The sequence below is a fragment of the Symphalangus syndactylus genome, chromosome 4, assembly GCF_028878055.3.
Source record: "Symphalangus syndactylus isolate Jambi chromosome 4, NHGRI_mSymSyn1-v2.1_pri, whole genome shotgun sequence".
In the NCBI taxonomy this organism is placed as follows: domain Eukaryota; kingdom Metazoa; phylum Chordata; class Mammalia; order Primates; family Hylobatidae; genus Symphalangus; species Symphalangus syndactylus.
In genome coordinates, this window is record NC_072426.2 from 26,391,828 (window position 1) to 26,536,006 (window position 144,179).

At 37.2% G+C, this 144,179-nt stretch overlaps 1 protein-coding gene across 2 annotated transcripts; it reads right to left on the reverse strand.

Moving 5' to 3' along the window:
• Positions 1-6,204: 6,204 nt before the first annotated feature.
• On the reverse strand, positions 6,205-64,568 carry A1CF (APOBEC1 complementation factor). 2 transcript variants are annotated; one of them, XM_055273933.1, is made up of 11 exons: positions 64,425-64,568; positions 48,050-48,184; positions 45,946-46,076; positions 40,133-40,371; positions 32,205-32,369; positions 27,360-27,457; positions 22,832-23,105; positions 20,667-20,848; positions 17,874-18,010; positions 16,695-16,846; positions 6,205-13,678 (listed from the first exon to the last, which is right to left on the reverse strand). In XM_055273933.1, the coding sequence occupies exons 1-11, from the start codon at positions 64,521-64,523 to the stop codon at positions 13,527-13,529; spliced, it is 1,764 nt and encodes a 587-aa protein (XP_055129908.1). In that variant the 5' UTR covers positions 64,524-64,568; the 3' UTR covers positions 6,205-13,526. The 2 variants fall into 2 exon arrangements, with proteins under 2 accessions (XP_055129908.1, XP_055129907.1); XM_055273932.1 differs by having other exon boundaries at positions 20,667-20,872.
• Positions 64,569-144,179: the final 79,611 nt, after the last annotated feature.

Consider the following 144,179-nt stretch of genomic DNA (forward strand, 5'->3'; position numbering starts at 1 on the left):
ATTTGAACTATTATGTTGTATTTAAATAAAGACAGTGTTACTTCTTTCTTTCCAGTCTGAAATTTTAATTTTTACTTGTTCCATAGAGAAATGAACCTGAAAATTTCTGTGAAAACCCTACTAGGCTACATTTGCAGATTTTTGTGACAATGATGCCTGTTATTTTTATGATGCTTACCATGTCAGGCACTGTGATAGGTATTTTAATGTGTATAATTTCAATGAATCTTCACAGTAACCCTGTGAGGGAGACATTATGATTTCTCTTTAACTGATTAAGAAACAAAATCAGGGAGTTTAAGTGATTTTCCAAGATCAAATAGTGAGTACTCCCAAGCCAGTGCTCATGCCACTCTGCAAGGTAGCATGGGATTAAAAAGCCCAATGGGAGTCATGTTGAGGTGGACCTTGAGTGTTAGAGTAGCAAGTCTCAGCCCATAAACACAACATAAAGAAAACATTGCTTTATTTTTCTGCAACTCAACTTGATTTTTCACTGAGCTCCCATCTTATTAGACAGGTAAAAATAAAAATTTGCTAAGACTCATCTTCCCATTCTTGAGACTCTGCTGCAATCCTTAGTATCCTGTACAGTGCCAGAATATAGCCACGGAAAGGGAGAGTTTCGTCTTCATCATTGGGTCATAGAGGCGATTTAGGAGAAGGCCAATGTCTCTGTCTCTACAGTGCCTTTCATTCCCTTAGAGAAGCCCTTGCCATGTTTGAGGCATGGATATACAGCCCAGGCTGCTTGAACTTGTTCTGCAGCCATTCTTTGAGATTTTGTTACTTCTGGATGGTGCTGCTTGGAAGTCGGAACTAAATTCCCTATGTTCTTGGTTCTTGAGGTCTCTTCCTTCTCTCTCTTCCCATCCCCATGATGTTTTGTGGATGAGGATATGCATTTCTCCCTTTGCTTTTCTGTGATAGTTTGTCTCTCCTTTTGTCACTTTCTGCCACCCTTTCAGTTTCTTCAAATACCCCACAAATTCTTCCAGTCCCTAAAGCTTTTGAAAAACCACAGCCAGAAAGCCTTGCAGGAAATCTCTGTTTGATATTTAGCCAGATACTTTTACTGAAGCAATGATAGACAGTTGGACCTACTAAGAAAGGGGAAGAAAACAGTGAGAATAGAAGAAAGTTAATATAGAGAATATTTATATAGCCATGTAAGCTAAGAAATCTGTAGTTAATTCCATAGATCAACATTTCAAGTGTTGGTTGTGGAAAAGTTTCACTTTTTAAAATAAGCTGTTTATTAAGTGGTTTTGTTAATGATACCTTCAGTTTTTTGAATATGTAATGATGAGGAAAGTGGAAATTTACAGTGGTATCATTCATTGGTATGCTGATTGATTGGTAATGACTACCTGGAGCCCTATGCTGAAAAGGATTCTGAGGCTGTGACTTAGACCAATAGGAGATCAATGAGTCATTCCTCAATGTCTGCCAAGGGTATGGGAGAGGAGAGTGTCTGCCCATGTGCCAGATATTTGCTTTCCCTGGGGTGTTTTATCGTATTTATTATTGTTAGGAGCATACAGAGGGGATAGAAAATTTGGCAAGTGGCAAGGAAGTAGGCCTTGTGGTAGTAATATGTTGACTGTGTGCTACTGAAACAATATTGGTCTGTGATATGGTTTGGCTGTGTCCTGGCCCAAATCTCAACTTGAATTGTATCTCCCAGAATTCCCATGTGTTGTGGGAGGGACCCAGGGGGAGGTAATTGAATCATGGGAGCTGGTCTTTCCCATGCTATTCTCATTCCTGTGTCCCAGCCACTCTAGCCATGGCTGAGAGGGGCCAACATACAACTCGGGCTCTGGCTTCAGAAGGTACGAGCCTCAAACCTTAGCAGCTTCCACGTGGTGTTGAGCCTGCAGATGCACAGAAGTCAAGAATTGAGGTTTGGGAGCCTCTGCCTAGACTTCAGAGGATGCATGGAAATGCCTGGATGCTCAGGCAAAAGTTTGCTGCAGAGGTGGGGCCCTCATGGAGAACCTCTGCTAGGGCAGTGTGGAAGGGAAATGTGGGGTCAGAGCCCCCGCACAGAGTCCCTACTGGGGCACTGCCTAGTGGAGCTGTGAGAAGAGGGCCACTGTTCTCCAGATCCCAGAATGGTAGATCCACTGACAGCTTGCACCGTGTGCCTGAAAAAGCCGCAGACACTTAATGCCAGCCTGTGGAAGCAGCTGGGAGAGAGGCTGTACCCTGCAAAGCCACAGGGGTGGAGCTGTTCAAGACCATGGGAACCAACCTCTTGCATCAGCATGCCCTGGATGTGAGACCTAGCGTCAAAGGAGATCATTTTGGAGTTTTAAAATTTGACTGCCCCACTGGATTTTGGACTTGCATGGGCCCTGTAACGCCTTTGTTTTGGCCAATTTCTCCCATTTGGAACAGCTGTATTTAACCAATACCTGTACTCCCATTGTATCTAGGAAGTAACTAGCTTGCTTTCAATTTTATAAGCTCATAGGTGGAAGGAACTTGCCTTGTCTCAGATGAGACTTTGGACTGTGGACTTTTGGGTTAAGTTGAAATGAGTTACGACTTTGGGGGACTGTTGGGAAGGCATGGTTGGTTTTGAAATGAGAGGCCATGGGATTTGGAGGGGCCAGGGGCAGAATGATATGGTTTGGCTGTGTCCCTATCCAAATCTTAACTTGAATTGTATCTCCCAGAATTCCCACATGTTGTGGGAGGGACCCAGGGGGAGGTAATTGAATCATGGGGGCTGGTCTTTTCCATGCTATTATTGTGATAGTTAAGAAGTCTCATGAGATCTGATGGGTTTATCTGGGATTTCCGCTTTTGCTTCTTCCTCATTTTCTCTTGCTGCTGCCATGTAAGAAGTGCCTTTCACCTCCCACCGTGATTCTAAAGCCTCCCCAGCCATGTGGAACTGTAAGTCCAATTAAACTTCTTTTTCTTCCCAGTCTCAGGTATGTCTTTATCAGCAGCATGAAAACAGACTAATACAGTCTGCCCACCACTGTTAGTCGCATGTTTCAATTGATAGTCTCTGCTATAGAGTCTGAGAGTCTGAATCAGGTATTTATAAAACAGTGGCAGAACTGGGGCCAGAATCTGGACTTTTGCTTCAGAGTTCACTCTTTTCATGGAAACTATATCAGGTGTCCTTGTGAATGTTCAGACTTAGAGGATTTTTTTTTCTTGGTGTAATTTTTTTGGATCTAAAGTTGTTCATATCATGACATTGCTCATGAAAAGGAAATTTTACTCAGAATTGCTTGAAATATGGGAGCCAAAGATACCACCCACTTGCTGTTACTTAATATCATTCCTGGTTCTCAGAAGTCCAGATTCTCCTCTCTCTTCTCTCCCCTCCATTTTTCTTTCGCTTCCATTTCCTCCCTTTCTCTCTTTCTTCCTTCCTCTCAATTTCCTCAACTCTATCCCATACTCTCTTTTATCTGTTCCTTTCTCCCTTTTTTCTTCCTCTCAACCAGCATTTTTAAGCACCTACTTTGTATCAGATACATAGCATTTCTTTAACTTCTTATCCTCTCCAACATTGGGCATATGCTTCTGGATATTGACATCAGCAACAATTATCCATAAACTCAAAACCTGAGTTGGTTTCTCTGATTTTGCACAACAGCTTCGGTGACTCTCAGGTATAAACACATATGAATTCCCTGTAACTTTATAACTTCTCACTGTTATATTAATCGTCGATTGCTGTGACTCTCAGATGATAAACACATTTACATTCATTGTAATTTTGTAGCTTTTCACTGTTAAATTGGTTATTAGTTACTTCACAAAAAATTATCCTGAAGCTTAACAGATTAAAATAACATTTATTATATCACTGTTCCTGTGGGGCAGGAGCCAGGTGCAGCTGGCTTGGTTGTCTGCTTTGAAGTTTATCATAAAGTCCACTCAATGTATTAGCCAGGGCTGCAGTCCTCTCAAAGCTCTGCTGAGGAGTGACCCACTTCCAAGAGCAATCATGTGGTTGATGGCAGGACTCGGTTCCCCATGGGCTGTTGGCTGCAGGCTACCTTCAGTTCCTTGCCATGTGACTCTTTACACAGCCCAGCTTACAATATGGCAGCCAGCTTCATCACAGTGAACAGGCAAGAAGAGCCAGCAATGTGAAAACCACAATCTTTTATAACATAACCTTGGAAGTGATATCCAATCACTTTTGCCATATTCTGTTCATTAGAATGGAGTTACTAGGTCCACTATGCACACAAAGGAAGGAGATTATACGATTGTATGAATACCGGGAAGTGGGGCCAATGGGATCCTCCCTACACAGTTACACTTTCAATGGGTGACAATACTTCGAGAAACTCTAAGGTAAATTGGCTGTTTCCTTTTAGTTGGCAAAGGCAGGGTAAAAGAGCTGAAATTGCCTTTGCAAAAATTACAACATTGAGAAAATTTTGACAGTGAAAGGGATCTGATGTAACCAAACCCCATCTTGCCTTTAAGCTCCAAGCTGCTCTTAATTATTCCTGGGCTTGGCCAAGCTAACCTTGAGAGACATTTAGTTTATAGTTTAAATAATGCTCCTTCCCTCGAACTAACTGCCTTTGTAAAGCTCATGAAAGACTACCAGTTTAGGAGGGTGTAGAGCCTGAATTCTTCTAAGGTGTCCACTAAAGGATAACCAGCCATTATTCTGTAGGTCACAAAATTTGCAACTCCCCCAATTACTCTTGCAAATAACATCACTATAGTAGAACCTAAGATTGGCCTTTTGAGGTGTCTTTTCAGGTTTTTGCATTTCTGACTACCTATGGCTTCAGCTAAGCTCACTGACTCCCTCTGATTGGTCCCATAGCCCCACTCAGAAGCAAACTCCCTAGCCAGCCAAACTATCCTTGAGAAACCCTAGTCTCCGAATTTTCAGGGAGACCGAGTTGAGTAATAACTCTATCTTCCACATGGTATGGCTGGCCTCATGTCTGTTAAACTCTTTATTGCAATGTCATGGTCTCAGTGAATTGGTTTTGTCTGTGCAGTGGGCAGGAAGAACCCATCAGGTGGTTGAATACAGAGGCAAGATTCATAAGTACCCATCATGAAAGGCCAGCACTGGATGTTTTCATATGCCTACTTAATTTAAACATCACATCCTTCCTGTGATGTAGGAATTTGTAGCAGACTTTGCTAGTTTTCTCTTGGTATTCATTCTTCCATTCTTTCATAGTAAAAGAATTTTTTCCTGCCTAGATAAAGACTACATTTCCCATCTTCTCTTGCAGCTAGGTGTGGCCACATGCTTAAATTTTGGCCAATGTGATGTAAACTACAGTGTCCTGTGGCAGCTTCCAGTAGCTCTCCTAAAGGGACAGCTCGTGGGTGTCCTTCCCTTTCTTTGTCCTTTCTCTATCTTTCTACTTGGATGTAAATCTTAGGCGATGAGATTGAGACTATTCAATAAAGCAACAAAAGGAAGCCTATGTTCATGAAACTGTGAAGCACAGTACCAGCATTGTACTGCCCTTTGGGACTTTTGGGTAAGAGACAATAAATTGCTATCTTATTTCAACTATTGCTGTTTGGGAATACTGTCACTGCCAACCAAACCTAATCCTAGCTAATTCAGAATTCGGCATCAAGAAGTGGGGTGCTACAGGTAACAGAAACTAAAATATGTGGTATTAGCTTAGGGCAAGCTTAGCAAACGTTCACTGTCAAGGACCAGATAGTAAATATTTTAGGCTCTGTGGGCCATATATGGTCTTAGTTACATGCATGTTCTTCCTTTTTTTTTTTCTTTAAACTAACCTTTCAAAAATGTGAAAAACATTCTCAGCTCAACCTTTTAAAAACATAACAGTCGTTTTTAGCTCAAGGGCCAACAAACAGCAGGCAGCTGGATTTGGTCCTGGAGGAATAGTTTGCTCTAGTTCTTAGGGATCAGCAGATGCCCCCAGGCAAATGTTGATTTCAGGGCCCACTTACCTTTCTGAAGTCATGTTTTCTCTATATTTTAATTGCTAAGTATTTCTCTTGTCCTTTTATGGATTGAAAAACAATGCATTTAATTATTAAAAGTTACATTTAATCTCAGAAGAGTGAACTTATATAGACGATGTGAATCATGTAAAGAAGTTGTCAAAACCACTTTGCAGTTATGGATTATTAATATTCAGGTATTTACTCACAAAAAGAAAAACTTTTATTTTTAGGAAAGAAAAAATTAGGCAACAACTCATATTGATAATTTTTAAAACTTTATAATGGCACTTGAAAATTCAATTAAAACAATTGCATCATGAAGGAATTATACAATATTGCATTGTCTCTCATTTCATGTGATTTATGATTCTAAGATGCCCATTATGTTAATATCTTCCAAACCAAAGATTATTTTCCCAACAAGTGAATGGTGTACTTTTACTTAATATATTTAGATAGATCACAAAATTCTATAAAACATTGTACTAAAGTACAAAAATAAGTGCTTTATGCACACTTTTTAATACTGTCTTTGTCTCTTTTTTGGTACCTCAGCTAACTAACTTCACATAAATAAAAATAATAACAAAAAAGAAAAGAAGAAAGTGATTGTTAAACATCTGGAAACTATAGATGCATTTTGCTGACAGCTTGCTTTTCATTAAGATATAGGGACTAACAATATCGGGCTGTATTGCAGTCAGAAACAGAAGAAAAGGAGAATTCTATGAAGAAATAAGAATAAAAATTCCAATGGTTACTTTAAATATTTAAGCCAGTGATAATGATGAATTGATTTAAATAGATTTATCTGTAGTCTGTGTGCCCAAAGATATCTTAGGAATTATGAAGAAAATGCCAAGTTTCAAAATAAAATTTACATTTGTAAAAAGGTATATGTACTTCACTGCAAATCATTTATTGCAAAGAAAGGTATGACTAAGGCTTGTGATATGGATTTTAAAATTTTATAAACACAGATATATTTAGAAAACAGAAATAGTTAATGGCCAAAATGTTTTCAAGTAAATAAAATGTGTAGGTACCTGCTCATTAATATCATAAATCAGCAGGTGAATTTATCAATTCCATGTTTGAATTCTCCTTCTGGACCGCTAACTAACCTTGTTCTCCTTCTTCTATCTTTGCATAGCCCTTTATATTTCTCCTGGGGGAAATATTTGAAAACTCGTTTTACTTAAATAACCGTAATAGGTCAAGTGTTAAATTCACCTTTTGAAAGGCTTATTGTATCAGTCCAGAGTTTGGCAATAATAGTGGAAACTTAAGGTTTAGAACAGAGTTGATTTATTTTCAGAATTCTAAGTGGCAAAACCTATCACGTGATGCAATTATATTCAATTTTGAAAAATGCAGAATGGACCATGAGACTGTGTGCCCCAATTAAAGAGAGAAGTAGGAAATATATGTATTTGTATTCACAGTTTCTGGTATAAGAGTAGGTGCATAGTAAACACAGGCTGATCATATATTCTCTGAAGAATAGATTTGTGGGTTAATAACAATAGAGCCTGTAAAATTTGTTTAATTTCCAATGTTAGTAAAGAGAATAGAGGGAGGGGAAAAGGGAAATTTTATGAAAAAGGAAAATAATCTCTCAATATTATTTTCCATTAAAAATAATAAAATCTTTATATGACATGATGTGAGGATTTTTCGTGAAGAATGGTTGATGAACAATCATAATGATGAAATCAAATGCAAGGGAATTAGTGTTGAGCAAATTTGTGAAGCAGAAGGAAAAAAGGCAATATCGTTTTTAAGGTGAAGGTTTACGTAAGACCTGTCTGTTTTGGGATAGAAGTAACTCAACTCAAGGAAGAAAGAAACCAGTAAATGCTCTATTACCCTACTAGTGCCCTGTGGATCTCTACAGACCAAGCACGTGTCTCCAAGAGCTATCTTTTGTCTTGCCCCGCCACCTAACCTGGCATAATAATGACTAGCTTGCTCTGCCATATGAAGGCAGAACTCAGGACTCACAGCCCAGGGGTTATGAGAGGAAAACTAGGACCAAAAATAGGCTGGGTAGAGAGATAGTTGGACAGAAAGTGGATTGCTGGAGATTTCAGAGGAGGAAGTGATCCATTCTTCTCTGTTTACTATGACCCTGCTCAGTCAGAAAGAAGTAGCTGGGCTCTTTAGTTTAAGCTGTTATCTGCTTTGGAGAAGGCAAAGCCAATTCTACAAAATTAAAAAGAACAAGAAAACAACGACAACCCATACAGATGGTGGTGTGTGTGTATGTGTTGGGGGGCGGACACTGTATAATTTCTTGTCTAAACTGGGACACGTTTGGAAATAAGAGGGACCATTGTTAATATTTATAGAAGGACAGCAGACCTAAGCCAGGACTGTCCTGGAAAACCAGGATGTATTGTCACCTCAGAGAGACATTGGTAAACCCTGAATGGGGCTGATATTCTTCATTCTGCAAGAAGGCCTGTGGGCAGCTTACTTTTTTAAAGATACTGTTTCTTGGTATCTCCTATTCCCTTAGACAAAGTATCATTTGTGGAGAGAGAACAAGCTGTATTCTTCTTCTTGAATTTCTCTCTCAAAATAGGAGAAAAGTCTGTAAGGGGGAGGTAGGTACAGAAGTATTCCATATTTTATTCCAGGCATCTTTAAATGAATGAGGTATTTTGGTTTTCAGGTTATTTTCCCTTTCTAACTTGGCTATGAATTTCATTATTAGTGAGAGTACAAGGTTTTCTTTTAGCTTTCCTACAAAACCAGGGAGAATTGGGGGCACATAAAGTTTGCAATCTCCCACAAATGAGCCTACATATACATTGCTATCTATATTAAACCTATGCATTCTATTTTCTGTATAAACATTGTTAGACAACATGGCTTTAAAAATGTTGGACATTTGGAGGGCAATGGAGTATTCTGTACCCATTTTTCATTTAATAAAAAAAGCTTAAATATTTTACTGTTTCAGAGAGGGAGTGGGAGTCAGAAAAATCTCATTTTCCTTAGTTTCACTCATTATAGCACAACTTACTTTGTTTTTCTAATGTTGGCAAACACAAACATAGAGCCTGGTAGATACATTACACTTTCTGTGAATATGTTCTAGTAAAATTCAGAGCATTTTCAAGATATTATTCAAGCAAACTAAAATTTCAAAATCAAATTTGACAGTTTAACAAAACCTAATTGACAATGCTTGCATGTCAGGTAGGAATACTTATTGCCTCGTTTCTTTCTGTCTTCCAATAAGTATATACAAAATCTTAAGTTATCCTATTAATATTTTCTTTTTAAAAATATTTATCCGAAGTTTCCTTGTAGTGCTATGTTAGAAACTTAGTTTTATCTTTAACAGATGTATTTACAATATATGAAAGTGTATCTACAATATATAAAAAGTGCCAAGTTTCTAGTCTAATTTTTAGATACATTTTCTTCCCCCTGGGAACTTTTATATGAATGCAAGAAGAGAATAATCATGATTTTATGTGAATATTGGGCCCATTGTTCAATTTTTGTTGTAAGTTACTTTTAGGAAATTTTAGTGTTGGAGTTGTTCAATAATAATATACTTTATCAAACTTCATAGGTTAGAATGCAATGAAAATTTACCCCAAATATTAACTTGATTGCCCTTTATTCTACAAATGGCACACCTAAGAACCTCCCTGTCTATGTGGATTCTAATTGTGGCCCAGTTGTCCAAGACAGAATTATAAAACAGTCATTTAGAATATAATAAAAATTAATAAAAATGGAAAATTATATTGATGCAATATTTTGCTAATCTATGCAATCAGAATAATATTTTTTCTAAAAAAAACTTTTAAGTAAAATAAAAACCAATTTCCTGCACAGCTATTATCAGTATATACTTATAGTTTAATTTCTATTCCATCTTGAAAAAGTTAAGAAACTGTGGTTTGGAAACAGGTCCCTTTTTGTTAGATATTTATTTTTGCTTTTTTGGAGACAGGGTCTTGCTCTGTCACCCAGGCTGGAGTGCAGCAATGTGAACATGGCTCACTGCAGCCTTGCCCTCCAGGCCTCCAGCAATCCTCCTGCCTTAGCTTCCCAAGTAGCTGGGACCACAGGCCCACACCACTAGACCTGGCCAATTAAATTTTCTTTTTTTTTGTAGAGGCAGGAGTCTCTCCATGTTGCCCAGGATGGTCTTGAACTCCTGGCCTCCAGGAGTCCTCCTGCCTTGGCCTCCCAAAGTACTGGGGTTATAGGCATGGGCCACTGTGCCAGATATTTTTTGAAATCCGTATTTTCTTGATATGAGGTAGTTTTTTAGCAGCATTTTAGGTGCTGCTTCCCAAACACAGTGTTGTTTGGCATGATACCAGATTGGAGGATATCCTAGTCATCTAGGAGAATTATATTTTGTTGCAGTTGAAGGTGCTGTTCTAGATCTACTAATGTGGTGGGAAAGAAATACAGCAGTTTGAGAAGAGGCAGCATTTTTATAGGAAAGAAAATAGATACCCAATTGCATTGCTGATAAATTTCCTCCTACTTAAGCAACATTAGGCTGATTTTAATTATCAATAAGCTATTAATTACCAAAATTTAGAGAACTAATTCAAATTTACTGGATGTTCCTAAATTATTGTTTTGCTATTATCACCTGGTTGGGTGACTAATTTTAATTTTCTCTGTAAAGAATTAGGAAGCATTCAGATAAGAAATTATAGAAAAATTGATAGTGATGCAGAAGGTATGAAGATATTAAATAGGTGCTAATTTCTTAAGTCTAAAAATATAAACCTATGCAAAATTAGCCTTTGGTTCTACCAGCAATTTAAAAAAGCCTGTTGTCTTAATAATTTTAAACTTATGGTAGCAGGACTTGCTCTATCTACCTAACCTGGGGAAAGTAAAAATAAACATATGACATGGTAGACACATTAACACTTTCTATGAATATATTTTAATGGAATTCAAAGTATTCCCTAGATATTACTAAAATAAGGTAAAATTTTAGCAAAAAAACCAAAACCACATCTACTTACTTATACAAAACTGGCTCTAAAGAGGTAAATGGTGTGATAACTTGAGATGGTGTTCCAGTGGTAATTTTCTCAATACTTTGGTATTATTGTATGTTTAGGTGTCTGCTCTTAATATTATAAAAAAGCAATTATGACTTTATCCAGAATAATGGTTTTTTTCTCATAAAAAGATTCATGTATTAACTAATCTTTTCATTGCGATTAAATTTAAAACTTCTCTAAATCAAACCTAATTTGCATTGACAAGACATCCAGAATACCCTTTGCTATTTATTTGCAAAGATTTTAAGGAAAATCAGAACTTTTGCTCCTAGAATTTGGAATGCTTTTTAGACTCAGTAGAAATTTGCCTGACCCAGTGGACATTTGTTATGTCAATGTAATCACTGTCTTTGAGAATAAAAGCAGATCTGTAGGGGAGTGTAAATTTGGATCTAAGAATTGTTTTAGGACAAGGTTGTTTTACTTTCTCATTTTTAGAGTTAGTATGAAGGCTACATAAGTTACATTTAAATTCATACTATTTATGGGATAAATATGATTTGGTTATTTGTCTTAACTTAGATGATTTTTTAATTGCATTTTTCTATTTACTAAAAGTGAAATAAAAAGGAAAAGAAATAAACAGATAGAGTATAAATACAAGAATATAGCAATTCCCAAACCTAGGTGCACATTGAAATCACCTAGGGATCATTAAAAAATACTGATGCCAGGCACCTATCCAAAGAAATTCTAGTGTAAATGTTATGAGATATGATATTGGCATTAGTATTTAAAAAGCTCTCCAGGAGATTCTAATGTACAGCCTACTTTGGGAACTACTGTCCTAGGAAATATTAGAAGCTAAATGTAAAATAGAAAACACAGGGCCTTTCAGAGTTTCAGCTGTAGCCTTGGAGGCTTCGTTATCTCGCTGGAGTCAGGACAACTGAAATGTTACAAGTACTTCTGATTGTGATTGAAATTTACCTGATTTTGATTAGAATCTGGCCTGCTTTTTGATCACAGAATTCCATTAAGGAATTGACAAGATTTTCCATGTCTTTGTGTTTATGTTTTCCTTTGTGTTCTGTGAATTTTTTTAAAGGCCAAGGGATTTTAAAAAAATGAAAATTCTAGTACTGTGTCTTAAACTACTAATGAGATTGATGTAGGAGTAACAGGTATTTGGTGTTGGACTTAGATTACTTATGTTTGAACAAAGCAATCATTTACAAGTATGGCAAGAAAGTAGTGCCTTCTCTTTACCTCTGTTCCGGGTTTTGTAGCACCGTTGCCCTCCCCCAACTTCATCATCAGATGTTCCTGGAGAAGAGGCCTAGGACTCTAGGGGGAATTTGGTAAATAACACCCATGCTGATTGTCTGAAACAGTTTCTAATCAGCAATGATTGATGTTAAGATTTCTCTGTGGCAGCTTCAAGACAAAAGGACTCAGGTATGGTGAAGCTGCCTGATACTTATTGAAACAAAAAGGAAGGAAAGTTAGAGGATTTCCTGGCGGATTTAAAATAAATGGGTTAGATAATTCAAAGCTAAACCCAAGTTAATATAAGCATTTCTGATTGCTAGATGGTGGGGTGGATACTGCAACAATATCAAAGAAATGAGAGCAAATCTGCACTTCTCTCTTTAAAATGACTTTTCAGTCAATTTGCTGAAAGGAAGAAGTATCATAAATGATATTCTGTATATCTGATTTACTTCTTTATGATATTAGGTAGGAGAAAAATGAGTCTGAGATGCTGAAAATCAATCAGTATGAAAAAGTCAAAAAATTTTAAATTAGAAAAGGTCATTTCATGTTGGCATGATTATTGGAAAAGGTAGGAGTTCTAGGGAAAAATAGGTGTGGACTAATGAGCTGAATAAACAATGGGGCCTGGATTTGTTTTAACCATATCTACAACATATCATATCTATTTCTAGGAAGCCCCCATGGGCTGCAGGGGACAGGAAGATCCTGATCTGTGACAAATCGACTGGATGGAATTTTCAGGCTGAAGAGAGGTTGAACCCACAAAATCTTGGACAGTCTTTCATGAGCTCAGGTCTGCAGTCATGCCCCACACAGTGAGCCATGGTGAATGCATTTTGAAAAGCAACCTCCTCCCTTCCCTTTTCCTCTTTGTGACTTTGTGTATCACAAAAGCAGCTGTGAGCCAGAGGTAAGACTCTGGAGTTTACTTGGCTTAACTGGATTGTTACTGACTGCCCAGGTCTGCTCCCTCCCTCCCAAATCTTGCCAGCTAAAAGATCTCTCTTCACCCTGGAAGGTTTTGTAAACATACTCCCCAAACACTCAGGAAGATTGGAAGAACAACTTTTGGGGTAGTGGCTCTCCAGCTTTCTGTTAAACAAAAGGCTCTTTAACATTTGATTTCATTTCAGAATAACGTTCTTACTTCACGATTCTATAATTGGTATAAGCTAGACAGTCTCTGGAAAAGCATTTCTTTAGGAAAGATATTATTTATGATCATTGGGGGACCGAGTTAGAGGTTTATTTCTTTTTTTTAATAGTTTTGTGTGTCTTATTCTTAAATTTAAAAAAGTATCTTCAGAAGGCGCCATATCCATCCCCTCGGGCAGTCACTGCAAAAGTTGGGTAGACCTCATAGGTTGTATATGCTGCTAAGTCTTGTCCAAGGGTTACCGCTTGCTTGAGCTGGGCTGCAGACACAGGTGCAGTTGCATTAGGGACAGCATATCCTGGAGGAAGAGGCAGAGAAAACTTCATGAAAGGAATTCACATTTGCTCCCTTTTGGCTTATTTGTCTTCTTTTAGAAATACGAACATTTAACATATTGCTTAAAGCTAAAAGTTAATATATATGTTTTAAAAAGTGTCCTTAAGGACACAATAAGTGGACTCAGTGATTTTCAATGACATTTAAAAAGTCCTAGGACAATGTTCCCGAAAGTGGGGTCAACCACCTGGGTCAGAATCACTTTATACTTCAGAGAATTAAAGATGCTTGGGATAGGGTCCAAGAAAGAGAAACTTAACAGGATACTGAGTTGATTAAAGCTTGTGATTTATAACTTTTTGAGGGTCTCCAAATTTATAAATGAGAAAAGGTGACTGAGGGGCTGGCTGGGCATCGTATGTGGGGAGGTAGAGATCTGTGGGACTGGTTCTCCTGTAACCCCACACCTGCCTAAATGAAACATTTAAAACATTTGCCTTTACCCAAGAAGATGTGTAAAGACTGGGAGATCAGTAGGAGAAATACTGTAAAGGTTAAGTGTGCTTCTCCATAATACCTTAAAAGCAAATGCCTAACCTGTCCATATTTAGATCTAACTATGAATGGCAAAAGCACCTTCTTACCTCCCAAGCCCCTCATCAAGCCTGTGCTTGGTGTATTCAGAGGCCTTGATGCTGATTCTCCGCCTCAGAGAACCAAAGTATCTGAGAATTAAAAAAATAATCTATGCGCTTTCATGTTAGCATTGTGTCTAGTGGATGAGCATTCACTTCTGAAGAAGAGAGCATATTAGCTACTATCTAAAGCATTATTTCTCTGTATTGTTTTAGTTTAAAACCTGAGTATTTCTGGGATTATCCAGAAATTGTAAAAGATAACAAGAGAAAGAGAGAAATATACTTAAGTACAAATGGGCACCTGTTTTTCATTGTTGTTTTAAACCGCATTTGGTTTATGTGCAGTAGAAGCCTTACCAACCCCAGACACATTGATTTTTTTCTAGTGGCTTCTCAGAAAGTGGTGGCAGGAAGCTGGTTGGATTATTTTGAACAAAAATTGAATCCATTCTTGGCGCATTCACTTTGGTCAGTAATGCTGATTAATGCACTAGTGAAGTTTGGTCCATTTTCCAAGGATAGGAGACATGTGTTAACCGTTACTTTCATAGTTTTGGAAACAGTATTTCTAAACTAAGTGAGTAATATAATTGTGTGAGTGTGTGCACGCATGCATGCATGTGTTTGTGGCAGAGATTTTACCGTTAGGGATTTTGAATTTTCTTTTTCAACTTGGTCAATTTGTTAAGTGCCAGGGTGTTTGGGTTTCAAACCGATTCTTCCCTTGGAGCCTATTATTCTTTGCTTGACTCCACAGCAAAGCTATAAGAGAGGCTCTCAGATCCTTAGGCATTCCCAAGACAACACTCATGCCCCAAATATTTTTAACTTTTCACAGAAGCCAACAGAAGTGAGAATAAGATAAAACATTCTTGGGTAGAAGCAAATCCTTTCCAATGTGAAAGCAAACTTTAAAATTCTTCTGACAGTGGCTCATTAGTTTAATAGTACATTTGTTAGGTGTCTTTGGGGTGCAGCTTTCTGCAAGACAGGGGCTCAACTTTCTCTAAGAACTGAGAAGCCCTGGCAGGCATCCTGAGTAAATGGACGTGTAAACACCCTGTTATGTGGAAAGCAAGCACTGGCTGCTGGCCCCGCACTGCCCAGGAAGGACCTTGCCCTCTGCAGTGTCAGCTGTTACCTTGGTAACCTCCGAGGGACTCACCACAGAGTGTCTCCATGTTCTTACAGAGAAACAAAGCCAGAATTGAGGTCACTTTCAGATGTGAAGCATCATTAATGTTAGCCCCACTGGCCATGATGGAGGATATATTCAAAACTTTTGAGAAAAAAAAACCCAAAACCAAAAAACACTACTGAGAACGAGCCCAAGGTGCAGTGGGTGTGAGGAAGATAAAATTTCTCACACCTACACATGACCAATATATGAATTAATTAATGGATAAGAATATCATGTTTCTAGGTCTACTTAGAGCTCTAATTTGGACTTATGTGGCACACACTGACACAATGACAAGTCAAAAATGACAGATTTCTTCAATAGAAATAATCTTTTACTAAAAAAAAGGATAAAAAATGTTCAGCTGAGAAAAAATTTCCTAAACAACTTTCTTGCCTGGTCCCCTTCAATCTCTAAAGTATTCATTTTTAATTATTACCATTTGTTGTGGGTACATAACAAATGGGGACAAATCTTTTAAAATGTGACCTCTGAAGGCATTGTTGATCCACGGATAGGCTTTGCTTTAAGCAATCAGCATATGCCCCAGACCAAAATTATAGAACCAATAAATTGAACTGAGTCCTGATTATTCACATATTGAAAAGATCTCTGTCTGTCTCTCACTCCCCCACACACAATTTTTGACTTTAAAAAATATTTGTTGAAATCAAATTAATAAAAGTAGATTGAAGACTGGAGAGGGAGAAAAGATTGCTGAAAAGCTAATTGCCATTGGCCAAATTACTTAATCTTTCTGTACATGGGCTCTTCATTTGTATACTGGTCTTTCTGATGGAACCTAACTCTTGGTGGTATCATGAGCATTACTAAGATATTATAACGCTTCCTGACAATTTAATTGAGTGCCTAGCACACAGTAAGAGCTCTAATAAACATCATATATCTATCGGTAGTTTCAAACTCTCTTACTAAAAGTAAAAATCAAAACAAACCAGACTCAGAGAGACCGACTCATTCAAGATCATACAGCAGTTTAAAGCTGAGCCGAGACCAGAACCCACTCTGCTGCCCAGCTTGATTTTCTTGCCTCGTGTTTTAATGAGTCACTCGTTTGGGAAACTCTTTTTGGCCCAAGGTGGTGCGAGTCAGATTGCTGTAAGTAGGGTACACAAACATTTCTATGATTCAATGGTACCAAAAAAGGGTTTCCCAAATACTCTCTGCAGGATGCCATTTCTGGCACAATTTTCCCATACCTGGGAAAGCGGTAGCAGCAGCAGCAGCAGTAGCCATGGTGCCAGCATCGCCTCCATCAGTGGGGATGCCCAGGGTCTGCAGGGTGTATTCGGCTGCATACGTCTTTGCTTCATCCACATAGGCACTCAGCTTTGGAGGTGTGAAAGGGTGACTGGAAAGCAAGTCAGTCAGGGTAGGCATTTTTAAACTGGTACAACTGAGTCAGGTGGAAACTTAAGGCACTATCAGCTTTGTAAGATGACTGGATGGTGGTATTTTGAGTGGGTGTTTTTCATTCTGTTTGCTATTAAAGCTTCTAAATATAGGTTGCATGTAGGAATATTTACAAATTGATCTAGAACATCAGTGGTTGATGACATTCCTGGGACGTACAAGTAATTCACTACATGGCTTTTCTAAAGCACAAGTGAAACAAATTGTTCCTAAAATATATAGAAATGCAGGCTCAAGGTAAAATTCAGGAGGTGATATCCACTAACAGAGAGGTCATATCTTTGGTCCAAAATTAAATGATGGGCCATTGTCTTATTATGTATGAGATGGTAATTTCATATGCTTCAACCTAAACACTGCACAGATGAAAGAATGGGCTATAGCTTTGTTTGTTTGTTTGAAATGGAGTCTCACTCTGTTGCCCAGGTTGGAGTGCAGTGGTACAATCTCAGCAACCCCCACCTCCCAGGTTCAAGTGATTCTCCTGCCTCAGCCTGCTGAGTAACTACGACTACAGGCACCTGCCTGTATCGGCTACCACATCCGGCTAGTTTTTGTATTTTTAGTAGAGACAGGGTTTCACCATGTTGGCCAGGTTGGTCTCAAACTCCTGACCTCAAGTAATCTACCTGCCTCAGCCTCCCAAAGTGCTGGGATTATAGGCATGAGCCACCACGCCCAGCCAAGAATGGGCTATAGTTTTTATTTATATTACATTTTACACTACTGAGTGTTTTCCACTGACTGGTGATACTACACAACCTTCATTGTGTATATGAAATTTGGGGGCCTTTATATGCTGGTTTCATGGCTGGCACATCCCAACTACACATCTCAATATTTGCATTTAATGACAAATGAGTAGGTAGTAGATCTCAGTATCTTGTTTAGATGGTGACTAAATGCATTTAATTTATAAGTGTATCCTGCTCTAAAATGGTAAGGAATTTGGAGAAGTTACGCACATTGCAGGATTCTGGCTGGCTAGAGCAGGAATGGTTATTTTGTACAAGAATAGTTGTCTTTGGTCTTGTCCAATAGCAGAGTGCAGCTGGTACACTGGCTGTCCCCAGTTATTTTTCTGACAAATCTCTTCTAATATCTACAAGAATAAAGAAAGTTATTTCCCCCTCAAATGACACATTCACATTATTTCCCAAGTTTTCAGGTTTTTAAACTCTAATTTTCAGAGTTCAAGCTCATATCTGAAGATATAAAATGCCACATGGTTTAATGACTCATAAAATTTAAGATGAACTCAATTTGAACTCCATTTAAAATGTTAGGTCTATTAGTTCATAAAATCACTTTCACACCATTTACTGTAATATGTTTTTAGTTTAGTCCATTGGCTGTAACTTTTTACCAAAAGCTTTATTTTATGATTTGTTTGGAATATTTGTTTTTGTAAAAATTTTTGCCACAACACTGTGTGTACAGATTTGTATAGATTTACTCATTATTACTCTCAATCTCTGTGTTTATAATGGTTTGGAGATGATAACCTAAGAATATATTATTTCAGGTCATTTGTCATAGGGTTTTAATCTCACAATTTCATAAAAATAGAATTAAAAAGTTTAATGCTTGGTATTTATTGAGCGTTCCTAGATGGGTGTTGACAGTTGCAATGTTTTTATTTGTTTGGTAAGACACTATTTCTGGCTTTTTTTTTGTTTTTGCTTAATGACAATATGCTTTTGAGCATCCTACTGCATGTTTTTTTCTTCTGTAATTACTCCAAACTGAGTATTTTCTAAAGATTCATAGTTTCTTTATTCTGAAGCCATTTTTGGTTGTCCAGAGGTCCTGATGCTCTCGTTAGTCAGCAGATTCAGTAGACTGTGGAAAGCAGGGCATAAGGCCGAGAAAATAACTCTGTAAGACAGAACAATGTCTCAGGATGTGTCTCTGAGGTTTCTTACCTCATTTATGCTAACTAACCCAGCTGCAATAGCACGATATTTTCCAGTTTATTAATTGTAGATTGTTCCTGTTTTTTCTATTGATATTTTCTTTTTAATACTCTTGTTGTGTAGGATATCTTGTCATCCTCAGAGCATTCTCTAGAGTCCTTGGGCAATAATAAAGGAGATTTTGCTGGTAGATACTATGCCTGCTTGTTTATGCCAGGTGAGCAAACCTGGGCAGAAGGAACACCAGCTCTCACTGCTGACTTTGCAGGAAAGGGCTTATCTCTCTGCTTCTGGCTGGAAGTTTGTAACTCTACTTTGGGGTTGTTTAGGCCCCATCTATGTTGGCTGGTGGTGGCATGGTCTTCATTTCTAAGCCATAGTTGTAGAAGGTCAGACACTAATTAAAGAACTTTTAGTAACTGATAGAGATTGTTACTCACATATTAATATAAGACATGATGAATTTCTCACTTGAGTTTAATGTAAAACGTAGAGATCTCTTTTCATACTATCGCAGCTCTCAGAATTTGCGACTATTATTTTTTATTTTCTTAAAATATTTCTAAGTATTCCAATACTTTAATCAGGTTCTTTGTTTTAGGTTTTAACCCAAGAGAAACTGGATGAGTGGCTTTTATATTTTCTGAACAAACTTCATCATATCACTTCCAGATTTCATTATAATTATATGTTTACATGTCAATTTTTTCCCACTGGATTGCCATCTAATTTTTCATGGTAAGGATTTTGTTATATTCACTTCTACATCTCCAGCACCTAGTGCAATACATGGTGCATAAGAGAAGTTTACTAAATCTTGTGTGAACAAATGATTGCTGTTTAACACTCTGATAGGCATTTTTTTTTTTAATTCCCTGGGTGGGGCTAGCAGAAACCTTAGATAAGCTAGTTTGTGCATCAAAGAAAGCCAGAAATCCCATTAAAAAATTACCCAAGATGAGCTTTTAGAAAACCAGTTTTCTTCTGGATTGAAATTATAAGGGCTACTTCCATAAATGTGGGGCTATAAGCCCACCTTTATCACGGGAATAGGGAAGTTTCCTTCAAGATACACAAACTGTAACTCTGATTATTCAGCCAAAATTATTTCAGAGAGATCAGCACCTATCACACTCCCACAGGGAACAGTCTCAGGGTTAGCACAGACTCTGTTTTGTTTTATTTTTAACCCCTGGGGTCAGTTTCCGTATTGAAACTTTTATAGCTTTTAATTTTCCAATAATAAAAACCACAGGTTAATGTTGAAGTGTGGAAACTTAGAACTCTTAAATGAACACAGTAAAAATTCTCTGTAATGCCACTTCCAAAATATAACTATGGAGGAAGAGTTAATTTGGTATGACTGATGACATCTCATAGTTAATAATTCACCTAGATATCATGGTGGAGTTTTCTCTTAGATACAGTATTTCCAAGAAAAGATGTCCTAAATGGTCTATTCAGGGCACAGCCATAATACTCTTCATTTGCCAACCAACCTGGCTCACATACAATAGGCATTTATTCTGAGATGGGGTCTTTGCCTCATTTCGGGTATAGGTTGATAATTCTTAATAGCTCTCAGATTCTTTGCATTTCAGTGGAATATTGTTCAAGGTGTTAAACTTTATGATTTTTTTAAAAAGAGAAAGGACCTATAATAGAATAATGGCATCTGATGCCCAGCATTCCCTCAAAGGGTGTGACATTGATTGGATGCTTTATATATTAAAAGAAAAAAACCCATAGCTTGAGTAGGGATCAAGTCAAATCATTTGATAAAAGTGAATGATGCTTATTGGCACAACTTAAAGAAACTATTTCTGGAATAACATTACCTACCTGGGGAGCGAGTTTAATTCCTTGGGGTTTTAATGTGACAGGATTCATTGGGGTGAGCTCCATCCCAGGTAAAATGTCATACAGTTTGTCTTCTTTTTTGTCTCCTTTGACCTGGTATCCTCGCCCCAGGCCTGTGTATGCCAAATAGCCACGGCCGCCCAGTCCTCTCACTCCCGCAGCCCCTACAGGTACATTCATGTAAATTTCTAGGAACGTAAGAAGGCATTAAACTGAATCAAACCACCAGAAAATCACCCTGAATCTTACTGTAATGGAAAAGTTAGCCCAATTCACGTTGATTATTGCCCTGAAGATGGGTGGGAAACTCTAGGATTCTAATGTAATGAAACTCAACATAAGGTAAGGTTTAACATAGGTGTCTCTCTCTTTTTTGAAAAACTACCTTCAGAAGAAAACAATGCCATTGATAAGCACAATACTATTGATAAGTACACAAGCAGCTTAAAAATTTTGGGATAGAAAATTTGCAATTTTTGTCTTTAGGTAACATTTTCTTGATATTTTATACAGACTAATAAAGACTTGGAATGTATTTATTAGAACATTCCAAAATAATGCAACCACTTATTTTGAAATCAGTCTTGCGTAGAGACTGTCACTGATTAGTGTATCAGAAATAAATTCTGGCTTCCCTAATTATCCCACCTCCAATGACTTATTGTAAAACAAACATTTAGAAAGCATGCTTTTAGGTTCACCATCCTCTCTGATGTTCGGTCAATGTGAGGCTTAAATTTCCATTGAGTTTCATGCATAGATTCCTTTTGATTTTTGTTTTGCCATGTTGCTATTTTGATTTTATATTGGTGGCATAGAGATAAAAAATTAAATTGATTACCTTTCATCCATGAATATCATTAATTGATTCCTTTCTTGTTATAAGATAAGCATTTTTTCCCTTATAGTGGAGTTTGTTTTTTTTTTGACATCATAACTGGTTGACAATTTGTATTTAATGTATGCATTGGTTAATGATGTGATTTTACATTATAAATGCATAATGTTGCAATGATATAATTTATTATCACATAGACGAGTTACCCTAAAGGAAATCCTGATTATTTCATTTGCATTACAATTTTGAGGCAAGTAATTATGAGTATGAAACTTTTAAGGCTGTTGAAGACTAGAGCTCCTAAGATGATCAATTTAGTTATACTGAAAAATAGTAAAACATAATGAGATAATTGTTTCCACAGTAATCTAGATGTGCCTCTTTTCTTCTAAGTCAAACCCAAGAATAGACTTAAATACACAGTTTGTTTATCTAATTGCCCAGATTCATGTCGTATTTGGAGGATAGAACTGGGATTCAGTTGGCATTAGCCATATCCTAGAAAAACCCATCTGAAGGAGCCAAAAAGACAGGGACAAGCTAGTTGCTTGGAAATAAAATAAAGTCTTTCTTTATCTTCTAGCTTCCTTGAAGAAATGGAGCTTGGAAAACTGCTCAAACATTTAGAATTCTTACAGGATTCAAATGTGAAATATTTATTGTTTTATTAGCAGTCTGATTGAGGGTTTTTTTTTTCTATTTGGTGTTCAGTTCTCCGTGTACTAAAGAAATATAGTAATTTCCTTAATAATTTGGCTTCTAAGAAAGTATAACACATATTTCTTGGAGGAGGTCAGATGAGAACATCTCATATGTCTGTTAGATTATATTTATAATAATTTGTGATTTGTATATTAAGACAATGCCACTGAGTCACCTCAAATACACACACGCCTTGAAAAGGTTTTGTTATTTGAGGTAATTGGTTTCCACTGGACTATACTAGTCTATTCCAGAAGTGTTGTAATGAGCCACAGATGACTACACAATGGTGGACAAGTGATACAGAAGAAGCTAACAATTATAGAACTAGGTTTTAGTTTGTGCAAGTTTTATGGGCCCATGCAAAGTTTGAATCTGTGCACTAGGCTCATTTGCACAATGTTCTGACCACGTTTTTTCAATAACCAGTTGTAATGTGAAAAAAGACTCCTATTAAAGGAAAACTATTGATATAATACTTGATTTTTAATAAACAATTTTTCAGTGATTTTCTCCCAGTGGACCCGTCTAATGTATCTAAGGCTACTGCAATCTGAGTCATTTGAAATCTTGGGATTACTCTAAAGCAAGATCTGACTGGTGTTACCTCTAACAGAAGGGGCTCGGATAATGGCTCTGTTGCTGAGGTGTCCTTTGGTGGCTGGGAAATGAAGACTGGGAATTGCTGCATAGGCCTGGGGGGCATAGAAGACAGGAGCTCCAAGGTAGGTTGTGGTGGGATCATAAACTTGGCCCAAAGAGTAGGTATACTCTCCTTGCAGCATGGTGCCCCTTCCACCTGTGCCTCGGGTGTACCTAACATAACTGTCCTTGTCCACTGGCTTTGCTAGGGTGACTTCAATGGGGGAACCATCCAGCACCTGTTGTAGAGAGCAAAGAAAAATCAACATGAGATGATATGAAGATAACCAAGTGTGGCTGAGTCCTAATAACATGACTCCTTCTAAGTGTTAGACTATTTGCTGTAGGTTTATTGATTGTATCTTGTCATTTTATAGGTTTGTTTTGGATGCCAGTTGAACTTTTTCTGAGCCATTTTGTTGGGAAGTTGCATAAGATGCCAACAGGTTTGACAGTGACATATTGGCCAGTGTCCATTGACATATTCATTATAAATTTACAATCTGGTTATAGTCACTGAGACAGAAAGTTATGTAATTTTTTATTAGGTCATATATGTGTTTTAAATTACATATTTATATATTATATAACTACAAGGCAATTTAGTTTTGTTATGGATGGTATAAAATCTCCATTACCTAGCACAATAAGATGAAGGTGAAAGGAAATGAAATCTTATCAGTTATTAGCATTTAGCATGGGCAGCCAAATCAGGCCCTTCCAGCTGATAGCCCACTAACCGTCTTGCTCCTTAGAGCAGCCACACAAGTAAGTGTTCACTGGAGAAGAGAGATATACTGTGGCTCTACCAAAGGAAGAGGAATCTGGGAGGCTGTTGCATTGCCTGCCACAGGTTCTTCCTTGTGAAGCCACCTTTTGATCTGCTGAACAGTTGGGAACTAATAAACAGGGATGACAGGGGTCGGGAGTAGTTGGGAGTGAGAGTAGTATTGAGGTTCTCAGATCATGCACCACTTAAAACCTGTCCTCAAGAATTACTGACCCAAAGTTTGAGACTGCAAACAGCTCCAGATGTCAAAGATAATGGATGTATGTAGATCTACGTGTGCTACTAACTTCCATGTATTGCTTGCCTACACAATAAACAAAGATGGCTCTCAACAAATTCTTGATAGATTGATGTATTTATTATCAAAGGAACAAAGTATTGTCAGAAAGCATTTGTGGCTTTGTTTTTGAATAAGAATGTGAAGATCCTCTGTTTTAGATAAAGAACACTTTTATGTAAAGTGTTTCTACAGAAATTCCCATTCACAGCAGCTGAGCGTGCACCCTTACCCTCTGATTTCAACAGTGACTCAGTGGTTCCTGGATTATTGAAGTCTTGTGCTTCATGGTCATCCTGACCATTTTGTTCAGCCTCTGGGTCAATTTGTCCCCAGTATTATGTATTTACCTTACTTTTTAGTAGCAAGAGCCAGTGTCAAATAAGTTAGATGGAATACTCTGAGAGATAGACAGAATCCAGCTGATATTCAACAATCTTATATTGATGTTGATGTAATTAGAAAAGGTAGACCTGGCATACTGAAAATAGGGGAGGACCTTGGGTATAAGATTCTTTATATCTTCAGTCCAGTCTTGAGGAAGATGAGAGACCCAAATAGGTCTCTGCTTATAGGCACTTCCATATCAAGAGATGTTTTGCATGGAATGATTCTTTGCTGCAAATTCAGATATCTTGTTGTAATAAATTTTGTTCTGCCTTCCTCTGTCCCATCCAAAAGCATTTTAAATTCAATATCGTATTTTAGTTATTTGGTTTAGATATTTCCAGAGCTAGGACAGTATCTTATTAATCTATGTAGCCCAAGCTTAGTAAAATTTCTTTCACTTCATAGACTTATAAAAAGAATAAATGAATAATCATTCTGAAGCTCAATTCATCATTTTTCTCTCCGAATAGGCTTCCCTTCCTGACTTTCATAACAACCTACCACATTGGAAGCTTATAGTGACTTGTCCTTCTTTTTCACCCCTATCTCCACCAATCAGTTCCTGGGTCCTTTGAATTTATCCCCTACTGTTCTGTATATGGCTGTCTCCTACATTCCATTCCTACCTAAGTTCAAGACTTTATTTTGTCCCATTTGGTTGACTATAATAGCTTTATAACTAGTTTCTATGATATGTTTCTCTCACCTGTATTAAAAAGTCAATTCTTACTAGGCTAATTTTCCTAAATTGTAAATGTGATAATTACCATAGAAAAAATGTCAAGATCTCACCTCATCTAACAAATTAAATACAAATATCTATATATATGCTCAAAAACCTTCATAGTTCCTAGGAAAACTTACTTTTGATTTTTCCATATCACGTTATAGTCAAATATAATATTAAATATATATTTAACTAAATAATATATGTAAATAATTGCTCTAAAAATATCTAGCTGCAAAAACTGGGAATTTGAATATGTTTCAATTATAATTATTCCAATGTAATTATTGTCATTTAATTTGTGATGGCTGTTCCTTCCCAGCAATCATCATGAATACTCAGGAATGTTTCCATATAGAGAAAATCTAACTTACACATTGTTTTCCAAGTAATAACACTTTTATGATACTAAATGTGATCATCAATGAAGATGAAATAATGCTTTTCTTTATAGACATGTATTTATGCATTAGTTTTTGCTTTGCAGTTTTCTTTTTTGTATTTCAGAGTGAATACTTTCTCAACCCAACTCTCCAGTACTCAAACATGTTTGAGTTTGAGTGGGCCCCTGGGGAGCTAATATGCAAGAGGCTCCACAGTGTCTGAAGGGCCTAGGCTAAGAGATCCTCCCTTTGCCATCTGGATCCCCTCTCTGTGGAATTCACCACCTACCAGCTCCAGCCTGCTCTCTGCTCTGGGAGGCTGTTCTACTTGGGGTCCTCTTTAGCCTTCTAGATTGTGATTGAATTTAGCCAATGGGGAACCCTGGTAGGAGGTTGGAGAAGAGACAACAGTGAATTTGGGGTATTTATTCTGCTGGATCCCTCTTTGAGAGGTCACTTTGGGCTGACTGTGTCCTTTGACCAAAATCACTACTTCTTTCTTTTCTATTTTCTTTGTTTCCTTAATGATGGGGTCTCACTCTGTTGCCCAGGCTGGAGTGCAACGGCACAATCATAGATCACTGCAGCCTCAGCCTCCTGGGATCAAGAGATCCTCCCACCTCAGCCTCCGGAGTAGCTGGGACTACTGTAGTAGTCCATGCCACCATGCTCGGCTAATTTTTTGTAGAGATGAGGTCTTGCCATCTTGTCCAGGCTGGTCTCGCACTCCTGGGCTCAAGCAATCCTTCTACCTCAGCCTCCCAAAGTGCTGAGATTACAGGTGTGAGCCACTGCACCCAGCTACTTCTTGCAAAGAGATCTGCTCTACACAATTCTCTCCCCTTTCAGGATTTCTATTAATTCTCCAGCCCCTGGACCTTTGACTCCAGAATGCTGTGAGCCCCAAATTCTGACACTCTTTTTTGATTTCCCTAGTCCCCACTCACACTTTTGTAATTAATTCCTTTGCTGTTTGTTTTCTTTTGGGACTCTGACTGATGCCAGATCCGATAGGTAACACAGTCCCACGTGCATTATGTTCCAACCAAGTTACTCCACATTTTCCTGCTCTCCAATCTTGTCTTGCTCTTCCCAAATTCTTTGCCTCTAAGACTGCCTGTCTTTCCGTATTTTGATTTTTGAAATTATACCCAATTTTCGTGGCTTCTCTTAAATATTATCTTCTCATATCCATGAAGATGTTTTATTCTTTATAGCCTACTTCTTCCTTTGAACTTGCTCACCACATTTATCTCTTTTTATGATATTTACTTGTCTGTACTTTGCACGAGTTTGTGTAGTTATCTTATTCCTCCAATCAAGTTTTAACTCTTTGTCAAATATTTTTGATTCTTTTTGTATCCTAGCATGATAAGTGGTCTACAGAAGGTTTTAAATGTTTATTGGCTTGATATATAAATATTATATTGCTTTCTGTGGACAACTCAGTAGTGAGGATATAGAAGCTTCCCCAGCCCCTACTCTTGGCAAGGTGAGACTCTAAGCTTTCCAAGTAGAAGATCAAACTATGAAGGCAGAATAACAGCTATCTTGACATGTTTTTAATTCATCAGCTTCTAAAATACTGCACTAAAATGATAATCTCTTTGAAGTAATGAGAGAAAACTGGAATTGTGAAAAACATCTTGAAATAATCTACTTAAATCTCCTCTTTCCACAGAAATTGAGGGCCAGTGACTTGTCCAAATTAGAAAAAAAAAATAGAGGTAAAGTTGGATATATTAAGTACATCTCCGGCTTCCATTGTATTTTCCATCGTTTCTCTTTAGTACATCTTAAATGGACTGAGGCAGCCATGTCAGAGAAGGCTGGAGTGAGACAGGCTTGCAGGACTGTGCTTTTGAATGTAATATCCACATCAAATTTGGATGGAATCTGCATATTTTTTTCTTTTTTCTACCTTACCTTGCCATTTAAAGCTTTCATAGCCTCAACTGCATCTTCTCGGTTACTGAAGTGCACAAAAGCATAGTCTCGAATTTTCTTCACCCTCTCCACAGCACCTGTAAAATAGAGTGAAGGTTGCCCCATTAACAAAATTAAGAGAGCCCTGAAAGTGATATATTTTAGCACCTAGCTGCAAAGAGTATTTGATTTTTTTAATGGATACCTCATATTTAAGTAAGGATCTCATCAAGAACATTCAACAGAGGATTTTTTTTGCAGTTTTTAAAATAAAATTTATATTCTGACTTATTATAATTTGTTATGGATTTGTGTTTTTGACTTCCTAGATTACAAGATGTCTAAGGGTGGGAATGCCATCTTCTTTTCCATCTTATGTAATGTAAAAGATAGTACATTTTGCATGGTAAAATATTTGTTGAATTGAGTTGAACTCAATTATTGATCATTTTACAAATACATATTTAGGTGATTACTTTTGCTTTTCAACCCAGCAAAATGTCTTTATCTCTTTCGTCTTATGTAATTAACTTTAAATTACTTTTTAAAATTTAAATATTAGGTAACTACAGTTCTGACAAGGTAACTGAGATTTAGAGTGCACACAGAGAGGAACTACAACTGGATTCCCTATATCCTTATCCAATAATCTTTAAAATAAAAAAGCAAAAAGAAGAAAAAGAAAGTTGTTCCCAAAAGAACATCTGGGAACAAAGATAAGTTGCTTGCCTGCCTTGCTGTCATGATAGCTAAAGATTGGAAACAATGTAAATATCTACTATTCTACTTTGAGGAATGTCTCATACAGAAACACTCACACACATGTACAAGGATCATGCATAAGGATATCAATTACACTACTGTTGAAAGAGCAAAAATAAAACAATTTAATGTCTATTTTCATGAGTGATTAAATCCGCTACATTTATACCAACACCAAGGAGTCTATAAACAAAATAGACCTGTATGTGATTACATGGAAATATTAAAGACCTATTTTTTTTTTTTTCAGACAGAGTTTTGCTCTTGTTGCCCAGGCTAGAGTGCGATGGCGTGATCTCAGCTCACCGCAACCTCCGCCTCCCTGGTTCAAGCAATTCTTCTGCCTCAGCCTCCCGAGTGGCTGGGATTACAGGCATGCACCACTATGTGCCTGGCTAATGTTGTATTTTTAGTAGAGAAGGAGTTTCTTTTTTTTTTTTTTTTTTTTTTTTTTTTTTTTTTTTTTGAGACGGAGTCTCGCTCTGTCGCCCAGGCTGGAGTGCAGTGGCGCAATCTCGGCTCACTGCAAGCTCCGCCTCCCGGGTTCACGCCATTCTCCTGCCTCAGCCTCTCCGAGTAGCTGGGACTACAGGCGCCCGCCACCACGCCCGGCTAATTTTTTGTATTTTTAGTAGAGACGGGGTTTCACCGTGGTCTCGATCTCCTGACCTCGTGATCCGCCCGCCTCGGCCTCCCAAAGTGCTGGGATTACAAGCGTGAGCCACCGCGCCCGGCCAAGAGAAGGAGTTTCACCATGTTGGTCAAGCTGGTCTCGAACTCCCGACCTCAGGTGATCTGTCCACCTCGGCCTGCCAAAGTGTTGGGATTACAGGCATGAGACACCATGCCTGGCCCAAGACCTATTGTTAATTTTTAAAAAGTTATAAAATAGTAAGTACAATATTACAGCATTTGTGTTTTTAATAATGCAAAACCATATATATGTGCACACAAATATAAATACACTCATACAGAAAGCGAACTGAAAAGATAGAGACCAAACTCTTAACAGGGATTACTTCAGGAATGGGGAGAAAAGTTGGGAAGAATGAAGGAGGTTTTCATATTTTAATTGATATATTTGGTATTTTACAAATATTTGCAAAGTTTATTTATATTATTTGTGTAGAAAACCCAAACAAACCAACTATCTATTTTTATGTAAAGGAACTGCTGAACATGATGGCAACATATAAAAATGAAAAAGAATTGTGCCGAGATAGTTGGATGTTATATTTTTAAAATGTTGTTGCTTACTCAATTTTAAAAATAGACCTTTTGCTTAGAGTGAAGGTAAGGTGGAAATTTGTTTAACTACTATTAGTTTAGCATGCCAATTATCTTCTTTTACCCTACATTCACTTGGGTGTACCTTGAGAGTCCCAGGAGACAACATAGGATGAGACATTATGCCAGGGAAGAGGGGGAAGTCCTTTCTGTCCCTATCAAAGTTTCATTATCTTCTTAGATTCAAGCTAACAAAGGTAATTAGAGTTTTTACTCTCCCACATGGTTCAGTGACTAAGAATTATCTTCCTTTGGAATAATAGTGGGCCTGTAACATAAGGACAATTTAAAGACATTGTGATACTTATGTTTTCACTCCCTTCAACAGTTGACCCTTGACTTCTTATGGCAATGGTTATACAGAGCAAAATTGTCTGGCCAGGCTAAGCATAAATAAAGCTCTCTGAGACCATGAAGCATGGGACATATAATTAACTGAATATCCAATATAGTCTCTTCATTCCTTTCAGTGTCACATGGGGTGATGATCATGACTCAATCCCATGACTTGTTTTAGTAACTGAGAAGAAAGACGTTGGCCAATGATGACCTTCACCTTTCCAGTCTTTGCTTGGTTCATATTTCAATGTCAGTCTCCACCTAGGCTCACTGGTCTGTTATCTCCCTGAGAACAGGACCTGCTTCAGAGACTTCTTGTATCATCTTCACCTGGTTCCTGCCTACTGCCCTGGACACAGGAGTTACTCTATAAATACACATGGAATAAGGGAATATTATCAGTTAATTCACATCCCAACTTCTGTCATCTACACTAGTTAGGTGGCATTTCAGATGATAATGAATTTAGATTTTCTGAAATTCTGTTTGCAGATATCTGAAATTATCTCACACTGTTGGACGATAATTTCCAGATGCATCTTGTTTTGGAAAATTCTACAATAGTATTCACCACATGGCTTATTTTAATGTGTTTCTTCTTTAGTGCATAGGAGTTGTTTAATAATTGATCCTCATTTGGCAGAGGGTGAGTCCATAGAATATGAGTGATCATTATTACTCAATCATCCATTAGCAAAGAAGAAAAAGATCCTCTGAAATCATGATGCAAGGAATTGGAAAACTATTGCTGTGTTTATTATCAACTTGTCAGCAACACATAAACCTGAGGAGAAACACACCTGCATGCCAAAGGGAAGGTTATCAGAGGGTCATGGTTCCCCAAGTGTGGTGCCCTGACCAGCAGAATCCGCTTTGCCTGGAAACTTAATAGAAATGGAAATGCTTGAACCCACCCATGATGGGCCAAGCAATCAGTGATTTAACATGCCCTTCAGGTGATTCTAATACTGCTAAACTCTTGTAGGAAGATCAGATTTTGTAGAATGACTGTAATTGGAAATTCAGCAGATACCCTTAGGTATTTTGCTGGGCAAAATAACCAGCTAACATCATAATGACAGGATCAAATTCACACATAACAATATTAACCTTAAAGGTAAATGGGCTAAATGCTCCAATTAAAAGACATAGACTGGCAAATTGGATAAAGAGTCAAGACCCATCAGTGTGCTATATTCAGGAGACCCATCTCACCTGCAGAGACACACATAGGCTCAAAATAAAGGGATGGAGGAAGATCTACCAAGCAAATGGAAAACAAAAAAAGGCAGGGGTTGCAATCCTAGTCTCTGATAAAACAGACTTTAAACCAACAAAGATCAAAAGAGACAAAGAAGGCCATTACATAATGGTAAAGAGATCAATTCAACAAGAAGAGCTAACTATCCTAAATATATATGCACCCAATACAGGAGCACCCAGATTCATAAAGCAAGTCCTTAGAGACCTACAAAGAGACTTAGACTCCCACACAATAATAATGGGATATTTTAGCACCCCACCGTCAACATTAGACAGATCAACGAGAAAGAAATAACTTTCTTTCAAGGATATTCAGGAATTGAACTCAGCTCTGCACCAAGCAGACCTAATGGACATCTACAGAACTCTCCATCCCAAATCAACAGAATATACATTCTTCTCAGCGCCACATCACACTTATTCCAAAATTCACCACATAGTTGGAAGTAAAGCACTCCTAAGCAAATGTAAAAGAACAGAAATTATAACAAACTGTCTCTCAGACCACAGTGCAATCAAACTAGAACTCAGGATCAAGAAACTCACTCAAAACCACTCAACTACATGGAAACTGAACAAGCTGCTCCTGAATGACTACTGGGTACACAATGAAATGAAGGCAGAAATAAAGATGTTCTTTGAAACTGGTGAGAACAAAGACATAACATACCAGAATCTCTGGGACATATTTAAAGCAGTGTGTAGAGGGAAATTTATAGCACTAAATGCCCACAAGAGAAAGCAGGAAGGATCTAAAATTGACACCCTAACATCACAATTAAAAGAACTAGAGAAGCAGGAGCAAACACATTCAAAAGCTAGCAGAAGGCAAGAAATAACTAAGATCAGAGCAGAACTGAATGAGATAGAGACACAAAAATCCTTCAAAAAAATCAGTGAATCCAGGAGCTGTTTTTTTTTTTAAAAGATCAACAAAATTGATAGACCACTAGCAAGACTAATAAAGAAGAAAAGAGAGAAGAATCAAATAGACACAATAAAAAATGATAAAGGGGATATCGCCACCGATCCCACAGAAATACAAACTACCATCAGAGAATACTATAAACACCTCTATGCAAATAAACTAGAAAATCTAGAAGAGATGGATAAATTCCTAGACACATACACCCTCCCAATACTAAACCAGGATAAAGAATGTTTTGAAAAACTAATCTTGTATATATGTCCTACCTGGTTTGATATTGTTGAATTCCTTTTCAATCATCTCTTCAGAGGTAGACAGCATAAGATTTCTTACATATAGGATTTTCACTGAAGACATTGTATCTTCATCAACTTCTACTTCTGGCTCTGCCCAGTCTACTGCAATAGGATGTCCCCATAACTGAATTCGTCCTGTTGAAAATGATCACCATTATGATTAATTATGTAGAAATCAGGACAACATCATCTCAATTTATACCAATGGTCTTTTAAATTGACCTGACCCTTGAGGTCTTGAATGCGCAAGAGGACCGTTAAAACTGGTGAATATTGATCTTAAATACTCACATTCCAAATAAATAGAGTAGCTGATTAGAAGGGAGTTCTGTGTGACCGGTGGCTTGTTATAACTATTGATTATAAAGGCAACCAGGACATGGTTTGAGGTTGACAGAAATGAGGCAGCAGAGCCCACATTTGGGTGAAGGTAGTCACTTAAGGTAAGATAGCAAAAGGGAGAAAGGAAAAGTATGGATTTAGGGCCCAGATATAGAATCTGACTCCCCAGAACATTAAGAAGGTTACTAGGAAGAGTATTTACTGCTGCTGGAATCTGTGTTGTTAATTAGGCTAGGTACCACAATTGAGATGCTCAAAAATTGGTGTTTGGGCAAAGGTGGGTGGAGCTCAGGCATCCTTAGTTTGTTCTCTGTCCCTCACACTTGGTCAAGGCTTAGACCAGCTGTGTTCCCTCTTAATCCTCTTTCAAAACATGAATAAATTGGGAATCTGGAGACATTTTCAAAAAGTCCTAATTAAGAAGACAGATGACAAGCAATGGAAGAATCTATAATGAGAATTTTAACTCTTCTGTAAAGGGTAGTTGTTCTCCATGGCTACATATATTTTTGTATTACTATGAATACATTTTATTGAGTGTCTTGTACTGTACCACCTGTTTCCCATGTGCCATCTCAGTTCCTTCTCACAGTTACCCTGTGGGGAGGTGAATGACTCCCAATTTTACAGAATGGGAAATGAGCTTTAGAGAGGATAACTTTCTCAGGCCTGTTCTAGTTAACCACCTCCCCCTTTTTTGTTGTTGTTTTATTTTGTTTTTTGGTGACTCTGCTCTTATACCCCTACACAGTGCAGATCTTGTTGAAGTGATGAGAGGAGAGTGAGAGTCAACCCAAGTTCTAAATTTGATTGGAAATCTAGTTTGTTTTTTATTTGTCGTTTGGGAATAAACTTTATCCCGTAAGCAATACAAAGCTTGAGAGAACAAAATCAGGAACTCTCAGTATTGGTAAGGGTTTATTTGTTTAATTACTGCACATGGGAAGCAATTATTTTCAATAAGAATGCATCTTTATGTTCCTTGAAAAGCAGTCAGTAAAAGCATCCGTGGCTCTGGCATTCTAAAACCCAAATGAAGAATAGGCATGTCTTAAGAGATAAGTGACCCTGGAGAAGCTGGCTCTTGTTACCCTAGCTGTGACCATCTTGTTCTGTGTTGCATTCCAGGGGATAGTTTTCTTCATTACTCTCTTCCCTTCCCCTTCTACGCTTTACATAGACTTTTTTTGTTTGTATTATTCCAAGATCCCCAAGATCCCCAAGGCTCCCACGTAACTCTGGTTTTGGTAGCTCAGTGGTTCTCAGCCTTGGCCCCATATTGGGTGAGGTTTAAAAAATAATGAAACCTGGGTTCCACCCAATGATGTACTAGAGCCAGTTCTTATCTACTTGCAAAAATAGATTATTAAATTTTTGCATTTTTCCTTCCCAGCTTTTTAAAGGTATAATTGATTAATCAAAATTGCATCTATTTGTGGAATACGACATGATGTTTTCATACATGTATACATTGTAAAATGATTAGATGAAGCTAATTAACATATCCATCACCTCAATACTTTTTTTTTGGTGGTGATAACATTTAAGATCTCCTCTCTTACCAATTTTCGAGTATACAAATACATTAACTATAGTCATATTATACAATAGATTTCTAGAAATTATTCATTTTAATGGAAACTTTGTATCATTTAGCCAATATCTCTCCATACCTCTGCCCCCAGCCCTGGTAACCACCATTCTGCACTCTGCTTATATGAATTCAACTTTTTGGATTCCACATATAAGTGAGATTATGCAATATTTGTCTTTCTGTGCCTGGCTTATTTCACTTAATATAATGTCCTCCAGGTTCATCCATGTTGTTGCAAATGACAGAATTTCCTTCTTTGTAAAGACTGACTAATATTCCATTGTAACTAATAAACAAACTCAGTATAGCCATAAAATACAAAACTAACATACATAAATAAGTAGCCTCTCTATACACTAACAACAAGAAATCAAGAAAACTGAAAAAGAAATCAAGGAAACAATCTCATTTATAATATCATCCCCCCCAAAATACTTAGAAATAAATTTAACCAACAAGATGAAAGATCTGTATACTTAAAACTATAAAATATTGGTAAAAAATTAAAGAAGATACAAATAAATGGAAAAATATCCTATGTTCATGGATTGGAGGCATTATTATTGTTAAAAGGTCCACGCTACTCAGAGCAATCTACAGATTCAATGCAGTCTCTATTGAAATTCCAGTAATGTTTTTCACAAAAATAGAAAATACAATTCTAAAATTTGTATGGGGCCACAAAAGACCCTAGCCAAAGAAATCTGAACAAAAAGAACAAAGCTGGGGTCATCACACTAACTTGATCCCAAAATATACTGCAAAGCTATAGTAATCAAAATAGTATGATACTGGCATAAAAACAGACATTTAGGCCAATGAAACAGAGTCCAGAAGTAAATCCACACATTTATGGTCAATTGATCTTTGACAAAGATGCCAAGAACACACAATGGGGAAGGAACAGCCTCTTCAACAAATGGTGTAAGGAAAATTGGATATCCATATGCAGAAGAATGAAATGGGATCCTTATCTTACAACATACACATAAGCCAAGTTAAAATGGAATAAAGACTTAAATGTAAGACCTGAAACAGTAAAACTACTAGAAAGAAACATAAGGGAAAGTTTCTTGACATTCGTCTGGGCAGTTATTTTTTGGCTATAACCCCCAAAGCACAGAAAACAAAAGCAGAAATAGATGAATGGGATTGCATCAAACTAAACTTTCCACACAGGAAAGGAAACAATCAATGGAGTGAAGAGATAACCTAAGGAATGGGAAAAAAATATTTACAAAGCATACATTTGATAAGGAGTTAATATCCCAAATATATAGAGAACTCAAACAATCAATAGTAGGAAAACAAATAACCCAATTAAAAATGGGCAAAAGGCCAGGCACAGTGGCTCACGCCTGTAATCCCAGCACTTTCGGAGGCCGAGGCTGGTGGATCATCTGAGGTCAGTAGTTCGAGACCAGCCTGACCAACGTGGAGAAACCCCATCTCTACTAAAAATACGAAGTTAGCCAGGAGTGGTGGCACATGCCTGTAATCCTAGCTACTCGGGAGGCTGAGGCAGGAGAATCACTTTAACCCGGGAGGCAGAGGTTGCAGTGAGCCAAGATCATGCCATTGTACTCTAGCCTGGGCAATAAGAGTGAAACTCTGCCTCAAAAATAAAAAACAGAGCAATGGATTTGAATAGACATATCTCAAAAGAAGAAATATAAATGGCCAATAGGTATATGAAAAAATGCTTAACATCCCTAATCATCAGGCAAATATAAATCAAAAGTAAAATGAGTTATCACCTCACACCTGGTAGAATGTCCATTATCAAAAAGATCAAAGATAATGTTGGCAAGGATTTGGAGAAATGAGAATACTTGCATACTGTTGATGGGAATGTAAGTTGGTAGAGCCATTATGGAAAACAATATGCAGGTTCCTCAAAAAAATAAAAATAGAGCTACCATATGATCCCACAATCACCATACTGGGTATACATTCGCCCCAAATGAAATCATTATGTTAAAGAGATTCCTGCATTCCCATGTTTATTGAAGCATTATTCACAATTACCATGGTAAGGAATCAACCTAAATGTTCATTGACAGATAAATAGATAAAGTATCAGAATTTTGTGAGCCAGTTAAAGTCACATTGGTAGCTTGAAATCAACCACAGTGGGAGTGTTAATACCATGGAAACTGGCAAATGCTACAAATGAGGGCTTTTGTTTTTTCCTCTGGGAGCTGGCTGTTAAAGATTTACCAGCTCATTACTGACCTCTGGACTGTCCTCCCCAATTCTGATATAAGTGGGCTGGATCTCACAAGTTTTAAAAGTAGCTTAGTTAATTCTAAAATGCAGCCACAGTTGAGTACTACTGCTCTAACTTTAATCTTCTCAGCCTAGGACCATGAAGAGCTGCATAAGGCTAAGGGAACAGAAATGAGAGTAAATATAGGAAGCAGTGATTTCCACCAACATCCTTGTGAAGGCCTCTGGTGAAAGTGAGTATTACAGAGCGATTTGAGAACATGAGCTTGGAGTAAGACAAGTTCAAATGTCAGAACAATGATCCCGGCTAGAAAACATATCCTTTCTAACATCAGTTTCCTTATCCAACCTACTATTGCTGTGAGGTCAAGAAATGATGCAGATAAGAATTAATAACTTTTAAATTATGATTTAACAATACACTCTCCACTTGATAATTTTTCCAGTTTTTGTGTATGTATAGTTTTCTCAGAATATGCACTCTTTGAGTGCAATGGTTAGGTACTATGTTTTTTTTTTTTTTATTTTTAGAATCTCTCATGTCATTCAGAAGGGAGCAATATGTGTTCTAGATGCTTAATAAATATTTACTGACTGAGCAGTTCCCAGGTATTCCTATTCACATGCTATGAAGATGATTATCCAGTATCATTAGCTGATAGATTTAGCTGTGAATCACAAAATTTGACTGAAGAATAGAATCATCAGGAAAACCTAAAACACCGGTTCCCTAACTTTATATTCCAGTGACGCAGATTCAATTGATTAGTGGCTGACATGGGTACTAACATTGTTTGAAAACATCAGGTAATTCCAATGTGCAGCCCAGGATGGAAAATCATTGATTCAAATCATGGGTTTTCAAATGTACAGTCCTGGGAGCAGTAGCATCCTGGGAACTTGTTGTAAATGCGAATTAGCTGGCCTGACACCAGACCTACTGAATCACGAACTCTGGTGGTGGGATCTAGCAATCTGTGCTATAACAAGCCCTCCAGGTGATGCTGATGCAGCCTGACATTGAGAATCACTGCCAGGACTTTTCTTCAGAGCATTCTTAGAACGCCTTTCTAGTTTCTGAGTGGGATGCAGCAACTTTGTTCTGTAAAGAGCTCAATAAAGGTGAGATTTCTCAAGGGGAAACTGCCACTGTTTAGAGAGGAGGTAAGTGGCTGAGGAGCAGTTACATCCCTTTAGACAGCTATTGTCTCTCTGTCTCCAAGTCTGGGTCAATTAAGAAAGAAGAGTTTCTTGTTGTCTTCACTTATCATTTTTCTCAACAGTCTCTTTGTTCTTTTAAACTAGGTTCTCAAAGGGTTGGCAATTACAGAATTCCTTTGTTGTGGGTGAGTCTGCAATGGGGTAACAGGTAGAGTGATCCAAATGGGTGATAGGTTTTGTTCTGAGATCTCATTAGAGGTGAAGAAGTTTGCTCTGGCTGGCTTACTCACAACTGTGCCTCATCTTGTTAATTTGCTGATGAGTTAGTTGCTGACTAAAATCCAGCTGAATGAAATCCACCTGAGACCAGCTCAAAGGGCCATAGGTAAGGGGGTTGCATTGGATCATGGTGAATATGAGTAGTGGATGGGGAGGGGAGGCAGCCTCCCTATGCCGTATCCTGGACAGAGAATCCACAAGGAAAAGTCAGGACTGTGGGTGGAAGCTTAATGAAGTGCTTGAGAATTTCTGAAGCTTATGTGATAGGACCTGGCTAGCTAGTCTGCTTGACTTACATAAAGGAGTTCCTTCGGTGGGCCAATGTGCCATTCTCTTTGAAGAGATAGGGAAGCTTTCAGGAGGTGGAGCTTCTCCGGGATTACTGGATTGTCTTGACCCTGGAAACTGTCTTTCACTTGTTTTGGACCCTCTTTCACTGTCCTACTCCCCCACACCCCAAATTATTTCACATATCTGTTTTTACAGATAATGAATGGCTTCCTGCACTGAGGGAGGAAAGTGATTAATTTGGGCTGGAATACTGGAGGCAGGTTTCTCAAGAAGGTGCTGGCTGAGCTGGGGTGAATGTCACAAATGAAGGAGGGGCAGGTATTCCTAGTAGAGGATATAGCATAAGGAATAAATGAGACAGACATAGCATGGAAGTGTCTAGGTCACTGAGGTGTCTGTCCTGATAGAAGGAAGAGTTTTTATTGGGAAATAGAAGGTAGCAAATATGGTCATAAAAGACCAGGAAATGAATAAAAGGTCTTGAATAATGAAATTACATATTTAGTTCTTATACACAGCAAGGAGTTATGAATATTTTTGAGCTGGCCAGTTAGTGACAGACATCATTCAGCCTATAGATAGAGATTGAATTCCTGAGATTGAATTCCTACTATTTGCAAGAAGGTGTTGAAAGGATAATAGGATATTTTGGAAATATTAATCTGGTGGTAATGTTCAGGATGGAGAAGTCGGAGGGTGGGGCACATGGAAGAGAAAGCAGAGCTGGGAGAATAATTAGATCTTGAAAAAAATTACATAAGGTTTAGAATATGTGTGTTTAGACCTCAGTGGTGGCCTGAGAACAGGATGGATACAAAAGACTTTTCAATGGTAGAGTTGTTGATGTTGAAGAAGAAAGAAGAATTGAAGCAGATAGCAAAATATTACGTCCAGGTCACCAAAAGGTATGCCCCCATGAGAAGTCTTAGTGAGTCTATCTATGGACCTGTGATTTAGATGACTTGACCAGATGCTGGCTAGTGAAGAGGGAAGAAGTTGTGAATGAAAGATTCAACATTAAAAATACCTACTTCTCTAAAAGATTCAGCAACCTTTGGGACTGTCTCATTTTTTTCCCTTTAAGTTGCATTCATGAAGATATTATTGAAAGATCTTCCCCAAGCCAGAAGCTGTCTCCTAGTTTTGAAGATATTTAGGGGGCTGATCTAGTATTGGTTTGTTTTTGAAGAGTGTTTACAAAGGCAACATAAATGTAGACATCTTTGTTGTGGTGGTTTTGTTTTGAATTCTGGTGGCTCTCCCATAATTTTCATGAGAAAAGTTCGTTCCAGTGTGTCCAGTCTGTCATTTTTGAAATCCTCTTATTTTAGTATTCATTTAAAAACCTGTCTAAGTTGTAGTGAATGTTTTAGAATGAGCCAAGAACTGTAAAAAATTTTCCTAAGTTGATCTGACTGAGGCAGTGTTGGGGTGGATAGAGAATTTGATAGTTATTCACCAAATGGGATCTATCCTGTGGTTGTAATAACTAACAAATAAAGGTGCCTTTCTAAGGAGAGCTTTTATCTCTCTTCTCTCAAATTAGACAGAAATTATTAGACAACAGGGAGTCATAATGAAAGTATGTCACCTAGTTGTCATTGGAATAATGTATCACTTGAGATTTTTATTTCTACACTGTAATGAAGAATATACCCTAATTCTAATAAGCCCGATAACAAAATCTATACACAAAAGTAACTGTGATTTATATACTTAATTTTAAGAAGACTCTTTATTCATCAGAGGATTGCTGTCACTTAAAGTTCTGGGTTTCTTTAGTGCATGTAAATTAGCCTCAATGCACAGAATGAATATTTTTCAAAACTGAGTCTGTGAAAACTTCAGGGAATGGAATCAACTGTGAGATAGTGAAGAAGGATAAAAAATTTAAAATACAGCATAATGAAAGATAGCCAAAAAAATTAAAAATGCTTATTTTATTTGTGGAGGCAGGCAGGATAGGCAGAGAAGTCTCATCTTTGAGAAGGGGATTGCTAACCTGGTAGCAGTTTTCTCCTCGCCATGGCAGCCGCTCGATGACTCTCATACTCCACAAAGGCAAAGCCTCGGTTTTTGGTTTTATCTGCAGCGCTTGGGTAGACGATGACATCGACAACACCTTCAGTAACCTTTTTCATCTCCGATAAGATTTCTTCTCTCTTTTTGGTTTTTGGGATGCCCCCAACAAATAATCGGCAGTTGTCCACACTGGCACAAACCCCTAAGAGGCGCCCATTTCTGCAAAAAGAGCAGGGATTTTGATTGATGAGAATCCTTGTAGGATTCAGGTTGAAAATGTATGGCTCTGGGCCAAATGTTACCTGAAGATGTGGGATGTTTGTGTTCATAGTGTTGAAACCATTTTTGGAGAGTTGTGGCTTCTTTTGCAAGAGTATTAGATGTGTCAACATGTGCTCTACATTTTTAAAGAAAAAAGTTATCTGAAGCTGAGTAGCATTTGCTTTCTTTTTATTTTATTTTACTTTAAGTTCTAGGGTACATGTGCACAATGTGCAGGTTTGTTACATATGTATACATGTGCCATGTTGGTGTGCTGCACCCATTAACTTGTCATTTACATTAGGTATATCTCCTAATGCTGTCCCTCCCCCATCCCCCCACCCCACGACAGGCCCTGGTGTGTGATGTTCCCCTTCCTGTGTCCAAGTGTTCTCATTGTTCAATTCCCACCTATGAGTGAGAGTATGTGGTGTTTGGTTTTTTGTCCTTGCGATAGTTTGCTGAGAATGATGGTTTCTAGTTTCATCCATGTCCCTACAAAGGACATGAACTCATCCTTTTTCATGGCTGCATAGCATCTGCTTTCTTTAGGCTAGATGTGGACTCAAGAGTTGTCAATCCTCACTGCTCCCTGAAGCATCCCCAACACTGAGGCCCCTACACCTAACCCAGGGTACTGAAGCCACCTGCCTGGCCCTGCAGTCACTTGAGTTTGCAACACCTGACATTCCTTTTCTTTTGCAGCCAAAGAGAAAAGCTGTTCTGATGTGATCTCTGTTAAAAACAGTCTCTTATACTTGAATGCATTTTCACATGTGATCTTATCTGGCCCACACAAAAAGACTGTGAGATGGGCAGAGTAGATGTTATTTCCATTTACAGATGAACTTGAAACTCCAAGAAATTAAAAGACTTGCTTAAAATGTTATAAATTTTAAGGAATGAAAGCTAGCTGTGGGATCTCAGTTCCTGTTTCTTCCACTGTACAGAGTTGCTTCTTAGCAACTTGAGGTATGTACACCTTTACTGGCAGAGTATACATTGATTAAACTGTTCTGGAGAACATTTGGCAAAATGTATCAAAAGTCTTAAGTGTGCACAAACTTTGACCAAATAAAGTATCTTCTGGGAATGTGTCCCTGGAAAATAAAAATGAGCCCTAGAATTTATGTTTAAGGATATTTATTACTGCTCTTTAAAATCTCCCCCAAATTGGAAATGAGCAAAATACCTCACAGTAAAGAACTGGTTTAATGTCTCTCAACTGAGATGTTACTGGCTTTGGATTGGACGTTTTCTCATTGCATACTATAGTACGTTTATCATCTCTAGTTCTTGCCTACTACATGGCAATAGTGACCAATCTGATCATTCAAAAATGCCTCCCCACCTTTCTAAATGCCCCCTTGGGTGGACAGTACTGCTCCTGATTGAGAATCACTGGTAAACAAAAGACAGGCATTCATACCATTGCATGCTCTGCAGTCGTTAAAAAGAGTAACGTGGAAGAATATATATTGGTTTAAAAAACAGTTCACAATTGGCTGCTAGGCTTTAAAAGGCTATAAAATAAGTACATGTGAAGGCCATTTTAATTAAAAATGTATAGAAAAATCTGGAAAGACAATAAAATATCAACATAGTGGTTATTTTGGGGCAATGGAGTTGCAGAGAAATGGTTTTAAGTTTTATTACTTTATGCTTTTTGATGTTTTCCATGTGTTACACATTAGGCTGTATGACTTTTGTAATAACACTAAGTTATTAAAAATGGGTAAAGTATGCTTAGCAGAAACGACCCATTTGCCATGAATAAAAGCTCTCAGCCAGGTGAGTGGGCGATTGCTCTGATATCCATGGAATGAATGGCTCTTGGTTGTGTGGCAGGTTTTCTGACCAGGGTTAGGCCACTGTCCTAGCTGTCTCCTATGCTTTGCTGAAGAACCAAGGACCGTGTGTCAGATCTGTGACAGGTCCATCTCAGTCTAGTAAGAATTGTGCCAGGAGTGTGGTTCTCAAGGGGAGGGAAAGGTTGAAAAAATAATCTTCCAAGTTTTTTTTTTTTTAACTTCACTTTAAAAAGAAAATACCAAAACCTTATTTTCCACAATATTAATGTACTTAGAAATTATATTATTTTTGATAGGGGGCTGGTCACATATCAGTTACCAGCAGGGGGAGCCTAGAATTCCATATTTTATTTTTAAACGGTTGTGGTTTGTCAGGCACCTTTCCCGGAATTATTTGGAGATAAAGAGCCATCTCCTCTCAAAAGCTGAGGCCACAACTTTAATGTCTCTAGAAGCCAGACATTTAGATGATGATCAGTGAATATTTGATGAAGTAGAAGCTGATATAATGATATGTGGGTGAGAAATGGTGGATAAAAGGAAATTGAGGGTTTCTTCTCTGCAACAAAAGTTCTCTCCCTGGCAGGACTGACCCAAGGCAGAGTGGAAGTAGGTGAGGTTGTCTATGGGGTGCTTATTCTGGCTTGTCTTATTCCGTTTATTCTACCCCCTAATTTTTAAGGCAACACTCTGCCTTTACCTTGCTTCTGGCATCCAACCTGTTATTTGACTGGAATCTTGGCCAGTAATTTTCTCTTCCTAATTTCTGTCATATTTTTCCTTTTCCTTTCCCTTCTCCTCCTCCATCATCACCACCATAACCTTCTGCAAACATTCATAGAGCACCTAGAATGTGTCAGCACTGAGATATATGTACATTATCTCATTTATTTTTCAAAACACCTCATGAGGTAGGTGTATTTTTATCTCTATTTTACAGACAAAGACACTAAAATTCACAGAGGATACTGTTAATTATCAGTGGCCGTGGTGGATTGATTGTATTCATTATTCATATCCTATCTGCTGTCCAAAAGTATTTACAGGCCTTATTGGGTAACAATGTGTTAAGTAGGTACGGCAAATCCACTTGATTCTCTACATAGCCAATTCCATATCTATCTCAACTCAAATACCATTTTCGGAATAACCTTTACTGTCATGATGTTCAGGTTCCATGAAAGACCAAGGAATGGGGGAACCTTCCAATTCCAGAAATCATAAAACTGTAATGTAGCATTTTGTAGCCCTTTCAAAGCACTTTAGTATATATTCTTTCATATGGCGAATGCTCAGAACATCTCCGTGTTCAGGTGCCAATGATAAAAGTGATGCTCAAAGAGGTTAAAGCATTTGTCCAAAGGAACCTGGGCTGGACCCCAGGTCTCCTGACTCCTACTGCAAACAATCCTCCACATAACTACACAAAGCTCTTGAGCACCTGTGGGAGGGGAGCCTCCTTTATGTTTTCTCTGAGACTCTCTTCTAGAATCCAGCCTTGGAACTGAATGGTCACACTACAAGTAGTTGCCGAATCCAACTGATCTTCCTGTGGCTAAGGAGTTGTTTGTTTTTTGAGATGGAGTTTCGCTCTTGTTGCCCAGGCTGGAGTGCAGTGGCGTGATCTTGGCTCACTGCAACCTCCGCCCTGCCAAGTTCAAGCAATTCTCCTGCCTCAGCCTCCCGAGTAGCTGGGACTACAGGCATGCACCACCACGCCTTGCTAATTTTGCATTTTTAGTAGAGATGGGGTTTCTCCATGTTGGTCAGGCTGGTCTCAAACTCCCAACCTCAGGTGATTTGCCCGCCTCAGCCTCCCAGAGTGCTAGGATTACAGGCGTGAGTCACTACGCCCAGACCAGGAGTTTTTAATATAATGAGCCAGTAGTTAATTGATTTCCAGACTGTAAGGATAATGTATGACTTCTTTTGGTCCTATAGAAAGTGAGAGAAAAATAATTGTGGTAAATCTGCTCTTTCTACATTCATCAAATTTAAGATCTACCCATTTTAAGGTGCAGTTCTGTTTCAGAAAGGGATTAGATGTAAAAAAAAACTGCATCTAGAATTGATGAACTGTGCTAAAATATATATATATATTTTCATTTGTCAACTTATTACTGTGTTCCAAACACTGGGTTAAGCACTGTAAAGTTTTTATAGTATCCCTGCAATAAACCTATGAAATAGATGGTATCCCCATTTTATAGACGAGGAAATTGAGGCTTAGAATGGTGAAATTACTTGGTGGCACTCAAAGGAAGCATGGCTGACTCCAAAACTATTGCTCTTTAACTGCTGCACTAATCTTCCTCTCACATGGCTCAGGGCTTCCTTTAACAAAGAATTTATGACAGTTCTCTCTCCAAGTGAAGGTTTTAGAAATCAGACAATTTCATGATGTCAGTTTTATTTCCAGTTTATCAAAACTGGTTATTGGTTGCACAAAGTCAATTACATGGGACTCTCCTCTAGTCCCATGGTCTTAATTGCTATCTATATTTAGCTGACCCCCAAATTTATATTCCAACTGTGACCTGTCTCCTGACTCCACTCAATGCAGACAGTCCCCTTCTCAACACCTCCCCTGGGATGTTCAATGTGCATCTCAAATGTAAAGTGCCCCAAAGAGTCCTTCCTGTGCTATTCTTCCAGTCTTTTCCATTGCAATGGCACTAACAAGTTCACAGATACTTGGACCAAAATCCTAGGTTTCCTTCCTGAATTCTGAATTCTCTCACAGTCTAAATCCAACATCTAGCCAGTTTTGTGTATGTCCCAGATCTCACCCTTTCTTATCTTGTCCACCACGGACCCCCTCATCCAACTACCACCATCTCTTGTCCAGATCTAGACAACTGCAGTAGCCTTCTAACTGGTGTCCTCTTTCAAACCTCACCTGCCATAGTACATTCTCAACCAAACAGCAGAGGAATGTTTAAAAAACTATAAATGTTTTTTAAACAGTTTGGGCAAGATGGTGACACCCTGAGTCTGCAAAACTCTTTCCTCCCTTCTATTAGAAGAAAATTCAAATTCTTCACCACAGAGACTTCTGTACTTCATCTACACTTCCTCACAGAGTACACAGCTCTCCAACTGTATTGCTTTCAGTCCTCCTCTCTTTACCCCCTCTGGCCACATGGGCTTGCTTTCTGCCCCTCAAACATATCACGCTTGTTTTCACTTTGGGAACTTTACACTTGATGTTCTCTCCTTTCCTGAAATAACCTTCCCAAGGTCTGACTGTCATGACTGGCTCTTTTCATTCAAGTCTCAGATTAAGTTTCACTCTGCCAGAGAGTATTTTCTTAAATACACCAAATTAGAGTAGCCACCTTCTCACACAACTTTATCCCATCCCTGGTTTGATTTTTTCATACTATTTTGACTGATCTTATATATTTGCTGTGCGAGTAGGAAATTATACCTTGATATATTCCCAATATTTTGAACAGTGCCCAATATATATTTATGAAACAGGCAAATTATTAAGTTTTATTTCTTTGAACACTCATAGAACTTAGTTTGGTACTTCATATAGTATTGATATTAATAAATATTTAATCAAATTTATTTTTGCCAAGGAAAAATACAAATCTATTTCATTTCTGGCTTGGCTTTTTTTTTTTGGCATATACCATATTAGACAAACTTGATAGAAAAACAGATACAGGTGCATTGTCTGTTTCACTTTTAATCTAGAAGAGGCAGAGCTTACCTAATTTCATAATTATTAAGTTGCTTGATTGCATTCTTGGCTTCCAGTTTATTTGAAAATGTTACAAATGCATATCCTCTATTGTTGCCATTAAAATCCATCATCATTCTCATTTCATAAATTTTACCGATCTGCAAGTAATAGAAGTAGAAAATTTATATGTTTGTACTTCTGAATGTATGTGTGCGTGTGTGCTGACACACACACGCACACATACACACACACACACACACACACACACACAATGTTTTCTGAAGTTTGCCTCCTGCCAGTACTATTTGGCATTTGCATCCCATGTGGAATGGTTTGCATATTTTCATGTGGATTCAGATCAGTTATCTGGTTCATGAGAGAAGTTAAGTTAAATAAAATGTGTACAAATGACATTTCAGCCTGATTGAACAGAATGTGTTTTTTGGTAGAGCAAATGACCTTTCATCACATAATTATCTGGAACATCTTAGAGACATGAAAACACATTTTATCATAAGTACAGTTTCTTACACCTGTAATTCCAGCATTTTGGGAGGTGGATTGCTTAACCCTGGGAATTTGAAACCAGTTTGGGCAAGATGGTGACATCCTGAGTCTACAAAAAATATAAAAATTAGCTGAGCGTGGTGGCACATGCTTGTAGTCCCAGCTACTTAGAAGGCGGAGGTGGGAGAATTGCTTGAGCCCAGGCAATGGAGGCTGTAATGAGCCATAACTGTGCCACTGCACTCCAGCCTGGAAAACAGAGCAAGACACTGTCTCAAAAAAAGTGCGGTTTTTTTATGTATATGTCCATTTCCTCTAAATTGTCCTCTGAAATCTCCATATTAATTTCCAGTTGGTTCTATCCTATCATTGATGTTTAAAACAAAATCCAAAAATGCTCATTTGCCAAACTAACTTCTTAGTGGTCTTTTTCCTCAGCCATGACATCAAAATGGACACAGATATGTTTCAGGGGATGATCTGGGAGGCTTATCATTTTCTCTGTCTGCTGGCTGAATGCAAATGCTAGCCTAAATGCTGCTAACTCAGGGCCAGGGCCTCCAGAGCAGGAGAACACTCTCTTCCCCTGGCTATAGTGACTCTACTTGCCCATATAATACTCCCTTCTACCCCCACAACTGTCCTACAGCAATCTAGATGGAGCAATTTACTATCACTGGCCGCTGTAAGAAGGGTTGCCCAAATAAATATGATGGGGCACGTCTGGAGAGAAGTGCCATTAAGCACATGCCATTTGTTGTTGGTCACTTCTCAGCTCAGCCTTACCCTACCCCACCCTCATGTGTTCAGTAATGAACACCTATTTCTTCTGGGCTCATTAGGAAATAGTTTGAACATGTTCCATCTCTATGTTTCAGGTGTTTCTTGATGCTCATTTTCGGGTTCAGTATATAAGATTCTTACAGAATTAAGTCCTCATCATTTGTCCTCGTGCCAAGAGGGACTGTATGTGTAAATTTAGGTGCAGTTCTGAATTTGATTTGGGCATTTCGGCAGAAAGCTAAATTCTCATATTTACTAAATTTTTCAGGAATGTGCTTGTTTCTAAAAGCTACTTGGTAAATTATTAAAAATAAAATTTAATTTTATATTCTTCCTTTAATTGCAAAGCCATGTTCTTAATCTTCTTGATGCATTTAGGTAGACAAAAAATTCAGACCTGGAGATTTCATTCTGGATTATAGATACATGTTGAGCCATGTCAAGCATATACACTCTTTTAAAATGAAAATGTTGTACTTTATAAAACCATATGAAAATTTCAAGTTGGAGCAATATCTAATTTTAGACAGGTTATTGTAGGGTTATTTTTGATGGATAGTTCGCAGTTAGATGGCATGACAGTGGAAAGATTGGGGAACAAGATATAGATTTGAAAGTCATTAGAAATTGTAGCAATTCAAGCTGTCAGTAACAGGACAAGAGCTAGGTCAAGGCAGTGATTATAAAGAGACAATCACTAGAAACTTTGTCCATAATTGAGGAATGGTAATTGGAATGGAAACAGCCACTGACCAAGAAGGCTGAGAATGAAAGCAAAGTGAAGAGAATAGTATTTTTCCCTTGAAAGATAAGAAAAATTAAATATTAAATTTGGACTCACTTTTTCACATAATGGTATAAGCTCATCCTCAAAAAGGTCTCGGGGAAGTTTTCCAATAAAAATTTCACAGCCCCTTTCAGGGGGTGCAGCATCCCAGCCAGGTGGAGGGCCACCATATTTTCTTTGTCCATTTTCCTGCAAATCCAGGGCAGGTGTGAAGGAGAAGAGAAAATGATCAAGACTTTAATTCAATTTCCTTGAGTATTTTTCAAAATAATTTCACGTTAATGAATGTATTTATCATTGACAAGTAATAATAGTGGACTGGTTAAAGGAGAAAAATTAGAGCTTTTTATGTGGATTATAATACCACACTCTGTGCTTCAGCAGCTTGCTTGAGATAAACATTGTGAAAACTTGTAAACTGCTAGGCAAATATGTTTTTTTTTTTTTTAATTTCATTGAGTAAGAACACTTAAGAGATCTATCTTCTTACCACATTAAAGAGTAAATAGATCAGGGTAATTAGTATATCCACCATCTCAAACATTTATCATTTCTTTGTGTTGGGAACACAAGGAATAGCCTTCTTCTAGCTATTTACAACTACATATTAATAATATATTATTGTTAACCGTAGTCATCCTGCAGTGCCATAGAACAATAGAACTTACTCTGGCTGAGGCAGAAGGATCCCTTGAGCCCAAGAGTTCATTACTAAGTTCTACAACTAATATTTTAAGAAGTTTTATGCTACGAAATGATACAAGTTGTGGAAAAAACACAGGGACATGTAAAGTAAAAAGAAAAATTCTCCAATGTATCACTGTACCCATCCTTAGAAGTAGTTACTGTCAAAAATTTCATAGGCCTTTTCAAATATTTTTCTATGTATATTTTTAAAAGACATATGTTAGTTGTTTAAATACACTGCTTTGTATGACTTTTGTTTAAAATTGAAGTAAAGCAGCTTGTAGTATCCCTGTTAAATCTTCATATACACCAACTTGAGTCTTTCTCAATTATTTTATAAGTGTTAGTACAAAGGATCTTTGGATCACAGTATTTAATTGATATCTGTGGTGTCTGTGGGTCGTGATCACACATTATTTCTAATAATTCATACCACTTTTTTAAAAATAATAATTTAAAAAGATATCATATGAGTCTTCTACTTTGCCTGGATTACTTTTCTTGTTTCAAACAACTGAGTATTTTTAAAATCTAATTGAATATTTAAATTTTTGCCTAGAGAGTTCCTGTACTTTTTTCTTACCCTAATATTCTTGTCCAGTAGTAAAACTTTGATATCACTGAGAAATCTGAGAAATTGAAATACTTATGCTTACAGAAAAAACCCCCAAACCTTGGTAATTTAGTGGTTTATATCTCAACCAAGAATTATCTTAAAAATGTGCGACTGACATTTTCAGAGACATTAATGACTTTTATTTATTTACCTCTTTTCCAGCAAACACCTATATAGCACCTACTATATGTCAGATACTGCTCTATCATTACTTAATGTCATGGGCTAAGGACTGTTATTATCCCATTTACGTAAGGTACCAAAGCCCAGATAAATTAATTTGCCAAGGTCACATGGTTGGGAAGTGGAGAAGCCAGAATTTGAACTCAGGCATCAAAGTTCATCAGCTTAATTTCTCAATTTTGCTCCTTTGATATATGGAAGCCACTTATAACAGATACATACATTAAAATATTCCTTATTGGTCCGGCATGGTGGCTTATGCCTGTAATCCCAGCACTTTGGGAGGCTGAGGTGGGTGGATGGCCTGAGTCTAGGAGTTCGAGACCAGCCTGGCCAACATGGTGAAACCCCATCTCTACTAAAAATAGAAAAATTAGCTGGACATGGTGGCACATGCCTGTAATTCCAGCTACTTGGGAGTCTGAGGCATGAGAATCACTTGAACCCAGGAAGTAGAGGTCGCAGTGAGCTGAGATGGTGTCACTGCACTCCAGCCTGGGTGATAGAGCAAGACTCTGTCTCAAAAAACAAAACAAAACAAAAAAAAAACTCCTTATTTATGAGAAAAATATATCATGCCATTAAATAGCAAATTCACTACTGCAATTTAAAATCCTTTCAATTTCCAATCATTTTATTACATAAAATATTTGGAAGAACATATCTCATATTTCTAACCCCAAAATCCAAAATTCAAAACTTTTCAGTGCCAACATGATGCCACAAGTAGAAAATTCCACACCTGACCTCATGTGATGGGTACATGAAATCATTAAAAGCATTGTATAAAATTACCTTCAAGCTATGTGTATAAGGTATATATGAATCATAAATGTATTCTATGTTAATACTTCGGGTCCCAACTCCAAGATATCTTTATTATGTATGTGCAAAAATTCTAAAATTAAAAAAGTCTGAAATCCAAAATACTTCTGGTCCTAAGCATTTTGGATAAAAGATACTCAACCTGAATTGCCAAATTACCATCCTTCTCCCTGGGCAAACTCTTTCCATTTTGGTGATAATGATTCTTCTGAGCCCATTTTTATGTATCTTTGATGTCTATAACATTCAACAGATTATAAGTTTACTATACATTGGGTGGTATTTTTACCCTTCAAGTTGCGGAAACCAAACTTTAATCCCATAATAGTAAAATGGTAATTCCAGAAATTCTGCTTTGAAAAGCTTTGATAGTTTGAAAATAAATAGGCAACCAGCAGATTGACCTTTTTAAATGTATCTTCAACTTTCTTGATTGCTATAATTGCTAAAAATGCCATCCAACTATTTATGCATGTGATGCATATAGGAAGATTTACCTGCTTACAATCTGAAATAACTGGGCAAGAAAGCATATTAATTGTCTTTCTTTGTTTTTTATAAACACTTGAAAAAAAATCCAAAGAATGTTTTTTGAGACTGTAAAGAGTCTGACCAGTTCAGGGATGCCCTGTAGTTCACTCAGTGGGGGAGATTTGCTGTGTGAGCCACCCACTGGTCTTGGAATGTACCAGTAATGGAAGTTCAGATCAATTTAAGACAGGCACTGGGCATTAGTCATGGGGTTAGAATAGCTGTCCATTACTCAGAAAGGACAGTTGGGCTCTGGGTTGCTAATATGTCAGGTACTATTTTCATAGTTGAGGAGTTTAAAATAGATAAAGCCCAGTTATAACTGCTCTTTTCTCTCCTAGCTGATGTCTTCCTCAAGGAAAGCATTCTCCCCAGCAGCACAAATGTATTAATAGTTCAGACTAAAAAAATATAGATTTTTGTTTTTCATGAGAGAATGTTTATTAAACTCTAGAAACTTTTATTTTTCTGATCAAAGACTTAAAAACCGTTGTCTCTCTCGAGTCATATACAAATAGGTGGAAAGTCTTCACCTATGTAAATTAACAATTGAGGACACAATTCTAACTATAAATCCAGTGGCTTTAAGTTACATATTGGATGCTGAGCCTACCCGGTTACTCAGTTTATATGTCAAGAGTACTTGGAAATTTCCTCCTATCACAGATATTTCAAGTCCTTCATGATGAAGCCATTGAGTTTTCAAGATATTTTGTCTATCATCTTCTTGACCTTGGATTAAAAACCACAAAACCTTCCCCAATAAGTCATTCTAAGCAATAAGTCTTAGCATGAAGATTGAATGAACTGAGTTAATTTTGGCCACTGAGCGTTTGAACTTGTTATATACCTAAGGAATCTGGGCAAAAATTGCCTTCTCCTATAGAACTTAAAAATGACAGCTACTTGATTTTTCTAGCCTTCCTTGCAGCTGGGGCCATCATGGTTATTGGAAAATCATGGTTTCCTTTACTAAAATTGAGTTCTGATGCAAAAGTCACAAATGGTGCAAACTTTAATGTTGAGCATTCTGTGATGGCAGATAACATTTCCTTATCATGACAAATATGTAATGTGGTTTTGGGTTTTGTTCTTAAAAGCTTACCCTTGAATTGGATTCTCCACATCTAAAGTTTCTGTGAACGAGTACCCTTTTAATAAACTCTTTTATACTTAGCCAGTCAGAGTTAGCTTCTGTTACTTGCACATGATAGTAATGACAGCAAAAACAACAACTATCTCCGATTGAATTAGGTATTTTGCTGAGTGATTTACATTCATTTAATCTTCTCAACAAATCTATGAGGATGCTACTACTATTAATTTCATTTTATAGGCAAGGAATCCGCGGCATAAAATATGTCCAAATTCATACAAGCAGTAAACAGCAGGGACAAAATATGAAGATGCTTGTAGTTCCATTATCTTTCTTTCATTTTTACATTAACACAATATACTAATTTTATAGATGAGGAAACTAAGTCCAGAGATACATAACTTGTCTAATATCACACTGGTTTAATTTATTGTAGAAAAGACTAGAATAAAGGTCCTATCATTCTCAATTTGGTGAACTTTATGGCATATATAGTATTCAAAAATTGTGATGATTATTCTTCTCAGGTTTATCAGCCTCATAAATCCTCATGTTGTGTGTTACGTTTATTTTCCTGCTCAACTTCACCAATCATGGACACCAGATGGTTATTGTTTCCCATAAACTAGCCCATTCATAACTGGAAGGACATTAATTAATGAACCCTCATTCAGCCTGTTTTTTCCTAAGTAGTAATTTCAGTTTCTTTAATGGCTCTTTGGAAAGTTCATGTTTCAAGTTTGTAATCGTCTTTGTGGTTCTCTTTGATTCTTTGTTTCTTTTTTTCCCTTCTCTCTAAGAGGGAAGAAACTGTATTTTTCATAACTGAACTTGTTTCAGATGTTTTCCTGTCCATTTTCCAATTGACCAGGTTAGTATTTATTCCTGCTCCTGTTCCCTTGGGTCCTAGCCAAATCTACCCTTGCTTAGTAGCATTTCAAGACTTTACCAGCTTGCCAGTCACCAGGACCATAGCCAGAACAGTGGTTCTGTGACCAAACTCCTGTGCATGGTTCTTAAAGTTGACAACAAGGCACGGAGGACATCTCTCTTGACTGTGTCACTTGTGTTTCATGAGTCTATACTGTATTTTCCTAGTTGTTGATTTGTAAAATTGAATAAAAGTATTTATTAGACATTATTTCTATTGTATTCTAATGTAGATCCTTCATTATGTGACTGATAGTTTAAGGAAAGTCTATGGGGCCATAAAATGTACCAACAGGACCCTCTTCAATGTGATTTTACCTTTGGTCTCTTCTAAAGTTTTTGTTGACTCAGAAAACACACAGTGCTGTAGGGAATATTCATTTCTAAATTGTATATAAAATAATTATCTATTTTGTATAGTTTGTTCACCTTCACATCTTGTTAAAATCAGTGACTTCATGTTGGTAAAATCTGTTTTTAGACTGGAATTTAGAAAACAGAATTTATTTGGCTTAATATACTGTAGAAGTTGGCATTATTTCTATTAGCTATTTTCTACAGTTTTTACAAGATGTATGCAACATGAATGCCAGATATAATGTTCCTAAAGTAGGAAGAGTAATCAAAATTGTGATATAAAGACTAAATGAGTTGTTGAAATTTTGTGGAAATGTAGATTAGAAACAAAGACAGGAAAAGCTATGATATGAACATAATCAAATATTAATTTAGCTTTATCATATAGCCTAGTGTTTCTCAAAATATGTGAGGATGATATTAGATGGTTTATAGGTCAGTATTTCTTATTTTAATAATTATGCATTTATTTTAATGTACATTAGAAAAAGTATAATTAGCATACAAAACCTGTGGGTTTCTTACATATGTGAGAAAAAGTTTACTTTTAACATAAATGACTAAAAATAGTGAGTTGATTTAAAGAATTCTTTTTTTTTTTTTTTTTTTTTTTGAGACGGAGTCTCACTCTGTCACCCAGGCTGGAGTGCAGTGGCGCAATCTCAGCTCACTGCAAGCTCCACCTCCCGGGTTCACGCTATTCTCCTGCCTCTGCCTCCCCAGTAGCTGGGACTACAGGGGCCTGCCACCATGCCCGGCTAATTTTTTGTACTTTTTAGTAGAGACAGAGTTTCACCGTGTTAGCCAGGAGATTTAATGAATTCTAAATAAATAATATTGGTGGCATGTATCTGTGGCAAAAATCATGAAGAAAGACGCAAATGGCTCTTGACTTTCATTTATTGGTTTCACTTTTTACAAAGCCCTGACATTTTATCTTTAAAAAATGTATGATATGGTTCTTCTAAGGAAGCAACTATTAGTAAATTATGAGTCACCTTCCTGTTTCACTTTGGAAGGTTGACTATTAAAAGTCTATTTCCAAGGAAATTAATCCCAATCTCACTTGAAGTTGTTAACTATCTTATGGAAGCAGAAGCAATTTATGTTTTCAAGTTGATGCATTTAATAATATCTTTTAATAATTTACGTTTAAGGATTATTCAGTATCAACGTTTGAAGCATTCGAAAGCAAATAGGCTTTTTTAAATGATGTGTTTTGCAAAGTTTTTATAATGTAAGATTTTGGTCATTCATAAGAATATTGAATTTGAAAATAGACAAAATTAGAAAACAGAAAACATTTTGTCAGTGTTTTTCAAAATTACAAAACAGAAAAATTTTTGAGTGTTTTTCAAAATTAGAAAACAAAAAGCATTTGTGTGTGTGTGTGTGTGTTTCTATAAAAGAGAAAGAGTAAAATGCCAACTCATTTCTAAGACCCTCTGCTTACCTTTTCCAGCAAAGTTTGCATAATGATGGACTGCAAAGCATTATTTCCTTTTTTTGAGGCCAGGAATTGCTGTGCTCATGCTCGCTTCTGGCTCTGGGCATGTGCCCAGACACACTGCTTCCATCTATAGGAACCTCTAAATTCCTTGCAAGAAGTAATTAGGTGACAGCTTTAGTCATTCCTTAATCTGTTTGGAGCTTTTATCCTTAAAGAATGTGTAATTTATTCAATAGGCCCATCTAACTTTTTTGTTTACTTACAATTTGCCTTTTTGAATTAACTATTATTATTACCGCTAGATCTGATTAAGTTATGCAAAACTTCCCATGTGCATGCAGATAAAGACATAATAAAGAACATTTGGTTTGGGTAATTGCTCTTCTATCTTTTCCTAGTTCAACATATGCCAAACATAATCCCATCTAATGCACCAGGTTTGAGGCATGTAAGGAATTTTGTATAATCATTCTTCTCCTTACAACACTCTTATGAATTTTAATTTCTGACAAGCTGAGGGACTTGGCAAGGCACTAAATCTATTCTGACTTTAATTATTTCATCTATGAAGGAGTAGGAGGGTTGACTAGGTGATTGCAGTAGTCCTGTGGGGGTGTGAGGGTGCTTGTGAAAGGAAGGCTGACTTTGATATCATGTTTAATGGAGGAAAATGTTCATAGGATGTTTTGTGAGTTAGTCAATTGGAGCCTTAAGAGGATATTGTAATTTTAAAAATCAGTGTATCTCCAATTCCATGTCCAATTGACATCTATTCTGTTAATTACTTAATGACTTCATGCATTGATTCACTTTGTTACTTAAATAAACTTATAGCAAAAAGAAAACATATTGTTCTTATAAGTGGAATATCAGTATCATTTCCCACAAATGGACGGTGATTATAAAAACAATTGCAAACAAGGGAAATCATGATCAACTTCTATATAGACACTGTCGTCTACTAAAAGCTCTGCACTCTAGTTCTGCTCTCAGGACTTAAAAAGGTTAGCAGGGCCTGGAGAGGTGTTTAAATCATACCTCCAACACTGACTTTCCTCACCTAGAAGCCTGAGAGAGAACTGAAAGTGGAATAATTTTCTCTATATGGGATTGGATGTTATTTAATGATGTGGACAATGTGCCATTTAACATCATCTTGTTTCCCTGCTCAGCACTTCTTTAACAATGTTATAAAGGATCACAGCTGCTGAAATCCTATACAAATTCATGATTGCAAGGAACTGTGATCTCAATAATTTCTTCTTTGCCTAGCTTGTCTGAAAGCTGTCTTTTGCATCTCATAATGCTAAGCTTTCAGGTTCTGAAGATGAAGAGTCACTTAATTTTAGTTGCCAATCAGTACTAACAAATGAATAGCACTTGAAAAAAAAAGTGTGAATTTGTCAGCACGCACAGTCCAAAGTCCACAAGACCTGCTCATGCTTCTGCATATTTGGGTCATAAGGTTCACACCAATTTTTAAGCTGATAAAATAGAAAAACTCTGTGCTTCTAGCTTAAGGGAAAGCACTACCTTGTGTAGTTTATGAAGATTTTGAATCTTATATCAAACACTTCATATATAGTCAACACCCTATGAGGCTATTTGAGGAGAAGTGCATTGCTATTTGGAAATAATAGCTTCTGGAACATATCTGTGTTCCTTGGGATAATGAAGTTCCCACAAATGTTGGGCACACACCCCCTCCACAAAGGGATTCACAGAACTGCTCCTTCATTTGGAGTCTTTCACACCACGCTATGGCATCTCTGGCTAGTAGAAGTAAGACTGCTTCTGAGCTTTAAAATAAAGTTGGCCTGTGGGTGGCTGGGGTGATAAGCTTAGGGAAGCATGAGCCTGTGATGATCTACTGGTCCCATCCTGTTCTAATGCTTATTGCTACCTATTTAAAGAATTGGTATCCATGCACTTGGTGAATGACCTAAGTCCTTGGAAAGCAGGGATGTTAGCAGGTGGTGAAAACAGGCAATAGAAGAAAAAGTAGGACCCAGGAGCTATATTTTGCCATGAAGTCAAATTCGTATTTCTTTCCCTAGGATTTTTTGTGCGGTGGTTGAAAAAGAATGTCAATGCCACAGTGTTTTTCCATCTGCTCCTCTCGGAGCCAGTCTAGATGAAGCCAATTAGTAAACCTGAGACCCTCAGGTTATTTTTATTGTGTTATTTATAGGAAAAAAATGCCATTTGAGAAATATTCAATTAAAATTACCTAAGTACATTATCTCAAACCAGAAAGATGGAGAGTTAGCTTAATTTGGGGCACTCTTAGGAAAGGAAAGTTATTCTAATTAAACTTGTTCTAGCGCCATCCTTTGTACCTGATGGCTTGCATTTGCTGAAGAACTGAACAAATTAGAATCAAAACATGCGATTTCATTGCAATTCCATACAAGAGAGTATGCATAGAAAGGAAAGTGTGAGGAGTGGGGATTGAATACTGTGTTTTGTTCCTAGTTTGAGGAGATTGTTCCCAGGACACCAGGTCCATGGCTGATTAATAGAGGAAGGGAAAGATGAAATCCACCTACTTATCTGCTGTAATCGCACTAGATCTTTGAAATTAAGACACATTAATGTCTTCACTACCCAAAAGTGTTCTGCATTTTATAAATATTTTGTTTAAGGAGTACTGCCTGTGTGCTCCATCTTCCAGGGGTACTTGGCTCCTTGCAGAGTTTGTTTGCTCTCATCTTATAAGTCTTAGCTTCAATGTAATTTTTCCTAAGAAGGTCAGCTGGCTTTGTCTTTTACACAGCCTGGTTTATCACATTCTTGACACTTACCATGATCTGTAATTACTTTGCTTGTTTCTTTATCTGTTAATTTTCTATCTTTTCTATGAGACTAATCTTCATAAAGGTAGAAACTTGTCTCTCTTTGTGGTGGAATCAACAAATCAATTAATACATGAATGAATGAGGGCCCAGTGCTTGATTTGGTGTGAATGGGCAGCACAAGAAGGGATGCACTTACTTCTTTTAAGGAAGATTAAATACTAAATTAAATACTTTTCTTTAAAACCTGGGTTCGCTTCTAATATAGAGCAGTAGGTTAAGGAATCGAGTTGGAGTCAGCAATTTTTTTTCTTTTTGTAAAAGGCCAAGTAGTTGATATTTTAGCCTTTTTTTAAAAAAATGCTTAAAATGTAAAAAAAAATCATAGCTTGCAATTACTACATAAACAAGTTGTAGCCACATTTGGTTCATGGGGCATAGTTTGTTGACCCCTGATTTATAATTGTGTAACTCTGGGGCTTATTTTCTAACTGCAGAACAAAAGGATTGGACTATATCAATATTAAACAAAGTTCATGTATATGTAGAATTAGAAAGAATAGTCTAGTGAACCTAGGGACCTATCACCCAAATTTAATAATGAAGTTTTTTTCCATGACTTTTTTCTTTTTTTTTTAACTCCTGACTGACCCTTAGAAATCTTTTCTACCTTATGAGATTTTTTCCTTGTAATAAAAACGATCTGCATTTATTATAGAAAATTTAGAAAATGAAGAAGAGCATCAGGCAAGAAAAGCTTAGAGATTATACTTTGTCATTTGACAATATTCTTTATTGTATGTGAATAATTTCTTAAAATATTCTTCACAAATTTATATGTAGCCTTCAGATTTTTAACTAAATGTTAAAATTTGAATACTTATCTATGTCTTTGAAAATTCTTTGAAATTATAATTTTATATTACTGTATAATTTGAAAATATAAGAATGATCATAGTTTACCTGACCATTAATATTTCATTGGATATTTAGGATATATTTAAGTTTAAATTTCTAAAAAATTATACATTTCACTGTGATGAACATCATTATGTCTAAATATTTGTCCTCATTCCTCAGGTCAAAGAGCATTGTCAATTTTAAGGCTCTATATAGAAAATGATGATTTTTTTGGTACCCACAGCTGTATTGCTCATTTGAGGCTGCCTTATGTTGTTGTAAATTTCAGATACATTCTTTTTCATTTCACCCACTTTATATGAACTTTAGGTCAGGCACTGCATTTTTATACTCTATAATCCCAAGACCCAGCACTAATACATTTTTCTCAATAATAGGGACTAAGGAAGCAAAACAGAAGAACAAAACAAAACAAAAAATCTTGACGTTTATTTAGGATGATCATTGGTTTACGAAAGCAAGGGGACTATCATACCTCAGAAAAATTGATCGTGCTGTAATGATTTTTAGAAAACAGACTACCAATAGGATAACTGGATAAACAAACCTAATACACACCACATTTTAAATTTTATATATAATGAGTCTATTTTTAAAAAATTTAGACTACTTGAGGGTGATTTTTATTAAATATATATTTAGGTTTAGTTGCAATAGAATTAAACTTGACGTCGACAGACACCACGTTGGGTGGAAGTGTATATTTTTCTGAATATGCTCACCTATGAGAATGTATTTTTCTAGTTCTAAGGAGAAAATTTCAGGTGAGAGGAGCATCACATATCATAGTTTATGACCCACATCACTAATGCATTCTTGAGGAAAGACTCATCATAATGTAATTTTTTTTGTCTTTAGCTATCAAAGAAGTATATACTAGCTTTCGAAATCTGAAAGTACAGTTAAGAATAAAAAAGTAGAGAAAAGAATCCCCACACATAATTCCATTACACGTGTTAATACTGTAGCACGCTTCCTTACAAAATATTTGTATATGGCATAATACAATTATGAAGCTTAAAGTTTAACTTAGTAACATTATACAATTTTCAACAAGAGTATGTATTAAATACATACTATATGTGGGGTACTGCATTACATCTCTTTTTCTCTACAGTACTTTGATAAAAACTTCAGCCATCAATAGCCAAAGATATTTGATTATTTTAAAAAGAGATCACAAAGCATATTTCCAAACACTTAGAAGCAGGCGTTATTGCATCAGTTGCTACATAAAAGGCTGGGTCACGTTATTAAGTAACTCACAAAATTCTATTTTTGATAGCTGTATTTGTCCTGCTAGTGATAAGAGAGCACAAATTCATCACTCTGTTTTTTGAATTCTTGTTCTGCAAATATTCAACATTCAATATCAGAGACTGCAAAGATACAGCAAAAGTAAATCCTTCAAACTCTAATTTATAAAATTCTAAACTATCATTTTATGGGTATGCTGCTTGGATTGTATTAGGATGTTTCTTTATCTTAATTTTTGTATAAAAACTTTTTTAAAAAGTAAACTTGGTGTTCTTAATGTTGCCTTTCTTTCTTTTTGGATAATCATATTGATCTTTTGTATAATCCAGAGTAGGAAGGCTGAAGTATTAGTAAGACTAAAGGATTTTCCCTAAGTTACAAAGAGTTTGAAGTTGTGTTTCTACATATTTAGGCTACCCTTTCGACCAAATAGTCCAGTGTGCTAACCAGTGACTAGATTCAGAAGATACTAGAATCACAAAAATCATGGACAAATAGTTGGGTATTGCCTAGCTGATCTTCCAGGAGATTACGGCCTGGAGATGTTAAGGGACTTATTCAAGATCATACAGCTCATATGTGGTAGGGACTAGATTAGATTACAGGCCTTCTGATTTAAAGTCTTGGATAATTTTCCACACTCTGTAGCCAAAATCAGGAGGGATTCTTCAATTCATTGAAAATGATTGAGTTATATAGGTATTTACATTTTGATTAGAGGCCTTAGGTATAGATAACTAGCTTTTGGAACATTAGGCTTCTACATTATTGAAGCACTTCTGATTCAACAGTCACGCTGCTAACCAATATTACTTAAAGTGAATCATGTTACAAAGTTTAGGTTTCAAAAAAATGTTTTTCACATGCTCTAGCATGCTGATCTCTAAAATTGCAATCTTAAAAGTCGCATTATAACAACTCTCAGTTTTCTGAGTCTAACCAAAAATTTTGGCCAATAACAACAGAATCTTAATCTCACAAGTTATCTAAACTGTCTGTGCCTTGTTTTCTTCATCAGGAAATTGGGGATAAACATGGTAGCTACCACACAGTGTATAGTAAGGACTAGATGAGTTAATATATGCAAAGCAGTTAGAATATTTTTTATTATTATTATTACAATTAACTTGTGGTCTAGGTCCTTATTATAAGCATTTTCTGAATATTATTGAATAGATAAGATCAAAGTAAAATAAAATCTTATCTATTATTGAATAGATAAGATCAAAATAAAATAAAATACATTTTAGGAGTATTTTATATGTAAACATTTTAAATTATACATATCATTATTTTCTCTATCAGATTAATGTGCTTAAATCATAACATTTGACATTACAATGGAGTAAAATTTTTAAATGGAGTAAGATTATCTCCATTGTTATTTGAGTCTCTTTTCTTTTCTTTTTTTTTTTTTTTGAGACGGAGTCTCGCTCTGTCGCCCAGGCTGGAGTGCGGTGGCGCGATCTCGGCTCACTGCAAGCTCCGCCTCCCGGGTTCACGCCATTCTCCTGCCTCAGCCTCTCCAAGTAGCTGGGACTACAGGCGCCCGCCACCACGCCCGGCTAATTTTTTGTATTTTTAGTAGAGACGGGGTTTCACCGTGGTCTCGATCTCCTGACCTCGTGATCCGCCTGCCTCGGCCCCCCAAAGTGCTGGGATTACAAGCTTGAGCCACCGCGCCCGGCCTTGGGTCTCTTTTCAAAAAAATTATTTGCAAGCTTTCTTCATAGCTTTAACAATAATGTGTTACAATTGTTCTTCGGAATTTTTTATGTGATTACTGTTAGTAACTGAATACTATTTCATCTGTGACAGGATTTTAAGACAGAATTGGACTTTTAAAATAGGTGCATAATAATTGTACACATTTAAGGAGTCCATGTATGATATTTTAATACACGCATACAATATGTAATGATCAAATCAGGGTAATTAGGATATCTCTCACCTCAAACATTTATTTGTGTTGGGAACATTTCAAATCTTCTAGATATTTTGAAATATGTAATAAATTATCATTAACTCTGGCCTCAGATTTAGGTATGAAACCAAGTGACTAGAGCACCAAGCAGGATGAGAAGGTAGCAGGAAACTCTTTTTCCGTTGTTAACTGTCACCCAACACCCCAAGCTTAGAAAAGAGATTGGAGAGTTTGAGAGAAGTTTTTGGAATTTACCCAAGGATATTTGGAGACAACTGCTCTTGTGTTGTGAGTTTTAGTTCCCCCTAAGTGGGAGGAATTGGGAGGTGCCTGTCATTTTGCCTAAAGCAGGAGAAGCCACTTAGGCAGCTTGATGTGTATTCCCTGCCTTTGTGTTTGGGGAACACACTAAGCTGGTGGGTCTAACTCACTTCTGAAATCTCTCACTGTGAACAATGGGTTGGCCTGCAGCTTTGTTGGCAAGGAGAAGTGGTTGCTTTGTGTCACCTCAACTTCCAGATTTTGTTGGGTCAGGGAATGTGTGTTTCCAGGGACCAGAGTTTGGCCACGTGTAGAAATTAATGATTATCTTCCATCCTCTTCATGAGGGCTGCTTCAAATATCAAAGAGAACCCAGCAGGAGGCTGGGTGTCTGAGGATCCTACAAAGAATCTCACAAGCTTCGATACCTGTCAGGCCTGAGAGCCCAGTGAAGGTAGCTCAGTAAAAACTTTCCTGTACCATTTGCTTTGCTTTTATTTCTCCCTTCTGCTTCAATCAGGAGTCAGAAATTGTAGTTACCAAACTGGTGTTGAAAGAGGAAAACATAGTGCAGAAAAACAGAAAAGAAATTATCCTCCACCCTGACATACTTGAGAAAGGGAAATAACTGTAACTTTGAATGATTTTATGTCTTTACTGGTATTCCAAACAATCTAGTTTGGAATAACATCAATATGAAAAAATTATCAATTTTTTTAAATGAAGGATCTTTTATTACCTGAACGTTACCAGAAAAGTTATGAGACTTAACCTGAATTTCATCTGGGGGAAAAGGAAGAACCAGTACCCAGACTTGAATGAAATGTAATTGACAATTTATATTGTTTTAGGATTATTTTTCATAAATTCTGCTTGTTGAGTATAATAATTATACATTCATAATTTACTTAATAATTTTCTTGTATTTATACATTTAAGTTTGTGATATGCATTACAGCTAATGTCACCCTTGACAGATTTATACATATTTCTACAGTTCCAGAAAGGGAACACTCATATATAAATATTAAGAGATTGCTGTTTGAAAGGGTTGAAATGCTTTCTATTTCTACTGTCTTTGCACAAATGTTTCTAATATCAAGAAGTTCAAAATTTTAAAAAGATTCAAAAGCATTCATGATTTCATAACATTTATGGAAGTGTCGATTGCAAAAAGAAAGAAAACCCTCTTTTCAAAAGTTTAATGAGTCTAAAATAATTTGACATTTAAGTATTAAAAAAAACTAATATGTCAGTATCTCCACAGACTTAAATGAAACTTCAAAAAGTCAACTATGAAATAATAGAAACTTTCTGAAATCTTGAAAAAGACTAATACTCTTTATTAGGATGAAGAAAATAACTTTATTATTATATTATGTCTAACAAAGTATGCAATGATTTATAAAATTAATTAAAAAATAAATGTACATTTTGCAACTGACAAAGGAGCATCTAATGGAAGGGCGCTATTGCATATTTTATTGCTAATCACACATGACATTTGAGTTCATAGTAGTTTGAATTCAAGATTTGGTTAAGTTGGGAAAGTATGTGAGTGAAACAAAATAGCTGAGAAATTAAAATACTTTGTCCTACTGTAAAAACAGCAACATTTTTTTCTTTAAATAAGATAATATATGTATCTAACACTACATTTTTTTTTTTTTTCTTTGAGACGGAGTCTCGCTCTGTCTCCCAGGCCGGAGTGCAGTGGCGCAATCTCGGCTTACTGCAAGCTCCGCCTCCCGGGTTCACGCCATTCTCCTGCCTCAGCCTCTCCAAGTAGCTGGGACTACAGGCGCCCGCCACCACGCCCGGCTAATTTTTTGTATTTTTAGTAGAGACGGGGTTTCACTGTGGTCTCGATCTCCTGACCTCGTGATCCACCCGCCTCGGCCTCCCAAAGTGCTGGAATTACAGGTGTGAGCCACCACGCCCGGCCCTAACACTACATTTTTTTAAATGCAGCATAAGTTCTCTAAAAGAAGATATCATAAAGATAATAATATACAGATAATTTTTAAAAGACAGTGTCTATAAATAGACAGTTTTAAGATTGTGGTGTTTTCTTTTTTCCTTTTACAAAATGCTAAGCATGGAGAGAAGTTAGTATTACATATCCTAGACTGCATGAGCAAGTGTTCTGAGAAAACAAACCGCAGCAGCTAGACACAAAACATTCATTCCTTGGATCCCACATCTAGAAGTCTTACGTGTGCAGTCATCTCTCTGGAAGCTAAGCCTGGTTCCTGCTGTAGTTTATTTTCTGCTGATTCCTGAAACACCAATGTGGTTCTATTTCACAGCCTTGGGTGGCAAATTCTAGCTGCCTTTTTGTGATAGTCTCTATAACTGTGGACACTGATTCTGTGACAAGTTAAGGTTGAATTGATAACCTAGAGTAGAAAGAAGGTTACATTCAGGGTCATCTACAAAACAGAAATGTTGCAATTTCCTTCTCTTTTAGAAAGGGACATTTCTCTAAAGAGTTATATAACTGACCATTCCCATTTTGCATCTTAGGACCACTAATATTCCCACCACTGTGCAAATTCAGTGGTGAGTCTCAGCAGATTTCACAAGAAGTTCCTACCTGGACCAAGCTATATCCCGTGCGCTGGACCAGTGCGCGGAGGGCTGCTTCCTTCTGAGTGCCGCTCAATCCATCCCCGGATTTGTGATTTGATTCCATTGAGAGTGATTATCAGCAAAAAATCAGGTTAATTAGGGTTGCTCACTGAAACCAAATTTAAGATAAATTAAGTAAATTACTGTTGTCAAGTCCAAACTTCTCCTTTTCATGAAGGACATCTTTAGGAAATATTCTCTGTAAATGCGTCATTAAAGTTAGGGCAACTAAGAGTTACATACAAAAAAGGCTGTGTAAATGTACTCTTAAAAAAAAACTTTTAAAAATACACAATATTTGTTGAAATTTAGAAACAAAAAAATGAACAATACCCATTCTCCAATTATAATGCAGATTAGTAATTCTGAATCCACTTATCTCAGGATGTCACCAAATACTCAAAAACAGATCAGCTCACATCTATTAAAAGAATATGAAGAATGTTCCTTACAGATGTGAGAAGAGGGCACTGTCGCTAATTCTAACCACTAAGATAAGGCATCAGAATTCTCAGAGATTGAGCTTTAGTCTGTGTGTCAGCTAAGACAGTTATCTACTTATTCTCCAAAGATAAATTTTTAGAACAAAATGTGCCAGTATCATATACACAGAAGTCATCATGCAAAGTAATCTGCGTAATAAAAATGTGACATTAATTTTAACAAAACAAGAACAATGGATGCTTTTGAGTTGACGTGGGAAGGGTTTGCTAACATCCAGATCACATACCACAGACATGTTCAATAGAGTACATGAAAACTTTTGTAAATTTAAAAAAATGATGAAAGTTTACGTATGTTCATGTTTGTGTATACAGATATAAATAAATAATTTCAGCATTTCATTGTCTACATTTTCTATTTTGGGAACATGATTTGAATCACATTCCAAATGTGATAGTTGCTCACATCCACAAGTTCCCAGAACAAGATAATGTCCATTTTGAAGGTTCTAGGCTGTGGGAGTGTGAGGCCCTGGAGGTTCCCACGTACACAGAGGTGAAGGCTGCCGCACTAGGTTCTAGTTATTAGTGGCTCAGGGAAGGTTCTATGCTGGGTTTTCTGCATAATGTGCTCTGCCAACCAGGACAGAGGAATATGTTTTACAATGATCTGAATCAAATGCAGCTAGAATGTATTTGAATATAGGTACTTTTGAAAATTTTCTGTCATATGCATTGAGAATTCCTGTACTTCTTCATGTTGTCCTTTAAAGACTCAGAATGAAGGCACCATTAATAATATAAGAAACTGGGTGAAAAATTGGGTGAAAGAAAAAAGTGAAGCTGAAGTGATCGTTTCTGAAAAATGCAGCTTTAAGGTATTCTATTACTAAAATTACTATTACTTGAATAACAGAATAGTAATAGAATATTACTATTAGTAACAACAGCAATATTATTAGGACTACCTACTAATATTAGTATTAATAGTACTACTATTACTAATAGCACTAATATTAGTACCAATATTACTAATAACACTAGTATTACTAATTGTAGCACTATGAGTAATGACAGTGCTAGTATTACTAGTAGTAGTAATAATACCAATATAGCAATAGATATTCTATTACTAAAGATATTCTATTACTAAAATTACTATTACTTGAATAACAGAATAGTAATAGAATATTACTATTAGTAGCAATAAAAATATTATTAGGACTACCTACTAATATTAGTATTAATAGTACTACTATTACTAATAGCACCAATGTTAGTACCAATATTACTAATAACACTAGTATTTCTAATTGTAGCACTATTGGTAATGACAGTGCTAGTATTACTAATAGTAGTAATAATACCAATATAGTAATACTAGTAGCAATAGCAATATATTATAGTATTGTAATTACTAATAATTATTACTATTACTACTATTATTATGATAGTAATACTAATCATAATAATAGTAATAGTAATTATTACTAGTAATTATAGTAATACTATAATGATAGCAGCAATAGTAATATTAATAGTATTAGTAATACTATTAGTATACTATAGTATACTAATTAGCATACTGTAGTAGTGTATATAGTATGCTAATACTATATATATTATGATTAGTAATACTAATCATAATAATATTACTACTATAGCAATACTAATAGTACTACTATAGTAATACTAATAGTACTACTATTAGTAATAGCAATGGGTGTTCTACTACTGAAGTAGTAGAATTAAATAAATGTCCCTAAGCTAATAGATAAGCATCATTTAGAAAGTGATATTTTGGCCAGGTGCAGTGGCTCTGGCCTGTAATCCCAGCACTTTGGGAGGCCAAGGCAGGCAGATCACCTGAGGTCAGGAGTTTGAGACCAGCCTGGCCAGCATGGTGAAACCCCGTCTCTATTAAAAAATGCAAAAATTAGCCAGGAGTGGTGGTGCATGCCTGTAATCCCAGCTACTTGGGAAGCTGAAGCATGAGAATTGCTTGAACCTGGGAAGTGAAGGTTGCAGTAAGCTGAGATCATGCCATTGCACTGCAGCCTGGGCAACAGAGTTAGACTCTGTTTCAAAAAAAAAAAAAAAGGAAGTATATTTTCAGTTTAATTTAGAACATCAAAGGAAAAAATGAGATTATCAAGAGTTAGCTGTTTTTAGGGCCAGAACAATGTCATCCTCTTTATATAAACATGGACATTCTTGCCTTCACCTTTCTGATGGTTCTTGCTTGCTGCTGACCCAGGGCAATTCAGTTTGCATTCACTGATTGTTTCAAGAAGCTTATAGTTAATGCTCTCTGTTTGCTAGTTCTACCCTCTGTCTGGCTTTAGGGCATTGCGCTTTAGGGGGAATCTGCTAACTTAGTAAGTTAACATGCCAGCTTCAGTGTCTGTACTTTGCAAAAGGCAAAACATTTTGAAGACTTACAAAGGAAACTAGTCTTTCAGATAAAATTTAACTCTTGCTCTTTTCCCAAATGCTACCAAAATTGTCTTTTCATGAGGATACTCTCAAACCTTCTCACTGTGCTTAATTAAATTGCAAGAGCAGGGAGGCTGTGGATGGGGTCTGATGGGATTATTTATGTATGTGTTACACCTGTTTGAAGGCAAAGTCTACAGTCTTCTGGCCAAGTTGTAGATTTGTTCTTTGCTGAACTTCATCTTTTCCATCAAAAAGATAACAGTCATGGTGAAATGACAAGTTTATATTTGCAAAATCTGCCTTTAGTTTTGGTTAATAATTAGTAAAGGTTATTAAAGGCATCTTGAAATCAGAAAGGTCTTTTGATCACATATAAATTCACTCTGAAGTTATTGAAAAAAATCTGTATAATATCTCAATTATAGTGTCAAGTCATTGGGAATCAGGGCATGGAAATAAAATTCAAAATTTGTCACAAGAAACACTTAATCTTTAATTTTTATTTTGCAAAAACAACGCCCCTCGAAGTGTTGACCTAGTCTAAGGAGTGAACTTGAATCCCAGATAAATATTTCTTTTAAGCAAGTCAAACTTTTATTAAAAAGCTTGGGCAAATTGAAATAAAGCCTCTGCAATACATCTTCTAATTTAGCACCTTGTAAGTTCTTCAGATCAGAATTATGAAAGAATAGTTTTCAAAGTATCTTACTGAAGCAATAGAATTTAAAACAAATAGAGCAGGCATTAAGACTTTGGAAAGATAGAGAAAAGCTTTCATGAGTATTTATCACCTATTAATTCAGAAATTATTTATTGAGTATATACTGTCTTCTAAAAATTTTCAAGACATAGGGATGTAGATGAGAAAAACTAAAACCCAACCTCTCAGCCCCCAAAATATCATGGAGTTTTATAGGGGGTGAGAGAGGTAATAAATAAGATCAATAAGTAGAATACAAAAAGTGGATCTCATGGAGGTTAAAAGTAGAAAGGTGATTACTAGAGGCTGAGAAAGGTAGTGGGGAGAAGGAGATGAATAGAAATTGGTTAAGGGGTAGAAAATACAGTGAGACAGAAGTTCTAGTATTTGATAGTATAGTAGGGAAATTATAGTTAACAATAATTATATATTTTAAAATAACTAGAAGAGAGATTTATAATGTTCCAAACATAAAGAGAAAATAAGTGTTTGAAGTGATATTCCAATTACCCTGATTTGATCATTACACATTGTATAGAGATATCACAATATCACATATACCCTCAAAATGTGTACAACTAATATATGTCAATACACAGTAAGTAAAATATAGTGTACTTATATAATTTCTGTGGAGAAAATTCACAGGTTTTTGGCACAGCACTATTATCTAGTTGAGGATGGCTGAGAGCAGAAAGGGTCAAAAAAGATGGAGACTGGATGGAGGGGAAGGCTACAGTCAGTATTACAGGAAAGAATCATATATTCGCATACTGTCTCTAAGCATCAATTTCCTCATTTGTGAATTGGGGTGATGAGCAGGCTGTGCACCATATTGTTGTGAATATGAAATGAGAAAACACCTGTGAAGCATTGCCCTAGGTTTGCTAATATCTCATGTTGGAAGAGAGAAGCAGAGTAGAGGAACAGCAAAAGGACTCCAGGAAGGGCCTGATGAAATGTCAACTCCTCCTTGTATAATTTCCTCCCCTTTCCCTTCCCTTCTTCTTTATATCCCTTCTAACAATGGGATGAGGAAAGGACACAAAGTATTGAAAGCCAGGGCTTCCTCTAGTTCTTACAGCTTCCATTAACTGGCGATAGTGTTTTCTTGTCCTCTCAGACACTATGTTTTTATTAGCAATGGAACACTTGCTTCAAATGTATCCTCACCACCAAACCTGCTATGTAAAAATGGTCCCCTCTTTTCTTTCCTTTTTTTTTTGAGATGGAGTTTTGCTCTTGTTGCCCAGGCTGGAGTGCAATGGCATGATCTCGGCTCACCACAACCTCCGCATCCCGGGTTCAAGCGATTCTCCTGCCTCAGCCTCCCGAGAAGCTGGGATTACAGGCATGCGCCGCCATGCCCAGCTAATTTTGTATTTTTAGTAGAGATAGGGTTTCTCCATGTTGGTCAGGCTGGTCTCGAACTCCTGACCTCAGGTGATTCACCATCCTCGGCCTCCGAAAGTGCTGGGATTACAGGAGTGAGCCACTGTGCCTGGCCAATCCTCCCGGCACGTCCCCTCTTTCCTTCTTCCACTTTCATCCTAGAGGAAGCTATCTGAGCCTGTTTCTTTACATATAAAATTACGATGGGGCCGGGTGCGGTGGCTCATCCCTGTAATCCCAGCAATTTGGGAGGCCCAGGAGTTCCAGACCAGCCTGGGTAACATGGCAAAAGCTCATCTCTACAAAAAATACAAAAATTTAGCCAGGTGTAGTGGCATGCACCTGTAGTCATGCTACCTGGGAGGTGGATCACCTGAGCCTGGGAGGTTGAGCCTACAATGAGCTGCGATTAGGCCACTGCACTCCAGCCTGGGTGACAGAATGAGACCCTGTCTCACAAATACTACTACTACTACTACTGCTGCTGCTGCTGCTGCTGCTATTACTACTACTACTACTAAAATAAACACAATTAGGATGATAATAATTCCATCATAGGGTTCTTTGAGGATTCAGTACTAATATTGGGAGCTAAATAATGAATATACCTTTAAAATACTTAAAGTGGTTTCTGGCATTTAATAACCATCCAATAAATATTAGCTATTATATCATTTTAATTATTATAATTATCCATCTCTAACTCCAAGAGGCAGAATTTCAAAACCAACTGTGGGAAGGATAAAGTTCCAGGTTCTTAGCACGACACATTGTCCCTTCAGGACTAGATCCTAGACTCCCCTTCTGGTGTTATTCACATGCCCTGCCACTTGGCCTTCCCATGCTTTCTGACACCTCCAGTTTCTCTGCTTGGAATGCCTTTTCCTTCCCATGCCTCCTAACTTTGCCACATTGGCCTTACTGATCCTTCTAGACTTGATTAACATCTTCTTTGCTCTGTGATGCTTTCTTTCTTTGAGAACCTCTGTAGGTAACCTTCAAGTGTCAGCTCCTCAGTGCTCTCAAAAAAACCTGTACATCCTTGTATCGTTTCACACATGACTGTATTTATTGGCTTACATGTCTAGCTTTCTCACTAAACTGTGAGCTTTCTGAGCACAGGGACTATCTTGTACCTCATCTTTGTTTGCCCAGAAGGCTCAGCTTGACATTATGCTAAGTGCTTAATTGATAACTTATAGAAGAAATGCAAAACTTTGGATCAGCAATTTTATAAATTACAGAGACTTGCAGTCAATCAGAATTAAATTTAATCTGAATTGAAAGTCCTAATACTTATTATTTCTCTTTTTCCAGTTACTTCCTGAAAGTTCTATCCTGGAATGAATTTGTTTTATGTAAGAAATTGATTTTTGTGGTTTCTCGGCATTTATGAATATGTCATCATACTTGTGAGAGAGACAAGAAAAGTAAAAAAATTCAGAGTGCAGAGTGATTAGAATATAAAGTTGATATTTGTATACACTTTTCTATCTCTTTCTGGTTTTATATTTGCAACATCAGTGCCTATTTGACCAAGAAAACAAAGATCTAGAAATTATTGGGGGTTCAAGACTTCTGCCTTCCTGAGAGGCAGAGAGGGATTGGAATGAATAGCTTACCTTGTCACTTGGCTGCAACTGCCCAATGGAAATTGCCACAGTTCACTATTGGGCAAAGTTAGAGCTGCAATTCCTGACCCTGTTGGCCTCAGGTGCCAGTGGGTCCAGTTTCAGGGAAGTTGGCAGGGAAACAGATGAGAAGGAAGTTGGAAGAGAGACACAGGCAGGGTAGTACATTCTGACTTTTCTAAATCTAGACCCATTAGCTGGATAGTGTGTCCTGCTCTTTGATTATAACCCTGAGCTAGAAAGAGGAAACACATTTATCTTGTACCTAAAAACTGATCCCACATGAAGAACCAAGTCATGGAAAGAAAACTAAGTGAGGATTTTAAGTGAGATTTGTTATCTAGATTTGCCTGAAGTTATGAGAATGGTAGAAGGTCTTACTGCCCTAGTGGACCATAAGTTGGCAGCTAGGGAAACAGACAAAGAGGGAAAATGAGTATTTTATATATATATATATAATATTTTATATATATATATATATATAATTTTTTAAAAGAAAATAGAGATGGGGCTAGCTATGTTGCCCAGGTTGGTCTCGAACTCCTGGGCTCAAGCAGTCTTCCCATCTCGGCCTCCTAGAGTGCTGGGATTACAGGCGTGATCCAACATGCCTGGCCTGTTTTTTGTTTTTTTTTTCTTAAAGTCTTTCAAATGGTAAATTGGGAAAGATACAAGACAAAGGTAAGAGGAGTACATACTAGAAAATCACATTTAAAGAGTCATGAAAGCATAGCTTGGCAAAAACAGAATGAGAAATAATAGTTGGGCAATACTGGGTATCTATCCAAAGGAAAAGAAATCAATAGATCAGAAACATATCTGCACTCATATGTTTATAGCAGCAATATTCATAATGGCAAAGATATGGAATCAACCTAAGTATTCATCAATAATTGGATAAAGAAAATTATATATAATATTATATATATAGTAGAATTTTATTCAGCCATAAAAAAGAATGAAATTCTTTTATTTTATATTTTTCAGCTACCTGGTTGGAACTGGAGGCTATTTTCTTAAGTGAAACAAGTCAGACACAGAAAAACAAATCTGTTCTCATTCATAAATGGGAGATACATAATGTGTACACATGGAGGTAGAGAGTGAAATGATAGACAATGGAGATTTGGAAGGGTAATGAGGTGAAAAGCTGGTGGATGATGAGAGATTCCTTAATGGTTACAATGTACACTATTTGGGTGATCGATACCCTCAAAGTCTTGACCACTCTGCAATCTAGGCATATAACAAAATTACACTTGCACCCCATAAGTTTATACAAACAAAAGAAATGGTCATTGTGAATGACAGGCAGAGAAGAACAGGAAGGAGACAAAAGATAAAGACAGAATTAAAGTTAGATTTATTGCTTAAAAATTAAAGTAATTATCCTCGACTTTAACAAAAGGGTCAGCAAATATTAATTTAATATCTGCACCGTGGTAGACAATTTAGAGTTAGGAAATGAAGGCATTCTGTTAATAGTATGTTTACTATCTTGATTTGATTTTTCGGAAGAAATTGGATAAGGAAACTGAATGGGGACAAAGACTATTTGTGACTTGGTAAGCAGAGAAGTGTTCTTTTGTAATTGAGTGAGAAGCCACTGGGGCCTGTACAGTGAGGTGCTCCATGTGCATTTCAAATCCATGATGGCTTCACTTGCCTCTGGGACCTCTCCAAACTGAACCCAGTCTTTCCTCAATGTTTACTTGTGCCTTGACATTACATGATGTAGGCTGGACATAACTTTTATGTAACATGCAAGTTGTACAAGTGGTTTTAGCATGAATTTCAGCCCTTGAGTATCTCCTGGGAATTTTACATGAAAGAAATTCTAGATAGTACTGAAATGGTTGGTGAAGGATTTATGACTGAAGTCTATATATTTGCCTGATGATGCTAAGTAAATATTGCTTTGCATTGCTTGATACAAAGCTCTAATATCCACCTTGGAAAAATATTTACAATTGATCTTAAGTCTATTTTGGAAATTAATTCATGTGGTAGCATGCATTTTGGTCATGCATCATGAGCCATAGCAAAATTAATAGAGAATATGTATACATAAAATTTCAAAATATGGCCATGAAGACATCACACAAAGTCCCAATATGCAACATCTTAGTTTTTTAAAACAATACTAGAAAAAAAACTAACCAGAACCTCCTCTATGTTTTTAAGGCATTAGCAATAAATCATATATTAATTTGGAACTTGTCAATTTAAGCCAAGACAAGGCTTAAAGAAAGAAATGTAAAAGTTGTTCATAGTGGGCATGTTAATTTTACTTATAAGTATTGACAAAAATTTTCCACTGTAGTAGGTTTCCACATTTTTAAAGAAGAACAAGCTTACACTGAAATTTCAGTTCTGTTCTTGAATTATCTGTAGCAAACTTACACAGGGACAGAATTGAAACGTAAATGTAAGCATCTTTACAATTGTGGAACCTGCTGCAGAAGAGGATAACAGAAAACCAAATACCATATGTTCTCACTTATAAGTGGGAGCTAAATGATGGGAACACATGGACACATAGAGGGGAACAACACACACTGGCACCTTTTGGAGGATGGAGGGTGGGACGAAGGAGAGGAACAGGAAAAATAACTAGTGAGTACTAGGCTTAACACCTGGGTGATGAAATAATCTCTACAACAAACCCCCATGACACAAGTTTACCTGTGTGATAAATCTGCACTTGTACCCCTGAACTTAAAAAAAAAGTTAAAAAAAATTTAGTTCTGCCACCATGATTTTAACTTTTCTGAGGTCTAGTTTTCTAGTCTAAAAAAGGGTAAGGATACTGATACCTAACTTGAAGATTTTTTTAAGCATGAAATAAATAAGGTAATGAATATGAGAGTGCCTAACATAGTAACTGGTATATAGAAGGTGCTATAGAAATATTCTATTCTTATTCTTTATTTGCTGCTTTGTTTAACTCATCTTAGCCATGACCTGTGATTTTCTCATTGGTTATTCTCCTCCTGTTTCTCCAATGCAGAGAAAAGTTCGATTTCGAATGCATTATCTTGAGCTCTTTTATATTGCCTTAATAATGGATCCAGTTATTTCATTTATCTTTGTTTTTGCTACCTAGTAGAAAAGTCGTTAAGGTCCTAAGACTGTTCATGTTTGTCACCTCTCATAGAATATATTAGTATTGTTATGAAAGATAGGCACAACTGAAATGTCTAATGATAAAGAAATATTTGAACAAGCAGTGATACAGTACAGCTAATCAAATCAATGTTCTAGAAGAATATATAATAATTTGGACAGATACTTGTGAAATATAATAAAGTAGAAAAGGCAGGTTACAAAACAGAATGTACGGTCTGATTTCATTTGTATTAATTTTTATATTCAAAAATGCTTTGATTACACAAGCTAATTGGTTATCTCTGGGTGAGTGGATTAACAAATTAGTTTTGTTTTCTTCATTCTTGCTTATTTGACTATTTTTAGCTTCCTATGATATATAGCTCTTGCTCATAATATAAAATATAAAAGTTAAAATTACGTTAATAAATGGATGTTAATGAAAATGTCATACTTTTCATGAAGATGTCAAGTTTCTATTCTTTTTTTTTTTTTTTTTGAGACGGAGTCTCGCTCTGTCGCCCAGGCTGGAGTGCAGTGGTGCGATCTCGGCTCACTGCAAGCTCCGCCTCCCGGGTTCACGCCATTCTCCTGCCTCAGCCTCTCGGAGTAGCTGGGACTACAGGCGCCCGCCACCACGCCCGGCTAATTTTTTGTATTTTTAGTAGAAATGGGGTTTCACCGTGGTCTCGATCTCCTGACCTCGTGATTCGCCCGCCTCGGCCTCCCAAAGTGCTGGGATTACAAGCGTGAGCCACCGTGCCCTGCCAAGTTTCTATTCTTGTTTTTCTTTTTTAATTAATACAAAATAGATTTAACATATTTTGAGGGTACATGTGATAATTTAATCCATTTATATAATTTGTAAAGCTTAAAGAAGTATAATTGGGATATCTATCACTTTAAACATTTGTCTCTTTATGCTAAAAACATTCAAATCATTCTCTCTAGCTATTTTGAAATGTACAGTAGATTTTTGTAAACTATAGTCTGTTTTTTATTAATTACAAGACAATAAACACTGAAAATAAGCATTCAATTAAAGAAGCTAGGAAAAGAATGAAATGGACCAAAAGAAATTGGAAGGAATCAAAGATAAAAGTAGAATTAATAAAACAAATCTGTAGACTTGATAAATGTATGTAACAGCTGATTGTAGTAGTAAATTAGCATCCAGCTGGCAATCCTGACAAGGTAAAAAGGAGAAAATAAAATTTCAAAACAAGAGAAAAATTGGATATAACCAAAGATTCATAGACTTTTAAAAAAGAGAATACTTTTACCAATAATTTGAAAAACATATGTGCAGTGGACAAAACCTTAGAAAAATGTGAATTTTTAATCTCAAGGATAAGTTAAAAATTTGAATAAACTAGTAATCATAATCTATATTGAAAACATTCAATGTTTTCCTCCCAAATAACATCAGATCCAGATTGTTTTATTAGGCAAGTTTTATAAATCACTTTAAAAGCAAATTATTCCTTTGTCATATAAAGCCTTTTGAAGAGTAGAAAATAACAGAAAACTTCTGAAATTATCTACAAACTCATCATATCTGATAGAGAAAAATATACTACAAAGTAGAACACTCGACCAGTATCATAGGAGTATAGATATGAACTATATATGGAAAAGCATCTAAAATAATAATATACAGTGAAGAAGATGGGATCACTACAAAAATATAAAGTTTATTAAACATTACGGATTCTCGAAGTTTAATTCATTTCATTGATAAAGAGAAAACACGTGATCATCACAGTAAATCTAAAAATGGCACTTAATGAAAGTTAATACCCACTATTGGTTTAAAAAAATCTTCATAAGTTAGCAATAGAACAAAACATCCTTAAATTGATAAAAAGCATCTCTCAGAAACATGAAACAAACATTATACTTAGTAATGAAACACCACAATCATTTATTCTCATTAAAAACAAGTAAATCAACTATATAATACGATTGAAACAAATGAAAGATTACTACAAGAAAAATTATAAAATGAATGTTCTGTATTTAATAGAAATAACAAGTGAAGTATAATAAGGTCTAAACAATAGAATAAAAACAAAATATGAATAAACTTAACGAGAAAAGTTTAAAACTGATATAAAAAATGATAAAATTTGACTAAAATATCTAAAGGCCTTAGTAAATGGAAGTTTTGCTGATGTAAAAATATCAGTTTTTCCCAAATTATTACTTTAATGCAATTGTAATTTAAAGGCCAATGAAATTATTCTGAAATTTGACAAATTGATTTCACAGTTCACCTGGCAGGAACAATGTGCAATAAATGCCACAACATATCTTGAAAGTGTATAATGATTTGGAACCGCCCTAATTAACAGTTAAGATTAAAACAAGCATAGAAATAGAGAACCAGATTAATGGAGTAAAATAAAAACTCTGGACCCATACTTTTGTTCATACTGGAATTCACCAATAGGCGCTATTTCAAATTCATAGGGGGATCATAAACAATTTGAGAAAAAAAATAAAGTGGGCATATCACCTCATAACATGCCAGCATTCTAAATGGAATAAAGAAATAACCTTTAAAAACATTGTGTAACTTCCAGAAGAAAATATAGTAGAGTGTTTTTATAATCTCATGGTACAGAAGGTCTTCTAAACCAAGCATATTAAGAACCATAAATGAAAAGACTAACAGATTTGACTACAAAAATATTACGAACTTCTCTAATGGCAAAATAAATGAAGTTAAAAAGAGTCCACAGACTAGAAGAGAATAATTGTTATTTATATAATAGAGAAATACTATCTGTAATATACAGATTACTTTTCAATAATAGACACAAATCAGTGGACAAATGAGCAAAGGAACTGAACAGTCAATTTAAAGAAAAGAAATCAAAATAGCTTATAAACTTATGATTTAAAAATGGTAATCTTTAGTGATCAGGAAAAGGCAAATTAAAACAAAAAACCAAGATAACGTTTTTTTGCCTATTATGTGGCAATATTTAAAAATATTTTAAATAAGAATAATAAACATAGCTAACAGTTACTGAACACATATGCTATGTTCTGAAAATTTTAAACATAATTCCTTTAATTCTCATAAAAGCTCAGTAGTGTAGCTATTATTATTCCTATGATATGGGTAATAAATCAAGGTAGAGAGAGGCTAAAGTGCCCAAAGTTACACTGGTAATGAGTGGCAGACAGATGATTTGAATTTAGGTAGCCTGGAGGCTGAGATTGTGTTTCTAATTACTAATTTTACTTCTTTCAAGTTTCCTCATCTTAAAAAAAAAATTAGGCAGGGGGTGTGGAAATTATATGTACCCTGCCTTCCTTAAAGTGTTACTGTGAAGAACACAGGACACCATAATGAACCGATGAGGGCGATGCTGTGGTCCCCATTCTCTTCCATAGGGACACATGGTCCGGAGCATCTGAAGCACTATGGTAACTTAGCCTCTTTGCCGGAATGAAAGTGAGCTATTGTAATACCTCCTTCGAGGAGTGGTGTGGGTGGATTGTCTGATTCTTCACTCGGACACATCAGGTATTGATCCCCTGTGGATATAGTCCAAATGGACCCAGCTGTCTGCTATGCAGAGTCATATCTCATTGAAATGTTACTCCTTGGCAAGTGTGACGCCTTCATGGTTTACCAAGTGATGTATCATTTGGCAAGATCTGGCTCAGGTTTCATGCTTACTTTTATTCTTATATTTAAGTTCCTTTTTTTTTTTTTTTTTTTTTTGAGACAGAATCTCGCTCTATCACCCAGGCTGGAGTGTGCTGGGGTGATCTCAGCTCACTGCAACTTTATCCTCCTGGGTTCAAGAAATTCTCCTGCCTCAGCCTCCCGAGTAGCTGGGATTACAGATGCGTGCCACTATGCCTGGATAATTTTTGTATTTTTAGTAGAGACAGGGTTTTGCCATTTTGGCCAGGCTGGTCTCGAACTCCTGACCTCCAGTGATCCACTCACCTTGGCCTCCCAAAATGCTGGGATTATAGGTGTGAGCCACCTCACCCAGCCATTTAAATTCTTTAAAGTGTTGATTCTTCTTTCCACTGATCTTTAGTTCTTCTGGATTGTAGATAGCAAGAGAAGAAGAAATTATCTATAGACCAAATATCTCATGAGGCTGCAATGGAGGTAATCAAAGCCCCAAGTGCTTCTCAAGACAACCAACACAACTATGTGTAGTTGTGTTACAGCTACACACAGGGAATGAGTAGGGTCTTCTCACTCTCCATCCTCAAATGACCATATAATTCATTTTTCCTTCCTCTCTTTTTCCATTTTATTCTTTAATTTTTTGTTCTCTTTCCTGCCCTTTTGGTGACACCCATGGCTAAAGAAGTTTCTGAATCCATCCGACATGTATATTGAACTTTTAAGGCAAGATATTAAATGTTGTAGAGGAGTAATGCTGATACAACTTTCTAAACAAATTGTTATTTTGCAAGGATGTGTAGGGCTAGCTGATGTTTGATTACTGTTTGTTGAGGTTTAAAATCTATATACCATCCTATTTGGAATCATTCTAAGTCCTAAGTAGAGTAACTTACAATAGCAAAACCTAAGACACTGGAAAAATTGCACTGTAATGAAAATATCTATAGAGAGAAGAAAAACTATATCAGAGAAAAAATACCATAGGAACTACTGTCTTAGAGTTTATCAGAGAAAAAAAACAAGCAGATATATAATGAACAAATGACTATTTTATTATAATTTTAATATGTGTTTGTGTATACAGGTATATATCTGTGTATATGCACATATGTACACACACCGGCATTAAATCAGGGCATTAAAACATGCAAGGGGTAGAGGAGGCATGTTTTCTCAATTTTTAAAAAACTACATCAAATCAGAAATCAGATACAAGCTGATTAAAGGGAAAATGTTACCTTTACTCTTACCAAAGTTAAGCATATTCATCTGGCCCACAGATCATCAGATCATCATTTTTGCAAAACAATTCTGACATCTAGAAATCTTTTTTGTTTTGTTTGAGGAAAAAGTAATTTCAAATAGTTGGGACAATTTACTTTCATATAAAAATCTGTTTAAAATTGTATAATTTATGATCCAATAGAAACACATCTTCCTTTTTAGCATATTCTCATTAAGTGGATTTTATAAAGGTACATTTTATCTGTTTCGAAAGACATTTCTCCATTTGTTAAAAATGCCCTTTAAATATCAATGAGAAGCACTTTAAATCCCTAGGATTTAGCTTGAACTATAAATTACACAAGGAAATACCAGAAGAGGAAGCATTCACCTATGCACCTGTGCACATCTTGTCGAAATAGTACGAGATTTAACTGCAAACATTCTTAAATTTTAGCAAATAATATTCGCTCCATTAAATCTCTCCTTCCTCTTTTTTATCCCATGCCCTCAAAACTTCATTGTAATCTGCTCCAACAGAAGTTTTGTCCAGTTTGAGTAAATCCCTTAAATGTTACTTGCAATAACTTGCTTTAAAGCCCTATTCTTAAAATATTGTACCACTATTAAAACATACTCTCAATTGGCATTAAAAGATCACTTAAGAACCGCCATAGCAGAGCCAGGTGCCAATAGCCATGACATACAGAAGCTGTGCACAAAAACCAGACTCCCTGCCTGGACTCATGGTAGAATCACCTGTGCTTAGGCATCATCTTACACCCCCGGAAGGATTCTGATTCAGCTGGTTTGGAATGGGGCCCAGGAAATGATAGATTTTAAAGCTTCTCAGGTGATAACAATATGCAGTTGCATCTAGAACAGCTGACTGAAGCTCTAATTTACACGTTACAGGTCAAACAAAACAATTGAGAATAATTGAATTTATTCCACCTGCCAAATACATGGGCCATATACTCACATAAAAAATCTAATTAAAAAGAAAAAGACTACATGAGAAAGGCAGAAATTAGATAGCAGGAGAAAAGAATAATTCAAAATTTTCTCTAATAATTGTTTTGTCTACGGTTTCATCATTTCTAACGAGTAAATGTTTTCCTCGTTTTTAGTATTTATAAATAAAAACCTTGAACTACCTTAAAAAATCTGACTCTTACTAGCTTCTGGCTCAAATAATTTGTTTCAACTCAGTTTTAATGAGGACTCGCCAATAAGATATTTATATGACCACTGCATGCATAAAACTAGTACTTGTTGTGTGGTTCTATGTCTGGAAAGGAAGCAAAAGCTGTGGGGTAGAGAATGGACAGAGAGCAAGGAAATCTCTTAGGAGAAAGGAGCAGATGTAGGAAAGTTGAGTCAGGTGAGTAATGAAGAGCCTGAGCAGTTCTGTGAATTGCTATGAATTCTAACTCTGAAGTCCTAACAGTCTCTTTATCCAGAGCAATCTTCAATATAGGCACCTCATGAAGCCTGGATCTTAACTCTGCTTTTGGTACATATGTATCCTTACCTGTTGCCCTCTCTACACTCCTAGCTCTATTTCCCACCCCATCTTCCATTACTGGACTTAACCTGAGCTCAGCTAAAGTGTAGAGTGAAAGAAACGTCACTGCTTACTACTCTCTAGGCATGGCATATCTGTTCTGCACACTACTGGAAGATCAATCTCCCTAAAATATTCCTTATAGTATTCTGCTGCCCCAAATCCTTCACTGGACCCATCACTAACTAGAAAGAAACAGTTCAGCCCCTTAACCTGACATTCAGTGCCTGCCATGACCTGGTCCTAACTTGACTTGCCTGATTTTCTTTCAATACAAGTCTGGAGCTATTCCGTGCTCAAGTCCAACAGGTCTCCTAGGCACACCAGTTGCTTTTTATTTTGCCTAGGCACCTTTGTCCTTGTTTCCCATTTCCCACATGCCTAGAATTCCCATTATTCTTTCTATAATTTCCCTGGCCAAGCCAAATTCATGTCGATTCCATTAGATCTTGGGTATATGTGATTGTGTGTATGTATAGATGTATAAGCGTACTAGCACATATGTGCAGACATGAATATGTATATACACACAGGGGTGAATAAACTCTGAGAGGTCAGTGTTTGCAGCACAACATCACACAAGAGACCTTTGTATCTACCCCTTTCCTTTTGTAATTGCTCTCACTCCAATACTGTCTTATAAATTTTCCAGCATGTGCTCAACTTGGACAAGCTTATCAGAAACTCAGAAACAGGAATACTCATAAGTGCCCTGTCCTTGTCAAGACTGAAGATTGACAGATGAATGATAGGTTTTTAACCCCAAAAAGATCTTGGAAAATTTTCACAGCAGATGCAATGTGGGTGGGCCTCAACTAATCGATTGAAGACCTGAATAAAACATAAAAGCTGAGTAAGAGGGAGCTTGGCCTGCATGACAGAGCAGGGACATAGGCCTTTCCTGATCTTTGGGCTTGAAATATTGGCTCTTCTTGCGTCTCTAACCTGATGGCTTCTGGACTGGAACTTATACCGTTGGCTTTTCTGGGTCTCAAGCCTTTGGACTTGGGCTGGAACTATGCATGGGCTCCCCTGAATCTCCAGTTTGCTTACTGCAAACCTTGAGACTTCTGCTTCTGTAATTGCATGAGCCAGTCCCATAGAATAAATCTCTTTATTTGTATTTATATGTGTAGACTTATATATTTATATGCATATTTAAATAAATTTATATTTGTATGTTTTATGCATTTATAAATGTATTGCCTATATATACATATACTATGTTTTTTCTAGAGAACACTGACTAATACATACACATAACTCTGTTTTTGTGCTGTTATTGTTCTAGTACCTATAAGATCAGACTACTACAGGTGACTGTTATGCTATCTTTATTCAGTTATGATACTCAACTATTCCCAAAATGCCTGACTTCTAGAAGATTCCTGGGAAAGAGAGTTGGCAGAATTTAGAAATTATAGAATGACATGGCCTAATGAGAAAAGCAGAATGTTTTTGTATATATGTTTAATTTTTAACTTGTCTTTTGAATTGGTAAAGTGGTAAATATGGCATACAATGTAGATATTCTTCAGCTTAAAAGGAGTTGATTATTCAATAGTCCTGGTACCAATTATTTGCGTGGTATATTATAGAGACCTGATGAGCTGTGTGTGCTCTATTTCATTCATTTATACTTCTAGTGTTATGTTTCTCCCTCTCTTTTTAACCTCATTGAGACTCTGACCTTCTGAACTTAGTTGCTGCATCTGGTTTCCTCAGACCAATTTGGAGAAATTTAAGGTGAAAACTCAATTTTCACCAAGTCTGCCAATCACTGACTAATGGAGTATATTTGATCTCTGAGTGAAGCTTTAAAAAATCCATCTAAAGCTCTGTGTTACAGTGGCACAGAAGCAATCTGACACTTGTAAGTAAAGATAGCCTTATGTTTCTATTTTAAAAGCCATATTATATTTCTTCTGATTTTATGCTTATTTACATGCATCATCATAAGTGGCTTTGAGTACTGATCTTTTCTTTCATAATGATGAAAATAATAAAGTCTTAGAGATTTGCATTCTGGTGTGAGGATCTGTATTTCTCTTTTGCTTCCTCTGATAATTACCCAGGCTCCTTCAAATCATTCTGTACTAATTTAGAAGACCCTGTCTGTGATAGGGAGTGTCTCTGTAATCCCACCACTTTGGGAGGCTGAGACAGGAGGCTGATGAGATCATGAGATCGAGACCATCCTGGCTAACAAGGTGAAACCCTGTTTTTACTAAAAATACAAAAAATTAGCCGGGTGTGTTGGCACATGCTTGTAGTCCCAGCTACTCAGGAGGCTGAGGCAGGAGAATCGCTTGAACCCAGGAAGCGGAGGTTGCAGTGAGCCGAGATCACGCTACTGCACTCCAGCCTGGGTGACAGAGTGAGACTCTGTCTCAAAAAAAAAAAAAAAAAAAAAAAAAGAAAAAAGAAAAAAAGAAAAAAAAACTGCAAGAAAATCCGGGAGAGACTGTTTCAAATCTCCACTGCAAGCCAGTGATGGGGTAGAGTTAATTTCTAAGCCAGGTCATTCTACTCTAAAAAGCACTGTATATTTTTACCTCGTGGCCTCTTTCTCATCTATTTTCCTCTAGTAAGCATTTTGTAATCAACACAGAAATATGATGAGAGTTATAGCTAAATGGCTAAAGTTTATGCACACTTGCTTGGTATTATTCTAAGCACTTTATAATTTCTGATCTAATTATTGAAACAACCCTGACTTTACAGAAGGGGAAATAGTCAAAGAGTTCAGTAATTTGCCTAGAGTTAAATTGTAGCAAGTGGTAGAACCTGAATTTGTATCCAAGCATTCCAGATCCAGAGCCTTCTGCTTTAACATATAATTTGTCTCCCACTCTGCTATGCCAACACCACAGGTCAGAGCTTGGATCATTGCGCTTTAGGAAATCCTTTGCAATTCTGCGTTACTAAATTATTGTAGAAAGGATTTGATTTTATGGCTTGTTTGTAAATGTCAGAGAAAACTAAGAGTTTCCAGGCATTATAGGTTTTTCTCTTAAAATATCTTAAGGGTCCATGTAATGGCATTTCCTGCATGCTGTCAATTCAAGTTAATGCACCTGTTAAATATCTGTGATATAATGAAAAAACTAGACATGGATGAATTAGTATCTTGCAAGTGTGATACTCAAATGACTTTACTAACAAAATTCTTTAATAAGTTAATTATTCCTTAAAGATCAGACAAATACCTGCTACTCAAGTCCCTTATATCACCCCCAAGTTACTTGTGACACTTCCTCCCTGGACCATCTGCTCTTGACATCTTCTCTTCCCTATCATCAAAACTTGCTTCCCACAAGGCTTTGCCAGGCTAATTAGTCTGTTAAGCGATTTTAGTCCCTATCACTCACACCCCAAATCCCAACTAATTTGTATTTTAACGAAACTTGTGGAAACAAACTCTTATTCTAAATGAGTAACTCTATTCAGGTTGGTGGAGCTGCTATTTGGGAGCATCTGAGTCTCGATTTAAAGTTCTGAATTAGGTCAGTTTAAATATGGGACTCCCTTAGCAGACACAGACCTAGCAGCCCAATTATTTTTTCCATAGGGAAAAGGGTATGTCCTCCAGGTAGGAGGTGCTATGTCCTCTTCAGACACTAACAGAATTTGAGTGTAATTGCAACCAAGTCATTCACGACAATTACTTTGTATTTTTATCAATGCCTCCATGGTTTATCCTGTCACTATGTTCATGGTGCCTGTATTAGTCTGCTCTCATACTGCTATAAAGAAATACCTGAGACTGGGTAATTTATAAAGAAAGAGGTTTAATTGACTCACAGTTCTGCATGGCTGGGGAGGCCTCAGGAAACTCACAATCATGGTGGAAGGCAAAGGGGAAGCAAGCTTGGGCCTTCTTATGTGACAGCAGGAGAGAGAAGTAGTGTGTGCCGGAGGAAAAGTCAAACACTTATAAAACCACTAGATCTCATGAGAATTCACTCATTATCATGAAAACAGCATGGGGGAAACCACCCCCATAATCCTATCACTTCCCACCAGATTCTTTCCTTCAGGCCTAAGGATTACAATTCAAGATGAGATTTGGGTGGGGACAAAAAGCTAAACCATATCCATGTCTGTATCTGCATGTATTTCCTCTGTGATGTGGGCCTGTCAGTCTCTCCAAGTCACAAAATTGGTCTCCTTTAACTGAGTCTCTGGCTACGTCAGTCCATGAGTCTGGGCACAGCCAGGAAGGTGAGACTTGGAGTGAAGGGAGTATTCCTCTTTAACTATAGGGATTCTATTAATTCGTCTTTCAGAATTTTCACAGAGAATCAGGCTGAATTAGAAATGCTGTACAGTGGGAAATGGTATAGTGGAAAAGTATTCACTGAGGGTTCAGGTTCTGCTCTTGGGTTCTCATTCTAACAAAAACCCAAGTTGGGGAATGCAACTTGCTTATCTCTGTCAAATAAAGGATCTCAAAAGTTTTCTTCAGTTCTAAGCCTTAATGCTTCCCAGTGTTCCATTTTGTCCTTTGTTCACAGGGTGGCCTGTGCCAGACTGCCTGGACTCACTCCTGCACCACTTACTAGTGGTGTGACCTGGGGCAAGTTTCTCTGTGTCCCTAAGCTGTAGCTGCTTTATTGGAAAAATGGCGTAGCAATAGTACCCATTCCACAGAGTGATGGAGGATTAAATGAGTTAACCTATGTGCCTGGCATGTGGCAGGATGTAAGAGGATGTAAGGGCTTTTATTAACATCATCGTTATCATCATCATAGGGTGCCAATTATAATTAGTTGGTAGTAAGTACTTGAATGTCGAGGAACTGTTAGGGATCTTCAGAAAAGAAGGTTAGAAAGAGGATTCCTGAGATGGACATCTATATGTGCCAACACAGTTTTCCCCCCATGGAACCCGATTTTGATTGCTGACTTCCATTGCAAATAATCAGAGACATTAGGGTTTAATTACATCTAATAATTTAAAGTACAATTTAGTTCATGCTGAAGGCCCCAGCTGGAAAGATAAGCACTAAGCAGAATCCCAGTAGAAGAGCTGGATAGAAGAATACTAAAATCAATAGAAATGAAAAATTTCATTTGTGCACAATGCTTTGTCAGTCCCCTGCCAGGCAGGTAGGAGATTTTATAAACCTCTGTTCCTTTATATCTTTCACTGTGTTAGTCACAGCATCTGGACTGAGTTATAATTACATCTTTTTAGGGCTGTTTTCTTCTAGGTCCCATACGGGAGTGGTTCTTCTCTCACCTTCCACATAGACCTTTATGTCCTCTCTTCACTGTTTCCATTTAGACTCTTTTTTTTTTTTTTGAGGTGGAGTCTCACTCTGTCGCCTAGGCTGGAGTGCAATGGCGCGATCTTGGCAACCTCCGCCACCTGGGTTCAAGTGATTCTACTGCCTCAGCCTCCTGGGTAGCTGGGATTACAGGTGCCCACTACCATGCCTGGCTAATTTTTGTATTTTTCTGGAGATGGGGTTTTGCCATGTTAGCCAGACTGGTCTTGAACTCCTGACCTCAGGTGATCCACCTGCCTCGGCCTCCCATACTGTTTGAATTACAGGCACGAGCCACTGCGCCTGGCCTCATCTAGCCTCTTAACTGATAGGTACATTAGTTAATGTCCAGTGAAGTTGGACATCATTGTGTTACATAAACAGAGTTGGGCTTATAAACGATAGGTGGGAGCATCTTTTAGGTAATCAGATTTGTACAATTGGAATGGTGAATATTGACACAGTTACCTTGAAGAAACTAGGCATACTGAATTGACATCAACTGTAAGAAATTTGCCATTAAAAATCTATATAAGTTCTTCTATATGAAAAGCTTTATAAACTAGAATAGCCTATGGAAATAAGATATTGTAGTTAGTTCTATTACTTAAACCTAGTGATTTTTAAATCAATTGGGCATCCTGAAACAATGATTATTTTTTAATTGCTGGAGAAAGGGAAGGCATCACTACATCACTACTGCAGGTGGGATTTTATAGAATTACAAACCGATCTGCTCACTTAGACATTCTGTCTGCCTAAATTGTCATGTGCTAATTCTCTTTAGTCATATTACATCTGGAGCAGAGCATTGCACCTAACTGCGCAAATCAGAAGGATTTATCTTACATCCTTATTAGTATTTCTCTCTTAATATTACCAAGGACCAATTCCTATTGAATAAACAAACTTGGAAAATGTTCTCCATGTGATTGCTAATACATATATGCATAAACTCCACATATAAATCTATATAGGATAAAAATCTTAGCTTACATATGTTTAAAAGAAATCAAATTAGAGCTCTCAAGATACCAGCATATTTTAGTCAGGACAATAATTTTTTACAAAAGGACATGTTTTAATTTTTGGATTGCATCAATCAAAAATATTCAATACAAAATTTTAGTTTATTAAATTAAAAATTCTAAGAGGTCATTAAAACTGATAACCTAGACTGGGCATGGTGGCTCATGCCTGTAATCCCAGCACTTTGGGAGGCCAAGGCAGGCAGATCATGAGGTCGGGAGTTCGAGACCAGCCTGGCCAACATAATGAAACCCCGTCTCTACTAAAAATACAAAAATTAGCCTGGCATGGTGGCGTGCACCTGTAATCCCAGCTACTCGGGAGGCTGAAGCACAAGAATCACTTGAACCCAGGAGGTGGAGGTTGTGATGAGCTGAGATTGCACCACCACTCCATCCTAGGCAACAGAATGATACTCCATTTCATACAAACAAACCATTAACAACAACAAAAACTGATAACCTAGTTGGAGTAGATTTGATTAAATGAATGATGAACTAGCTTTCCTGGTTGAATCAGCAGCAAACATTTGTTAATAACTATCCAGATTTTACAGGATCAGGCCAAGGAGCAGATGGGATACAGATTTCTAATACAGAATGTCACCACAAGGGTGCTGCTCCTTTTCCAGATGCTTTTCCTGGGGGCGGTTGGATTGTGAGAGCTGCACTTTGCAGGAGCCTGGTTACTGTTTCTGTGAATAAGATAAAATGGTGTTTATCCTCTGTCGATCAATATTGTCTTGTTTGAACTTATTGAGTCATTTTAGAGACACATAAGGTAATGAAAACCATTGTGCAATAGTACCCACAGTACTACTCAGCTTTCTAAGGGATGACAATTTTTAAAAGACAGTTACTGAAACAGATTTTTAACATCAACTGCCTCCATGATGAAATGAGCATGCACTGTGTCAGGGTGTCCCATGGGTTTGGGTGAAAAGGTATTGGGATTTTATAACTAAGAGTTTTCTTCAGCAATAATCTCTCAAATAAAAATATACTCTGTGTGTGTGCTTTAATACTAAAAAAAATTATAGACTGTCTTTCTCTGAATAAATGGAATAGTGCTACTATTTGTGATTAATCAAAACTTTTTATGTACAGTTTATGATTTCAACTTTATTCGTATTATTTTGAAAAACAAGGCCTAATACGTATACTTGGGTAATTTTAGAAAATTTTTCTGGAGGTTGTTACAAATAGGAAAATGAAAAGGGAAGTGGGGTTTTTGCTGAATTCTTAAGTACTGGGGAACACATTTCACTCCTTTGCTTTATCATCTAATTTAACCTTCACAAAACATTGTGGGTCAAATCTTACCCCCATTTCACATTTGAGGAATCTGAGATTCAGTGGAGTCAAACCATATGCCCAAGATCACAAACCTAGGGAGTTTTACAATAGGCATTTCCACTTAGCTGTGTCGAGGCAAAAAGCCTAGTGTTCTTTCTGTAATTAATTTTAAAAGTTTCTCAGATAGGCATAGTCCTATTTGGTGGAAGAAGACTAGACTCTAAAGTCCTTTAGATTTTTCAATTGTGATGATTTCAATTGATTCTGATTATTATGAATGCTGGACATGGGCTATAAAAGCGATTTGGTCTTTCTTGTTCTGTATTCTGAGAAATGCCAATTTTGAGAGATATTGATAGATGTTCCTGAAAGATGTTCTGTTGTAAATTAAGGCCAGGAAACAAAACATTGCCTACTCTCTTAGATAGTTGTGGTAAATGACAATATATTTGCATGTGTCATGAGTCCCCAGTGCTTGAGAGTATGATATAATGGTCACATGCTTGGGCTCTGGATCAGACTACCAGACAAAGGAGCCTGGCTCTGCCACTTGCTAACTGAGTAGCTGAGCCTGTTAGGTAACTTGTCTGTGCCTCCATTTTCCCATTTATAAACTGTTATGATAGTATCACACCATAGAGTTGTTCTAAGAATAACATGAGATAATGCATGGAGAGAACTTAGAAGTAGACCTGATAATATAGTGCTTCACAGATGCTTGTTATCATTATTACTCAAAACACTCACGTGGTAACAAGAGCTGCTATAACTTTTCTAACACCGTTTCCTCAACTTACTTGACAATGGAGTCGCTTTTCTTTTGAGCCACATTTATTAACATCCACTGAATATAGTGTAGGAAATGTTGATATTTGAAATGACATAAAACCACCTTGGCATTAGTGCAGTAGAAAATAAGAACAAAGTATTTATAGTGTTTTAATATCCACTATGTCATTTTATAATGTTTGCCCACAACAATATTTCTTTTCCCTGCCAGCTGTCTTCTTTTTTCCCTTAAAATCGATAAATAGTAAAAGGGAACAGTAAAATGTTAAGAGTTGTCTGAAATGGGCAGAGTCAATGTTATTCCAGAAAGTATGAACCTTATAAGTCACTTGTCTCTTTCTCTGTATTTAGCAGGGCAAAACCTTACTACTTTGACAAATAAGTGATATCACTGTCATTTCCAGACCTATGCTCCCATTGCATGCTCCATAGCACACGTTACAAAGAAAGTTTCAGAGCAGACCAACACATTTTTTGATGCTCCTAAATTATAACTAGAGCTGAATTTACCAAAATACGATCTACAAAACACTAATCCTGCACAATGTGCGAATAATGCTGTGTTATACATCTTCTTGGAGATATACAACACATATCTAAAAAGTCCTATAGTAAATAAACTCGTTTAGTTTGGAATCCTTTCTTCTTGGAACTTACACAGATAATCATGACAAAAAGTCAGAGAGTTTAGGGGGTTTCTGGTAGAAATGGGATATTTTTGGTAAATGTCCAGATTGATTTCTTTCTTTAGATAAAATACCATTATATTCTGGTTATGAATAATATTTTTGGAGTACACAAAAAATATGTGAAAATATATCCACCTCAGCACAGTTGCCCAAATTGTGGAAACAATATAATAATTAGCCATTCCAAGGTTGAGATTTAACACACTGAAAACCAGTCATTTTCCATAATTTTTTTTGGCCAGAATCAAAAGTGAATAGTTTAAACATTCCTTTGGTTAGCAAGATAATGGCAGGGGGAATTGCAAGAGTTTACCAAGACTTTCCTTTTCATGGTGGTAGTAGCTCTGGAGATCATTGAATATATGAAGTCTAAAGTATGATAGGAATTACGACCCACACACAGAACTCAGAATCTGCCGGTGATGTTAATACTATCTCTTTTGTTAATTACATTTTTGTTTCTCAGGGTGCTAGGATTGGGACAGGCACTCAACCACAACTCTCCCTGCTGTCTGGTTAGAGCTAAATAAACTTCTCACAACATTGGCTCCACTCTTGAACCCTCTGTGGTTAAGTCTACAGAAATTTGTTAAATCCTGGCAGCTATCTCATTTTGAGATTATATAATAATTCCAATATATTCTTTTGTTTTCTGGTTGCTTCATTAGTCTAAAAACAAGCTAGATAATTCCTTGTATTAGGCTCGATAATAGAAGATGGTAAAGGCTGTTTTCACTGCATTCCCACTGATACCACAATACACAGTTTCACAGAGTTGAAATAGAAAAAAGCAAAACACATGGATCATACCTGAGTAATTTCGGAGATCCCCACCCGGAAAAGGTTTCCTTGATTATGGCGAATTCAACGTGTCACTCGGGTTATGCTCTAATCGTCATATCAAACTCCAAAGGTTCAGTGGCTTTAGTTTGGTTTACAATTCCTGGGAGTTAAACTTTAACTCACCCTGTCTCTTGCATCCATGCAGCCCTTTGACCAGATAATTGGGTCACTACAGCCCAGATATAATCTACTAAAACTATCTTTGTTATTTGTTTACAAAATTAAAATAAATGTTGTAAAAATATTGGGGTAAATGTTATTTTGAAGATATTTTATTGACTTATACGATATATTTAAAAAGTAAACCTCACTGCAATTGAGTACCTAAGCTTTTCTTTATGTTAGTTCCTTTGTTTTTTAGTATGCCAAAGTGATATTATGGCTAAGGTAATTTAGGAAAATATTTCTTTGTTTTACACTTTTTATATCACTGTATTACATGGAGTAAAGTGTAGAGTTTTAGGTCAAGTACATAGATAAATGCTGGCTTACAAACATAAAATACACAAAGCATTTATATAACAAAGTAGATAGATTTAGGCCAGAACAGGTTGGGGAAAGCATACTTCTTTGTATAAAAGCTGCTCATTTAGATTTTAAGAGAGGTCCACTGTGTGAGAAGCACAATAATCAGCTACATACTGGGGTTATATGATAGCTGATGCTATTGTTCATTGCCTGAAATCTCAGTGGTAACTGAGTTTCTTGAAAAATAGAGAAATGGTACTTTCAGAAATACAAACTCTGTACTCTGAGTTCTCCGGTAAGAGCTCTAGTCTACAGAGGAAATCCCTAAGGGTAATAAAGCCCACTTTTAATAAAGGAAGAAGAACCAAAACCTTCCTAATTTTGAGTAAATTTTGGTTTAAGAGCTTGGAAACCACACATTCCAAAACTAGATTAGAGGATACCCCTGCTTGCCTCTAGTTCTAGTAAGAGGGATCTAATTTTCTAGGAACCAACTATTAAGAGAGCATTGTTGTCTATAGAAAAGCACAAAACAAGCAATCCTTCTATAATATAGACGCAAAGGAAGATCCATCAATTAAGCGCATCTATGAATACGTAAGAGAAGAGATAAAAGATACTGTTGGAATGCTAGTTCTGCTTACAGTTTTTAGTTCTCAAACATGAAATTATTTCAGTTCTCAAACATGAAATGATTTACCATTTTCCCATAGCGATGGATGACAGGGTTTAACAAAAACACCCCAGGAACGATTGTTTTATCCCAGAATTTCTCCCCTGATGTTAGACCCAGAGAATGCATTTATGCCCCACCCAGCTAGATAGCTGAATGAGGGACACATCCCTCTACTTCCTTCTTGGGAAGGGATTCCTTCACAAAGCAGCCCTGATGGTTTCCTAGTGAAAGCTCAGTCTGGGGTTGCATGGTTCCCAATTGAGTGGGGAATTCTTTGAGTTTGCCTGGTCCAAACCAGGACAGTAAGATGGACAGTTTTGGGAGGGTTTCCTTTCTTACTTTTTTGTGATAGGTGCTTAGATGGTGATAAGTGGAGATGAAGAAAGGAAAGCTAGGATTTTGAGGTAACTGATGGAAACACCAAAACACAACAGGTAAAAAGAATGATATTAACTAGTGTCTCAGTCCATTCAGGTTACTATAATAAAATACCATAGAAGGCCGGGCACGGTGGCTCAAGCCTGTAATCCTAGCACTTTGGGAGGCTGAGGCAGGTGGATCACAAGGTAAGGAGATTGAGACCATCCTGGCCAACATGGCGAAACCCCATCCCTACCAAAATACAAAAAAATTAGCTGGGCGTGGTGGTGCACGCCTGTGGTCTCAGCTACTTGGGAGGCAGAGGCAGGGGAATCATTTGAACCCAGGAGGTGGAGAGTGCAGTGAGCCAAGATCGTGCCACTGCACTCCAGCCTGGGTGACAGAGCGAGACTTCATCTAAAAACAAAACAAAAGAAAACAACAACAAAAAAACCCATACAATGGGTAGCTTCAACAACAAACACTTGTTTTTCATAGTTCTGGAGGCTGGAAATCCAAAATCAGGGCGCCAGCAGGACCCTCTTTTTGGTTATGTCCTTACATGGCCTTCCTTGGTGCATGCATGCAGAAAGAGAGATCTCATGTCTTCTCCTTTTTAAAAATAAGGGCATTAATCCTATCGTGAGGGACCTAGCCTCATGACCTACTCTAACCACAATTACTTCCAAAAGGACCTATTTCCAAATACCATCACATTGGGGGTTAGGGTTTCAACATATTAATTTTAGGAGGAACACAAACATTCAGTCTATTGTAACCAGCTATTAAAAATATGTCAGTTGCTTATTTGATGGATCCCGGCATTCAACAGGGCAGGACTATAATCACATTAACCCAAAATCTGATGATTTCGGTAGGACAATTCCTATATTACTCCTAACAGCCAGTGGTAGTAATGAATTTGGTAGTAATGAATTATTAGGTTATTGCTTTCTATTTTTATTGCTTTTGTTTTTTAAACCATTTTGTTACAAGGATAGGAATACACTGATCAGGAATAAAAATAAAAACAACAGATCAGCCTTTCTTTTTCTGAGGGCTACTTAAAGTCTGTGGCCCTGGGACAGAGAAGCCAATCGATCAGAATGAGATCAAATTTATGACCTTGATCTCATCAGTCTAATCAAGAGAGCTAACTGTACCCAGGATGGCAAGGCTTGCCTTTACTTTGTAAAAATAAACCAGTTTAGATAGTGGCTGGTAAATGTGAATTTTCTATTACTTTATTCTACAAGCAATTACTGAGAAACTTCTCTCTGCTAAGTGTTGCATTAGAAGGGTGATTACTTAAAATGAGATTTGAGTCTATTAGTAGGCTATAAAATCAATAAAGTGGGTTGTATCTAACATATTAAAATAGAACAGAAAATATCAAGTGAATTGCATCTAGAAAGGGTAATACTGGCCTGGTGCGGTGGCTCACGCCTGTAATCCTAGCACTTTGGGAGGCCAACGTGGGCGGATCATGAAGTCAGGAGGTCAAGACTATCCTGGCTAACAAGGTGAAACCTTGTCTCTACTAAAAATACAAAAATTTAGCTGGGCATGGTGGTGGGCGCCTGTAGTCCCAGCTACTCGGGAGGCTGAGGCAGGAGAATGGCGTGAACCTGGGAGGCGGAGCTTGCAGTCAGCCGAGATTGGGCCACTGCACTCCAACCTGGGTGACAGAGCGAGACACTGTCTCAAAAAAAAAAAAAAAAAAAGAAAGGGTAATACTATTTATGAAACTTTTTTTTCTAATTATGTATCTATCAGTGGGTATTGGTTATGAAGTAAACTTTATTTTTTATTGTGGATCACAATTTTAAGTGTTTGGAAAATACTGTGCTAGTCTTAAGGGATTCAGTGGTTAACAGACAAGACAGAAGGTACACACATTAAGCAAATACCCCAATGATTAACTAATTATAGTTGTAATAAGTGTTATGAAGGAGACGTACAGAATGCTAAACAGACCATAAAACATAGGGACCTAACCTTGGGTAGGGCTGGGTGGGTTGGGAGGTACTTGAGGAAACCCTTCCAGAACACAAGACATTTAAGCTGAGACCTGAAGGATGTGTGGATGGGAGGTGGGCATTCTAGTGAGTGGAAATAGCTCACGTGGATGCCCTGAGTTCGCATGAGTTTGGCACATTCAAAAAACTGGTAGAAGGTCAGTTGTGAAGGGCAAGAGGGAAAATGATGGGGACAGTGATTGGAGTAGGTAGCCAAGTCAGATAATGCATAAACGGCCATCATGAGATTCCCAGCATTATCCAGGGCCAATGGGAAGGAAGTCACTGAAGCATCTGAAGAAGGGGAGCCACATGGACTATTTGTATAGATTCTGGGTGTAGAGTGGAGAATAAATTGCCATGGGATAGCATTGCCTGCTTCTCTCCTTTTTTTTTTTTTTTTGGTTGTCTTAGAATAATTTTACTCATGTACATATTCAAGTAAGTTGGTGATTTGAACTTGAAGGAGGCAAAGCATCTAAAAGAGACCAGTAAGAGGGGAGGTGGCAGGTGATGGTAGTTAAGATTAGGGTGGTGGCTCTGGGAAGAGAGAAAAGTAGATATGGTCCATGAAATGTGTAGGAGGTAAATCATCAAGAGGATATGGGAACTGAGGGGGGCATGACATCTAAAGGACAAGTCTCAAATTACTGGATGCAGCCATTGGCTGGATGGTGATACTATTTGCTGAAATGAGAATGCTCAAAAAAGAAGAGACTTACAAAAATAGGCTATACCAGGTCCCTAGTAAGTACTCATTCAGTGGTTGCAATGATCAGTCATTCATACATGAAATATTTGGCATATGGAATTTAACGAATCTTGCTTTCACTATCAGACTACATTTAGGTAAAAATCATTAATTTTTGCTGGTGAAGGTAAAATGTAAAGCTTAAAAAAAAAACAGAATATAACTAAAAGTCAAAGATTACCAAGAATAAGAAGCTTCCTTCCCTGCCACCATCCTCCCTGCCCGGGCTCAATAAAAATATCTCTTGTGGGTGGATCACGAGGTCAGGAGTTTGAGACCAGCCTGGCCAAGATAGTGAAACCCCGTCTCTACTAAAAACACAAAAATTAGCCAGGCATGGTGGCTGGTGCCTGTAATCCCAGCTACTTGGGAGGCTGAGGCAGGAGAATCGCTTGAACCTGGGAGGTGGAGGTTGCAGTGAGACAAGATTGCGCCACTGTACCCTAGCCTGGACAACAGAGCAAGACTCCATCTCAAAAAAAGAAAAATCTCTTCATTGATTTCAGTCTCCTCGGAATTCAACATTCCATTTTTGAGTGTTTGGTGGGTGGGTGGGTGGGGTTATTTAATTCACTGGAAGGGAGCATTTCAAAGAATTGAAGGGCCACATCAGACACACCGAGTAGTGCAAAAGCCTCCTTCTCTTTCCTTGCCTATTGACTAGAAAGTACTCTGATCAAGGATTTGGGACCTTAGCACTTCAATCCCAAGACACTATGACTTATGAGCTACTTAGTCTTGAGGAAGTTTCCACCCCTTTTCTGAGTATGAGTCCTTGCCTTTCATGGGGAAAATAACTACATCCCTTATCTACCTCATTGATTGTTGAAAGGGTCAAGGGAATTGATATATGTAAAAATGACTTGAAAATAATAGAGTACCATGTTTTTACAGAGTGGAATGATTACAAAGCAGATTAGATCTGTAGCCTTTGAGGTGATGTCAGTGCAACTTCTTGTTTTGATCTGTGAAATAAGAACTTCTAGGATTTATGCCTCTTCCTTTGGAGATTCATAACATTTCAAATCTAAATGCTCAATGCTATTCTTAATACTTGCAAGACTTTGGAAGACAGCAGAATTTGATTCAGTTGGTTAGAATTCATCTGTTTATATAATGTCATATCCCAGAGTTTTAGATTTTTGGAAATGTATTGGTTTTGTAACTAGAGCCATCTAGTGTTGAGTTAATTAAACACACACACAGGTACACACACACACACACACACACACACGCACTCTCTCTCTCTCTCTCTCTCTCTCTCCTTTATTTTGTGCTTTAGGAAATTGCATCTTGTTCTCCTGGCACGTTAGAATGGTGTTTTAGTATAACATAATTGTAGGATCTGATGAGAACTTAAGAATTAATGTAAAGCCCTGGCTACATCTAAAAACCATGATAACAGTGGGATGCTAGCCTGGCCCTGACCTTTCGCCCTGAGTTAAGTACCTCCCACCTTTCCTTGTTCCTTTTCATCCTTACTCCTTTGTTTAATGAATGTTCTTAAAATTAGAATTTTTAAATGTGGTCTTGTTATTTTTTTAAAAAGAAATATTATTTAGGTCAACCAACATAAAAGCAAATACTGATTTTGTGTAAAAGAGCAACTTCAGAAAAAGAAATTCAGTTACCAAATCTGGTGTATTCCTTTAGTCATGTTAGAAAATACAGATCATCGGGTCTTTAATCTGTACTAGAATCTGCTCCATTCTCTTTACTGTAAAGAAACAAATTCTCATAGAAAAATCTGCACTAGCTTTTATATAATGACCTGAAAAAAAGTTATCACATATCCTCTCTTTTAATGATCATGTCATTACCTATTTCTTTGATTTAATTTTACTAAGTTTTGATAAAAAGAGATATATTCTTTTCAAAAGGTAGGGGAAACTGGAGGATGCAAAGTTAAAATAAGCATACACATGTGTTTGTGTGTGCACCAAACAAACATTTGACAGATGACTAAAGAATGACTCTGAGAAGCTAACTATGGTAATTTAGGCAGTATTTTTTTCATTTTTTCACAATAAAAACTAGATCTGGCCACTATAATTGCCAGAATTTAAATCAGAACTACTACTCTCCATGTTTCTTAACTGCTTTTTCTTTTTAAATAAAATGGGGCATTTTGAGGATTAATTAAGATAATTCTATAAAATATTTAGCCTATCGTCTGGTGTACAGTAAGTATTCAATGAATGTTAACTGTAGATTATTTAAGTAAAACATGAGTTCCAATAATATTAGTTCATTATTCAGAAGGATTTAGTAATAACAGAAGAAGGAATGAGTCCTTTATTTGTTACTGACAAAAATATAAAACAGAAAGTGAAAGGGCTCACAGTACATTGAGTTTGTGTCAAAACATAAATTTAAATGTATGTTTGGAGCTCATGGCAGTGTTAATATATGTAAATTTTGGAGTAGGTGGATAGGAGAGGAAGGCATCTCATGGTTTAAAATGCATACTAGATTGTGTTTGCTTTGGCCAACCAAAATGTTTCTGGATTTTTTTGCTGGAAATATTTTGGCCTGTCCACATGGATTACTTCTAATGCATTAACTTCACACAATGAAGCACCACTGAAAATGGAACAACCACACTTTACAACCTCACCCAGTTCTGTTCACTCAGTTGGAAAATGAGCTTCATGTTAATGATAGTTATTGTGGATTTATTTGCTGCAAAAAGGACATTCAACCAAAGCACCAATCAAAGGCACAGTTAAATCAGCAAGACCTACTTTGCTAAGTTCCTCTGAGTTCAAACATCTGACTGCTGACTTTATGCCAGAGGAGTTATTTTTTACTATACTTAAAAAAAATTAGCAGAATAGTTGATTGACATTTTTATCATTCTGTAAACTTTATATATTCTTATATAACTGTGACCAAGGCAAGCCTTTAAAAATGATTTTATCTCATTAGGTCTATGCTTTCCATGGCATACAATATAAACAAATTATTATAGGTAGTACAGAAAAAGCAGGAGTCAAAGATTTAATTTTGAGCTCTGGAAGGTCTAGCCACATAATTTCTGAACCTTAGTTTCCTCATCTGTAAAAAGGGTTTTTCATACCTATCTTTGGGAGTGCTACAAGGAGTGAGATGGATACTCTATGTAAAGCTTGCTGCCTTGGTGAGCACATAAGCATTTAATACACATTGATTTCCTTTGTAGACTGATGGCTAATGGTGGTGTCTTAGAGAGAACTCACACTTATATACCTTATTCTCTCCCAGGCAATCAGGCAATTATCCTTTGCTAGGCTAACTCAATGAGTGACTCTAGTAGTGTAGATTTATAGATAAAGAGGCAAAGATCCTTTTTTTATTACACAAACGAAGCTTATCAGAATAAAAACAGTAGCTACTCTTTAATGAGTCTTAACTCAGCTTCACCAGGACTGCCTCAGGAAGCCATTTATATACCTACACATACAAAAGTCAAATCTAGCAATTGCCTGCTCTACTACTTCCCTACTCCTCTCTTTAGGGGAACTTATTTTTTTAACTTTTGAAGGAATGTTTATTAAGGTATAGGACAAGTACATTCTAGATTTTTTTGCAACTGTTTCTTTAAGATAAACATTATTTTTACAGGAGGTTTAAATTTACAGAAAAATTGTAAAGACAGTGCAGTTTCTATATACCCAACACCCCGTTTCCCTTATTATTAACATAGCATTAGCATAGTACACATGTTATCATAGATGAGCCAATATGGTTGTTAATTTTTAACCAAAATCCATACTTCAACAAGATTTCATTAGATTTTACTTCATATTCTCTATCTTAGCGTCTCATCGAGGATACCATATACATTTATTCATCATGTTTACTTAAGCTCTCTTTTTGCTGTGACAGTTTCTTAGACTTTGTTTTTGAAGACCTTGACAGTTTTGAGGGATGCTGATCAAGTATATTACACAATGTCCCATAATTGGAATTTATCTGATGTTTTTCTCATTATTAGACTGGGGTTACAGGTTTTTGGTAGGAAGATCACAGATGTAAAATGCTGCCTTTATGACATTCTATCAAGGGTATATTCTAGCAATGTGATATATGGCTGTTGATGTTGACTTTGATCATCTAGATGAAATAGTGTTTGTCAGGTTTCTCCATTGAAAAATTACTCTTTCCTTTCCCTTTCCATATTGTACTCTTTGAAAGGAAGTCGCTTTGCATAGCCCACATCTAAGGCTAGTGGAAAGTTATGTTCATTCTCCTTTTGGGTATAGTATCTGCATATATTATTTGGAATTCTTCTGCATGGGAGATTTGTCTCTTTGCCCCATTTATTTATTTAATTATTTATTTAAATCAATATTGACTCATGAATATTTATTTTACACTTCAGGTTATAACCCAGTAATACTTTCATGATTCAAATTGTTGCAGCTGTGGCTATTGGGAGCTCTTTCAGTTAGTTGCTGCATCCAGGCACACTTTTCTCAGTTGTACTTTTACATATATTTGTATAATTCTCAAATTTAATATAGTTTCCCCTCACAAAATCATATAGTTTATGGGGGAACAGTAGGTATCTTATTTTGTTTGAGTGTTTATTACCTTATCCTTAATACTTAGAAGTGTGCCTGGAGGGTAGTAGATGGTCAGTGAATGTTAAGTGGAGAAATGTATGAGTGAATGAGTATAAGAATGTATCAACATTGTGTAAGGCACATTACATATACCATTCCAAAACTTCAAAACGGTTGTCAAAGGAAAGCATTAATAATGCCTTCCCTATTTTATAGATGAAGGGATTAAACTCAGATAACTTAAGTAACTTGCCTAAGGTCACTGAGCCAGTTAGCAAGAACTTGAACCTAGGATTGCCCAACCTTATGCCCATAGGCGGCCCTGAATATTGGTATTGAGAAATACGTTATGGATTTTCAAGACCCTAAGGTTATATCCATGTGCCTATAACCACCTCTATCATTATTTCTCTCTGTCTTTTTCTCTTTCTCCATATTTATATACAACCAGATATTGTCTATGAAAAATAGACCCCAAAAGTCAGCACAAATTTCAAGAAAATATTTAAATGTTGCCAATCATTTACTCAGTGCCTAAGTTATGCGTCTATGAAACATTTCTCCCATATCCCAGTTTGCTGGAGGAACTAAAAAATTTGAGCAGGTTATATATTTAAATCAGTATTAGCTCACTGAACACACTGGAGAGAGTTGGGTAAAGTACCTTTTTGATCTGCCTGAGAAGACGTAGAAGAGGTCCTTGGCTTTATTATATTACCTTAGAAATTGATGTTGAAAAGTAATGAAGTATAAAGGAAAGCAAGTATGTGTAGGGTATTAAAAGACCAGGTTTGATTCACAGCTTTGCATTTCCCAACAGAACTGCAGGCAAGTTCTGCAGTACTTTTGAGCCTCAGTTATTTCTTTTATATTTAATAAAATGGTGATATTAAAATTGCCCACTTCATAGGTGAAGGTTAAATGGGACACTGTATTAAGTGCATAACACAGTGCCTGTCACATATAAACAACTTAATATATGATAGTCTTCTAAAAAATTTTTTGTTACTGCTGTCATTGTCTTCTGTCTTCTCTAGAGATCAAAATGTATTTGAGAGTTTAAATATTGTTCTGTTTTCACGGAGGACTGTTACGGAATATCAAGAGATTCAAGCTGAAAACTCATTTGCTGTACACAACTGGTTTTGAAGAATAGTGTCAAGATAAGATTATTTCTTTTGTAAAAATAATATTATTAACTGAAATATATTTACTCTTAACTTGTTCTCTAATTTATAAAGATAGCCTCCAGGCTCTAGTTAACTGCCACACCTCATAGTCTATGAAAAACCTACCTCCCACCCCCTTGCTAATGACCCAGAGCACAGATCATCACTCACTGTACTTAGATAGTACTTTTGAAAATTTTCTTTTAAACTAATAATACCAAATTAATTTTTTTTTTTTTTTTTTTTTTTTTTTTTTTTTTGAGACAGAGTCTCGCTCTGTCACCCAAGCTGGAGTGCAGTGGCGCGATCTCGGCTCACTGCTAGCTCCGCCTCCCGGGTTCACGCCATTCTCCTGCCTCAGCCTCTCCGAGTAGCTGGGACTACAGGCGCCCGCCACCGCGCCTGGCTAATTTTTTGTATTTTTAGTAGAGACGGGGTTTCACCGTGGTCTCGATCTCCTGACCTCGTGATCCGCCCGCCTCGGCCTCCCAAAGTGCTGGGATTACAAGCGTGAGCCACCGCGCCCGGCCACCAAATTTAAATTTGTATTAAGACAAGTAATGTCAAATATTACTCAGTTTGGGTGAGTTGGACCACGAATTGTAATATGGCTGTGACTGTGATATCTACTGCCAACCAGTTTCTATGCCCTTTAAGAACTGCTTTCTAATAGTGTGGAAAGTTGCACTAATAATTCGCCATCCAAACAGCAAATCACCATTGCCTTACAAAATCCTTCAACTCAAACATTTTCCTTGGCTCCAGCTCTCTAGTTGTTCAACATGGTTCTAAAGACATAATTCAGCAATGATGACAGGAGGCAGGGTAGCCTCTCAGGGGGCATGTTTTTATGTGGATAGGGTCCACTGAAGTAATAAAAAATAAAGACATTTATTGGCATACATACTGTATTTCAGCAATTCTAAGATATGCATTTTCCATATTTTAATATCTCAAATTGCATCTTATAATCACTATTGGCCAGATAGTGAATATAATGATGTTATTACTTGGGCATGCATATCAATATTTGAAGGATTAGTTATCACTGGTTTGGAACAAAGTCCTGAAGATAGCAGTGTGAGATTCTTTTTAAAAATGTGTATTCAACCGTCCTGATGGCACAGGGAGGGAAAGTACGTGGAGGAACCTAGACCTAAGGAGAGCCAGACTGAGTGTGAGAAGTTTTGTGATGACCTTAAATTTGTTTTCCATCTGCTCCTTATTATTATGTATAAAAGCATATGTAATGAAAATCTGTATCCAAATAAATACAAAGAAGCTATTTCAGCAAGAAAGTTTTTTTTAAAAATCTAAGGGATAAGAAAGCATTATGTCACGGGGCAGTGTTTTTCTTGTCTTACTGGTACATAAAGTGGGGTATCTTACACTGGCAGTGTATTAGATTTGATAAAATATGGTAGCTGGAGGTCCTCAAGTAGCACAGGCTTTGGTTTTGCTATAGAACTTCTGGCTTCATTTTCCAGCCAATGCTCTTGGTTTAATGTGTCAGCCTCACGCTTAGGTTGGTTTCAGGCCTCACATCTTTACACAGAGGTCCAGAGGAAGACAGAGATCTTCATGGGTCCATTCTCCTATAACCTCTGTCTGTAGGGAAAAGCTGTATGCTGCTTGGCTTATATCTCGTTTCTTTAATTATTGGCAAGAGGGGATGACAATATACTGATTAAGATTAATCAGTGTACAATTTGAAAACTACATGGGCTGGCACACAAAGGGAAAGGGATGGAAAGAACGTTGAAAGGCAACCTCATAGTGTCCACTACGATGGTTTTCTCTCTTTTTGTTTAAACTAATAGTGTCAAGGTACATTTTTAAAGTTTATCACTTTTGTTGAAACCCAAATCTCTTCCGATTACTAGATTCAATAAGCATCAACATTTCTGGTAATTATCTGCACAAAATATAATATATTTTCTGTCTATCTGCAGATTACATAATATTATATGTAGAAAAGCCTAAGGAATCCACCAAAAAAGCTATTAGAATTAATTAACAAATTCAGTAAAGTTGTAGAATACAAACTAACATGTAAAAATCATTTGCATTTCTATATACAAACAATGAAATATGTGAAAAAGATTAATAAACAATCCAATTTATAATAAATGCAACAACAGGAATAGACTTAACCACTAAAAACTATAAAGAATTGATGAAATAAATTGAAGAAGACACAAATAAATGGAAAGACATCCTGTAATCATGGGTTTGTAGACTTAATGTAAAATGTCCACGCTACTCAAAGTAATCTGTAGATTTCAATGATATCCCAGAAAAATCCTAATGGCATTTTTTTTTTAGAAATGGAAAAAGCAATCCTAAACTTCCCAAGCTAGCCACAAAAGACTGTGAATAGCCAAATCTGTCTTGAAGAACAAAACTGGAGGCATCACACTTCCTGATTTCAAACTATGTTACAAAGTCTATGGTAATTAAAACAGTATAGTACTAGCATAAATACATACAGCCAAATGAAACAGAATAGAGAGCCCAGAAGTAAATTCATGTGTATATGGTCCACTGATCTTTGACAAGAGTGCCATGAATATGTGATGGGGAAAGGATAGTTTCTTCAATAAATGCTGTGGGAAAAACTGAGTATCTATATGCAAAAGAATGAAATAGGTCTTATATCTTCTACTATACACAAAATCAACTCAAACTGGATTGAAGACTTAATACCTGAAACTATAAAACTCTTAGAAGAAAAACTAATGGAAAATTTTCTTGACATTGGTCTTGGCAGTGATTTCTTGGATATGATGGCAAAGCACTGGCAACTAAAGCAAAAACAGACAAGTGAGGCTACATCAAATCCAAAAGCTTCTGTACAACAAAGGAACAATTAGAGTGAAAAGGCAACCTAAAGAATGGGAGAAAATCTCTGCAAACAATTTGTCTGGTAACGTGTTAATATGCAAAATGTAAGAAACTTCTATAATTCAATAGAAAAAACCTGCAAAACAAAACATGATTTAAAAGTGAGCAAAGAACTTGAATAGACATTTTCCAGAGAAGACATACAAATAGCCAACAGGTATATAAAAAGTTGTTCAGTATCATTAATCATCAGGGATATGTAAGTCAAAAATACAGTGAAATAACATTTCACACCTTTTTAGATGACCATTATCAAAAATTGAAAACAAGTATTTATGAGGATGTGGAGAAATAGGAATCCTTGTACACTGGTGGTGGGATGTCCAATGGTACAGCCACAGTATGGAGGTTCCTCAAAAAATTAAAAGTAGAACTGTCACGTAATCCAGCAATCCCACTTCTGTGTATATATCAAAAGAAATAAAAGTGGAAATTCTGCACTTCCTTTGCGGAGTTATTCACAATAGCCAAGATGTGGAAATGGATTTGTTCACTTGTATTGCTATAAAGGAATACCAGAGGCTGGGTAATTTATAAAGAAAATGGGTTTATTTGCAAAACAGCATGGTATTGGTACAAAAAAAGACACATAGACCAATGGAATAGGATAGAGAACTCAGAAATAAAGCTGCATACCTATAACTCTCTGATCTGCAACAAAGTTGACAATAACAAGCAATAGGGAAATGACTCCCTATTCAATAAATGATGCTGAGAAAACTGGCTAGCCATATTCAGAAGAATAAAACTGGATCTCTACCTTTCTCCATACACAAAAATTAACTCAAGAATAAGGACTTAAATATAAGACCTAAAACTATAAAAATCCCAGAAGAAAACCTAGGAAATACCCTTCTGGTAATCAGTTATAGCAAATAATTTATTACTAAGTCCCCAAAAGTAATTGTAACAAAACAAATAGATCTAATTAGGTGAGATCTAATTAAACTAAAAAGCTTCTGCATAGCAAAAGAAACTATTAACAGAGTAAATAGGCAACACAAAGACAAAGGGAGAAAATACTCATGTATTATGCATCCACCAAAGGTCTAATATCCAGAATTTGTAAGGAACTCAAACAATTGAACAAACAAAAGACAAATAGCTGCATCAGAAAATGGGCAAAAGACTTGAACAGATACTTCTCAAAAGAAGATATAAATGCAGCCAGTAAATATATGAAAAATACTTAATGTCACTAATCATTAGAGAAATCCAAATCAAAACCACAATGACATATCATCTGACACTAGTAAGAGTGGCTATTATTAAAAGTCAAAACATAACAGGTGTTGGTGAGGTTGTAGAGAAAAGGGAATGCTATGCTTTTGGTGGGAATATAAATTTTTCAGCCGCTGTAGAAAGCAGAAGACAGACCATAACAAATGTTGGCGGGGATGTGGAGAAATGGGAATCCTTGTACACTGTCGGTAGGAATGTAAATTAGTTCAATCACTATAAAATAACAGTTTGAAGGTTCTTCAAAAAACTAAAAATAGAGCTACTATGTGATCCAGCAATCCCACTGCTAGGTATATATTCCAAATAAAGGAATTCAGTGTATTAAAGCGATACCTGCACTTCCATATGTATTGCTGCACTACGTACAATAGGCAAGATTTGGAAGCAACCTAAGTGTCCATCAATGGGGGAATGAATAAAATAAATGTAGTACATAACAATACTCTGAGTACTATGCAGCTATGAAAAAGAATGAGATCCAGTCATTTGCAACAACATGGATGGAACTGGAGGTCATTCCATTACGTGAAATAAGCCACACATAAAAAGACAAACTTCACATGTTCTCACTTATTTGTGGGAGCCAAAAGTAAACAAACTCATAAGATGTAGCATAGAATGATGATTACAAGAGGCTAGAATGGGAGTGAGAGGGAGTGGGAATGGTTAATGGGTACAAAAAAATGTTTTAAAAGAATGAATATAATCTAGTATTTGATAGCACAACAGGATGACTATAATAAAAAATAATTTACACATTTAAACTAACTAAAGGAATATAATTAGATTATTTGTAACACAAAGGATAAATGCTTGATGTGATGGATATCCCATTTACCCTGATGTGATTATTATACATAGTATACCTGTATCAAAATATCTCATGTGCATAATATATACACCTACTATGTAGTCACAAAAATTAAAAGATGAAATAGTAAAATGAAATGCATATGGGCAAACTATAAAATATTTTTTGAAGCAAATATGTACAAAGTGTATCAGACTTATTTGTCAGAATACTCTAGTACTTGAATATTTCTTTTGCAACATAAATGGTATCAACATTTCAGGGAATCAAAGTTGGGTGTGGATATTTTAGCATAGTACATAAGAAAATTAAACACTGCTCTCTGGGAATATATTTGTTTAATGTTAACTGGTATCAGCTGAGTGTCTTTGTAACCTAGGACCTTGGAAAAAGAATAGTTGCCATTTTCTGGATTGGGGAGAAAAGATGAGATCTGTTCTACACTCTGGGCTTATGTTTTATTATCTACTTTACTTCTTGGAAAAGATATGAAAAGACACTAACTACTGGTAATTTGTAGATACAGAGAAGTATGTTCTTCTTTTTTAAGAGAGAAGATGATGAAATTCTTAAATTATGGACAAAATGGCCAGGAGTGTCTAATTTCATTAACCAAGAGAGGGGTAGTTGGAGCTTCTAGGGTGGCAAAGAAAGTCTGCACTGTTGTTTTCCCTGTCACTGTGATGAGTCTCAGGATGGGCTAATGTGTTAGTGATGCCAGGATCAGAGCTTCAGAAATGTGTTCAAACTTATTGGAGCAAAAAAGTCTGGAACTGGGAGCAAAGAACTGAAAAATCCGGGAATATAAGAGAAAAGATATCACAGATGACCAGAGAGGGGCTGTGGATAAATCCCAACTGGATTTCCAGTGAAGGCCTTTTAGCAGAGTGACTAAGACCATAGGGCCTGGCAATTAGAGAGACTTGGATCTCTGCCACTTACTAGCTACGTGACCCGCAACTAATTGTATGACCTCCAACTTTGGTTTCCCTATTTGTAAAATAAGAATAATAGTACCTACCTCATTCTACTGTGTTTATGTATTTATTTATCAGTTTCCCTATCTGTAAAATAAGAGTAATAGTACCTACCTTATTCTACTGTGTTTATTTATGTATTTATTTATTTATTTGGAGACAGAGTCTCGCACTGTTCCCCAAGCTGGAGTGCAGTGGCTCGATCTCTGCTCACTGCAACCTCCACCTCCCCGGTTCAAGCAATTCTCCTGCCTCAGCCTCCCAAGTAGCTGGGATTACAGGTGTGTGCCACCATGCCCGGCTAATTTTTTTTTTTTTTTTTTTTGTATTTTTAGTAGAGATGGGGTTTTACCAGACTGGCCAGGCTGCATGGTCAGGTCTCTCGAACTCCTGACCTTGTGATCTGCCCACCTCGGCCTTCCAAAGTGCTGAGATTACAGGCGTGAGCCACCGCGCCCAGCCGTGTTTATTTCTTTCTTAACCTATTCCAGTCATTGCCTGTTTTTATTTCATTTGTTGATTTTATTTGTTGTTTGTCTTCCCAAAGACAACATAAACTCCATGATGGTAGGAGCTTTGTTGGACTCATTCACTGGTATGTTTTAAGCACTGGTACAGTGAAGATATAAGAAAACGAGGAGGTGATTTGAAGACTAATGTCTTTAAGTAGATAAGAGGGGATGAAGTCAAGGAGACAAACTGAAAAAAGATGGGAAGGAAGAGGGCGATAGTTCAGCACTTCTCCAACTTTAATGTGCATATGACTCTACTTGGATGTTGTTAAAATTGCAGATTATAATTTAGTAGGGCTGGGGTGGGGCTTGAGATCCTGAGTGTCTAACAAGCCTCCAGTTGATGTCAAGGCCATGTCACAGGGACCATACATTTAGTGGCATATTCTTGAGAAATTACTGAATCAGACACTGTAGTAGGGATGGGACTGGGAAATTGTGTTTTTAGCTAACTTCTCAGTGATCACGATGTATATCAAAGTGAGAGGACTACTAGGAACAATAAGAGAGAAAAAAATAGAGATTTTAGGAAGCATAGAGGGGATGGCAGAGTTAGAATCAAGTTAATATCAGTTGACTATCAAAAAGGCTAAGATTAATATATGATAAGGCTGAATTGGGCTTCTGAGAGACTCCGAATTTTTATTTAGATCAAGGAAAAACTATGTCTTTAGCAGTGATTCCAACATTGCTATACTTTGTATTGCTTAGAGTGAGAAATTACATATCCCATTCATTTTAACATTTATGTATTCTGATGAGTTTAAGCTGAATGCTCTGAACTGATTGGCAAACACTGCAAATAAATTGGAAAGCTTTTTAGTACCTGGCACTGCTTTTGTAAAGAACTAACTATGTCTAACAAGTAAAATTTGCCTATACTGGAGAAAGCAGTGGCCAGCGTGTATTTAGGCTTCAATAAGATGTTGATTATTTTTAATATTTGCAAATTTGGTCACAAATTTATCTTTAGACTGTATTATTGGTTGCTTAATATTAACTGGAAATTTTGGGAAGAGAACAAATTAGATACTACTTTGTAGGCCTTTGGCCTTAGGCCACTGCTGTGTACTATTTTTACATGATTTTCATGATGGAAGGAAAGAACAGTGATTAAACATGCAAAGGTGGCAGAGCTCGTATCTTATGGATAAATCTAAATTCAAATTGTACTTAAGGCAGTGTAGAAGTGGTCTATTTTTTCACTCCATATAAGTATTTTATTAACGGATTTATTACGCTATATATCCATCATATCCAAAAACAACTTCAAGCAGACTCAACAAATATTTACATGTCTACTATGAGAAAGACACCTTGGTAGGCACAGGGTAGAATACAGAGACAGAACAATTGAGTGCTGACTTCAAGGTGCTTACAGCTGCATGAAGAAGGTAAGACGAATACCTGAATAACATACAAGGCCTAAAGAGATATATCCTAGTAGAAATGGCAGTGGAAGGCCATGGAAACTCTAAAGAAGGGAAGGGAGTTTTCATCAGCATGGGTTACAGACATGATTCTGGAATTCAGCAACATCATTCAAAATGTAAAACACACATACATTTCGACTCTGCTGTCATAGAACAATTATACTACATCCAGGTGCTGATCTAAGTTCTGTGTATCTTGATGCATATATAATTTTGCTCTTCCCTCATTATGAGAAAAAAATATCAATGAACCTATATAAGTGAGGGACCCTGAAGCTTGGGCACCATTAGCTTTATTATAAAAATCTTTCTCTGCTTTCTCTGACTAGAGCTAGAATGTATAATTTAGCACCATTTTTAGTGGCAAAAGAGTGAACTAATCAACTTGTTAGTAGAGTATTGATTAAATTATGACATATTTTATAATGGGGTATTATGCAGCTGCTAAGAAGGATGAGGGAATTCTATACATATGTACTGATATAGATACACACACATATATATATATGTGTATATATATGGTGTGTGTATATATACATATATAGATAGATCTATACATTCATATTGTGTGTATGTATGTGTGTGTGCATGTATATGTGTGTGTGTATGTGTATACGTATGTGTGTGTGTGTATGTACATATATATATATATATATATATATTCATGCTTATAGGTGCAATGAATAACTGAATGACCCTGAAACCAAATACATTGTTGCCTCTGGGAAATTCAGGGAGGTGTGAGTGAGTTTCAATGGTGAAAGAAGACACACTTTCTAACTTCATATCCTTTGTATGGTTTGAATATTTACCATGTGCACCTATAGAATTTTAGAAAATAAATTTTAAAAGCAGCAACAACAAGCAAAATGAATAGCATGGATGTCTGTTTGGCTGTTGCATAGGGTGATGTTGGGTTCAAATGTCGAAGAAGCTCTTTCATGGAGGTATTGCAGAAACACCAAGCAGAGGACTCATTTGGCAGTAGCCATAGTTTGCAAATACTCATTTAGCAGCACTGGTGGGTTGCACTGGAGTGAGCAGTTTCTGAGCCTGTTACTATTGACCACCAGGAGAGACGTAAACAGGATCTGGACTGTGTTATGCAAGCAAGAGCAGAGGCAAAATAATGAGAGTGGGTGGGAGATTGTGAAGATGGACACATCAGAGTCAAGGACTTCACTGGGTATGGAGAGAAGCTATGTAGAAAATGGTTACAGGAAATTTTGATGAAATAAGGTTAATTTAGTTAGAGAAAGTAGTGCCTGGTTGTGTGTTCTACGTTGTTTTTCTCTGGTGGTTTGTGACATGTATAAACTGTCTTACACAATTTTTCTCATTTGGAACGACTCCTGTTGCCATCAGCTCATTCAAGCTTCTTCCTCTTCTCAATGCCTCAGGGAAAGACAGGTCTTCTTTAGGGCCTAGTCTTTGATGGGAAACCCAGGAGGCATTAACAGAGTTATTCCCTGATCCTGTCTTCTGAAAATGTGGAATGACGCAAACAAACAAACAAAAAGATGCCTCATTGGATAACACACACACAAAATAATAAAGAGGTTCATTGTTCTTCCCCTACCAGCTCCCTCTCTTCCTCCCTTCTCTGCTCTTTGGCCATGCCATTGTGGGTTGGCTGCCATCTTCTCACTCCTACAGTGCAGGGCTCACTTCCATCATAGCACTTACCATACTGTTTCACAGATACATTTACTTGTCTTTCCTCCACTAGACTATATATTCCTTGAGGCCAGGAGCTGAGTGTTTTATTTTTATATAACCTGCTCTAGAGTTGTAGGCATTGGGCACCAAAGAGCTTCTCAGCCTCAAGTGGCTAGAATGATACGGGGGTGAGAATTCTTCTCAATATCAGTGCAGAGCTATGACATTTCAAAAGTGTTGAATTGAAATCAGTTGAGGAGAAATAAGTTCAATTATTTTCTGATTTCTCCTTGGCCTTTTGTGTCTTCAGCAGGCATCTGGTAGTAGCAAGTGTGTGAGGCCATTCGTGGAGGTCATTCGTGGAGGTGAATCTTGTTTTCTTTGCTTGGCCCTCTCCCAGTTTTCTTTTGCCTGCACAATTAGGTCATGACCCACTTCTGACAATAATTAGAATCATAGGCCACCATTTGCAAGATTCAGATATAAAAGTAGAATGGGCTAACCCTAAGTTTCACACAAAAATTATTCACAGAGCCTTGGGCTTACATTAACTGCCTATACCAGAGATGCGAAAACAGGCCAGTGACAAATTTAGGTCCTGATTTAATCAGGTAGTCTGGAAGGCAGCCAGCATGTCAGGACAGCTCAGAGAGGGTAGTGCATGTTTTTCCCTCCCTCCCAGTCTGCTTGGAGGCATTTAGACTTCATTCCTAAGCAAGAGCCACTAAGTACTTGAGTGCTTTACAAAGCACTTCAAAATTCATTCTAATCAGGCTTCAGATGTTAACTATGGAAATCGTTGAACCAATGTCAAACAGGGCTCAGAATCATTTCTAGGACTTATTTTCTTCACCTTTGTCCCTTCAAGAGTGAACTGGGTTTCTCCATACCAAAAGCTTTTATGGGCTGAAAAAGTGAGGATCTGAAATAAATGAGCTTTCGAAGGGTCCTTAGCATTTGGAAATGTTCTGAGCAGGAAGTAGGCACCTTCCCACAAAATACAGAGAGCAAAGTTCTGGAGTCCACAGAAAGAGAATGGCCTGGCCTTGAGGCCCACAGTGTGGGTGTAGGCTCACCCACTGATAGGCTTAGGGCAAGTTGATTTTTTTTTTATTATTATACTTTAAGTTTTAGGGTACATGTGCACAATGTGCAGGTTTGTTACGTATGTATACATGTGACATGTTGGTGTGCTGCACCCATTAACTCGTCATTTAACATTAGGTATATCTCCTAATGCTATCCCTCCCCCCTCCTGCCACTCCACAACAGGCCCTGGTGTGTGATGTTCCCCTTCCTGGGTCCATGTGTTCTTATTGTTCAATTCCCACCTATGAGTGAGAACATGTGGTGTTTGGTTTTTTATCCTTGCTATAGTTTGCTAAGAATGATGGTTTCCAGCTTCATCCATGTCCCTACAAAGGACATCAACTCATCATTTTTTTATGGCTGCATAGTATTCCATGGTGTATATGTGCCACATTTTCTTAATCCAGTCTATCGTTGTTGGACATTTAGGTTGGTTCCATGTCTTTGCTATTGTGAATAGTGTTGCAATAAACATACATGTGCATGTGTCTTTATAGAAGCATGATTTATAATCCTTTGGGTATATACCCAGTAATGGGATTGCTGGGTCAAATGGTATTTCTAGTTCTAGATCCCTGAGGAATCACCACACTGACTTCCACAATGGTTGAACTAGTTTACAGTCCCATCAACAGTGTAAAAGTGTTCATATTTCTCCACATCCTCTCCAGCACCTGTTGTTTCCTGACTTTTTAATGATTGCCATTCTAAGTGGTATGAGATTGTATCTCATTGTGATTTTGATTTGCATTTCTCTGATGGCCAGTGATGATGAGCATTTTTTCATGTGTCTTTTTGCTGCATAAATGTCTTCTTTTGAGAAGTGTCTGTTGATATCCTTCACCCACTTTTTGATGGGGTTGTTTGTTTTTTTCTTGTAAATATGTTTGAGTTCATTGTAGATTCTGGATATTAGCCCTTTGTCAGATGAGTGGATTGCAAAAATTTTCTCCCATTCTGTAGGTTGCCTGTTCACTCCGATGGTAGTTTCTTTTGCTGTGCAGAAACTCTTTAGTTTAATTAGATCCCATTTGTCAATTTTGGCTTTTGTTGCCATTGCTTTTGGTGTTTTAGACATGAAGTCCTTGCCCATGCCTATGTCCTGAATGGTATTGCCTAGGTTTTCTTCTAGGGTTTGTATGGTTTTAGATCTAACATTTAAGTCTTTAATCCATCTTGAATTAATTTTTGTAGAAGGTGTAAGGAAGGGATCCAGTTTCAGCTTTCTACATATGGCTAGCCAGTTTTCCCAGCATCATTTATTAAATAGGGAATCATTTCCCCATTGCTTGTTTTTGTCAGGTTTGTCAAAGATCAGAGAGTTGTAGATATGCGGCATTATTTCTGAGGGCTCTGTTCTGTTCTATTGGTCTATAGCTCTGTTTTGGTACCAGTACCATGCTGTTTTGGTTACTGTAGTTTTGTAGTATATTTTGAAGTCAGGTAGCAAGATGCCTCCAGCTTTGTTCTTTTGGCTTAGGATTGACTTGGCAATAAGGGCTCTTTTTTGGTTCCATATGAACTTTAAAGTAGTTTTTTCCAATTCTGTGAAGAAAGTCATTGATAGCTTGATGGGGATGGCATTGAATCTATAAATTACCTTGGACAGTATGGCCATTTTCACGATATTGATTCTTCCTACACATGAGCATGGAATGTACTTCCATTTGTTTTATCCTCTTTTATTTCATTGAGCAGTGGTTTGTAGTTCTCCTTGAAGAGGTCCTTCACATCCCTTGTAAGTTGGTTTCCTAGGTATTTTATTCTCCTTGAAGCAATTGTGAATAGGAGTTCATTCCTGATTTGGCTCTCTGTTCGTCTGTTATTGGCATATAAGAATGCTTGTGATTTTTGCACATTGATTTTGTATCCTGAGACTTTGCTGAAGTTGCTTATCAACTTAAGGAGATTTTGGGCTGAGATGATGGGGTTTTCTAGATGTACAATCATGTCATCTGCAAACAGGGACAATTTGAATTCCTCTTTTCCTAATTGAATACCCTTTATTTCCTTCTCCTGCCTGATTGCCCTGGCCAGAACTTCCAAGACTATGTTGAATAGGAGTGGTGATGGAGGGCATCCCTGTCTTGTGCCAGTTTTCAAAGGGAATGCTTCCAGTTTTTGCCCATTCAGTATGATATTGGCTGTGGGTTTGTCATAGATAGCTCTTATTATTTTGAGATATGTCCCATCAATACCTAATTTACTGAGAGTTTTTAGCATGAAGGGTTGTTGAATTTTGTCAAAGGCCTTTTCTGCATCTATTGAGATAGTCATGTGGTTTCTGTCTTTGGTTCTGTTTATATGCTGGATTACATTTATTGATTTGCATATGTTGAACCAGACTTGCATCCCAGGAATGAAGCCCACTTGATCACGGTAGATAAGATTTTTGATGTGCTGCTGGATTCGGCTTGCCAGTATTTTATTGAGGATTTTTGCATTGATGTTCATCAGGGATATTGGTCTAAATTTCTCTTTTTTGGTTGTTTCTCTGCCCGGCTTTGGTATCAGGATGATGCTGGCCTCATAAAATGTGTTAGGGAGGATTCCCTCTTTTTCTATTGATTGGAATAGTTTCAGAAGGAATGGAACCAGCTCCTCCTTGTATCTCTGATAGAATTCAGCTGTGAATCCATCTGATCCTGGACTTTTTTTGGTTGGTAAGCTATTAATTATTGCCTCAATTTCAGAGCCTGTTGTTGGTCTATTCAGAAATTCAACTTCGTCCTGGTTTAGTCTTGGGAGGGTGCATGTGTCGAGGAATTTATCCATTTCTTCTAGATTTTCTAGTTTATTTGCGTAGAGGTGTTTATAGTATTCTCTAATGGTAGTTTGTTTTTCTGTGGGATTGGTGGTGATATCCCCTTTATCATTTTTTATTGCATCTATTTGATTCTTCTCTCTTTTCTTCTTTATTAGTCTTGCGAGTGGTCTATCAATTTTGTTGAAAAGGGCAAGTCGATTTTCTTCTCACCAAACCTCCCTCAGGTTTTCAAACCCTCAATCTTGTGCCTGCTCTACTGTTCTCTCAGAGCTCATCATGGCTTGCAAATAGATTAGTATTTCAACTCATCAAGAATCCTTACAATCAACTGGATAAGCACACCTAAGTCCAGAAAAATGAACTGAAAAGTCCTTCAGGTTCAGTTATTATCTTTTCACTTCTATGGAATCCACAGGTGGGGTAGAAGTGGCTCTGCTTCTTTCTCCGATAGTTTTTCCAACCCACAGTGAGTGTGGGCCACTCACAATCCCTATCCCACAGGGTGCTTTCAGTTAACTACTTTTGCCAATGTCACTAGGGGAAAATTCTTGCTTTTTTTTTTTCTTATGCTTTTAAATTTCTACCTCCCCTTCTCTTGCCCTGCCTCTTTTCTGGTGTCAACTGTCAATCATTCAGTTTCATCTTTTCTATGCAGTGTGGACCCGGGTGAAGGACGTACTGAGGAAGATGCTCAGATTCCAGGTGTAGCATGACAATCAAACTTGGCACTCTGCTATGATGGCCAATATCTTAGAGTTGCTTGCTTGTGTCCTATTCTTTCTTTGCTTTGAGTTTCCTTACCAAATGCCTCTTTTTGGTCTCTAGGCCATTGGATGTACTGGTCCCCAAGATGCAGGGAGTTGGCTTGGAGTGAGGATAGGTTCCTTCTCCCAGTACACATGTGGACCTGTCTCCTTGGCTATTCCTCCATATGTGAGATATATATTTTCTGAGTCTCATTCTTTGGAAGTTATATGTGAGAATATGAATATAGAGGCTATAGACTAAAATAACTAAAGAAATGACTAGATCTGAAATTTTTGAAATATATGATTGGGTCAATATATTCATGGGCTATGATATAAGATTTTGCTTTGACTGTCAAGCTGACTGTTCTGGGTCTCATTCCCTCAAGTCTCTGCTGGTAACAGATCACCTTATTTATGTTTAATGAATGGATGTCATTGTATTAATTCTTTATGTCTTACTGATTTATCCAAGCAGACTAATATATTTTCATTTAAGGAAAGACTTTGATACTTTAATATAAAGCCTAAAGGTGAAATATAAGAATGAAATGACAATTTGATGAAGATTTCAATCAAACTTGAAATTTTGTCCCAGTTTTGGCATTTACTAGCCATGTTACCTTGAATATCTCACTTAACTGAGCCTCAGTTGCCTCGGATTACAAACATGAGATAGCAATAGCTGTGTTCTGTGATTTAAAATATGTGTAATCCAGTGCTTATCAAAGTTTAGTGTGAAGACTCATCTGGACAATATGTTAAAACCCAAGATTCCTGGGCCCTGTGGCTAGGACAGTTTCTGATTGGTAGGTCTGGGTAGTGCCTGAGAAAATTTGCATTTCTGATAAGACCTCAGATGATGCTGATAGTGGACCACACTTTGAATAATACTAGCATGATAACAAGTTAGCGGTTCTTGTACCTGGCTGTGAAACAGGATCATGTGCTTGTCTATAATGCATAATCTTAGGCTCCATTTCTGGTGAATGTGATTCTGTAATCTTGGGAGGTGTCAGGAAATCTTTTAAAACCCCCAGGAAATTATTTGTTGTTGTTTGTATCCTCAATTATATTGTTTTTTAAAAATAATTTTAGACTTGCAGAAATGTTTCCAAAATTGTAAAGAGTTTATGTATCACCTCATCCACCTTCCCCTGATGTTAACCATTTATATCGTCCCAATACAATAATAAAAACTGGAAAATTAACATTGGTATAATTTTGTTAACTATTCACTCCTCAGGAAATTCTGACATGACTAGTCTTTGGTAGACTGAATAACAGCCCCTGAAGATGTCCACATCCTGATCCCCAGAACCTGTGCATGTCAACTTGTATAGCAAAATAGACTTTGTAGATGTGACTAAATTAGGAATCATGAGACGGGGACGTTGCATGGATCATCCAGGTGATTGGGTGTAATCACAATGGTCCTTATAATCATAGGGACACATGAAGAGTTAGGATCAGAGAAGAAGCAATGTGATAATGGAAGTGGAAGGAGAAAAGGCATTGTGATATAGCCTATGAGCCAAGAAATGAGGACAGCCTCAAAAAGCTGGAAAAGTCAAGTGAAGAGTTTCTTTCTCAGAGCTTCAAGAAGGAGCCAGCCCTATCTAAATGCCTTGACTTTAGCTATGGGAGAATCATGGTAGATTTCTGGCCTCCTAAATGGTAAGAGAATAAATGTGTATTGTTTTAAGCCACTAAGTCATTTTTATAGAAACAGAAGGAAACTAATACACAGTGTATGGATAGTGTTTGAAGACCACTGAGCCTGGCCAGTTTTGTTAAGGAAATTACATAAGACAGCCAATATGAAAATGATGAGACTCATATTAACGTATATATAGTGGGGGCTCAAGAAAAGGTATTTGGCTACCAAAAACAACAAAGGCAATATTAAGAAAACTACATACTTGCCTAATTTCCGGGGTTACATTTTCTGAGACAGTATATTATCTTAATTAAGTAAAATTGACAAAGATAACTGTCCTGGAATGTTATAGATGGTCCTTGTTTTGCTCTCTCTACACCTTCCTACAAAGGAATTGGTTTGATTCTTGAAGGCTTCCAGCTACCTCCTTCAGTTATGTTTTCCTTGTCTTTACTGAGAATGGTGTTGCTATTATTTAACACACACACGCCCCATTTAGAGCTTTGTATTGTTTGGTACACCTTATTTTGAAAAAGAGCTTTTAAAAATAGTGTTTTCTTATTGATTCATATTATCTTTTTGATCTCTATTTACAACTTATTTTCCTTTTCACTATTCATTTTAATCTGAGATTTTACATTACCTTTTATTTGTTTAAATTTTTTATTTTTCTTTCTCTATATTGAATTTTGTCCCAATTCCTGTTTTCTTTTTAATTATAATCTTTTTTGCACTTATTTTGTTCAGTGTATTTTTCTATCAACCACTTTAGCCTACAATTAACTTATTATCTTTGTGTTGATATAGCTCTCATTTATATTTTCCTTTTATTTTATTTATAATTTTGTAACTTGTTTTTATAATTGTAGCAGGAAATCTGTTCTTTGGTGGATAGGAGAGCAAGTCCACTATAAATGGAACAATTGTGGGCCTCTTTCTCTCCAGCCAACTCTACAAGTATTGTTCTTAATAAAGGTCATATTCTACTCAATGTTGATTCTCAAACACACACACCTTTCTGAGTATATGTTGTAGACACTTTTGAAGGACAGTCATAGCTCTCCTTGAAAAATGGCAGTGATAAATGAAAGTGTTTTCTCATGTCATGAATGACCACCATTTATTCTAAAGTCCTTGGGAAAGGTGTGCACCTGCAGGGGGTGGGCAGCCAATATACTCACGGCTGCCTCATGGAGGACTGACTTGGTTCCCAGGACCAAAATTAGTTTCTTTGATAGGGCCGGAAGTTACTGGAAACTTCCAGATGTTCTCTGAAAGCTGAAGTTGTTCTTCTAAATTTTAGTTTCACAAGTCTTTGTGAAATCTAGGCTTCTGAAGATACACTTCTTTACATTGAAGATTTTGAGACTCAGTCAGCTTTCTTGGTTATGATAAACAAAAATGGGTCCTGGTTAACCAAAACCAAAAAAAAATTTACCTGGAATATATTGGGATAGCACCCAAAGATTTTGGAAAATTGAAGAACCAGGTTCAAAACATAGGCAGGACCAAGGGAGACTGCCCATCAAGAATTCTTATCCAAGTTCACACCATAAAAACAGTCTGGTTAAGAAGCCACAATTAGTGGTACCTTCACTTCTCCATCAAGGCTAAGGAGTCTCCCATCAATAACTTTATAACTGCATTGGCATCCCTATTTTACACCCCCTAAGATCCAAAATCCTGTCCAGGAACATTCAACTGGCCAGTTCTTAGTCATTTTCTCTTCCTCTGGCTGCTAAGGATAGCAAGGGGGAAAATCTCTCTTTGACTTTTATGGTGGGAGGCAGATTCCTAATGTAGAAAGAGTGTTAACAATAATGGTCAGTTTATGTACTGCAGGTATACACCATAGATGTCCCTTCCACCAATTGTGGTATAAAGGCAGCAGATGTTTAGGGTAGGTTCACCTCTGGGCTTTACAAGCCACACCATATAAGCAGCTATCTACTTTGGCTATACGTCTGCCTTCTTGGAGTATCCCTTTTTGAAGTCTCTTTTCTATTGATCCTTAAAATAATTTACTTAACAATGGGATAATATTCATTGCTTTTCTCTCTTTTTTTGTATAGGACCATATATTCTTAAAGCTGGTAGGGGCCTTAGAGATAATGGTATCAATTCAATAAGGATATGGCTATAAGTAATGGAATACCCAAATAAAAAATAGCTTATATAATGATTCATTGTTTATTGACTTCTAGGGCTGATGATCCAGCAGTTAAAAAATTTGGCAGGGCTCTGGGTTAGATTCTGTATAATCTTCTTAGCTATGTCATGGTTTGCATGATGGCTTTCACAGTTGCAGGCATGAAAACTTCCAAAGGCATGTAGTTAGGAAGGAAATTTATTTTCAATAGCAATGAAAACCATTCCCAGAGTGCTCCAGGCAGAATTATCAGTTTCATTGTCTAAGACCGGTTAGGTGCCCATGTCCTAGCTGCAGGGGAGGCTAAAGAAGTGAAAATAATTATGTTTATTTTCTATAGTAGGAGATGAGCTATAACAGCAAGAAACAAGGGGCGAGAATAACTCCTGGAACCAATAGTGTTTGCTTTAGCATCTAACCCAGTGCTTGACTTTTGAGGAAATGAGCCCCATAGGAGTTAGGCAATTGCCCAAACTCACAAGATTAGTCAATGATAGATCCAGTAACGGAGTTGGTAAACTTAATTGAGCACTCCTTCTATTTTGTTTACCATTCTTCTAACATTCAGTTCATTCCTATTCATCCAAAAAGTTGTTTCTGAAGGACAAAAATTAGAATTTACTTTTCAAGTTGTCTGTGTCATCAAAGTCATCTTTATGAAATGAGGTGTGTAATATAACCCCATTGGCTAGTTGAATTTATGGAATGTTGGAGCATTTCATACAGGAGTTTTTATCAGGGCATATTTTATTTTATATCTTCCATGGCACAGTTTCTTGGACCACTATGTGTTGTGTGCAAGTGAGCAATTTGCCCATCTGTAGTTAAATGTTTTGTTTTCTCTCAACAGCTAAGATTAGGGATAACATATTGGGAGGAGGAAGAGAAAGAGAAAAACAAAGACAGATAGAGCTGTAAAGAGATCAGGTAAGTATAGAAAAGATAACAAATTATATTTTGAGGCAGGGCCAGTCCAATCTTGTCAGTTGAAGAGTGGGCAATCCAGAGGCCACTCAGATCCTTTCTGGCTATGTTTTTGAAGGGCATTTAGAACATCTCATCCTTTTTGCCCACTTGTCTCTATGATACACAGTGTTCCAGCCACAATGCGCCATGAGAGATGGAGATGGTTTGAGTACCCTCTTATCATGATTGCTTTAGAAGTGGGCAATTATAGCCACTAGGGCATCTATGTAGATTTTATTTTGTTTCAGTGCTAACTAGGTTCTGAAGGTTGAGAACCTAAAATGAAGGAGAATACAAAAGATGTGGAAAGCAAGCAAACAAATTTACAATGAATTTCAAATTAAATAATAAAAATAATAATAATAATTGGAAAGGAGGAAGAGAGGAAGGGCTGAACATGTGAAAACCTACAGATATATTATGGTAGGATACAGAGTCTGGGTCCATTAAAGATATGTCATTGCCTGTTCTTACACACAGAGTTTTTAAAACTTCTGCCCTATCTAGATCCCGCTTAGACAGCCCTATCTAATTTGCTACCTTGATACTTTCTGGGCTCAGATGATTGGGCTAAGAGGAATGCCTTACCCAGTATTTGCCTATGCATTAATCTGCAAATTTTGTAGCCTGGCTTGAAGAGATGAGCTGGATTAATGAGACTCTGACTCACATACTTTCCCCCAGTTTCTCTCCCTTCTTCAGATTTGAATTGAGGGACCAAGATTGATACTAGTTAGTGAGGAGTAGAAGGGCTAGAATTTTATGATATGGAGTCAAGACTGCTGGCTACATTGAGCCATGTGCAAGGCGAATGAGAAGAATAATCTCATTGAGAAAGGCAGATGCACCAAGCTCAGAGAGAAGTAGAAGTTAGAAACCTTGAGAGAGAAAGAGAGGGATGGAGAACCATAACTCCCTTTGATTTATCTAGTTTCCAGTAAAAATGCCACTGAATTCCCATCTGTTCTTCATTTTCTGTCCTTGGTCCATGAAATACTGTATTCTCACCATTAATCCTACTTTGTATTTATGTTAGTATATTTCTTCTTTTTGTAAACATAAGAGATTTAACACATCAAGTATTCATATGCCCCACACTGTGAAAGTTCATTGCCAGAAGCTTTAGCCTGAGCTAAATTTTGTCCTCTCCCAAGGTCCTCTTTAAAAAGTTATATTCCTTGAAAGGCAATACTCCTATATCATCGCATATCTTCTACAAAGGTAGATTCTTAGTCTATTGGGGAAAGTGAATTGTAGGTGAAGGTGAAGAGAGCAAAAGGAGAGGTTACTAGTCAAACAGTAGCTACAGTTTAGAAAAGGGCTTTTGGAGAGAGCAAAGCACTGAAAAGAAAAAGGAGAGTTGATGGATTTCAGAAGCAAATGATGATGACTTACATTGTAAGTAGAGGCACTGATTAGAACCAGCAATCTTAAAGACTGAATTATTCTAATGGGCACTAAGCTGAATACCTGGTAGATACAATAATCTGCACAACAAACCCCCATGACACAAGTTTAGCAGTGTAACACAACCTGCACTTGTACCCCTGAACTTAAAATAAAAGTTAAAAAAAGACTGAGTTATTGTCTTGAAAACAGGAATGGAATCAACCTAATACCTTCAGATCCTAGCACAGTGCTTGGCCTCTAGTAACAGTCAACAATTATCAAAAAATAATTGAAAATGGAGAAAACAATGAAGGGGGATACAGTCAACACTGATGCATCATATGAGATCCCTGGAGGACTTTTAAATAAAACAAGACCCCAGGGGCTATCTCATGTTTTATTTTCCTCTTTTTTATAATGAGCAAAGTTTGAATAGCAAGGGAAAACTCTACAGAATGTTAAATCACAGACCAAGGACTTTCTACCTGAAAAATATTTTTTAACCATTTAAGTAAGCTGATATTTAGAAAGAATTTGCTTTTTACTTCTATTTCCTCTACCTTTAGCATACAGAGAAGACAAGGTGGCCTCTCAGAACAAAGAATTAATCTAGGTTGCCCTGCAAATGACATAGTAATAATTACAATTCGTTTTAGAGCTATGGTGTTCTTTGCTTATAAAACCTTTGATCTAGGCTAAGAAAAGATAGCAACAAGTTTTACTAGTATTATTAGCTCCTCAGCACAATCTCATGTTCTAAAATTATGGTTCTAAAATTACTAGTAGAGAATTTGGGACACTGATGAGATTTCAGGTCATTCTTCCCTCCCTGATTTAGAATTCTTTCTTTAAGAAATACCAGCAGCACAGATTTCTGAAGAGAGAAGACATTTTTGGCTGAACTTCAGGTATGGGTGTGCAAGAAATGAGCTCTACTTTCTATAAAAATAACGTTTATGTCTGTCCAAAGATCAGTCTTATTTATGTCTGTTTACTGAAACAGAGCCATTCATTTTGAGAATGTGAGCTCAAAATTATATGAAGGAATATGTGAGGAAATAAAAGAAAGCTACAATACCTCAGCCAAACCAGGTTGATTATTAACAATCTACTCCATGATGACACACATGACTGCAGAAGTTTGGATGTGATATACTATTAAAAATATATCTGGGCCAAAAAAAGAGAATATATTTTATAAATGATATAATTTTATTGATTTTCAAAGAGGATTTCAACTTCAAAAATATATCTAGATTGGGGATGGCAATGGAGGTATGGGGAAAGGAAGCATGCCATTGAAGAAGATAAAATGAATAAAAGGATAGTCTTTGAAATCCTCAGTGTTACAGGCCCTCAAGCTCTTCAGCTTCCAGAGACTTTTTCCTGATTCCAAATTCTCTGTGATCCAGGGAGCCCAGACATTTTTAGGCTACACTCTTTATGGGGACAGAAGATACAGGATTGGTAAGGTAGTTCAGGGCCACTAAAGAGATGAGAGCTGATAGGGTAGCAACATCAGAGGTTCAGACTACTTCAAAGGCTAGGATAGTAGTGTGAGCAGCTTAGGTGAGTTGTTTCAGTACATCTATTCTTTGTGGAAGGATGGTGGAAAGAAAAGAATGGTAGCTGATCATGGCTAGTTTCTCCCTTTTCTACCCCAAGAGTAAAAGGAGAATGGAAGACATAGATATATTAGGCTGAATTGTAGCAGGATTTGGCCATCTGGCCATCTTAGCTAAACTATACAGAAATCTTAAAGCTTTTTGGAATTGCCATGTCACAAGCTTAATTTTTAATACAATCATTTCTGTAGCTAATAAAAAACATTCACAGCTTGTTTCTGGCTTAGCCACTGGGGAATTTCTCAGCATGTACGCATTGGTCAGGTAGAAACAAACCTAGTGACACTGAGTGATGTCCACACTAAAGTCATGTATCTTCAGTTACTCTTGTTCAAGAACCAGCTGTTTCATCTCATGATTTAGTTGTGACTCTGATGTCAGGCTTTGATTTTAGATAAAAAAAACTATCTAGACTTCTATGAAGCTTTTCTTTGGCATGTTTGGTTTTTGCTTTTGATGTCTTCTATAGGACTTTTAGTCACAAAAAGAATTGACTTGAAAAACTACTTTTACCAAGATGAAGGATGACTTTATGAACGTTTTCTTCTGGGAATATTTGAATCTTTAATAAATGTACAGGGACAAAGAAATCTAATTGGATAAATAGAATTTCAAAGTCATGCAAGTTCATAAATTCATGGCATATATAACCCAAGAGCTGCTCTGATAACCTGTGAAGCTCACTTTATGTTGCTGTTGGTTTTCTTGGGAGGGTGGAGGAATTACTAAGGGGAAAGAAAATTTGTTAAACACTTACTGTATTAGTCTGTTCTCATGCTGCTACTAAAGACATATCCAAGACTGGGTAATTGATAAAAGAAAGAGGTTTAATGGACTCAGTTTCACATGGCTGGGGAGGCCTCACAATTATGGTAGAAGGCAAAGGAGGAGAAAATGCACATCTTACATGGTGGCAGGCAAGAGTCGTGTGCAGGGGAACTGCCCCTTATAAAACCACCGGATTTCATGATAGTTATTCACTGTCATGAGAACAGCACAGGAAAACTCACTGCCATAGTTCAATTACCTTCCACTGGGTCCCTCTCGCAACACGTGGGGATTATGGGAGCTATATTTCAACATAAGATTTCGGTGGGGACACAGCCAAACCATATCATTGCTCCCTTGGCCCCTCCCAAATCCCATGTCCTCACATTTCAAGACCAATCATGCTTTCCCAACAGTCCCCCAAAGTCTTAACTCATTTCAACATTTACTCAAAAGTCGACAGTCCAAAAGTCTTATCTGAGACAAGGCAAGTCCCTTCTGCCTATGAGCCTGTAAAATCAAAAGCAAGTTAGTTACTTCCTAGATACAATGGGGGTACACATATTGGGTAAATATACCTGTTCCAAATGGGAGAAATTGGCCAAAATGAAGGGGCTACAGGCCCCATGCAAGTCTGAAATTTAGTGGTGCAGTAAAATTTTAAAACTCCAAAATGATCTCCTTTGACTCCATGTCTGAAGTCCAGGTCACACTGATGCAAGTGGTAGGTTCCCATGGTCTTGGGGAGCTCTGCCTCTGTGATTTTGCAGGATACAGTCCCCTTCCTGGCTGCTTTCATGGGCTGGCATTGAGTACCTGCAGCTTTTTTACAGGCACACAGTGCAAGCTGTTGATGGATCTACCATTCTTGGGTCTGGAGGACAGTGGCCTTCTCCTCACAGCTTCACTAGGCACTGCCCCAGTGGGTACACTGTGTGGGGGCTCCCACCCCATATTTCCCTTCCACACTACGCTAACAGAGTTTCTCCATGAAGGCTCCGCCCCTGCAGCACACCTCTGCCTGGACATTCCGGCATTTCCATAAAGCCTCTGAAATCTAGATGGAGGTTCCCAAACCTCAGTTCTTGAATTCTGGGGTCCCACAGACCCAACACCATGTGTAAGCTGCCAAGGCTTGGGGCTTGCACTCTCTGAAGCAATGGTCTGAGCTGTATATTTGCCACTTTTAGCCACAGCTGAGACACAGGACACCAAGTCCCAAGACTGCACAAACAGCAAGGCCCTGGGCCCAGCCCATGACATCATTTTTTCCTCCTAGGCCTCTGGGCCTGTGATGAGAGGGGCTGACTTGAAGACCTCTGACATGCCCTGGAGACATTTTCCTCATTGTCTTGGCATTAATATTTGGCTCCTCATTATTTATGCAAATTTCTGCATCAGGCTTGAATTTCTCCCCAGAAAACAGGTTTTTCTTTTCTATCACATCATCAGGCTGCAAATTCTCTGAGCTTTTATGCTGTGCTTCCCTTTTGAATATAGGTTTCAACTCCAAGCCATATCTTCATGAATGAATGAAATTAAATGCTTTTGAGAGCACCTAAGTCACATCTTGAATGCTTTGCTGCTTAGAAATTTTTTCTACCAGATACCCTAAATCCTCTCTCTCAAGTTCAAAGTTCCACAGATCTCTAGGGCAGGGGCAAAATGCCAGCAGTCTCTTTGCATAGCAAGACTGACCTTTACTCCAGTTCCCAACAAGTTCCTCATTTTCATCTGAGACCACCTCAGCCTGAACTTTATTGTCCATATCACTATCAGCATTTTGGTCAAAGCCATTCAACAAGTCTCTAGGAAGTTCCAGACTTTCCCACATCTTCCTATCTTCTGAGCTCTCCAAGTCTCTAGGAAGTTCACAACTTTCCCACATTTTCCTGTATTCTTCTGAGCCCTCCGAAGTGTTCCAACCTCTGCCTGTTACCCAGTTCCAAAGTTGCTTCCTCATTTTTGGGTATCTTTACAGCAGCACCTCATTCTACTGGTACCAGTTTACTGTATTAGTCCATTTTCATACTGCTATGAAGAAATACCCAAGACTAGGTAATTTAGAAAGGAAAGAGATTTAATGAACTCACAGTTCCACATGGCTGGGGAGGCCTCACAATCATGGCAGAAGGCAAAGGAGGAGGAAAGACATGTCTTATATGGTGGCAGGCAAGAGCACATGTGCAGGAAAACTGCCTTTTATAAAACTATCAGCTCTTGTGAGACTTACTCACTACCATGAGAACAGCATGGGAAAATTCCTCCCCATGATTCAATTACCTCCCACTGGGTCCCTCCCACAACATGTGGAGATTATAGGAGCTACAGTTCAACCTGAGATTTGGGTGGGGCCACAGCCAAACCACATCACTTACTAAGTTCTAGCATTGGTCTAGGAGATTTACATAATTAATTTCAATTATTATTCATGGCAGCTTTTGGAGGGAGGAGGTAGCTTCGCTTGCTTTAGAGATGAAAAATATTGGGGTCCAGGGAAGTAAAGTAACTTGTTAAATTAACAGAGCCTGGAAGTGAAAGAGCTGAGACTTGAAACTAGATGTGTTTTATATCTTTGTTTGTTCATTTGCTCCATCATTCCTCACTGACTTACTATGTGCCAGAAAGTGGGGACACGGCATTGCATGAGAAAGCAAGATTTTGCCCTTATGAACTTTACATTGTAGTGAGGAGGACAGACAATATCAGTCTTCACAGATATTGTCTTCACAGTCAGGTTATCTAAGACCTTATAAGCTGATGTAAGGCGTTTGCATTTTGTTCTGAGTATGATGGGAAATCAGAATGTTTTCAGCAAAGAGAGGTACTGTCTAGCTTCCATTTTCAAAAGATACACTTTACCTGTTTTGTGAGTGATTGACTCTTGGGAGACAAAAAACGAGCAGGGGAAGTTAGAAGGCAACTGCCATGAAAGTGAGAGATGACAGTAGCATGGACTAGGTTGGTACTGAGGAAGTGGTAAGAAGTGGTGAGATTCATAATAGATCATCTCTTCAAGATTGTACTTCTTTTATTATTTTCTTTTAGGCAAGGGAGAGCTTTTTCACCCCACTTTGGAATTTCTCTTTTTGTAGCTTATACTTCTCTATCCTCAGACCTAGTGGGAGAGACCAAAGTAGATGACCAACCAGTCCCAGGCAGGGGATAGGGACTTTATCCCTTGTGAGGATGAGGCAATTCAGGGCTCAAACAGATCATGATGTTTTCATAAATTGTCTTTTTGTTATCCTTCATTGGATTGTTAATTGCTGCATCCTTGACTTGAGACTTTATGTAATAATGTTTTAAAAAAATGTGTTGTTAATATAATTTTAGCTTCCAAAAATGTTTTAAGGCCTAGACATATCAGCCTTTATTTGCACTGTGATTTCAAAATAGACCAAGATAGTACTGAGATTAGAACTTTCCCGGCACCAGGGAATCTGAACTAGTCATTGTTGGCCTGAGAATGAAATGTGCTCATTAACAAAGAAAATTGGAAACTGGGCAGCATTTTTCCATTAGTGCTTTGCTTTCTGATGCATTAATGAACTTTTCTACTGCTCTAGAAACTATTAATAATTCTCCCCTTGAAAATACTACTCCTATAAACCTCTCCAAATACAATACTACTGACCTTCCATCAATAAGGCGTGAGATTTAAAAACTTTTTAAAATTGTTTGGACAGTGCTGCTGATGGATAATATATTAATCAAAGTTATTTTTGTTCTGAGTTACAGAAACCAACCTGCACTGATCTAAACAACAACAATAACAACAAAATATGCAATTTGTTGTACAAGAGTTTTACGTAACTAAGAGGATCAAGTTGCTGGTGGTTGTTGGGTACCACTGGAATCAGGAATTAGAAAACCATTGGGAACTCAGGAAGTTTTTCCCTCTCCTTTTCTCATCATGCCTTTTTCGCTGAAGGTCTGCCAAGTTCTCAGCAATGGGATCAAGCTAAGTGGATCAGGCTTCTGGGAGAGCAGGGCTTTGTCTGTGGCCACATTACTACAACATTTCCCTCCATGAGAAATAAGTACTTTGCATGATCAATGGTCCCATTTGCCTGGGATTGTCCTGCTTTAGTAATGGAAGTCCTGCATCCTGGGTGACTGGGAAGGTTGGCCACCTACATGATGCAGTATTGTCTGTGGAGAGGGCATAATGTGGATGTTGGGAGTGCAGCTTCAAGTTCAAAGGAAGTGAGACCAGAAAAGACCCAAATTCCGTCTAAAAAAATACTTCACAGCTGTTCTTGTAGCTTTGTCTAGTTTGAATTTAAGATAATTTAGCCAGTGATGTTAGAAACATATAGATATAACCTACATCTTCTAAAAGGCAGCTATTCTGGACATATTTTCACCATTGTTATGTCATCTGCACTGCAACAGGTACAGTGCCCCACCAAACACGAGGAAACTAATTTTGGACCAAGACAACTAATATTTCTTACACTTTAGTAATGGCAAATCTTCTGCAGCACTATTTGATTTTTGTCTCAGTTCCTCTCTGTTCAGATGTAATAGAAAGGGTAAACCCTGTACAATGATTAGTGATTCCTCATCCTTTTTCCTCCTTCATGATCTTAGAGCAAATAATCTATTATTAACCTCAGTTACCTTATTGTCAAGTGGAAAAGGAGAAAGATGAGACCAGATGGCTCTTGGTCTCTGACTTCCTAGATCTACAGCTGCTTCTACAGATTATCCTCTCAAGCTTACTGTTGTAATGCTCTCCTTCTTTTCACTCTTAGGGTTATAAATTTAAATTCTGTGAGCTTTTCCAGATGATAGAGCTGGAAGTTATTTTTATGAGACCCCATAACCATAGGGACTGATGAGATATTACCCTCTTGCTTGTTTCCTGCATTGGCTTGTACGACATCAGGAAATACCCTGAAAAACAAAACCATATATTGACCATGGTCTTCCTTTGGTCTCTCCTCTACACTACCCATCTGAAGGCATAGATCGAGCATGCCACACTTTCTTCTATTTGATCACAGCCATGGCAAGCTACACGTCATTGCAAAAGTCCTTAAATTCGCAATCTAATCATTATCTCTAGGCTGAATAAATGATAGCGTGTCCGGAATTGGTGGGTTCTTGGTCGCACTGACTTCAAGAATGAAGCTGCGGACCCTCGCAGTGAGTGTTACAGCTCTCAAGGTGGCGCGTCTGGAGTTTGTTCCTTCTGATGTTCGGATGTGTTCGGAGTTTCTTCCTTCTGGTGAATTCGTGGTCTTGCTGGCTCAGGAGTGAAGCTGCAGACCTTCGCAGTGAGTGTTACAGCTCTTAAGGCGGCACGTCTGGAGTTGTTCATTCCTCCCGGTGGCCTCCTGGTCTTGCTGGCTTCAGGAGTGAAGCTGCAGACCTTCGCCATGAGTGTTACAGCTCATAAAAGCAGTGTGGACCCAAAGAGTGAGCAGTAGCAAGATTTATTGCAAAGAGCGAAAGAACAAAGCGTGGAAGGGGACCCAAGCTGGTTGCCACTGCTGGCTCGGGCAGCCTGCTTTTATTCTCTTTTTTTTTTTTTTTTTTAATTTCTTTTTTTTATTTTTTTATTTTTTTATTATACTTTAGGGTTTTAGGGTACATGTGCACAATGTGCAGGTTTGTTACATATGTATCCATGTGCCATGTTGATTTCCTGCACCCATTAACTCGTCATTTAGCATTAGGTGTATCTCCTAATGCTGTCCCTCCCCCCTTCCCCCACCCCACAACAGTCCCCGGAGCGTGATGTTCCCCTTCCTGTGTCCATGAGTTCTCATTGTTCAATTCCCACCTATGAGTGAGAACATGCGGTGTTTGGTTTTTTGTCCTTGCGATAGTTTACTGAGAATGATGTTTTCCGGTTTCATCCATGTCCCTACAAAGGACACGAACTCATCATTTTTTATGGCTGCATAGTATTCCATGGTGTATATGTGCCACATTTTCTTAATCCAGTCTATCGTTGTTGGACATTTGGGTTGGTTCCAACTCTTTGCTATTGTGAATAGTGCCGCAATAAACATACGTGTGCATGTGTCTTTATAGCAGCATGATTTATAGTCCTTTGGGTATATACCCAGTAATGGGATGGCTGGGTCAAATGGTATTTCTAGTTCGAGATCCCTGAGGAATCGCCACACTGACTTCCACAATGGTTGAACTAGTTTACAGTCCCACCAACAGTGTAAAAGTGTTCCTATTTGTCCACATCCTCTCCAGCACCTGTTGTTTCCTGATTTTTTAATGATGGCCATTCTAACTGGTGTGAGATGGTATCTCACTGTGGTTTTGATTTGCATTTCTCTGATGGCCAGTGATGAGGAGCATTTCTTCATGTGTTTTTTGGCTGCATAAATGTCTTCTTTTGAGAAGTGTCTGTTCATGTCCTCTGCCCACTTTTTGATGGGGTTGTTTGTTTTTATCTTGTAAATTTGTTTGAGTTCATTGTAGATTCTGGATATTAGCCCTTTGTCAGATGAGTAGGTTGCAAAAATTTTCTCCCATTGTGTAGGTTGCCTGTTCACTCTGATGATAGTTTCTTTTGCTGTGCAGAAGCTCTTTAGTTTAATGAGATCCCATTTGTCGATTTTGGCTTTTGTTGCCATTGCTTTTGGTGTTTTAGACATGAAGTCCTTGCCCACGCCTATGTCCTGAATGGTATTGCCTAGGTTTTCTTGTAGGATTTTAATGGTTTTAGGTCTAACATATAAGTCTTTAATCCATCTTGAATTAATTTTTGTATAAGGTGTAAGGAAGGGATCCAGTTGCAGCTTTCTACATATGGCTAGCCAGTTTTCCCAGCATCATTTATTAAATAGGGAATCCTTTCCCCATTTCTTGTTTTTGTCAGGTTTGTCAAAGATCAGATAGTTGTAGCTATGCGGCCTGCTTTTATTCTCTTATCTGGCCCCACTCAAGTCCTGCTGATTGGTAGAGCCCAGTGGTCTGTTTTGACAGGGCACTGATTGGTGCGTTTACAATCCCTGAGCTAGACATAGAAGTCCTCCACATACCCATCAGATCAGTTAGATACAGAGTATCCACACAAAGGTTCTCCAAGGCCTCACCAGAGCAGCCAGATACAGAGTGTCAATTGGTGCATCCACAAACCTTGAGCTAGACACAAGGTGCTGATTGGTGTATTTACAATCCCTGAGCTAGACATAAAGGTTCTCCACATCTCCACCAGACTCAGGAGCCCAGCTGGCTTCACCCAGTGGATCCTGCACCGGGGCTGCAGGTGGAGCTGCCTGCCAGTCCCGCGCCCGCCGTGCCCTCGCACTCCTCAGCCCTTGGGTGGTCGATGGGACTGGGCTCCGTGGAGCAGGGGGTGGCGCTCTTCGGGGAGGCTCGGGCTGCACAGGAGCCCACGGAGGCGGGGGAAGGCTCAGGCATGGCGGGCTGCAGCCCCCGCCGACTGCTCTGAGTGAGGGGCCCGCTAAGCCAACCCCCACCCGGAACTCCAGCCCGCCGGCAAGCGCCGCGCGCAGCCCCGGTTCCCGCTCGCGCCTCTCCCTCCACATCCCCTGCAAGCTGAGGGAGCCGGCTCCCGCCTTGGCCAGCCCAGAAAGCGTCTACCACAGTGCAGCGGTGGGCTGAAGGGCTCCTCAAGTGCCACCAAAGTGGGAGCCCAGGCAGAGGAGGTGCCGAGAGCGAGCGAGGGCTGTGAGAACTGCCAGCATGCTGTCACCTCTCAGTAGGTCTCACAGTAGCACAGAAGGTACCAGTTTTTCAAATGTATGTTTAAGTTAATTGGACAGTGTGAATACTTGTACATGATATGCATTAAGTCTTAGGCAATTGTACATCTATTATTACATTTAATGTAATTTATCTCATTTACAAAGCTTTAAATTCTTGGCTCTAGGCTTTGTTGGGCAGCTCATTGTCATTCTCTGAGTAACATCATGAGCTTCCCGTAACTGCGTGTTATTCTCTCTTCTGGAATGCTTTTCACTTAGATTTTCCTTGGAAAACTCCTCATCATCTTTCAATACATATCTAAAATGTCACTTTCCTTGAGTAGTTTTTCTCTTTTTTGAATTTCAAAGATAACATGGTTTTCTCATCTTGGCTTCTAGAACAAACTATGCACCAATAGGATAAATAATCATACCCTTATATGAGTTTACATGTTAGGCTTCCCTTTTGGCTGGTGATGGGGTACACAGCAGAGCTTGGAAAATAAATTCAGTAACATTTGCAGAGCACCCACTCTGCCACACACTGTTCTGTGGCCTTATCTTTCTGGAGTCTTCCCAAACCAGATGTTGAAACAAAGACTTGGGTACAGAAAATTTATCTGAGTTGATCCCAAGAAGTACAAGTAAAGAAAGTCAGTCAGGAAAGGTGCATTAATTACTAGATTACTACTGCTGGCACCGGGGGCTCAGCCCCCCTGGGGACCCTCTGACAACATATCTGTTCAACATGCCTCAAAATTTCCCAACTGGATGACAAGGAGGCTGTGGCATGAATCCAGTGGTTTTGGCTGAGGGTTGTCCCCAGCAATGTGGGACCCCCTCCCTTCCTGGAAGTACCTGTTCCTATGGTGCCAGAGAAAGTTCTTAGAAACAGAGTCTGACACTTAGGGCAGGATGCTCAGCATGCAGGAAAGTATCCGATACAGCCGTAGGTAAAGTTCAGGTGGGCTGTAGGTGGGGCCCTTTGGGAGGCCTAGGCAGGCAGATCACTTGAGGTCAGGAGTTCAAGACTAGCCTGGCCAACATGGCAAAACCCTATCTCTACCCAAATGAAAAAAACTAGCCAAGTGTGGTGGCTTGAGCCTGTAGTCCCAGTTATTTGGGAGCCTAAGGCAAGAGAAATGCTTGGACTCAGGAGGCAGAGGTTGCAGTGAGCTGAGATCACAGCACTGTACTCCAGCCCGAGCAACAGAGCAAGACTCTCTCTCTCTCAAAAAAAAAAAAAAAAAAAAAAAAAGCCTGTTATGGGTCTTTTACATAGTACATATGCAATAATATTCCATAAATGGATACTTGTAGAAGTTATTGCTTATTCCTTTAAAAAGTTGTTATTGGATGATTGTCTTTTAAAAATACATATAAATATACAAAATAAAATGAAAATAACTCATAATCCTAACACCTAGGTAAACCGTTTTAAAATGCACATAGTAGAAACAATCAAAAAAGTATTAAAAGTAAAAAATAATAAATAAAATTTTTGTCCCCCCATCCCTGGTCCCATTTCTTTGTCTTCTAGAGGTAAGTACTGTACTATCAAGAGCTGCCTGAGTATCCATCCAGAAACAAAACTTATCTATATAGCAGTATATGATTGGTATATTCTTTTTATTTGACCAGAAAGGATCATCTTCTGCACACATGATGCACTCTGCTTGGCTCTCCTTTCATAGCTGCCAAGAAGGCCCATCTCCCGGAGAACTGCATGGTTCACTCCTTCACCCTCAAGTCTCTGCTCAAACATCACCTCCGCAGAGAGACTTTCCCTATCTAATACCAACTCCTGTCACTGTCACTCTATTTCTTTACTCTCATTTGTCTCACTACTCTCTTCCATTAAATATATATTGTGTGTGTATATATATATATATATATATTTATATGTGTGTGTGTATATGTATAGTATATTTATTTGTCCTCCCCTATGAGAATGTTAGCTCTAAGAGTACAAAGATTTTGCTAGGTTGGGCTGTATCCCCAGCACACAGGACATTGCCTGACAGGTAGTAGGTATTTAATAAATATTTGTTCATTAAATGAATGAAATAATTGATAATTAATTCCATACAAAGGAACCTTGTTTTTAGTGACTTTTAAAGTCAGGTTAAAGGCTACTTTCTTGTTCAATGGTGGAATTAGGAGCAACTTAATTTTCTTCTATAAGCAAGCGGGTCTTCAAACAGAGTCTACAGACTCTCCAGATATAAAAACAAAGTTTTAATATAGTTTTATATTTTCCCTAGTCTCATTAGGAAAGAAAACAGAGGATTCCAAAGCAAGAGAAAGTAAATAATTACAGGGTTTGGTGGCTGCTGAGACTTGGAGAGAACAACATTGTCTCAGCCGCCAGTGGGGCTGAGTCATTTCTGAAATAGGGGAGGGGAAGCAGACCACAGTTTCAGCCATTGTTACAGCAGTGTCCCCAACTACAAATACAGCCTATAACCTGTGGCCATTCTAGAGAACCTGGTAGCCTGCTCTTTTATGGCGATCATTATGGGTTATCAGAGTCCCTATTATTGAGCAGCCAGGAATTCAGAAGCTAAGCTTTCCCTAACCAACTATCTTATCAATCTTTTAATGTATGTATCATTTCATAAGAAAACACTTCATTTGCATCACTATTTAAATGACTACATTACAATTTAATTTCAACTGAATTTCATCTTTCTAAAGACTTGCAGGTTTTAACTAATTTAGGGAGTGGCCTATTGTTCAAAAGCAGACAGTCTTGTTATAAACTAGGCATTTGTTTAATGTGGCTCAGATTCCACAAAAGACTGTTTTTCCCAGGGACACTCAATGCAAGGCTGTGTCATAATATGTTGGATGGATGGACTGTTGTTCATATAACCAGCTCCTTCTTAAAGAGCTTTCAGGTTGGATTTAGTTTTTTTTCCTAGCACATGCAATGCTTCAGTAAATATTCTCATACATAGATAGCTTGGCATAATTTTGTAGAAATCTCTGAAAGGAAATTTCTAGCAGTGGAATGACCAGATCCAAGAATTTGTCCTCCAACGTGGCTTCACTAATCTTAGATTCTTACCTGTAGTGTGTCACAGTACCTGGTTCTCCATATCCTGAATATGATACAAGTGAAATATCTACATTTCTGTATACCAAGAGAGTTTTAGAATTATGTCTCTGTAATTTTGAATGAGGCTAACATTGGTTAACATGTTGATTTTATTTATTTTCTTGTGAATTTCCTGTTCATATTTTTCATCTACTATTTTTCTATTTAGTGTTTTCTTTTTGATGGGTATAGCAAGTGATTTTTTTAAATCAATCCCTCTAAAAACATAGGGGAATGAGTACTTTTTTAAAGCTTTATTGTCAAAAAGTAGTAGCAGCAGCAGCAACAACAGAAAATACTCTACAGTTCAGGTCCCTCTTTCTTCTGGAAATTAGTTATTTTTCAGTTTCGTTATAGTAATTTTTTAAAGTTCAAAATCAGATGATAGTTGATGGGCAGAGTCATAAATATGGGTAAATATTTGTCAGTCTTAGTAGTAAGAAATACCAAAATGTATCCTTAATTTCATATTGTTGAAGAAATAAAATTAATATTAAAAGGAGTTAAAACCATTTTTGTTACAAATTTTTCAAAACTATTTCAATTCATTTAACACTCTTTAACTTACTTTTAGACCACTGAACTTTTTTAAAAGTAGTACTTACATTATCTCTACACTTTCCTTCTAATGTTTCAATTTAGATATTTTTTTTTATCCTGGCACTAGGTATCCAAGGAAGTTCCTGGATTTTAAAGAGACAATTAATCTCCAAAATCTCCAACATGCTATGACACCAGACATGATTTGAATACTTACCAACTTCCTAGCTCAGGTTGTTTTCACTGTCTATAAATCTGTATGGCAGACGTAGGTTAATGAATTATATATTATGGACTCTTCAGCTTAGACCAGGATCTATTAAATTGCTAGACTTTAATGTGCACATCAATCACCCAATTCTAAAATAAGAACTTTATTTTTCTTCTGACACAGTTAAGAGATAATTTAAAGGAATAATACATATTCGACTTTTCTCTTAAAGGAGTGCCCACATTGTTGAAATGCTGATGTTTTGAAAATATTTTCTTAACATGGCAGCAATTTACTTAGGTGAAATTATCTGAGATAAGTATTCCAGAAAGAGGCCAGCTTTATAGGATGAGTCAGACTCACAATATGTTTAAGGCATGAAAGTTAAATGAAAGTGTTTATAAAGCTAATATCTCAGTAGGTTACAAGTTATTATAGTGGAGTAATATATCTTTTGATTATTAGAAACTTTCGCCATGAAATGTTGAATTTTTGACTACACAGTCATTATTCTACATTAAAATGTAAGATGTTCTCTCCCTGGAAGCATAAAGATTACCCAAAGAGTTTCTCATTGATCTGTGATTTCTATTTGATACTGCTTATTTCACTTATATACTGATAAACTTTGTGATAAACAACCTAATTGAATCTCTCAGATGTTGTGGTGATCACTGTTAAAATTTATTATTAATGACATGCAATAGCTGGAGTCATATGTGGCATTGCTATAATATAAGATAATGTGCAGACACTCTTCTGAGCATTCCACATGAATTATCTCATTTCAACCTCACAATAATCCTAGAAGGCAAGTACTGTTAAATCTAATTCCGAGGGGAAGAGTCTGAGGCACAGAGATATTTATTTAAAATGGCTATAGCCTGAGTAACTCAGAGAAGTGGATGATAGAGCTGGCTGGCTAACTTGAGAATCCACAGCCTTCACTATGTAGTTCCTTCCTGTAGAAACACCATCATGGCCAGCCTGCTGGTGTTTGCTATCCCACTAGTCTGCCACCTGCTGCTTTTCCCCACCCTCTCCTGTAAGGCCACAGATATCAAACACACATGCACACACGCACGCACACACTAGAGGTAAAGAATTGTAACAGTTTAGAGCACAACAGCCAAAATGTTCTATTGTCTCCTCTTCATGTTTAAAGCCTTTCTCACGTATTTGCAACATCATTCAGGCTTTTTTCTGAAAGGACATTTTCATTCCATTCAGCATATATCTGCCTTTTATGACATCTGAAAAAGTCACCACTTTCTGAACTTTAAATTCCAGATTCTTTACACAGAGAAAACAGCCCTTCTCCTCTGCCAAATAAAAGCAGTAGGTAAGAGTTGAAGCAACCACTTAGAAAAAATTGAAAAATCTGAGAAAATTGTTTTGCCTCAATTTCAAGTCTTAAATCATAATTTCTTGTTTGAAATATAATAAGCTCACTGTGCAGGAAGAAAGAAATTTGGTGTTATTTCACTGAAGCCAATCCATTGTCTACATATAACACGTTTCTGTCACTCGTAACATTCTGAAAGGATTCAGTTGAATTTGGTGGCAAGAATGTCTTAAAACTAAGCAGATGACGAGTACTATTATGTATGTTCAATTAGCTTTGTAAAGATGTTTAATTACTTCCTTCTTAGCTGTAATTTAATACTCAGGCTTTCCCATTCCTGACATTCATGACAATAGTAAAACATTAGAAAGTGAATTCAGGAATACACTGAGAGGAAAACAAGACTGAGCCCTCTTCAAACCCATGCAAAAAGACTGTGTTAGATTGGAGTTAGAACCAAAGCAAGATTAAACATCTAAGTTTCAGGGCACATAACACTAAATGGCATAGGATTCTAAAGAATGATCTCTGTTCCTTAGGGCCTGTTTTGCTAAGGTAGAGGCTGTGACTAGAAAAAAGGAATAGAAAATACTCGAATAGCGTTAGCATCATTCCAAATTGGCTTTACTCTAAGGGACCTCAGAGTTTATTGGTGGTGTGGCTGAAACATGTCCTGCATTTGACTACATTGTGTTCCATACTAAGGAAACAAACAGTAATAGCTAAAGTGATTGATACACACTATTGCGGATCAGTTTGCTTTGTAAGATGATCATGAATATTTACTTTGTAGTTCACAAATATTTCAAGCCCCTCAAAAGACAGTTTTTACCAGGGCGAATGGCTTCATGATCACAATAAATCCTTGGGAATCTTCATCATATTCTCGCAACTTAAGTATAAGCAAAATGCAGAGTGTGTAAAAGGTACACATTCATGGCTTGAATAAACCTTAGTGCTCATTTAATTCAACCTTTTCCTTTTACAAGGGAGGAAAAGACAATCCAGACAGTGAGGGTTAAAATAGTATGTTTGTCATAAAGTGAGGGAGAAGCCAGAAGCAGAAGCAAAACTCCCTGTGGACAGTGGAGCTTCTGACTCTTGGGATAATGACCACAACTTTGAGCCTGGCCCTGTGTTCTGGCCCCCTCTGTCTCTCATCGGAGGCTCCTTTCACTCTTCTCTGGCCCTTTCCAGTTCCGCAAATGCACCAGTCTCTTCCTATATCAGGGATTTCCAAACTGCTGCTGTCTCTGGCTGGGCTACTTTTCCCACAGATTTCCCCTAGTTAATATCTACTCAACCATCAGTTTTACTAATGCTTTATCACCTCCTCCAGCATGTTTTCCTATCTCTTGCCTTCTCATCATGTTTTCATACTTACTTTTATTTATTTATTAAATTAATATTCACCATGCCCCCTGTGGACTGTCCTCTCAAGAAGGGTATTGCCTATGAGCATTTTTCATTCCCATTCTGTCACCAGCATAGTGACTGATACACAGAACATATTCAATATGTATTTTAAGTGAATGAATGCTGTGGATGGATATATTATTTCCATTGAGGTGGGTTTGGTGAGGCTGAAGTTGTGGATAAGCTGAGTTATTAAGATGATGCAGAAAGAACAAACAAAAGGATTTTTGCTAGGAAGACAAACTTTTTCTATTTCCTGGTTTAGCTCAATTTAAATTTAAACTCAATTTAAATTTAAGCTCAATTTAAACTGATTGCCAGTTTAAATTCTGTGATAATTGGTTCCATCACAGATGGATCATTCCCCAGTTCTTTTATAAGGACACATATAACTTTAACCAACATAGGCACAAAAGGGCCAATACAATAGACTATTGAAGCTGAAAGAGGCATTATAAAACTCTTGGTTAAATGCTCCATTTTTAAAATTTTTAACTTTTATTTTAGGTTCAGGGGTACATGTGCAGGTTTGTTATATAGGTAAATTGTGTATCACAGGGTTTTGGTGTACAGATTTTTTCATCATGCAGTTAATAAGCACCTGATAGGTAGTTTTTCAATCCTTGCCCTCCTCTCACCTTCCATCTTCAAGTAGCCCACAATGTCTGTTCTTACCTTCTTTGTGTTCATGTATACTCAGTGTTTTGCTCCCGCTTATAAGTGAAAACATGTGACTTTTTTCTTCTGTTCCTGTGTTAGTTTGCTTAGGATAATGGCCTCCAACTCCACCCATGTTGCTGCAAAGGACATGATCTCATTCTTTTTATGGCTGTGTAGTATTCCATGGTGTGTATTGTGTGTGTGTGTGTGTGTGTCTGTATCACATTTTCCTTATCCTGTCTACCGATTTATATATTGTTGGGTATATACCATGGTGTATATTGTGTGTGTGTGTGTGTGTGTGTGTGTCTGTATCACATTTTCCTTATCCTGTCTACCGATTTATATATTGTTGGGTATATACCATGGTGTATATTGTGTGTGTGTGTGTGTGTGTGTGTGAGTATCACATTTTCCTTATCCAGTCTACTGATTTATATTCCTTTGGGTATATACCCAATAATGGGATTGCTGGGTCAAATGGTAATTCTGTTTTAAGTTCTTTGAGAAATCACCAAACTGATTTCCACAATGGCTGAACTAATTTATATTCCCCCAGCAGTGTATAAGTGTTCTCTTTTCTCCACAACCTTGCTAGCATTTGTTTTGTTTTGTTTTTTTTTTACTTTTTAATAATAGCCATCTGACTGGTGTGAGATGGTATCTCATTATGGGTTTTATTTCCATTTCTGTAATGATTAGTAACATTGGGCATTTTCTCATATGCTTGTTGTCCATTTGTATGTCTTCTTTTGAAAAGTGTCTGTTCATGTCCTTTGCCAACTTTTTAATGTGGTTGTTTGTTTTTTGCTTGTTAATTTGTTTAAGTTCCTTAAAGATCCTGGATATTAGATCTTTGTTAGATGCATAGTTTGCAAATATTTTCTCCCATTTTGTAGGTTGTCTGTTTACTCTGTTGATAGTTTATTTTGCTGTGAAGAAGCTCTTCAGTTTAATTAGTTCCAATTTGCCAATTTTTGTTTTTGTTGCAGTTGCTTTTGATTTCTTCATCATGAAATCTTTGCCAAGGCCTATGTCCAGGATAGTATTTCCTCTGTTATCTTCCAGAGTTTTTATAGTTTTCTGTTTTACATTTAGGTCTTTAATCCATCTTAAGTCAATTTTTAGGTATGGTATAAGGAAGGGATTTAGTTTCAGTCTTCTGCATATGGCTAGGCAGTTATCACAATTATTCCATTTTATAGGATAGGAAACAAGATTTTCTTGGTCACTGTATTGGTTCATTCTCATGCTGCTGTGAAGAAATACCCAAGACTGGGTAGTTTACAAAGAAAAGAGGTTTAATTGACTCACAGTTCTGCATGGCTAGGAGGGGCTCAGGAAACTTACAATCATGGCAGAAGGCACCTCTTCACAGGACAGCAGGAGAAAGAATGAGTGCAAACAGGGGAAATACCGTATGTTTATAAAACCATCATATCTCATGAGAATCACTCATTATCACCAGAACAGCATGGGAGAAACTGCTCCCATGATTCAATTACCTCCACCTGGTCCCACCTTGACCTATGGGGATTATTACAATTCAAGGTGAGATTTGGGTGGGGACACAGAGCCAAATCATATCAGTAGCCCAATATATTAAAATATTCAGAAAAATGATGTTGGGAGGGAGGTCTATTGTTGCCCCAGTATTTGGTTTCCAGGCAGCTATTTACACGAAGTACACTCACATTCTTCAAACTTACCTAATTCTGCCTCATTCTGAGTGATGAAGGTTTGATAAGGTGCAGTTACACCTAGTCTGTACCAACTTTCACTCTGAAGAATATGAAGGAACTTGTTTGTCTATGTGTCTGTCACAGTATTAGTGACTTGCTTTAGAGAATCTTGTGAATCATGAATAGCTCCACTATCTATCCTTGCCTTGGGACTTTGTCATGCCCAGTGTTGATGACAGTCACTGAAATTCTGACAGGTTGAATCATTCATTATTACCTTGTCTGCAGAAGAACTTCTGATCTTTTGCATATCATCATTTTATTCTTCTTTCACTTGCGATTATGGATATTTGTAAAATCTATTCAACATCTCTGATAAATCATTTTCGATAACTACATATTATTCCATTTCTTGAATATTTTTTCATTTCTTAATCAACCTTCTAATCTTGGTGATTTAGGTTGTTTACAATTTACAACTGCAATATATTGCTGAAATAAGTTTTTTGTATTATTTATTTAGGATAAAATCACAGAAATAAAATTATCACTCACATGGTAGGAACATTTGTAAGGAACTTGATACATGGTTTCAAATTGGAAAAGTTTTCTTAAGTTTATAAAATTAACATTACTCTATAAGTTTCCTGACAGCAGAGATTTTATCTTTTTAAACTATTGTTTCCTGACACTTCAAGTAGTTTCCTAACACCTAAAAAAGCCTGGCATATTGGTATAAAATAAATATTTTTGCCTGGCTGATTTATGACTCTACTTTAGTTGTAACAATTAAGTTATTCCCAGATGAACCTAGAACAAAGCTATCAACAAAACATCAACTTTGTTTGTGTACCAAACTGTGAAGATAAGACAGGAGGAAATAAATCTGCTGTCTACCTTTTGTGTTTTTCAACCCTTCAGCAAAAGTAAGTAGGATCTGGATATGTCTTCAAATGGAATCTTTGGTTTTGTAATCTTTTTTAAAAAATTGGTTGATTCTCAACTTTTGTAGGTGATGACGGTGATGGTAGTAGTGGTAGAGGTGTGTGGGTGTGTGTGTCTGTGTGGGTGTTGTGTATGATGAGGATGTGGGCAGAGATTTCCCCTTCCCACTTATCAGTTTAAATTAGTATCTAATCACTTAGGCTTTGGATACTTTTGTGATTTCTTCAATTACTACTGAACTGAAAGGACATAGTTGCTGTAGAGTTTGCAACCTGGGATTTGACCTAGATATACACTTATAATGAATCTCTGTGACCTTTTTAAAAAGATGTATTTGTTTTGCTCAAATTGCCTGTAGAATTGTGAATTGGAATGGTACTTTATCTTTTTAGTTGCAAACCTGTCTCAAGACATCCCAAGTTCTGAGCACTAGATGGCATGGTAGAGTTATCATACTATCCTTGGAAAAGAAAGCACTCCAAAGCATGGAAATTTTCTGCCTTGGGAAAAATAAACAACTGAAGTAACAAAATATAGCTTGCTATAGGAACAAGCATGACTTATCTTCAAGCCTTTAAAAACTATTAACCGAGTATATATTACACTCCCCTTTCCTAACTTAACAGTAATAATGCTTGTCAAAAAAACCTTAAATATAGAAAGAAATAAAAGTGGAAAATGACTTATAATCTCATTACCCAGAAATATCCACTGTTAACCTTTTGATAAATTTTCTTGAGATTTTGAGACTCCTTGATGCATATGTAAACATTTATAGATAGATAGCTATAGATAGATGTTGGGAAAATGCCATTTTATAATATGCATATTTATAGAGAAATATAGGTAGATATTTGGAAAATGCCATTTTGTAAAATGCATTCTATCAAATAAATGAAAGACATTTTTTCATGTCACTATATATAAATTATCATAAAAATAGTTATAGTTGCAGTGTTTTACATAGAATATATTTATCATGGCCAGGGGCAGTGGCTCACACTTGTAATAGCAAGAAAGTACAAGATCCTGTCTACAAAATCGTAGTCCCAATTACTCAGGAGGCTGGCATGGGAGGATCACTTGAGCCTGGGAAGTCCAGGCTGCAGTTGAGCTATGATTGTGCCACTGTACTCCAGCCCTAGCCTGGGTAACAGAGTGAGACCCTGTCTCAAAAAAAAAAAAAAAAAAAAGAAGAATATATTTATCATAATTATTTATTTAGCCAATTTATCATTGTAACTTCAGGTTGTTTTAGAATTTTTGCTATTATAACATTGCTGAAATTAGCATCCTTATTCTTAATACCTCTTTATACTTTTCCAATTATTTCCTCAGATTGAATTTCTAGGTAAAGTGTTATACATACTTAGATTTGACTTATTTTATCTTATAAAAGTGACCCCAAAGAGTTCACTTGCCCCTTACACCATACAAGGACACAATGTGAAGATGGCCATCTGACCCTTATTGTCAGATTTTCCACCAAAATTATTAAATCAATTTACTTCTATTAATGCCTAAAGTACTTGAGAATCCCATTTTCTCAACATTTTTGCCAACATTGGGTATTTTTATTTTTTTGAGTGTTTTTCAGTATGAGAATTGAACAATTAATATTGCGTTGTTTTATTTTGCAGGCTAAAAAATTATTAGTGATGTTACACATTTTTTTTCTTTTACCATTTATATTTCTTTCTTGTTGAAACATATGCTTATATGATCTGGTGGCTACTCCTTTGGGATGTTTGTCTTTTTCAATAGATTGTTAAAAGTTTATTTTATATTTGAGACACTGACTCTTTATGTTTTATGTGCTGCCAATTTTTGATCAGTTTGTAGTTTTCTTTTCCTTGCTAATAATATTTCTGTTCTTTCGCTTGTGTGCATTTGTGTGTGACTTGCAGAAGTTTGACATTTTTACAGCATCAAAACTATTAAACTATTAATCTTTTCTTTGGTGCTTTTTGTTTTTGATGCTATGCTTACATACCATATCAAGACTGTAAAAGAATTTGGCTCTGAGTAAGAGACATATGTGTTCTTTATAGAGTAAAATACTATAACAAAAGTTATAGTTATAATGCGTTTACTTTTGTCAGCCAATGATGAATTTGTCATATATTAATATATTTAGAACTTCCTAAATTCATTTATGTTTTCACTATATAACCTGCTTAGTTTATTGTCTGTGGTTTATTGTCTTTGTATTGGAAAATGCTGTTCGCAACATATTGTACTTCCAACCTCCAGTTAGGATTGAAAATTTTAAAATCTCTTCTCTGGCCGGGCGCGGTGGCTCACGCTTGTAATCCCAGCACTTTGGGAGGCCGAGGCGGGCGGATCACGAGGTCAGGAGATCGAGACCACGGTGAAACCCCGTCTCTACTAAAAATACAAAAAATTAGCCGGGCGCGGTGGCGGGCGCCTGTAGTCCCAGCTACTCGGAGAGGCTGAGGCAGGAGAATGGCGTGAACCCGGGAGGCGGAGCTTGCAGTGAGCCGAGATCGCGCCACTGCACTCCAGCCTGGGCGACAGAGCGAGACTCCGTCTCAAAAAAAAAAAAAAAAAAAAAAAAAAAAAAAATCTCTTCTCTGCTATTGTCTTCCCTACACAGAAGCCCTTAAAATTACAACTAAAAGGTCATCTACCTCTAACCAAAGTCTCTAATTATTGACTTCCTTTTTGTTTACATTGCTTCCCTCATGCTTTTTAAAATAAATGTCTGTTCAAGTTGAAGCCTAGGCTGCCCTTCACTCCCCCTCAGATTAATAACATTGTTGAATATAAGAATCGAACTTTGTTGATACCACAGTAATGTTCTAGTGGGTAAGACCTAAAGGTTTTTTGTTTTTGTTTTTACCTTATCTTAAAAGAAATCTAGACTAATTTGAGTGAGAAACATGTTGAAAAACTTTTGCTATGGATTGAATGTTCGTGTCCCCCTTCCTCCAAATTCATATGTTGAAATTTAATTCCCAATGTGGTGATATTTGGAGGTGGGAATTTTAGGAGGTGATTAGGTCATGAGAGGTGGAGCCTTTATGAATGGGATTACTGATTTCAAAAAAGAGACCCCAGAGAATTCACTTGCCTCCCCTACCATGTGAGGACACAATGAGAATATAACCATCTGTGAACCAGGTACCACATTTGCTAGCACCTTAAACTAGGATTTCCCAGCCTCCAGAACAATGAGAAGCAAACATCTATTGTTTTAAAGCCACCCAGTCTATGATATTTTGTTATAGCAGCCCAAGTGGACTAAGACACTCTTCAAAGAGAAGGTGCATCATTCTTATAGTCCTGTATTAAAGGAAATGGCCCTTGGTAGTTTCTTGAGGATTTGTTCATTCATCTATCCA

Coding starts and splice junctions, on each gene's coding strand:
- A1CF (XM_055273932.1), bottom strand. CDS start 64,523: ATGGAATCAAATCACAAATCCGGGGATGGATTGAGCGGCACTCAGAAG. Junction 27,458..32,204: donor ATTCAACAATATCAAACCAG/GTAGGACATATA, acceptor TCTATTTTACAG/GTGCTGTGGAGAGGGTGAAG. Junction 18,011..20,666: donor GAATTAAACTCGCTCCCCAG/GTAGGTAATGTT, acceptor TTATTCTTGTAG/ATATTAGAAGAGATTTGTCA.